Source organism: Mytilus trossulus, chromosome 6 (genome assembly GCF_036588685.1).
Source record: "Mytilus trossulus isolate FHL-02 chromosome 6, PNRI_Mtr1.1.1.hap1, whole genome shotgun sequence".
Lineage (NCBI taxonomy): Eukaryota > Metazoa > Mollusca > Bivalvia > Mytilida > Mytilidae > Mytilus > Mytilus trossulus.
Genome location: NC_086378.1, coordinates 72,963,824 through 73,108,002, shown reverse-complemented (window position 1 = coordinate 73,108,002; position 144,179 = coordinate 72,963,824). Strand labels below are relative to the sequence as shown.

The window sequence follows — 144,179 nt, the reverse complement described above, 5'->3', positions numbered from 1 at the left end:
TTATTACCTTACAACTTCATTATATTGTTTATTGGTTTGTTATTTAACGACACGTGCGACTGCCCAGTGCAATGTTAACCATTAAACAAACGCTGTTGGGTGTTTGATCGGTTCATTTTTATTTATCCAACTTTTTAAAAACTATATGTAGTACAGGTAAAAAAAGTTGGATAGATGAGATCAAAGGTAATCAAGAACAAAGGTTTTTTTTTAAATTAGAGTTTGGGTTGAAAAATAAGAGTGAAAATTATACCCGGATTAAATTTTCTGTAGTATTATTTAGCATAGCATGTTAAAATGTGCAACTGACATTTAATTTTCATCCTCGTTGAAGTAGGTGGAATACTGCATCAGTGTAGTGATATACGTTGATCTGTCCTTGCTGTAGTCTATCCTTAAGTTGGGTCAGTCTGTTGTCTATGTAGCTGCGGAACCGTAGCTCATAGGTCCTCATGTTATTTTTTGACTATTTGCGGACCATAGATGGTTCGGCAGCTATTGTCTATGTAGGTTTAGGGGCGTTTCCATGATATTTGAAAGAGGGGGCGGGGAATGAAAAAAAAACGGCAATTATTTTTCTTTGCCGAACTTCCTCCATTAATTGTCTAAGGTTTGTTAAAATGGTTGGATTGATCTTAAAAGCAGAAGACCAATAACGAGAAATTCCAAACATACGGTATAAGGCGTTACTAAACATTTCAATAGTCCTAGGCCAGGATTTTATGAATGAAAGGCGTAATTATGGTTGTCCTGGTAGAGGGTCCATGAGGAAGCTCAAAAGCTCCTGGGTTTCAACAATTAGCATCAAATTATGAAGAAGCTATACTTATAAATATCTCTCTATTTTAGATAAGATTCTGGTTTCTTTGAACAATTATACATGATACAAGACAAACAAACACTGAAGTATAAAGTTCGTTCGTTTTAAATATTGTCGGATTTGATATGGAATACACGATTGAATATGGAAAATTGACTTTAATGTACAACAGTGCTAAATTAAAGCAATCGTGTCACTGTCTAGTTCCGATAGGTGGTACCAACTAATGGATATTGAAACAATATGATACTACCAAAGGCTATCAAAATTGGGAAGTAAAAATGCTGCTTTTCTGTAAGTCGTCGAACCCCTGATTTGTGGGTTTCTTCTGTATAAAAGATGAAATATTTATTTATTATCTAAAATATACTATAAAACTTACTATCGCCTATTTTATATATTTTTTTAAATAGTATAAAAACATACAGGAACAAATTTACTGTCAAATTTTAGAAAGACACCTTACTATCACTAAACAAACAACCAAATAATTAACAAAAATAAAAAGTTGGCTAAATGAGAATACCTTATTTTAAAAAGTTGGACAAATGAGAAGACATCGTTTGATCGTCACATTTTGCATAGAATTAGATCTAATTTTTTTGCAACTTGTATCTTTATTTTTGTTCTAAGAACACATTTCGCACTGAGTGCAATCAGGAGGTCCAGGACGGTTTTAAGACTTTCTGGAAAATTATTACTTAAAATATTTGTCTGACTGTTAAATAAAATACATGATGTAAATTCATGGAGTGTCAGTGAGTTTTAATTTTTTATACAAATGAGACCCCAACTTTGGTAGTCCAGATTGAACACATTGGGCAATCGTATATATGCAATAAGGAACAGATGTATCCACAAAATTATAATAACATTTTATGAACTTTCCTGCTTTAATAAATCATTTTTAATACACTTTTAATGTAATACTATTTATAAATCAGTGTTTAAAAGTCACCAATATATGCTAATTAAGATTAAAACTTCATATAACATTGTTATACTTAATCTTGTAAAAAAAATCATTAATAAATACTGTTTAAACTAAGATTAAAATTGCATGTGTCATTGGGTCATTTCATGTGTTATTCAATCATTCGTGTTACGTATCTCTAGTACTTATCTATGGATAAGAGCTAACACTACCAAAAAACAAATTCACTAGAATCATGGAAGTATTATATTGACTTCCATGCTAGAATTAATCGAAAAATTCTAGAAAAAAACTACCTCTAGGCTTATACTTTCATCAACAACTTATGTAGCAGATGTAACAATCATCATCCTATAAACGGAATACTTCCAATAGAAGCCCAACTTCATATTAGACTATTGAACAACACCTTTTGCGCAAGAAATCGAGTGGCGCTATGTTAAAAAACCTGAAACTATAAGGCTAAAAATTTGAAGAAAAAAACGGAAAAAAGTGGGATTGGCCTATTTGATGGCTTCTAAGAAAAAATAATGAGGGGAGTCACCGGGTATAACTATATAGGTCTTGTAGAGGAGAAACAGGTGCATCTTTTGCGCAAGGTATCGAGTGGCACTATGTTAAAAAAAAAAAATTGAAAAAGGGGGATTGTTTTCATAACCTCTATAGAAAAATAATTAGGGGTGTCACGGGGTATAGCGTGGTGATAGATACAGTATACAGAGTGATTGTAGATATACAGAGCTGTGATTAAGTTCTTAATTCGACGTCCAATTGTTTGATACTCAAATCCACGCCCAATGACAATGTTCCGTCATGTATTGCCAAAACGACGTCCGATTACCTTTATAGTATCTATAGTAGTCTTCTCTTACCGATGTCCAATATCAATGAATAATAGAATAACAAATTGCTGCACTTACACTTATACATGTAAATGCATATTGATAAATGGCATGCGAGTATACTTAAATCAGAACCCAATGACAAAGAAAACTAAACGAAATATATATATAGGGCAACACTCAGTCTTCAACAGTAGACGAAATAAAGAAGTATAAATGCCAACTGTTAGAGTATTATAATTTGGACTAGCTCTGTAAGAAGTTTGTCAACAATTTATTGTTTTACACCTGGAGTGAAAAATATACAAAATAAATTGGCATTATGTTTTTATGTTGTGCTGTTACACCACTGTCTCAGATTATAGGAAGATTAAGCGCTCACAAACATGTTAAACCCAGTCAAATATTTTATGTGCCTGTAGTATAGTGGTTGTCGTTAATTTATGTCTTGAATATTTGTTGTTCAGATTGTTTTTTTTGAAGTTATTTTTTAGTTGTATAATAATTATTTTATATGTTACATATCGTGACCTTTAATTGCTCAATGATTCCTTGTTGAAGGACGTTAAGTTCCCTATGGATATAAGAAAATGTGGTTTGAGTGCCAATGAGACAATTCTTCATCCAAGTCTCAGTTTATAAAAGAAACCCACTATAGTTACCGTGGACCACAGAAATCTCTTCCCCCTTTACTTATCCAAATTCAAATGAAATGAGGCTGGTTTTTCAAATATATTTTATTTACCAATTATAATTATTATGATATATCACAATGATACAAAATATCCAAATGAAACCAAACACAATCTGCTTTTGTTAGGTGTGTACGAATATCAAAAAACAAATTGATTCTAGGGATATGATTTTGGACACGTCTGTAAATTATCTCTACAATAAAAAGGAGGAAAAGGATCTGCATCATGGGTTTTGTATCATTAGCATAATATCACATTTATACAAAATAAATGTTGACATTACTGAGGATTCTATTTATTTTCCGGGTTGTTTTTATAATATTGTTTTAAATACTAATTAGGGGGAGATAATCCTAATGTAATTTCCAATTAAATAAGCATTATGAATTAAATTAAATCATGTCTAATTTTTGATACATGTATTAAATTCTGTAAACAGAGTAATTATTCTTTGTTTAATAAAAAAAACCTTTTTATTGCTAACCAAACTTATAAAAGAATTCCATAAACAACAGAATCCTCAATTAGTGCCAACTTTTAAAAATGACATTAAAAAAACATTACAATTCTTAAACAAAGGAAATTAAAGCTATGTTTATGCTACAATAAAAAATACATGAATCAAATTATTTTTTGAGAACAAACTCAACTTATTTACTGGGTTATAAAAAAACAAAATAGCAGAGACGTGGATTAAGAGGATTTTTCAGAGGGCCCCCTTCAGTGGGAAAAATTTGGTTTAATATTTAGGGAATCACTAAAACATGACTGGAGCAGGGCCCCGCTGAAGCAGTCAGTGCCCCCCATATTCCTGGAAAATTTCTGGATCCACCACTGACTAACTATCTTGATCTGTGCAAAAAATTATTAGATCACCAAGGATATGTTTAACAATTCATTTCATATTTTTAATCACATGCTGTTTTAAAATAAAAAGTAAAGTTTATTTTACTCACACCAAATTTCTAAGCATATTAATCTTTATTAAATATCCCCCCCCAAACCCCTTCCGGAGGAAAAATTTGGTTGATTGTACAGGAAATGACTGGTGTTGGGCCCCTTTATGTTAAGTTCTGGATTCGCAAATAGGTAAAGTGAGTAAGTGTATGATATGTTTGTTTATCCATCTACAACTTTAACCCACAATTATCAAGATTAAATAGGACTTTCTCTAAACTTTCAAATAATCTTCAGTATCTGCCAACACTGTGTTCCATTGTTTTCACTTCAAAAAGGTTGGGAAAACCCAAAATTTCATTATAATAAATTAAAAAACATACTGCCTTTAGTACAGAAAATCAGCTGAAAGTTTCAATGAAAATCTACCAAGCTGTGGATGAGAGCTGATGATGGACAAACAAACAAACAATACAAATCTTCTTTAACACCCCATTTCAAAGGCATATTTATGGGGATGTCTCCTCTCCCTGTTGCGGGAAAAATTTTGTTTAATCAATTGCGCTTGCCCCCTCTAAGAAAGTCCTTTAGGACCCCGCAAAATTTAAGTTTTAATGATTCATCAATTAAAAAACAATAATTGAATGCAAATGGAATACAAACAATATAAATAAAAAAATATCCAATTTGAAACTCAATACAGGAATAAAAACAATTTGTTTACAACTCATTCTGCCACAAGATTACTGTCTAAGGATACTACTAAAAAAAGATAGTAACAGTTCAGCCACGGTTTGCAGGACTGAGATTGTACCACACAAGGCAGCAAAGGTGACACTTTCAACTGAAAAGAAATAAGGTCAAGTTTTAATTATTGTTTGATTTCGAATTAATTTTTATTCTGGAATATAATAACATTTAATGTGCAATTTTTCAAATAAAAAAAGAACCTGATATCACTGAATGTGAAATATAAAAAATAGAAGATGTGGTATGATTGCCAATGAGACAACTCTCCACAAGAGACCAAATGATACAGAAATTTAAAACAACTATAGACTGTATGACTGTCGACAATGAGCAATGCCCATAAACCATTATCAAGTCAACTATAAAAGATTCCCAAAATGACATCTGTAAAACAATTCAATCAAGATAACTAATGGCCTCATTTATGTACAAAAAATGAACAAAAAACAAATATGTAACACATCAACATACAACCCCAGAAACAGGCTCCTGAAGACAAAAATAAACTTTCCAAACTTTTCTGAGACTTAAAGGTGGTACCTTACACTACAGGGAGATAACTCTGTAAAATCAGCTAAACGTTTTAATTACGTTGTGTTATTTAGGGAGGATTAAGCTTTTTAATGATCAAAAGTAGTGTTTGTAAAACTGCTATATAATCAGTGTAATTTATCTGATAAAATAGTTCGTTCAACGTTTTTGAAATTTTTATATTTTTGTCAAAGGGTCAAAAGTAATACTTTGTCAAAATTTTATGAAAATATAAACGAGCCAAATTAATTTTAGTGAAAGTGTTGGGTACCACCTTAACATCAATTTTCCATGAGTAATTATTTGAAATATTCAACATGATGAATGCAGAAGCTGCTGATAAATTCACTAAACAAAAAGTTAAAATAATTGAATACGGTATGTTATTTGTTGTTTAGTTGACACTTACTCCACACAAAATTTATGTTAAAAATGTAGGAATAAAATTCTTTTGAAAGTTGAAACGAATATATGAACCACTGAATGTAAGGCAGTTATTATGCATCTTTTTATAAAAGCTATTTTTTTACTTGATATCAGGTTATATCCCCTTCATATTTCTTGTTCAGGAAAGGGACAAAAAATCAGTAAAAATGGATACATAGATATCTAGGGGCATAGATACATGTATAATTAAAATTTAAATTGTTTGTTGATTAATAAATTCTCACCTTAAACAGCTCTCTTTACTCCTCAAGCAAGTTACCCAAAGGAAACTTGTGATGCTAACCTGTAAAACAAAGTTCAAGGTCAGTTATTCGCAACTTTAAAAAATATATATAGATCATAATAATTGATTAAAAGTTCTCGAATAACATACAAAATTCTGTGAGAAAATAATTGGTATTCAAAATCAAACTAATGGTTATGTTTTCTGCTCTTTGTATGTTTTTTTTATCTCTCCAACTCATTCTCGATTGCTATTTTCAATTCTATTAAGTTTGCAATACAAAAATAAACTTGTACTTTATCATATAGTATAGTATTTCAAACCTTTAAAAAAACAATTGATATCAATTACTATTAAATTATGAAAAAAACTAAAAGCTTGTATACCTACTATCATGTTAACAATATCAGATATTCAAGTCTTACTCCCCACACCATGAAAACATTGTAATTTCAACAACCTGGAAAAAAATGTTTTCAAGATTAAATTGTACATAAGATTTTTTTTAAAAGTGTAACAAAATTATGCCTTGTCACATTTCTTATGAATTTGTCTTATACTATCATTTTCTGTATGTTAACTTGATACCTAAGGTACAAAACAATTCAATTGAATACAAGTTGTTGTTCACATCCATTTGTATTTTTGTGCATCTGATGAGTTGAGCCTTTTTCAACTGATTTTTATAGTTCGTTCTTATGTTGTACTGTTATACCACTGTCCCAGGTTAGGGGGAGGGTTGGGATCCTGCTAACATGTTTAACCCCGCCACATTATTTATGTACATGCTTGTCCCAAGTCAGGAGCCTGTAATTCAGTGGTTGTCGTTTGTTTATGTGTTACATATTTGTTTTTCGTTCATTTTTTTTACATAAATAAGGCCGTTAGTTTTCTTGTTTGAATTGTTTTACATTGTCTTATCAGAACCATTTATAGTTGACTATGCAGTATGGGCTTTGCTCATTGTTGAAGGCTGTACAGTGACCTATATTTGTTAATGTCTGTGTCATTTTGGTCTTTTGTGGATAGTTGTCTCAATGGCAATCATACCACATCTTCTTTTTAATGCGTTATAAAATTGTTCAGCATTGATGTAGATGTCCTCAAAATCAAACCCATTATAAACAAATAATTTAAAATGCCTATAATAATATGATCATTAGTTTTGTGGAATATTTCAACTCACCACATATTTTTCATGGTAAGGCCTCAGACTGGGTTGAAGATTTAATTGACCATCTTCCTTAAGAGCTGCTATCCTAACCTGGAAGGTGGTTTATGTCCTCATCTTATTGTCCATTTGCTTTCAGAAATAACATTATGTAAAAATAAATATCAGATGCACTTTTTAAGTCTTTTGAAATTTCACCTAATCAATTGTAGTTACCCACAATTTCTCCCACCCTCCAAATCTATTATCTATAGCTAGAGCTCTGCTTACATTTTTTTTTATTTACAGAACTCTAAATAAAAGTAATTTTAGCAAGTATACATCTGATATTTAAAGAAAATGTGTACAAAAGTGAATATTTTAATTAAAAAAGTTATATTCCATATAAACACTCAGGAAATTTCAAGTATAATGAGTATAACAAAGGAATTACCTCCATTTTGTCCTGAAAATTTCACCCTGTTGAGACTCCACACCCTTTAAATATTTAACAATACAAAATTTGTATAATTAAAATAAAGAAATAATAATATGTAAAAACTACAACACATTTCAATAAAGGGATGCGCTTTAGCACATGATACGGCCGTTGCTCTTTTAAGTTTCACCAAAACTGCATAAAATCCCCCTTTTTTAAGTATAAAAATTCATTACTTAAGAAAACGTAAAATCTAAAATTAATAAAAAGGGAAAGGGAGCTTATGTCAATAGATATAAACAATTCACCAAAGTTTCATGGACATTGGTGAAAGCCTTTTTGAGTTATTGTCCAGGTGTGAAAAATCCCCCTTTTTTATGAATAAAGCCCCATAAATCCAAAACTTAAAATCTGGAATTTATAAAAATTGAAAGGGAGCAATAACAAAATGTATATAAAAATTCAGGAAACTAAAAAAACCCACTTTACATATTTTTTTTAGATTCTCCATTCTAAACCAACTGGACCTAGGCCTTTTGACTAGACAGACCATTATTAAGTTGACAAGTAAAATTTGTCTGTTCCATTTCATTTTCAAAGTAAAAATGAAATAGAGATACAGGGGGTGGGGGAATAACGAAGAAGATCTAACAATTGTAAATACAAGCTTCCAATCTAATTGAAAATGGAGAATCTTTACACCTTTTTTTTTTTTTTTTTTTTTTTTTATAAAAAATTACATGTTTTGAAATATATACAAAAAAAATTTGAATAACATTCTTCAGTTTTATCACATAATCATTGCTGCAGCCACAGCTTCCTGAAATAGAAATAAACATTCTTAAACATATTTGTCAAAACAAGATCAAACCGATTTACCGATTTATACAATTATTAGCAAAAAAGGATGATAAAATCAATGGTTGATGTGCATCATGTTTATTTTCCTTTATTAGTTGTATGAATTAATGCATTGGTTTTCTAGTTTGAAACTGTTTCACATTTTGTTATGTTCAGGCAGGGCCTTTAAAACTGGTACTGTAAAACCAGAAATTATTGCATGCTATTCTTGTGATTTTTCAACAAATGGACAAATATGCAAGATAAATAATCCCAAGATTTCAGAAAAATCTGGCCTCAAAGTTTTGCATTAGAGATTAGATTTATAAATACAAGTTCCTATTGTGATATTCAACCAGTTGCATTATTTACAGTCATATAGGTTTTGCTCATTGCTGAAGGTCCTACAGTGATTGTAATTTGCTTCTCTTATTGATAGTTGAGTAGTTGGCAATCTTATAACATCTCTTTATTCTTAAATACCCAATCCAGATTACCAGTATAATTAAAACTATTAATTTGGAAAATATTTCAAAATACATGTGTTCATAAAAAAATACATGGTGAATTAAAAAGTTCATTAATCAATATTTTAGTTTCTTACCATAAAATTCAGCTCCAATGGCCGTTTCCCAGCTTCAATCCTTGTAGACAAGCTGTGGTGCTAACCTGAAATATAAAATACAAAATTGTTTTAAAGGATAACTTCTGAAATACTGTATCTATGATATATAAAATGGGTTATATATGCGATAGGTTTTGAGAACATTGGTTAGACATCAATCCAACAACACAATTCAATCCTAAAACGAGTAGGCTTAAAAGGGTTAAGTTGGCCCTAAGATTTTTTTTTTTTTTTTAAATCAAGCCCAAATACTACAAATTTAACATATATATTGTTCTGGTATCATTATTGATACAAAATAAACACTTCATTTTGGCACCTGACACTATAAACTATTAAGTTATGACATCTTGATTATGCAATTCTGGTGTATTCGCAAAAGCGCCAATTAAGGTCCAATTTTTCACAATTCAGAACAGTTTTTAGCATATCCAGTAATAGTTTACGTCTTTTTATTTAAATACATGTATTACCCTTGGTTCCTATAAGTTACGAAACATTTTGGATCAAAGGTATTCTTTAAGCTTTTAGGTAAGAAAATTCACAAAATTATAGCATTTTGATAATATCTCCCAATATAGCTAATTATGGAGACTACAATGTATTATAAAGAAGCGATTTATTTTAAGTCACATTAAGTTTCTTGAAATATATCCATTTAAGATCCAAATTGGGGCCCCTTTGATATTCTATGATAAAAGTTGAAATTTAAAATCTATTATAAGGCCATACTTTGCCAAGAGACCATTGTCATATGATACTGATAAAATAAAGAGTATATACTGTTGACCAAACTCTTATAAACCTTTAACCCTAAAAAAGTCAGTATTCATTTTAAAATAATCTTATTTATAGATTATTTTTTTTTAAACAGGATTAACAATACTGGTACCTACCTACATATTAGCTGTATTTGACCACCAAGTCTTATTCCCACACCATGAAAACATGCCACAGAAAGTACCTAAAAAGAAATTAACACATTTATTAATTTTACAAACCAATTTCTATGTCAACCTAAAGATTGATTTACACAGATTTTTCTGATTTCTTACTTCAAGTACCAATAGTATAAAATCCACATATTTTGTAAAGATTGAAAAACAAACAAAAGTAGTCAAGGTTTATGATTTGAATTCTGCACTCAACTAATTTGAATAATGAAAATGAGTTGTCTCCCATTGAATGAACAAATCTTGCTGTTAATTGTGCTAGTCTCCCCTTGAAAGTTAATTCCTATCTTAGAATTTACTCCTGCAATTGTAATAGAAATTCTTGTTAATGTACAATCAAGGGGTACAATCAAAATTACGTGATGGATATACACACACCGGAAGTTACAGTCGAACTCGCCGCTTGAAAGGTTAGTAGTTGCATTTTCTTGTTTATATCAATTAAATTTTGATTAATAAGTTGGCACACCGAATGTCGGATAGTATGTAGTTTTAAAATACACAATTGGTTTTGCTAGAAAGCGTGCAGTTATTGAAAACACTTTGACACAGTTCCAAATTTTCAACGAATTTTTGTGTCGAAGTGTTAGCATTAACTGCACGATTTCCAGCAATGATAATTGTGTATTTCAAAACTAGATAGTATCCGACATTCCGTGCACTACCTTATTTATTAAATTTCATTGATATAAACAAGTAAATACGACTACTTACCTTTCAAGCGGTCTGCTCGCCTGTTACTTCCGGTGTGTGTATATCCATCACGTGATTTTGATTGTACCCCTTGACAATGGTATCCCAAAATATTAAACTGGTAAATAAATTATTGAAAGATGTTTTTCATGCAGAAAATAAGGATGAATATGTACATTTAACAAATATTTCTAGAAAATGTATAGAAATTGTTTGACTTCAATAAACTTGCCTTCTCAATTTCATGATAAAGCCTCAGACTTGGTTGAAAATTCTATTGACCATCTTCCTTAGAGCTGCTCTCATCATTATCTTAATTGCAATCTTTTCGTATTTGGTCCATTATTTATAGAAATAAATAAAAAAAATATCAGATGCACTCTCAATTAATCATGTATCTTGAAAATTTCACCAAATCAATTCTACCGATAGTGTCCCATAATTTCTCCCACCCTTAAATCTATTATCTGGAGCTCTGTTTACATTTTTTTTTATTTACAGAACTCTGAATAATAGTCATTGTTAGCTAGTATACATCTGATATTAAACAAAAAACTTATACATATGAATATTTAAGTAAAATAATAAATTTAAAAGAATGAGGAGTTAAACAGGGGAATAATTTATTACCTCCCTTTGCCAAAAATTTCACCTGTTTAGACTCCACATCATTGCTATATCTAACAAAAATACAAGATGGTATAGCTATAATAAATAATAAATAATTTGATATAAATTATTTAAATAATTAACAAAAATATTTAGTACATCATTGTTCACCTAGGTGGTTCACTTCCATTACTCCAATTTTCTCAACCAATTGAAAAAATGGACACCAAGATATATAACAAATCTTGCTTATTGTGGCATTTAACACTAAAAATCTGAATTAATCTTTTCTCACCAAGATGTGTTTTTTTCTATGCTTCTTGTGAAATAATCTTTTTTATAGCTAAAAACACTGCAAAAAATAACAAACTAATGAAGAAAAAAAGAGATACATCCAACAAATCAGAAAACCAAAATGTACATTTTAACAAAATAACATTATTTTTCAGCTTTGTTGAAAATGGAGAATCTTTACAATTTTTAAATTTTTTTTTTGGTAAAAAAATATGAACATTTTTTAAAACATACACAAAAATAGTCTGAATTACATTCTTTTTGGTTTCAGTTGTATTGCACAATCATTTCCTGCAGCCACAGTTAAAGTCACCTGAAAAAGAAATATACATTCTAATATCTTTCAGAACAATATTCAATGCAAAGGAATAAGTAACTAGTTAATAAATGCACTTGTGATGCATAGAACAATAGAACATAGCTTTCACTTTGCTTTGAAGTGATTCTGTAGACTGAATTTACAAACAACCAGTCTTCAGTAGCAAACAAGGGATGACAAGTAGTTGGTTGTTGTTCGACGTATTTATAGATTATCGTTGAGATGACCAATGATAATCTGTTTATCGCTAATTTACCTATGACGACCTTGTCAATTTCAATGTCAATTTTGTTAGCAACGCCACGTGGTCTCCTTAGTTTCTAGCGATAATTTTTCCATCTCAAGCGAGAAGCATGATATGAAAATTATCACAAAAAAGATCAAAGGAAAAATGCACAAAATAGCGATAATGGTTATTATTTCATGGTTTCATTATAAATCAAGCTGTTGGTTTTCTTGTTTGAATTGTTTCACATTTTGCCATGTTTCTAACTTTTAAAGTTAACTGTAAGGTATCTGTTTGGCTCATTGTTGAAGGCCATAGTGACCATTTGTTGCTTACATATCATTTGGTCTCTGGGAGATAGTTGTTTCAGTGGCAATCATACCACATGATGGTCCACATCCCATTCATTATACAATGTATATACGGGAACAATTTTAGAAAACTTACAGATAGTAAGATTTTCTAAGTAACTGAATAATTTTTTTATTTCCTTTATTTATCTTGATACCTCCCTTTAGATTATATCACAGTTATAGTTCAAGAAAAATTAAAGTTTACTACGTCTCAAGATCTGCATAATTAAAATATAATACTTCTTTGCATAACATTCTAGGGTATTTACATGTTCTTGGCTAAATGACTCATTAATTTATGTATTGGTTCTTACCATATTAGTCAGCTCCAATGGCCATTCTCAGCCTCAATCCTTACAGACAAGCTGATGCCAATCTGAAATATAAAGTGTTAAGTCTTACCAGAATGGTTTCAAAAGATCGCTGTTACCATATGAAATTATAAAGAAATAGGTTATATATGTGTAATAGAGGCTGAGAACATATATTAACTAGATAGCAATCCAACAAACTAAATAATTAGGTTCGATATTCAAAATTACGTTATGTTTGTACTGATAAAAAAAAAATGCGTAAACTAGAAACCAAACTCTTAGAAACTTTCAAGCCTGAACCACATAAAATTTAAAAAGAATATTTATAAAACATTTATTTTATTCGAAACTGTATACTGGCACCTACCTATATACTAGCTGTCTTAGACCTCCAAGTCTTATTCCCACACCATGAAAAAATCTCACAAAAAAAACCTGAAATATATGAAAATTTACAATTTATATACTTTATATTTCAATTTCCCTGACATTTACCAAACATTATTCCAATTTCTTACTATAACATAAATAACTGTAAAATCAATATAAAAGATTAAAATCAAAAACAGTAAGTCTTAAGTTTATTGATTGAATTTTCAACTCCACAAAAATAATAATTTAAATATATTCCATTGTTTATAAACGTAAATTATGAGTTATCTCCCATTGAATGGCAAAAATAACATTTTACATTAGCAACATCAACTCTATCATATGCCCTTAATATACAATTTTTATCAAATTACTGATTGTATAGAAAATGTTTGGCTTAATTAAACTTGCCTTCTTATTTTCTTGGTGAAGCCTCAGACTTGGTTGAAGATTTATGTAACCATCTTCCTTGGAGCTGCTGCCATGGCTACTTTTCATGCTTTTCAACATAATTCTTTGTGATAACCAGTTCACTGAATCCATTTTAATATTCCAATGTCCTTTCCGTTGTATATAATCCAATATACAATTGTCCAAAGAATGTTCCAAAGCATCTCACAATATTTTCTTTTTACATTCATGGCAGCATGGAAGTAATTCTCAATATAAAAATTAATTGTTTGAACTCATACATAAAACAGTAAAAATATCAGATGTGCTTTTATACATGTTACTTGAATTTTGAAAATTGACCAAATGTTTTTTTTTAAATACCCACAATTTCTCTTTCCATTTTTATTTAGAACTATGTTTACATTTTTTTTATTTACATAGCTCAAATTATTGCTCTTATATTAGTTAGCAGACATCTGATATGTAAATACCTAAAAAAAGAGGTTATAAAAAAAGAACAGAATATTTATTGGCTAACACCTATAAATCACAAACATTTTTTTAATATTTTGGAGCATAGTTTAATAAAATTTCACTTGTTTTAAGTTTCTCTTCACACACATCATAAGTATGAAAATAATTCTACAAAAATTGATCATAGCCTGAAGTAGCTCAGTTGTGCAAGTTCATATTTTCCATCAACAAAGGAGAATGGTCTTTACTGAAATTTAAATATATGGAAATATAAAAGGTCAAACATTTGTGATGACGATTAACCTTAATCAATTTGCATGCTCATCATGTGAGTTCTAAACAAAAATTGTTACATTCTTACAAAGGTTTAAATAAAAATCTCCTAATTCAAGAATAGAAAAAATTATAACTGCAGGAGTTGATTACACAAACAAGTACTGTCTGTAAATTTTAATAAAATTTCACAAATTTCGGGAAAATGGGGGGAAATTTCTCAACCAGTTTCATACTAGGAATAACACAACTTCAACGTGAGTGCAATCTTCCTTTGAAGTTTCAATGGTAAAAGAAATGCTGATAATATAAAATACAAATATAATACAAAATAGTGGTATGTTGTAAGAAATCTTTACATTTAGGATAAAATTTAGGATGAAATATTGTAAACTCAAAAAATCCTGTTTCTTTAAATTAAAAAATAATTGTCCAAATTCAAATTCCATGTAATAAAATCATTAAACTAGAATAGTTGAAGGAAATAGTTTCAAAATTTACAATTCAAAAGTAACATTTTTGTTCCCAAATTAAGTTTGATACATGAACCATATTAATATTTGTTTTTCATAAGAATGCTTCCAAAAAACTTAAAAGAGAAGAGAAATCACTGATATCTTGACATTAATAGAGATGGACTGACACAAGGTAAACTTTGGGAATGACTGGTTCCTTAAATGGAGGATAACAGTCAGAACTAGCTCCTGTCAATACACAAGACAGGAAACACCTCTTTTCTGCCATTTGGTAACAAATCCCATGTAATAACGTAAATAGTTTTTTCCATCTTCAAATGATAAAAAAGCAATTATTCTCCCCCAGGGGTGGTTCCAGTCATTTTTAAAGAGATGGGGCTCCCACCCAGGATAAAAGGCAGGGTTCAAACTAGGTTCTGTTCTCATTAAATTGCAACCAAAAAATTTGTACAGGTTCTGCAGATCCCAGTGTCTCGCTAACGCTTACTTTTGCTGTTAATCCCAGGCTCAACAAAAATGAGGGGGGGGGGGGGGGGGGGGGGGGGGAAATATCAAAAAAATATTCCTCTCAGACTATCATTTGATTGTAAGAAGTTTCTGTCCAAGTTTGGTAAAAATCCAGAATAGTTTATGAATCTAATAATTGTTTTAAAAACTTTAACTTCAGAATATAAGGTTAACTAAGTCCATTAATAAGCAAAATACGGAAAAACAGGAAATAAGTTTTAACTATTTTTTGTCTAGATACAAGCTTTTGATCATAAACAAGCTTCTGTCTAAGTTTGTTACAAATCCAGAATATTTGAAGAAAGTTATTAAAATTTTAAAAACTTTAGTGAATGTATTGTATCCTGGCATTTATAAGTAGAATATGGAAAAATTAATTTGTTTCATTTACAAAATTTACTTCTGGGTACTATCTTATGATCATATACAAGCTTCGGTGGAAGTTTTAGAAATCCAGAATAGTTTTAGAAAGTTATAAAAATTTTAAAAAACTTAAACTAAAGAGTGAATTTTTGTGATCGCCCATGATGAAGCTGCTGACAGAATGTAGGATGGCTAAGTCTCATGTTTTTTTCAATTAAAGTTGAAGGCTCGACAAAAAGTATTAATGGTTTAAAAAGAATGTTAAATAAAATTTGTTGAATAGTTTAATCAAATTTTGCAGAGGTACATGCTTCCAATTGGCTTCCCTCAGAGTTACATGCCTCTAATTGGGACTGCGCTGCCAGGGGTACTGCTTCTAATTAGCTTTAGCAGACAGAGGTATATATGTACTGCTTCAAATCAGCTTCGCAACAAGACAGAGGGTATGTGCTCCCAATTAGCTTCACTAAGAGGTACATGCTTCCAATTGGCTTCGCTCAGACAAACGTACTGCTTCCAGTGTCGAAATGGTACGGTATGCAAGTCTGTACTATATCCAGCCTAGTAAATGGTACATAATTGCAAGTCAAATGTCGTCCAAATATACAAAAACATATTTTATTTAACATTCTTGATCTAGTTTATTTTCGCATCTACCTTCACTCTCCTATTTATAATTTATCCTGATGGTGACATTGTGAAATGCAAATTATCATTGCAGGATTCTGCAGTTCCCTATAGTTTCAATCCTGATGAAGGTGCCATAGGATCCAAAATATGGCTATCTTATCAAATTCACTTTAGCAATACCTTAATTTTTTTTATTATCTTTTGATTAAAAGAAGCATGTCCTAGTTCTGTCAAAGTTTGGTTAAAATCCAGAATAGTTTATGAATTAAATAAATATTTTAAAAACTTTAACAGCAGACTGAATGTTATGTTAACTTGAAGAAAAACTAAGTCAGTTATAAGTGAAAAATACAGAAAAATGGAATTTTATTTTTACAAAATTTACTTCTGGGTACATGTACTATCTTATCATCATAAACAAGCTTTGGTCCAAGCTTGGTACAAATCTAGGAGAGTTTAAGAAAGTTATCAAAGTTTTTAAAACTTTAACCACAGAGTGAATGTAATATTTCCCAGGAGAAAAACTAAGTCCAGTTACAAGTAAAATACGAAGAAATGGAATTTTATTTTTACAATATTTACTTCTGAATACTATCTTATGATCATTTACAAACTTCTGTCCAAGTTTGGTATAAATCCAGGATAGTTTAAGAAAGCTATTAAAATTTTAAAAACGTTAACCACAGAGTGAATATTTGTGGACGATGCCAATGATGGAATGTAGGATCGCTATGTGTCACTTTTTCAACTTAAGTCAAAGGCTCGACAAAAGGAGGATCCAACCTCTCCAGAACTCCCACCCTCTGAATCTACCACTGCCCCTAAAGTATGGTACATGATCTAATTTGAACCTGCTTAGTTATAAAAAAGAAGATGAGGTATGATTGCCAATGAGACAACTATCCACTATCCACTAAAGACCAAAATGACACAAACATTAACAATTATAATATGTTTAAAGTGAATATTGTATGCAATTTTTAAAAGAAATATAAGGGGAATTTCGAGAAGAAATGTCAAAATCTTGTCATGATGAGTAATTGTTAAATGTGACGAAAAAGTTAAAATTAAAAATAGTTGTTAATTATGTACTGATAATTATAAACCAAATAGTTATACCAAACATTTTTAATAATTACACTGATTTTAGAAAAATATGATGCTGAATGGACAAATGTCATTTTTAGAAATTTCTTAATTAAATTAAATTTGAAACAAGTTATCTCCCTTGCTTAAAAGTAAAAGTTTTCAGCTGTGTAAAGACAAAGCAAAGAAACAAACAACTATTTCGCTTAAATACAACATATGAGGCTAATTGATGAAACTTGATAACAAATATTTTTCAAGCAAAATGTGAATACTGTGGATTCCTTATTATTGACAGTTTTTTTTATTATTATTATTCATGTGAATGACAAATTTTAGGTTTTCACAAAATTATTTTTTGGGGGATTTGTATGGAGAATTTGTAAAATGTCTGAATGAAAGCATATTATTGGGGGTTAGAGTTAAAAATGAACCCAAGAATGATATATTTGAAGCAAAATAATTAGATACTTCTGTTTAATACTAGGGATTTTTATCTAAATAACTCTGGGAAATGATGATAGTTTCAGATAAATAAGAATGAAGGTTTAAGGGGGGTATTTGAAATGATTTAAATACTTTTTCTTCCCACTTGGTCAAAGCATTAAGTGAATTTTATTTAAAAGGTAGATTATAATTTTGAAATGTTACTTTTACTTCACCATTATCTTGTTAGCAATCAGTGCTTTTAAGAAACAGATACCCTGAAATAATTTTGATGACGCTTAAGTATATAACATTTTGGGTATTTTTTCACAATAAGGTATTTGAATTCAATCTAAGATACAAATATATTTTTAATATTTTGGTTTCCAATACATCATAATATGTCAAATATAATTTAGAATTTGATTAAAGACCTTTGTTTTTGACATTGTTTCGAAAATTATAAAACTTTTTTACAGATTTAAGCTCAAAATTATAATTTTTTTAATACTTAAATTACCAAACAAATATCAAATATTTTCATTTCAGAATTACATATAAAGATTCCCTCAAAAGCAGAACACCATATCCTGAACACTTGAAAACCATGACACCATTCAAAGAACCAATGAAAAAACAAAAGAAACAACCAGACCCTAGCAACTGCAAGCTACTCCAAAGAGAAACTATGTTAGTAATAGATAAGAAACGCAGCGCTCTGAGCTCAATGTATTTCTGAAATGGTCATTTGATATTTGCTTAGTCTTCAAAAAAAAAATCAAGATGAACATTAATGTTCAGCTATGAAACTTTAAATGCAGATGACAAACTTTAATTTAGTTTCAAGTACAAATGTACTGTTATTCTCCAATTTGACGATCAAGATGTATTGAAAACAGTAAAATATTTAGGGAAGTTGTTAAATTACAAAACTGAAATTTCAGTTTTATCATTTAAACGAGTGTATCACCAAAAACTGCATGAATTGTTTTGAAAATTTCAACCACCCGAAAGCACTAACAATGCAAACAAGACAATGTTTAAAAATGTTTTATAAATATCTGTTGATCATTTGATCCAAGGACCTTAAACTGTTTTACAACCTAATAAACCTCATCCTAAGTTATTTCAACTATCACCCTTTCTGCATTGATCAATTTGATAAAGAAATTAAATAAATGGGCGTTCCACTCTGGGTTAATCTCCAACCTCTTTTTTAGCTTCAAATGTTGTTGCATATATAAGTATGGAGATTTGTCACATTTGCACTCATACCACATCTTCCTATATATATCAATTTAACTATTGAAATTGATGGGCAAACCATTTTGCTGCATTTCAGAAGAAAATCTTGTTCAATGGTTAAATAGTGTTGTAATCAAATTAAATCAATCTTCTTCCACGGTTTTATCATTTAATATCCAGTTTTTAATGTATATTATAATTTGTATGCCTGAATCTTTTTTTGAGTTTTTTTCGGTCAAATTTCTAACTTGGTTGTTCACATGAAATGCTTAATAAAAATCTCTGTCATTTATGTATTCAAGCTGAATATGTTCTCAAAAAAAATACTTTTTGGTAATTTTTAAATATGAAATGAAAATTATTCCAGAATCCACCGACAAGAATCAAATAAGTACCACTTGTATTTATATCGGCATATTTATCTTAATATTTTTAAATTATGAGAAGGTGTCCATGGCTTTAATTAATCAAATTATTATTTGGCTACAGTTATAAATTATTGGATGAAAACTTTTTCAACAACAAAAAATTGCTCGACATAATCTTCCAGAATCGTTGATGGTGAATGTTTGGGATAATCATAAATATTTTTTTTTTATTACAATATCAACTAATTTCAGAAATTCAAAATCTTATTCAATTAATCTGAACCAAACCATATTTTCCCCATTACTAAATACTTTGCAGACATATCTTAATTTTCAAGCAGTTTTTTACCACTTCCCAAGGGTAAAATATACATGAATTTGATCTTGGCATAGTGTACCTGAATTGTACTATACAAATTTAGAGCAAAATTGCATCATTTGTTGAAATACCATATCGTATTGATACCCTTATTTTATACAACTTGCCTCCCCTTCTAATTTAGTGAATTTTTATTTCGCTACTCAGTGGCAGAATCCAGAACTTTTCATGAGGGGGCCCCCTCTAGTCATACTACAGTGATTCCTTATATAATCAACCAAAAGGAGTATGTTCGATAAGGTCCTAAAATGGCCCCCTTTTAAGCGTAAATTTCAAATTCAGATTAATCGACCAATATCACGATAAATTACAGCTAATCCATTGACTAGCTAGGATATACACCATTTTGTTGGAAATTTTACGTTTCTGCGTTTCATTATGACGTCACAAGTTGAACTCATATTGATTTTCACGAAAAAATCAATGAAAATGGGTAAATTTCCATAGATTATTGGACAGGAAATATAGAGCGCATACGTCGACAACAAAGATATTTTAAAATAATGTTTGTGAAGACATTTCACACGTCTTATTTGAATCTTAAGCTTGTCGACGCCTGCGCTCTATGTTTCCTGGTCCTTCATTTGATTGCAATCTGGCTTATTTTGACCTTTTCGGGATGTAAAAATTAACGTGTTAGAAGTAAACTTTGACAAAAACAGTTCTGTGTAACTTTCTAACATGTCTTTAAGGCAACTTGAAACAGTTATTGTCTTGTTACTATGAACTTTATAATTGGGGCCAAATATGGCTCTTACCGAACTTACTTCTTTACCCACAAAAGGGGGGGGGGGGGGGGGGGCAAGGCTCCCTGGATCCACCTATGCTACTGTCATTCAAGATATCAGTGTTTTCATGTAAACCCGAATCATAATTTGTCATTTTACCTCATATTTTCTGTAAAAAACAATACATTATTATATTCTGGAACAGTTCAATTGTAAAAACTCTTAGAAGCATATCTTAATTTTCTAAAAAAAAAATAATAATTTTTTTTATTTGTAATCTTTTATTTAACACATATATTAATTTGGTTATGCATGAAAAAGGTTTGAACATTTATTTTCATATTTGTTGATTAAAGTAAATTAACATTTCCAATAAAAAAAAAATTATTCAAGAAATTATTTACTAATTATTTTTGATAGTCCAATAGAATTTTCAAAAAATTTCAATATGTAAAACATTTTGAAGAAAGAGATGAAAAACACATAAAAATTTCATGTTGCATTTTGACAATTTTTGATAGAATAAATGCAGCACAGAATGAAAAAAACCCATTTTACTTACACAAGTAGTAGATAAGTTAACATATCAAATACTTGCTAACATTCTGTGGTGTCTGAGATCACCCTTTTTTTTTGTTTTGGTTGGTGCTTGGTGTGAGATCATTCCTGGTCTTTGGTAAGGTTGTTGTGCCTGAAAGCATCCCTGATCTTTGGAAAGGTTGGTGCATGGTGTCCGAGATCATCCCTGGCTATTTAGTTTAGTTGGTTGCATGGTGCCTGAAAACCTCTTAGGTCTTTGGTTGGGTTGGTGCTTTTTGCCCTAGTTCATGTCTGTTCTTTGTTTTGGTTGGTGCTCAGTGCTGGAGATCATCCCTGGTCTTTGGTTGAATTGGTGCTTGAGAATCTCTCAGGTCTTTGAATGGGTTGTTGCTGTATAATATTTTGTTGTCAGTGTAGACAATTTTCCGTCACTTTTTTTGGTTATGTGTTGTCTTTTTTCACCACATGGTTTGAGATTGTACCTCTTGTTGATCAAAATATCTGACTGTTTTGTTTGAATTTTGAGGATAGTAGTAAAAATACTATTAGAGATATGCTATTCCCTGATGTTCCAGGACATGGATACCTTCATGATTACACTGTGTGTGCTGCTTCCTTGAAAAAAGGTGAAAACAAGATGTCTCATGTTAAATTTTGTGAGGTAGGATATTTCTCGTGTTCCAGGGTGTTCTCAAATTACACCAGTTAATACTTCTGATTGATTTGTTCTGTGGTTTTACCTCATTGACAAAAATACACAGAGACAAAAATAATAAATACTGCATACCTATACATCTTCGTAAGAACTCTGAAATAGATATGAAGAAGAAAGATTAGTTATTTGCACTTCCATAAAAGAAATCTACATGCCACTCTTCTTCTGTCACAACATAGCCAAACTCTAGGGTGTATGACTGAGGTTGCATCTACAACAAAAACAAATTTGTAAATTATTAGTGTTTGAGAATGTTGGTGCCACTTCCATCAAATGAGTCCATGACTGAAACATCCTCTCGGCTGCATCTGCAAAAACAAATCTGTAGTGTCGTGGAGAACGTTGTTGTCACTTTCATCAAATGGGCCCTTTAACAAGCTCATGGTAGAGTGATCTTGTTACTATTGTATAGTGCTGCGGAAACTCTGCGCTACCCTCCCTGGCCTAGTACAACGGAGTCTATCCAACGTCTATGACTGTAACATCCCACTGCTGCAATCTGCGAAAAACAAAATAATAGAAATAATAATCTGTTGTTGAACTCTGAAATGAAATAAAAATACATATACAACATTACACATATAAGAAAAAAATCAATTAAACTTTATTTTCTTTTCTTTGAGGTAAATTTCAAAAATTAAATACATATTTTTTTAATTTAACTTTGGTATCTTCCTTTTTTTTATGTAGCTCTTGTTGACCATTATACCAGACTGTTTTAACTATTAGAGGTATTGTATTTCTAGAAGTTCAAGGACATGCATACATTCTTGACTACACTGTGTGCTGCTTCAATGAAAAAAGGTGAAAATAAGATGTCGTGTTAAATTTTTATGAGGTAGGATATTTTTTGTGTTCCAGAGTGTTCTCTCTCAAATTACACTAGTCAAACTTATTACTTCTGATCGATGTACTGTTCTTTGGGTTTTAACTCATTGACAAAAATACACCAAAAGACAAAAAATAATAAATATTTTATACCTATGCATCTTTGTAAGAACTCTGAAATGGATATAAGAAGAAAGATTAGTAATTTGTCACTTCCATAAAAATGGACATACAGAAGTCTATATGACACTCTTCTTCTGTCACAACATAGCCAAACTCTAGGGTGTATGAATGAGGTTGCATCTACAACAAAAACAAATTTGTAAATTATTAGTGTTTGAGAATGTTGGTGCCACTTCCATCAAATGAGTCCATGACTGAAACATCCTCTCGGCTGCATCTGCAAAAACAAATCTGTAGTGTTGTGGAGAACGTTGGTGTCACTTTCATCAAACGGGCCCTTTAACAAGCTCATGGTAGAGTGATCTTGCTACTATTGTATAGTGCTGCGGAAACTCTGCGCTACCCTCCCTGGCCTAGTACAACGGAGTCTATCCAACGTCTATGACTGTAACATCCCACTGCTGCAATCTGCAAAAATCAAAATTATAGAATTAAAAATCTGTTGTTGAACTCTGAAATGAAATATATATACATATACAACATTACACATATAAGAATAAAATCAATTAAACTTTATTTTCTTTCCTTTGAAGTAAATTTCAAAATTAAATATTTCTTTTTTAATTTAACTTTTACTTTATTTTCCCACAAAATTTAGCTTTGTAAATGTTGTAAAAATACACAAATTATTAGTCTGTTTCTTTTGTTACCTTTTCTGAAGTTGGACACAGACTTCTTTTTAATGAGTTTTACGGTGCAAATTGCTGTGTTTGTTTTTTCTACATTGGCTCATAGAGGTATAAGTGTGGGTTGAGATCTCTCAAAACATGTTTAACCCACTGCATTTTTGCACCTGTCCCTTGTTAGAAGCCTCTGGACCTTGTTAGTCTCGTAGGTTTTTTAATTTCAGTTCATTTTAATATATGTTTGAGTTTAGTATGACATCCACTTTCACTGACCTAGTGAACATTTTTGTGTAGGGGTCAGCTGAAGCCTGCCTCCAGATGCTGGATTTTCTTGCTGAGTTGAAGAGTCATTAGTTGATTCGGCTGTTTTTTGCTCTTTGGTTGGGTTGTTGTCTCAGACATAATTCTTTTGTATAAGATTTGTACTTTGCAAATAATTGCACTCAAGTGAGTAAAAAATTGAAGCAAAAACATTTGAGTTTTATCACTGAAATAATATTTTTTGTTGGCAAAACCGTTTTATTTTGACATTCTGTTCTTTTTATTATCTGACCAAGCTGAGCAACCATCTACTACAATGGTTCTTATTAAATGTTGTATGCATACAGACCAAAATGAGGTTGAATTGTGGTTTTGGAAAAAAATATGAAATCAGCAATGCTTTTCAGATCATTTTTACCAATTTAACTATAAAAATGACTGTTAATAATTACAAGTCATTTCTTCATTATTCCACTTTTATTAATATTTATAAAAAAAACAAAGTGCTGTTATTGTTTATCTAAATCATTGCAAATGCCTCTTTAAGTGATAAATTATCTAAATGTATTTTTTTTTAAGCAGAAGGTGGCAAAAATACACAAGATAATGATAATTAAGTAATTTTTATGACAATTTGAAGCTCCTACCTAAGCTTAGGAATTTGATGGTTTCTTTAATGTTTTTTGAGTGAAAGTGACAAGCTCCAGGGGAGGATCCAGCCATTTTAAAAAGAGGGGTTCCCAACCCAGAGTAAAGGGGGGGAGGGGTGGGGGAGTCAAACTATATGCTCCCATTCAAATGCATTGATAGGCCCCAAAAAAGGGGGGTTCCAAACCCAGATTAAAAGGGGGGGTCCAACTATATGCTCCCATTCAAATGCATTGATGGGCCAAAAAAAAGGGGGGTTCCAAATTCCAGACCCCCCCCAACCCCCCCCCACCCCTGGATTCACCACTGAGCTCATTGTGTAAAAGGCATATTCTATTGTGCAAACCATAAGCCTTGCTATCAACAATAAATTTGGTGAAAACTTTATCAAAAATGAAAGTAAAATCTTCTTATCACTAAAAAAAGGTTATATTGCCTTTTGTTCAAACTCATTTACACTCTGACGAAACTAAAAAAAAATCAGTCAAAGTCAATCAAATGTTTAGCATTGACAATGCATATAACATTTCAATGGAACTAACGTACATAAGGTTCTTTGTGACTCAAGAGGTGAAAGCCCATAAAACTACTAACAATGACGAAATGCTTTCCATGTCTCCAACAAAGTTGTCACTAGTACCATTCAACTTCAATCAACATTGTGTTTGTCTTAGTCAAAGTCAAAGTGCAGTGCTAGTGAAATTGTCTCAACAGAGTAGAAATGAGTAAAAAATGTTTTTGAAGATACTTGAACATTTATAAAATTATATTTATTTCAAGATGTAGGACACACGTTTGGACATTTTAGTGTGCTGATTAGGGTCTCCATGCTGTGGTATTTTGTTAGTAGAATGGCATCCTACATCTTAGTCTTGGAATTTATTTTGAAAAATGAAGAAAAAAATCTTTTGTTGATTGTAAGCATGGCAAAAGGCAAAACAATTTCTGTATTTCTTTTATCTTAGTTATCAATTATATATGTGAGGGGGATAGGACCTATATTGGGACTCAGGAATCTGGTATTTTAAAGCACAGGATTTAGGGATTGACCCCTTCAGGATAAAGTTTTTTTTTTTTTAATTTCTTGATGTCAGGATCTAAATTTATTTAAATTTCGGGAGCTCAGGATTTTGTGTTTTTAAGCCCGGGATTTCGGGATCAGGACCCCTCTTTAAGTTTTCAGAATTATTCCATGTGGTCAGAGTTATCTCCCATTGATCAAACAACTCCATATTTACTTACATTGTTAAATTTTGAAAAATGACCAGAGCAACTGAATTAATTCTAAAGACCATTCAGGTAGTGGCCATTTTCCTCAATGATAAGAGTGACATTTTTCTCTTGTTGGGGAGTCAAGATTTCCATTATTTTTTTAAACCATAAATTGGCTTATTTAAAATTTGAAACCCCTCAATTTGAAAAGTTTTCTGTATGAAATTTTGTCGTTAAATGGTTAGGCATTGCACAAAACAGGCTCAAGCTTTATTTAATAAAAAAATTTCGCCCTGCAACATGCTCATGTGCTTAGGTCAGATATTTGTGTGTATGTAAGTTATTTGTCAGTCTGTTCATTTTATTCACAAATATTTTAGACTTTGGATGATTTACAAGTTCACGTATTGTATAAACATCAGACTATAGTTGAAACCTCTAGATGGTTTTGGTTATTTATTTTCCTTTGGTCACTGTCTTGTTGGTGTATACCCTTGATCCCCCATTTTCCATAATGATGCTTAATATTTAACCAACAATAAGAATACTCACCAAGTATAATTTAAGATGAGGTTCTTACCATACTCTTTGGTAACCCCAAATATACTTAATACATTGCTTACTCTTCAAGGTCATACGGTTCTTCTTTCTGCTCAGTTGTTTGGTCCCTACAAAATATCATTTTATTTTAATATATGAAAGGATTGAAACTCAAAACTGTATTGTTCATCCTTTTTTAATAAAATGTTTATTCAGTCACATGTTTTCCTTGGTACATCTCCTTTAATCAATGCCATATTTCACCTCATTTCTAATATATTTATTTCAAGAAAGATAAAATTAAACACCACTATTATCCTATAAAACAAACCTCAAAATTTTAACCAATACATACCTGAGTAATCATTTCCAATGCTGTAAAGCTTCATCATAAACTGATTGATGAAATGCAGCTGGCTGATTTTCTAATCATTGTAATGTTGACTATAGTCTGATTCTCTAATCATTGTAATGTTGACTCTAGTCTGATTTTCTAATCATTGTAATGTTCACTGTAGTCTGATTCTCTAATCATTGTTATGTTGACTATACAGTCTAGGTGTCTGTAAGTCTTCACATTTCTCTGGTTCAACAATTCATCAAAATAAGACTGTTGCATTTTGTGGATAATAGTCTTGTAAATTCTCTGAAAAACCAAATGTAATTAACTTTTATATAAAAAATGTATTCAGAAGGTATTGCCAACAAATTCAGTTGGTACACTGTCAGTCTCCTAGACATATACATGAATGTGTCCCCTATTCCTGTTGTTGTAGGTAGATACTATTTGGAAGCAATACCTGGTCAAGTTACATGGATCTTTCAACTTGAAATGCATGATATATTTGCCACAGGGGGTTATGCACCCACAATCAATCATGAATTTTACCATGGTTACAGAACTTATAGTTACAGTTCGATGATGGTTATACAAGAGTAAAAGCTTGAAAACATAACAACTCTAATAAATCAATAAACTTAAAGAAATGGGGTAAAGTCATCATATTGTAATTTCACATGCAACATGAAAAATTAGTGAAATCATTCAATTCTCCAAAAGTAATTTTCTGGAACTTTTAAAATCTAAAATCCAACACAGATCACATTGAATCAATTAATTGCATTAAAATTCTTTCAAACATATTTCATGTCCCCTAATATTCTAATGAAACAAGAATGTGTCCATAGTACACGGATGCCCCACTCACACTATAATTTTCCATGTTCAGTGGACCGTGTAATTGGGGTCAAAACTTTAATTTGAAATTCAAATTAACAAGATCATATCATAGGGAACATGTGTACTAAGTTTCAAGTAGATGTGACTTTAACTTCATCAAAAACTACCTTGACCAAAAACTTTAACCTGAACTTTGCACTTTCATTTTCTATGTTCAGTGGACCATGAAATTGGGATCAAAACTATAATTTGGCATTAAAATTAGAAAGATCATATCATAGGGAACATGTGTACTAAGTTTCAAGTATAGTAGATGTGACTCAGTTTAACTTCATCAAAAACTACCTTGACCAAAAACTTTAACCTGAACTTTGCACTTTCATTTTCTATGTTCAGTGGACCATGAAATTGGGATCAAAACTATAATTTGGCATTAAAATTAGAAAGATCATATCATAGGGAACATGTGTACTAAGTTTCAAGTATAGTAGATGTGACTCAGTTTAACTTCATCAAAAACTACCTTGACCAAAAACTTTAACCTGAACTTTGCACTTTCATTTTCTATGTTCAGTGGACCATCGTAGGTGGGGCATAAAAATACCTAGGTCTTTGTCCAAGTAAAAATCAATTTAAACTGATTTGGCTTCTAATTCTAACCTATTGATCACACGACCATATATCGGTTCAAATTCTAACCTTTTGATCACATGACCATATAGGTGTTACACAACAATCTACTCATTTCACACTTTAGTAACTGGCTGTGCAGAAAAATATCTACTGACAAAGGACATACTGCAAATAAATTATGTAACTGAACTTTACTCAGATCAATAACAAAAACGTGAAAAAAGTGTTAAAACAATTGAGATTAAACCATGTACATAATATTTATTACCACCAAAACGGCTGTAAGTAAATCGAGGATCAAGGACAATATAATGGAGAATCAAGTCTTCTACTTTTTGAATTATGGCTTTATCATCTTTATAAATACAAATAGACTGCATCTACTATAAACTTGAAAACTGTAAACTTGAAATATAATTCCATGTATCAGTAAAATACGAAAAAGTAAAATAAATATTTTCAAATCTTTGCTATCGATAGTTGAGCAAAAATATTTTGTATATCTAATAAAGGTTCTTTTTTCCAGTCTGTATCACCTACCCTGTATTGCATACCCCGTATCGCATGGCTAAACCCGTATCGCATACCCCGTATCGCATGGTAAAACCCGTATCGCATACCTTTTTTTTTTTTTTTTTTTTTTACATTTAAAAGTCAGTTTTTTGTTGTTTTTTTGCTCAAGAAAAAAATTCCTCAAAATAGGTCAATTTTTGAATGACGTCATTGTTTGGTATGTAACGTCACGAACGTGAAGCTTTCATATTGTATGTGACGTCACGAACATCAAGTTTTCACAACATATGTTTTGGCACACTAAATGCAACTATAAAAAATACAAAACATTCTAATAAATACAATAATAAACTAAATATTTTTAAAACAACAGATTGTAAGGTAACCCAGGTGCTTTGTATAAATAATTGAGCAGTTATTTTAAGGCTTTGAAACAGGACAAAAGCAGAACTGAAGGTAACCCAGTGCTATGGATCAGAAAACAGTTCATATAATGTAATACTCTTCTGTTGAAATATATGATAAAGCGTATAATACATGGCAAAATCCGTATCACATGCCGTATCACCCTCGACCAATATCATCCCTCGGGCCTAAAGGCCCTTGGGCTGATATTGATGTCTCGGGATGATACGACATATGATACGGATTTTGCCATGTATTATTCTCTATATATCATATCTTAATTTTTCGAAAAAGATTTCAAAAGTCGTATTTTGATCCATATTTTTAATAATGAAAATAATCTGGGAAAATACCAAGGGGTTAATATCTACCTTGAGTATGTGTGGTTTCACGAACAGTTCAAATCAAATCTTTTGCTTCTGTAAACTGCATGTGTCCATCTTGTTCGTTTGAAGACAAAGTGCTATTTGAAACACTTCGGCGGGAAGTTTTCCACTGGTCAACAATGAAGGGTCTAAAAACTCCAAACCAATGAAAACTCACAAAATAAGACACACCCTCGGTATTAAAACTGCTCACAAAATTTATTTGACAACAGCTAGCCTTTTTTAACAATAAAATTTAGATCTCAAATCGAGCATAAAAAGGTGTGATAATACATTTGATATAAAAATGACTTGTATAGATCTTTTTTATCCTAAAGACTCATGAAATTAAGAGACCGTGGCATTTTATACATAAACAGTTACAAATAATAAATAAGAAACAACACGAACTCCATTAAAAAAGTTACAATTAAATATGTATCATAATCTAGTTGTTCTTTATCACTTTGATCACATTTTTTTCCAGATCCATCAATAGAACAAACACTACCAGCTTCAATTGGCAACTTGTGACTTCCACATCTAAATTTATTAATAGTATACATCATTTCAGGTGGGGAAACAGAGAGATATTTCTCAAAACCAAATTCAGTCTTACAATTCTATAATTAATACACTTAGGTGAGTTAAATATTTGTGCTTTCCACACACAATTCTTTAATTAATACACTTAGGTGAGTTAAATATTTGTGCTTTCCAATTTTCAATAAATTTTTCATGAAGAAACTGTTTAACTTGTCTTGACAGAATAACATTTCTTTCCATAGTTTGGTTATTCCTACAATGATTATAACCATATTCAAGTAAAATTTCGTTGATACATGGTAACCATTTAGAGTGATACACATCATCTTCGTCAAGTCTATATAACATATCATATCGTGCGTGATATTTTCTTTTTTTTACCATTTAAAATAAGTTGCAAAAAGACAACCATTCTGGCTTTAATACAAATAGGCATAGGTTCTCTACCAAGCTCTCCATAAACAATACAATTTGGAGTACATTTTTTAATCTTCAAAATATACTTGCAAAATTCTATTGCAAAGATTAAATAATTTCATTGTTTTCGTAACCCCACACTTGAGCACCATACAACAATATAGGTGCAACCATTGCATCAAATATTTGTAACAAAATATCAACTGGTAAACAAAGCCTTCTCGCTTTACACAATGCATAGAGCATGGCCTTCCTAGCCTGTTAGACTAGCCGAGCTTTATTTTTTGAAAGTGTACCTTTTCTTAAAAAAGACTGTTCCCAGATATTGAAAATCTTCTATAACAACTATTTATTCATTATTATATAAAAACTGAGTATTCTCACACTGCCTATTTTTGAAAGTAGAATAACATTGGTCTTAGTTACATTGACTTTAAGTTTCCAGGTCTCACAATATAAAAACATCACATTTAGACTTTAGTGCAGATTGCAATTCAGCTGCCAGATTCTGCAAAAATAACAGTATCATCAGCATATATACTAGTCAACAAAAGAAACGATACACGACTTTAGAATAAAATTTATCAAAGAGTATTAAAATTTTAACAAAATGAGTTACACTATTTCCAAAGGCTTTCATTTGCAATGTATGCAATTGTGATAATGAAAATCAAAACCTTTCGGAGAGTACCTTAATTCCATGTAAACGATCATAGGGTGCAAATTATTTTTGTGGAAAGTTTGACACAAAATCGTCACACAATTTTATAAGTACCAAATAGAATTATCAAATTCGTTTAAAAAATATTCATAACGCTAATCAAGTTAATATGTTCATGTTGTAACTAATTATATATAATGGGTTGAATTGAAAAAAAATGGGTAAAAAATGTGTTTATGAAATCTCAAAAATGCAAAAAAATAAATTGTTTTCGTCTCAAATCTGTGTTTGTTTCAACACCGCGACAATACCAATATCATCAAGAGGTATGTGAAATTCAGATGGATTTTTGGTTGAACTGGATGAAGTTCCCTTCTTTCTTTGTACACGGATTGACGAACACATTTTAGATTTCTTTTCATTCTTTTCTATATGTTCTTCGACAATTTTGAAGAGCTCTGAATTAATTATTATAGAAGGGTATTTCCTGTGAGAAGGATCTAATTCAAGAAAAAAAATTCATATCACTGGATTGTGATTTTGTGTCTTGTGTGTTAAAATATGCTAGTTTTCGAGTCAGAAGCAATAATCTAATTTAGAATAAAAGATAAGAGAAAAATATAAAACAGAAACCTTAGGAATGTTAATCTTTCAAAATATCTTTTTCGTGCATGAGTTATTTTTGGTTTTGTTTTGAGCAGTCTTAAAAGAAACTTTTATTACTTTTTTCCTGTTATGTCAACATGTATTGGGGGAAGTTGTATATTTATTACCCATATTACAGGCAGAGGTTTGACAATCATGCATGTCACCCGTAATTACATTTACATGTAAAAATTTCCCTTTTTGGATCCAGATTTAAAAACAGAATGAAGAGGGTTTCTCCTGTTTCTTAGCGAGTAAGCAAACATTTAGTATTTCCGACAATATACATGTATTGTTTATATCCTACAATTTAAATCTGGGTCTTTAACATGTTTAAGGTTTAAGGTATTTAAACTCTGACTTATGTATTAAATTATTTTGAAAGCAAAATGAAAAGTATGTGATTGTCTTATCAATAACCATGATGAAATAATTGTTTTTCCATAATTGAATTGTGCATTATTTGTTTATTGGATTACTCGATTTTCATCTCTATTTTGTTTACTGACACATGACGAAATAGTTAAATTTAAATATTTTACAAAAACGTTGTCATTATTAAAAGATTAAAATCGACTGAATAAATGAATATGAGAGTTCAATATTATTATCGGCGATGTCGAAATTAGCCGTCAGTAATAAACAGTCAGTTGGCGTCAAAACAGCTAACAAATGTGTTTATTAAGTATGTTTAAAGTATATGATGTATATTGTATCTAATCAGCCCTTCTGTATTTCACTGGTCTTTTTTTTAATTTATTCAACAAATTTCGCTTGTCCAGGTGTCAATAACGATGATGTCCACACCGTAAGTAGTTTGTTAATTGCGTGCCGTGTGCAGAACGTCGCCCCTCTTCTAAAAAAGGACGGTATAAAAACTATTTTTCATATAAAATCTTGCAAACGATTGTAGTCCAATTATAACACTCGTTACATTGTTCTTTGGTATATTTAGAATCCGTAATAAACCTTAATTATCTGGAAAATGAGATAATGAATTATCTGACGGTATTTTTAAAAAATAATCTGGCAAACGATTGTCGTCCAATCAGAACACTCGTTACATTATTCTTTGGTATTTTTAAAACTGAATTATCTGGAAAATGAGATAATGAATTATCTGAAATTCAGATAATCAATTATCTGGAGATAAATTAGGATTATCTGAAAATCGTTCAGATAAACCTAGCTTTTCTTAATATTTTCAAATAAACCGGGATTTTCTCCAGATAATGAATTTTCTGTATTATCTGAGATAAACTAGGATTTTTTCGAACTTGAATTAAGCTGAGATAATCTAAGTTTATCTGAGATAAACCGGGATTATCTCAGATAAACCTAATTTATCTGAGATAATCTAAGATTAATTAATAAAAGTGGTTCAGGCGTGCCATACATGTTTGTGTTCTTTACTTTATCTACGATAATTGGGGGACTATCGTATGCGTTCTTTCGAGGCCTCCTGGTGAATAAAACAAAGATGTCAATATATGTTTATTTGGAGTCCAACCATACGAGTAAATTCATCTAATACATAAATATGAAATAAAAGAATTTGGTTCTTAAAATGTACTTGAATTAACATTTATCAAAATACTTTATTAATTAATCAAAATAGTTTATCATGATATTTATGGTAACTTTAATAAAGAAAGATTTCTGTTATAAAATTATTACATTAAAACATTACTAAGATTACTTTGACTTTTCATTTAACAAAAGATATAAGTTTACAAACCTGGTGAATAAAACAAAGATGTCAATATATGTTTATTTGGAGTCCAACCATACAAGTAAATTAATGTTTCATTCCTTAGGGTTTCCTATTTTAAACCCTAAGGACACGTGCTGGTTGGACTTGTTTTATTCACCAATCAGAATGACTTTTAGAATACTTATTTTATAAGGACAGTTTCTATTGGTTAGATCTCTTTTACCTTATTCATATTTTTGCATAGTTTGGGGTTACTATTTTTAATTACTTAATACTTTGTTTTTACGACCATTAGGGGAATCCGATTATTTGGTTAGATAGAATTCTAAGTTAGGGGAATCCGATTATTTTGGTTAGATTGAATTCTAGGTGAACAATAGAAAAGAATTAGATATATTTGCTGAGGGAAATACTTCTAAAAGTTTAACCTGTTAAACCTTATTTATGTCGCTAAGTGTCAAATAAGAAGAATTTCACATCTAATACTTATATATTAAAAGTTACATAATATTAAAGATTTTCTAATTATATCTTTTATACAACAAGCTTTATACAAGAATTAGTTATTTTCTATAATTTCATAGAAGATCCACTTAGTTTTATATGAAATATTAAAATTTATTTCTTTAAATATTTTACCTCATTTTACCTTCATTATAATACACCAAGTCTACCTTGTGAAAAAATTACAATCTTACTTTTTTCCACATTTACTCTTAGTTTCCATAACTCACAATATTCATATAAGGAGTCCAGTTGTCTTTGTAAATCTATCTGAGATTCTGCCATTAAGACAGTATCGTCAGCATATAAAATGACAAACAATTTTAAATAAACATTTAACTCTATTTCTAACTCATCAGAGATAGTACACAAACCTTCTATATTATTATTCTGTAAAAACAATTCCAGATCGTTAAGATAAATAGAAAAAAGCAAAGGAGAGAGATTCTCTCCCTGTCTAACACCAATGGAAAAAGGGAAAAATTCAGAAAAATCTGATCCAAAATGAATACGTGATTTGATATTATTGTACATGTTGACAATAACGTTATACATTTTTCCGTTAATCGAATGTTTAATAAGTTTTGACCAAAGACCAGACCGTCAAACAGTATCGAAAGCTTTTGCAAAGTCAACGAAAGCACAATATAGTTTCTTCTTTTTCCTCTTTAGCCACAGGCACTAAGTCTTGTCTCAGAAAAAAATATCCTATATACCTTATTATAACACGTGTTATAATAAGGTATATAGAAATTTTTTTTCTGAGACAAGTGCCTGTGTCTTTAGCAACTCAAATAAGATGTGAATAACAAATATATTGTCTACTGTGGAATAACCTTTTCTGAAGCCAGCCCGGTTTTCATTTAATAATAAATAATCCTCTAAGAAAGAGCTCAATCTAAGATTTAAAACAGATGTGAAAAGTTTTCACAGGCAGCTGAGTATAGTAATTGGTCTATAATTTTGGGGATCAGATTGGTCACCCTTGTTTTTATAAAAAGGTATAATATTTCCCATAAGCCATATTTCAGGTAAAGTACCAGAATCAAAAATCATATTAAAAAGTTTCACATAAACGGGTATAAAAATGTGTGATGTGCTTTTAATAAATTCGTTGATTATTAAATCATCGCCACTAGCCTTTCCGTTTTTCAAGTCTCGTATACACTTAATAATCTCATCTGCGGTAATTTCTGAATTCAAAACTTCATTTACACCTTGAATGTCATTCGGCTCAGTTGTGACGTCATTTGTATTCTCGGCGTTATTTAAATTTTTGAAAAAATCAAACAGTACATCTAATGCTATATTAGGTTTTTTTCTTTTCCCTCCCCTATTTAAAATTTTCCAATATACCTTCGGATTTTTTGTCCTCAGGTTTTTTATATGTTTTTGAATTTTTTTTCTATATTCCCTCATCGATTTATCCATCTGGCGTTTATATTCCCGTTCTTTCTTTTTCATTTCTTCCCTTTTTACTTCTGATCTATTACTGTTATAATTTCTCTTTGTTCCTCTGTAAATCTTTCTCTTATTCCAACATTGCTTATCAAACCATGGTTTGTTCCCCTTTTTGCCCATTTTTTTTCCTGTACGATTTCCTTGGCTAGCATTATATGTACCTAGAACATTTTCTGCAGCATCCAATAATATGCTGTTAATTTTTTCGACTACTTCGTTAATTTTGCCTTGAGATAAATGGTTACTGTCAACTGATTCTAATTCGGCAACTAAATCTGAAATTTTGTCCTTGTCGATAAATTCTACGAAATCATTCTTTTTTCAACATCCCATTTTTGTAACCGTTTTACTTCTCTTGCATTTTCCACGCTGTTCTCAGCAATATGTACATCTTCCTCAATACCAATAAAAATTTAAAGATAATATTAACGGAGAGTGGACACACAGGCACTTCTCTCAGAAAAAAATATAATAAGGTATATAGGAATTTTTTTTCTGAGACAAGTGCCTGTGAGTGGACATCTGAGATCAGAGATCAGATGTGGTATAATACCTCACTAAGAGATAAATATGCACTTCTATTTTGATGATTTATCTGATTTAATTTTTATGATTTAAAGCTATACTAGGCAGTAATGCATCATAATAGTCTCAGATTTTAATCATAATAAAACACGTTACAAATATTTGTAAATGGGAAATAACTCTATAAGCCTCAGAATATGTTAAATAAAATTACTAACTTATTTAAAAAAAATTCTAACTCCAGGAAAGTTAAATTGCAAAATAAAATACTAAATTAATAAACATTGTTTTAATCATATATTTTAATCATTGACAGATCTCAATGGACTTTAAATTAATATTTCAGAAAAAACATAAAAAGTAACACTTCGAGCACTTGTTCTTCGAGGGTTATCGTTCGTGGAAACTATGGTGACATGTAAATAATATGGATGCATTGTGGGACATTTCTAATCTGGCCGTGACACCACACGCAATGGAATATGAGAACTGATCAAGTCAACCGTTGATTTACAAGGATTGTTTGTGTTTGTTTGTTTGTGTGTGTGTTATTATTGCGAAGATAAAGGTATGATATAAAGCTTCAAGTCTCAGCTTCTTATATTCAGTCCGACACATTTAAAATAGACCAGTTACATTTTGTGTTTTGTTGACATGGTTTATTACCGCAGTAATTCCAATATTAGTTATTGTATACTTTAAAAATGTTTGCATTTGATTTATACCTCTTGTCTGAAATTTGTTGATTATATCAAGCATTGGGAAGTTTGTACATAGTAGCTGCTGTCTTCTTCTTCTTTGGTATGTATAATCCACCACTATATTGGTGCACCCCATAAATGGGTAAATGTTCATTAATGATATGATATGTATAGTCACATTAAAGGGATTATCTTATCAATACTATTTACATAGAAATTCAATATAAACATTTGGGTTAAGAGCCTTAGAATATGTACACCCTTGATGTCTCCGAGTTTAAAGTCAATGTTCTGAGTTTATATTCACTAATCTGAATTTATTATCACACTTCTAAGTTTGACAATCAATGTTCAGAGTTTATGATCAATGATCTTCCACAGTGTAGGGAGAAGCACATTTTTCGTGAGCAATCCTCTATTTTAGTGAGAGTCTTTTCACTACATGATAATATTTTCTGTTTTATCAAAACACTAGGGTCAAGAATCAACTGTGTTAATAGACCAAAATCTCCAACCAGACTATTCCATGAGCACGTATTTGGATTACTTATGCTGTTTATTATCACTTCCAATTCTTCTATATATGATTTTCTGTATCTAAATAGAGCGTTGCATTTTAAAATGAAATGAACTATATCCTCATCTTCATATTGACAAAGTGGACAAACAGAGCTAACTTCATGTTGATTAAATTTACTTGTGTTGGACTGGAGAACGTAAGTTCCTGTAATTAGACGAGCTTTTATACCACCACGGCGGACATCTTTAATATTGCTTTCAATTGAAGACCAGAGTTTATGAACAGTTCCAATTTTCAAACTTGATAGATCACAGTACGACAGGGTAGATTTATTTTGACAATCAAGTAGTAATTTTTGAGTCCAGAATTTATCAATTGCTAGTTTCACATTCTTTTTCCATAATAATTTACACGCTGTCATTGGCGGATCCAAAAGGGGGTGGGGGGATTCCGGGTGTTGGAACCCCCCTTTTTTAGTGTAAGCGGGATACAGGAATCTGACAAAACAGTAAGCAGGATCTGGGATCAGAACCCCCGAATGAGACCCCTCCTTTGTCGTTCAGGGATCAACATCTGGTGTGAAAGATTTTTCAGACATCAATTGCAATAACTTGGTCAAACCCTTTATGGAATTTTAAGAAATTTGGACAGAAGCTTGTTTTAAATTTGACCAAAAAATAGTACATTGTACTGTACTATCAAGAGCAGAATTTTGAAGTATTTATTTTTATTTGGTGTATTTTACTGATATGGACTTAGTTTTTATTTTTACTTTTTGCTAGTAAATTATAGTCCAAAATATATTATTTTTTTTGTAGTTACATTTTGTAAAACCTTTTTAGTCAATTTTGAATGAGGGAATTCCATTTCCGCAGATATAAATCTAACAATCTCTGTTTTTTTTTTCTTTATTAATTATTAAATTTTTGTGTTTCCCATTCAATTTCATATATCTACATGTATATGGGAAACCACAATCTTAAAATATTTTTTGTACAAACAAAATCAATTTTGTCTGCTTATGGTTCATATATCAAGAAAGTTGATATACAATGTAGTATGAAGGAAAACTTTGCTTGTTTAATTTACAGATATAAAATTTGTCCAGAATAGTACTGATCAAACGTTAATATCTCAAGTACTGTAAAGATATATATAATGTATAAATTTAAAACAATTTTTGCCTTTATTTTTTAAGTTGACACAAGGCCATTCTGCATTGTTTGTTTTACATATCGTCGCTGTTATGCAAAAACCTCGTATCTAAGGTTTTCATAAATTTACACCAGGCAATAAAAACTGATTTTTTTTTATCGATTATTTAGAATTAAATATTTATGTTCCAATGTATGCAAAAATATCTGATCTTCTAACCAATCAATTACCAAGGCGAGCAAAAATTTCTGCACCTATATTGTATTTTCAAAGCTTTTCATTATTTCTAAGCTATACATATATTAGACAAAAAATTGACAAAACTGTACCTGTTATAATCTCAGCTGCTAGTGCCATCTTTTTTTTCTTTTGAGATATGATATTTTCGCACAACAAAATGTCTCACCAATCCGACTACACTTTTTTCGTCACTTGTCAGAATTCGGGTTAATGATTGGTTAGAAGATCAGATATTTTCGCATTCAGTGGAACATACATATTTAATTCTTAATAATCGATAAAAAGATTACCGCAAAAAATTGAGATACGAGGTTTTTGCATAACAGCGACGATATACTGTACATGTGTAGTTAGTTCATGTTTTTGTTTTAGTTTCGTGCACAGAAGGATTTATGGCATTGTTACATTATTAACCCACATTTGTACTTTTGTTTTCTCCATACACATTTTATAAAGCATCCTGGTAAACAGGGAATTTTGAAATACCATCTTGTTTCTAGAACTTGTAGCATCTTTTTCATAACAATAGTAGAAAATAATAACTTCAGATAAAACAATGTATTGCATGACATTGTCATTATGCTAAAATGCTCTTGGGAAAACTGCTGGTATTTGTACATAGTATTAAAGTTCAGAAATGCATTAATTATTGTAAATGAATTTAATTGATTGGAAAAAGAAGCAAAGTTTGTAATTATAGATTTTTCCAAATGTTTTCTTTATAATATGCATTATATTGTTTTGATGTTTTTTATTGTCTCCCCTGCAATGAATGTCTCAGAAGCTAGACATACTTTTTAAAGTATTTATTCTATACTTTATAATAGACCTCTATTTCTCCAATTTCTATTAGTTTTTATCTTTGGAATTATAAATTGCAATTTGTATATTTTTTTTTGATATTCAGATGCAGGGAAGTAAGTTCTGATTCTTAAAGCATGTACATAAAGAAAATTTCATTAGAATCCAAATACTTTATAAATCTTTTATAGAGTCATGACTATCTTATGTTTTTAATTAAAACAGTTATACTTCTTCTTATCTTTACTCTATAAGTCTTGCAATTTTTTTTAAATGGCTTTAATATCTTTAATTTTTCTAGTTTTTCAACAATAAAAAATGAACATATAATTAACATATATATATATAATATACTGTGTCACAGTGAAGAAGCTCCTTGCAGTGGAGGCTATGTTTACATTCAAGCATTTAAAATTAAAAAGACGCCTTTAAACTCCTCTGATATCCGAAATAAAATCAATGAAATTGAATGGAATGAAATAAATAAATATAATTACAGGATATTTTTTGCTGGAATTGTTTAAATTACAACTGCATGTACAAACAATGTTCATGTAAAACATGTACAAATTATGATCAATATCAAATAAAATTCTATCAGTTTTAACTAGTGATTAATTACCAAAATTACCCTAGCTAGATCCTATGTTATGTAAATATGTTGTTTTCTGCTTTTGACATACACATTACCCATTTCCATAATTTAATGATTTTATTTTTTATTTTTCAGAATTGTTTGCCCAATTTATAATTGTTAATGCACAATTAGGAATGGCCTATGGTCAAAATGGAGTTTGCCGAAAGGTAATATGAGTGGAACTTCTAGAGTATCTGCACGTTCAACTGCTTCAGGGAGGATAAAAACAGAAAATCCTGCTTTAGTCAAACTTTTGACAAGTGATTCACTAACTGACACAAGGTTCGTAGCTGCTCAGCACACATCACCTGTACATACGCCACACGCTTCTACTAATGTAAAATCAAATAGCACTGCAACCCCAGAAAATAGTGTCAAAAATAGACCAAACTCACGTTATTCTGAAAAAGGAGATAAGGAAAATAGACCTGATTCAAGATATTCAGAGAAAAATAGTTCAGAACAAGCAAAAACTGACAATAGGCCAGACTCACGTTATTCTTTGAAAAATAGTCCTGTGAAATTGGACATCGATAATAGAGCTGACTCTAGATTTTCACAGACAAATAATTCAGAAAAGCAGCCTGAATCAAGATATTCTGCCAAAAGTGATAAGGCTGAAAAACAAAAAGAAAATTCTAATGAAAGTTCTTGGGGCAATGTTGAAGAATCTCTGACTTTCGATGTAGATAATATTAAAAGCCCAGAATTTGATCAAACATCGCCAAAAAGTAATTCACCAACAAAAAAAGAAGTGGAAAATATTCTGAATTCTGACAGTGATAATAATCTTGAGATTCAAAATACAGATAGATTGCCAAGTTCTGAATCTATAAAGCCACAAGAAAATATTTCGGGTAAAAATACCCCATCCAAAATTGATTATCTAAAGATTGATAGAGTTGAAAGTCCTTTATTTCAAAAATCTCCATCAAGAGAGCAAAATAAAACACCTAGTGGTGTGAGTTACAGTTCTAGTAGACTTAAAAATATAAGCACTTCTTCTTCTCAACAGCACCCATTTTTGGAAGCTCGGTCTGTTAGTGAGTTGCCATTTGCACAAGGTGGTGAAGGGATTGAAGCTGATAGTCTTGACGTTGATTCTGGACTAGTACCAGATACCACTAGCTATTTACAATCTGCACCTGACTCTGGTAGACAAACATATAGAGTGCCTTCACCTGTTACTAAACATGTACCTGTAATAACATCTGCTGAATCTTCTAGGTTTAGAGCCAACTCCAGAACTAGTCAGCGAACAGCGTCTGCAACTAGTGCTACAGGTGTCCCCGCACCACAGTTTGATAGGAACGAATCTGTAGTAAGTGACAACGGTATACCTCCTCCATCTAATATTAATTACGATTTGGCAAGTCATGATATAGACAATGTGAATCAAGATAACCTTTCTGAAACTAGAAAATTTGACCAGCGTAAAAGTGCCGTATCTTTTAAAGAGCCTGTTATAAGTGATTATCATAGTCATACTGAAGGTCGTGGAACTGAAGTTTGGGACACACCACGTGAACGAGTCCCAACACCACATCCTGCAACTCCACAAAAATTTCAAGATTCTTTAGATTTTAACTCGGGCAGGACATCAAACTTATCACCTGACCATACACATCAGTTTGAATCTGATATTCCGTCTGTATCATTATCACAAACAATAAGATCTGGATCTGCCCGTGCAGACCAAAACAACAGTGCAAAAAGTGGTTCTGGAAGAGCTGTTAAAAAGATATATATTGATTCTCCAACGTTTACAAGGGAAGAAGAGGACGAATTTCGTTTTGTTGAAAGTCGTATTGATGATATGAATGAAGATTTAGAGGACCAAGTTCGTAGAATTGAAGAGCAAGGAAATAGGTATAAACAAGAAAGGGAGGCAATGAATGAGGAAGCTGCTCGGTTAAGAGCAGAAATTCAAGCAACTGAGGGATATTCAAATTCGTATAACAGTAGAAAAACAAGTGATAGATACGGACAAAGTGATCAGATGGATTCAAGGAGTTACGGAAGATCACAGGATCAGGATAGTGGTTATAGACAAGAGAGAAATCAAAATGGCTACTCAAATAATTCTAACAGTCACGGTAATGTGCGTGACTCGCGGGAGGTTCCTAATGCCCGTAATGATAATCGTTATGAGGATCGTAATGTTGATGATCAAGAAGGTTATTCTAGGAATCCAGGAGGTTATTCTCAAGAACCAGAAGGATACTCTAGAAATCAAGGTGGATATGCTCAGAATCAAACAGGATATGCACGAAATCAAGGAGGTCAAGGAAGAGAATCTGAAGGTTATTCCCAAAATCAAGGTGGATACGCTCGTGATCAAGATAGACATTCTAGAGAACAAGATGGATATTCTCAGGAACAAGAAAGAAATTCACGCAGGCAAAACGATCAGTATTCACGGAGACAAGATGATCAGTATGATAGACAGCAAGATGATCAGTATTCACGAAGACAGGATGATCAACAGTCACGAAGACAGGATGATCCACAGTCACGAAGACAGGATGATCAATATTCACGGAGACCGAATGATCAAGAGTCGCAAAGACCTGATGATCAATATTCAAGAAAACAGGATGATCAGTATTATGATAGGAGGGGAGTTTCTCCGTCTCGATATAGGAATGGAGATGAAAGAGGTGATGATGACCTACAACGTGAAACAGAATATCAGGAAGATTTACGGCACAGATTAGAAAACAATCAAATACACGACTCTGAAGTTGTTATACCTCGCATTCCATTAGATGAACAATTTAGAGATTCATTAGATGAAAATGGATATAATGATCAACGTAATTTTGCTAGAGACTCATTAGACCAAGAAGGATATGGGAACTGGGGAAATCCCCCTCCAAATCCTTTTGGTCAAGGTCGTGGTGAAAACGAAAAGTATTTAAGTCAAAGGGAGGAAAAACCTGAATATGAAGAGGATATGGATACCGCTAGGATGGAACTACTTCATCCAAAAGAGCCAAGAGTTGATTATGTAGAAGAAAACAAATTTACATATGGACTTCCCCCAAGTAAAAGTTATAAAACATTAAAAGAGAAAGAAAAGGAAGCAGAAAGTAAACTTAGTGATATATTTATTCATCCCAAGAAACAAGGGAAAAAACATAAACGAACAATTCCATTGCCAAATGAGGAAAAACGACCACCTCTTACAGAGTTACGTGGCAATGCAGATCAAGGGGCTGAGGGAGTATGGGCAAAAAGGTCAGCACAGTTGGCTAAACACAAGGATGGTAAAACTACATCTGGTTCTGTTAAAAAATCTAGAGGTCTTCAAAAATACCCAAGTGATGGTCACCTGCAGACTACAAATCAAGGTCAGATTCAACAAGGTCAAGGTAGAATGTATGGCACCCCAACACGTAATCAGTACCTTGAACCTTTAGGCTACAAGCCACAAGTTTCAAGGGAGGAGCCAACACAGTCCCCAGTATATAGGGACACGGGTTCATATAAAAAACCAATCGAATTAAAGCCAATAAAAACTGAAATTATAACAGATGATGGACAAAAAATAAGTGTTGACATTAATTTAAAAGTATTAAGTCCGACATTTCAACGAAGAGTGAAATCTCATCCTGATGATGCCCCAGGATCAGAGCCACCATTTAATGTTCAAGCCGAAGTCAGACAGAAACAGACGGGTGATAGACGTCCAGTTGGTGTTCAGTATCAACCTTCAAATCGTGGAGGTGGAGGAGATCAAACAGAGAGCCGGTACCAGAGCCCACCGAGTGACAACCATTCTCATCAGTCACCGATAAGTCAAGGAAGTCGGCAGTATCAAGCAGATAACCAGTACAATAGGCAATATCAGGTCAGTTCAATATTACTTTAGTTTATAAACACATGTATGTAAAAAGCCAATGAAAAATTACAAATTACAAAAAACAATCTGAATGTTACTATGTACACACATGTATGTTGAATGAAATGAAATTACGGGTCAATATAAAAGATTTTTGTTCAGAATTAAATCTTGATTTAAAGCAAAGACTTGCTCAAAGTAGAAAGCATGAAAACAGGCTAATTTGAAATTGTGAAAATTGATTTGACAGAAGAAATAGTATTAAGTATTAAGATATATATATAGAGAAATCTTATGCAGTTTATGTAATTTTATATGTACATGATGTAAGCATGGTGTAGCATCTCTTCACCATTTTTTTAATGTAAAACAGCAATCAAGCAAACTTGATTTGTTTAGAACTTTTCTTATGAATTCTAAAAAAATACATAGAAAAAGGAAAGAAAAACTCTTATTACTAATTACTTTTATGTCTGGTTTACTATTTATAAACTGATGCTTGGATTAAAAAAAAACCTTATTAGATAGGTTAATATTGATACGATATCATAGTTACTATACTGTAATGAAATTTAATTGATTACCCATGAAATATCTGTTTAAGATATTAAACTATTTAAAAACCTCAGATCTGTTTTGGGATGTTTTCATACCAAACAGTCTTCCATAGTGAATTTAACACTAACAAAATATTTGAAGTGAAGATAACTAGGCTCTTTGTTGTTAGGTATTAAAATGATCCACTTATATAAAAGTTGACATTCAACACAAGAAAGTTTTTGAATAGATGTATATTGTAGTTTATTAAGTTATATGCTTTCTTTTTTTGTTGGGTCTTTGATTGTATCAACAATTTAATTGTCTAAGGAAATCTTATCAGAATTTGACAAGTTCATTTGGTGTTTTCAGAGTTGTCATGGTGGTTCGATGTAAGGTGCCTTGCTCAAATTGTAATATTCAATCTGAAAATCAAAGAAATAGTTTCATAATTTTTTCGTAGATATAATTATCCAATTTAATTTTCTCCATTGATATTTCTGACAGCATAATTACAAAATTTTAATTTCATTATTTTGATTGTTCAATACTTTAACAATTTTATAATTTTGGCCTATGACCAAAGTTGAGAAGCACCATTAGTATGTTAAAGCAAAGGTCAGGGACATATTGGATTAAATTTGTATTAAATATCTGAGTTAATCTTGTAAATCTTGTTATTATTGTTTAATGCTTGATTTAATTTTATACTACAATGTATAATATAAGGACTCATTAATTCAATGGAATCCTTCTGATTATAGTTTACATGTTTAATAGTACTGTAGCATTGCATTTCATTAACAAGCAAAGATAAGAAATTGGTCTCGTGAACTAAATACAAGAGAAAAAAAATAATTTTATTAAAACACACTTCTCCAAATTAAAGGATGAAAATTTTATAGGGCATACAAATACCAATTTATTGAAAGTCTGTTTTTTTCTAACAAAACTTTGGTTTGTAGTGCATTAAAAAGCAAAATTGGCATCAAGAATGTCCTTCAAGAACTGTGTGTTCGATAAAAAAAGTCTTCATAAAATATTATTAAAAGTTATTGTTTTCAGAATCTTAGATTTTGCAAAACATATTTCATTTATGAAACTGATCATGCTTATGATCTTATCTGTAATTTTTTTTTGTTTTCAAACAAGTCTGTGTTTTCTAAATATTTGTCCTGCTTTAATGGACCAGTCATCAACTTCATCACTATAAAGGAAAACTAGTTACAATGGAATGCAGTCTTTATGAACTGAATGATAAGCATACCAAGTATGAAAAAGCAGTAGAAGATTTGAAATCTACCATGTTTCAGTCTTTAATATTCTTATGATATTAAAAATTCATGCAGTTTAAACATTGCTGAGTTTGGTATTATCCTTGTGATGTGTACTACATGTATTATGAACATTTTTATTCCATCTAAAGTCAGTTTCTAACATCTACGTCATCTAGTCTCTAGTGGGTAGTTGTCTCATTGGCAATCATACCATATCTCTTTATTTATATAGCTATTGGTATAATTCAAGAAGAAAGCAAGTGAATAAAGTAAATAAGTCTTGATTGTGTGAACGATGAAATGGCTATCACTCTTTTTATTCATATAATGGCATAGTACAAATATTAATTGAGTTTTATGTTGAAATAAAATCTCTGTATTCATGGTATTCAGGCCAAAGAACTATGTGATAATATGATAGTTGTAAATTTCTTTATAATACTAAACAAGTTTACGATAGACAGCTATCAAATAATCTTCATTTGGGTCTTATTTATAAAAGTCTATTGCAAGTTGTAGACTTGTTATCAAAAACATTTACAATACATTATAAAACTCTTGAAAATATTGAAGGTTATATATACTTAGCAGATTTAATTTTTTCTTTATACATTCTATGAGTGTCATTTATATTTCTATTCTTTAGTTCAGTACAGGTTATATGGGATACTGGGTAGGTTGTCTTTTCAGTTATAAAACTAATGGCTTTCAGGAGCTTAGCATGTTGTAGTAAAAAAAACCTACTTAGCAACCATTTATTAAATAGAGATTTTTTTCTAATCTGCATTGTTGAGATTGCTGTAGCTTGAATTATTTAATTGGGTTTTCATTTAAGTGTTCCTAAACAAATACTTAATCAATAAAGTCATTAAAGTTTGATAGTATGTTTTGTCACGTCTTTTATGTTGTTGTGTAAAAATCTATGGTGATTGCTATCGTTTAATGTCTTATACTGCAATTAAACTTCTTTCAGTCTCTTGGGTAGGTTCCGTTGTTGTGGGCTGTTAAAACCAATGGACCGTTTCCCAACAATATAAACATGCGCAGAACAAATATATGTCTTTTATTCTCAAATCAATAAATCATTGCAAAGAATACATAGACCTTTTAATATTCTACATTAATACCATTAAAAAACCAGGTATATACTATTTGATAAAAGTTGATTTTTTAGTCCCTCTATATAGTTTAATAAGTTTAATAGCTGCCAAGAACTAAAAAAGAAACAAAAAATGACATAAAGTTTAGTACTGGTCAGCTTATACATGAACTTGCTTAAATCTCTTTTCTAAACTTTTGACTTCAAAATTTTATGTCAAGGAAGACACTTATGTTTAGGTGTTTGCTCCTCTCTTTTGAAGTTTTCTCACTTAATTTGTATCAGAAAGCTTCAAAGCTTATTATAGAGACTCTGAGTTATAATTAAACACAAGCAAGAACTTAAGAGTGGGTCTCATTGGGGGTCTAAGCATGACACAGGCTTTTTGGTAAGTGTGACACGGGAAAGTCAAATTATTGTGTCGTGAAAACGGGAAATGAGGTCTAGCGGGACCTGGGGAATGACAAAAAAAATGAGAATTGCTTATGTACATAGTGTAAGCAGGATACGGGAATCTGATAAAACAGTAAGCGGGATCCAGGATCGGAATCCTCCAATGAGACCCCCTTAAGATGGAAATGCAATGAAACAGGAACTTCACAACATGAGTTAACAAGGGAAACACATTTAGGATTAATGCTTTAGCAATCAAAAAAATTAGTCTGCTACCATCTGCTAATGTTTCCATTTGGCATTCAGGTAGAAAAATGGATAGGCAGGTATAAGTCTAAGATTTGAATTTTCAATAATAATTTAAGTAGACAAGTCAAGAAAGAGTTCTGAACTTGACATTGCTTAATTTAAAATCTGAGTGGGGACTGGATAAAAAATGTCTGCATAAAAATGTAATTAAATATTAATTGTGTTAGGTTATAGACATGAAAATTAATAGAAGAATATATTTTGGTACGAAATACAAGCTTTAAACCTCATGGGCAGGTGGCATAAAGAGATATGGAAAACATTTGAAAATACTAATTTAATACAGTGTACTTGGAAATTAGCAGATATCTTTTTATGACATTTTTATTGTCGAGCCTTCGACTTAAGTCGAAAAAGCGAGACTAAGCGATCCTACATTCCGTCGGCGTCAACAAATATTCACTCCGTGGTTAAAGTTTTTGAAAATTTAATAACTTTCTTAAACTATACTGGATTTCTACCAAACTTGGACAGAAGCTTGTTTATGATCATAAAATAGTATTCAGAAGTAAATTTTGTAAAAATAAAATTCCATTTTTTCTGTATTTTATTTATAAATGGACTTAGTTTTTCTGCGGGGAAACCTTACATTCACTCTGTGGTTAAAGTTTTTAAAATTTGAATAACTTTCTTAAACTATACTGGATTTCTACCAAACTTGGACAAGAGCTTGTTTATGATCATAAGATAGTATCCAGAAGTAAAGTTTGCAAAAATAAAATTCCATTTTTTCTGTTTTTTACCTATAAATGGACTTAGTTTTTCTGCGGGGAAACATTACATTCACTCTGTGGTTAAAGTTTTTAGAATTTGAATATCTTTCTTAAACTATACTGGATTTTTACCAAACTGTGACAGAAGCTTCTACAATGAAAAGATAGTATCAAGAGGAATATGTTTTCCTCATTTTTGTTGAGCCTGGGAGACTGTGGAGTTACAGCAAAAGTAGGCGAGACACTGGGTTCCGTGGAACCCTTACAAAATTTTTTTGGTGAATAGACACTTTTAGCAATTAAAATTTGTAACTGAATTAGGTTTTAATGTCAGTCCTATTCTGTATAGATATTAAGATTGATATGTCATTGCATGATTATTCATCTGCATGGTGCTTATTGTAATACTGCATGAGTTAAGATAATGGGCTTGAATCCTAATAAAGTTAGTATAGTGCATTTTTTAAAATAAATATATACAATTATTACCCTTAGGCATATATATAGTTTAAAAATTAATATGCTGTATAGATAAATTAAATTTTAATCAAAAGAGTAGAAATCTATTTCAAACTTAAATTGATATATACAAGCATCTGAACTGTACGTCTTATTTTTAAGGCATGGTCATTTTGGAAGTACATATATAATACAAGGATATATGAGTGTTTATTTGATGTGCCTAACCAGTGTGAGAATTTGAAACAATTTCGTTTCTATTAGTACTAAGTTTATAAAATTCCAACGAGAAGTTAATATAGAACTAACCAAAAAATTGGTTTTAAGACATAGTTTTACATGAAATACATAACAAGAAGTGGTACACTGGACCTAATAACATTAATTTATCTTGCAACATATTTAGAAAGCCACCAATTCCATCTGTGCAAAACAAATTCTTATTCACAAAGAGACGTCAAGTTCTGGTTTTAATTTCAATTGATACTTTTTCAATAGACACATTTAAACTTTTGGAGTTGAATTAAAAGTAAATACAAAAGCTATTAATGTTCATTGTAAAAAAGGACCTTATGTTTTTTTTTATTCAAGACCCATTTTGTATAATTATAACCTATTTAAAAAAAATACAAATATGAAATTCTAGTTGTGTTTTTGATATGATTCAATGAAGCCCGAGCAACAAGAAAACATTTAAGCCTTCAGGAATTTAAAAGAATATCTTTAAAACCAATACAAGTTTAAATGTAAGGATATGTTTTCTCTTAGGATATTTAGTTACTATTTCAGTGAAGCATTTGCCAATATTATTTATGTCAATCAATACTTGAACAATGGTTCAAATACCTTTCTTCATTAATACTAGTTAATCTCTACTGTAATTTATTTGAACAAATAAGAATATATAGACAGGACTAGTTTGAATAAGTTTGCTATTTGTTTATTAATAGAAATTTAATGATCTAGATTTCTGTACTTCCTGATAGTAGTTGTTATAACTGTCAGTCTCAGTTGCCAGATAGTAGGGAGATTTTCAAAGGGATTGGGGACAATCGGGGGTCCTAACCAAATGATTAGACACATTCATTTTACATCACATTAACATTATTTTAAAATGAATTTAATACCTTACAGTTTTCCAGAAGCCCCCTCTCAAAATACAAGATAAGAACTACAGTCTTTATTGCCAGTGATCAATTAATTATCATTTTAGACTGCACGGCAAACACACTTTTTTCTTGTGTGGTCCACTTATGAAGGACATGTACTCCCACCAAATAAAATCTTTCTACAACTTCCAAAATTCAATGTTTGCAAAGTAATTAATGTTAACTGTGTATTGGCTTTGATTTTGAACAATGACATTAAGCAGCCATATTCTGTTGGGCTGAAAGTCATGAAATCAAAGAAACCTTTGGTAGAAAAGCACCAAAAGACATGTCCTCAACTTAAAAATCTTTCATTATAATTTGACCAAGAACACCTGGGGTGCTTTTTATATGTATTTTGGCCTTGTGTTTAAAATATGATAAGACAAGTATATATGTGTATCATATTAAATAAGATAGAATTAAGTTTTAAAGGTTCTGAAATTAGGCATTGTCATTTCAATAATCTTGACAATCTTGATCTTTATCCAAATTGTTTTTATATTGAAATCTATAAATATTAAGGTTATCCCTGTAATATTCGACAAACATAATTATCTTACCTAATTAGTGGATAATTGGAAAAGGTGAAGGGACTTTTTGTATTGTACATAATATTAGTTATAGTATTGTCTGAAAGTCTTCAATTGAGGTTTATACAAAATAGACATACAGTTTCTCTATTGAGAATGAACCTGCTGTTTTATCATACCATAGCTTGGTGGTCCTCTCTGAATTTTCCTATTTCTCACCGTGCTGAAAGTGATGCTAAACACCAACATTCCAACAAACTAGCTGACAAACAAATCACTATTATGATTACAAATAAAACAAATTGACAATACTAAAATGTTTAAAAAAAATGTGAAAAAATTACAATTGAAATTGAGAATGTGAGTTGACCCCTTTACAATTACTCCTGTAAAAGTTATTAGCTTTTCTTTTTAAATGATGTTTATATATTACATACTAAATTGCGTAAGACTACAAATGTCTTAGATTTATTGAAATAGTTAATATTGGAAAATATCTACTTATAAATTCATAGTCTAGCCTAAAAATAGAAGTTTTATACATGAAACATCCAAATTATTTATATGTATTGAAGTAATAAATTTTATATACATATTTAAGGATCAGCCCCCTCCCCAGCAACCACTACAGACAGAAGCTTACAGAGGGAATGATTATGACGGCATCGATGAAGAGGCACTACTTAAGCAGGAGGAGGCATTAATGGCAGAATTAAATTTGTCGCCAAATCCTTATGCTAAAATTCCACCAATACCTATCCGTGATGAACTTACTGTTCCTGTTATTGTTGAAAAAGGAGGGTATGCGTCTATGTACCAGGAAAATAAGCAGAAAGATCAAAACCAGGAACCATGGTATCAAGTTTATACAGTTAGAGACTTTAAAAAGATGCAGAAGGAGGTTCGACTAAACAGGGGAACACTTGGACCCGACCTGGATAATGAAACGTACAAGGATAAGGTATGACATATTGGTATTTATTTATGTTACTAAAACTAATTTTGAAGGATAACATACTAGTTGCGTCTGATAAAAATCAACCCTTATGCAAATGAATATTAATACATCTGTCATTTATTTTATATTTGAATGCTCCATAACTAATCAAAGTCCTATACATGTACATGTATACATGTACTTGCATGAGATTGACTTTATCAAACACAGCTCAAATATAAATTGTGTTAAAAGATTACTTAAGACTTTTTTCACATAAAATCAAACCATAATAATTGATCCTAAGTTATACTATAATGATTATGACTCGTAGGATTTGTTTTTGTGAAATGAGTCGCTGATTATTTATAAAAAGTAACAGAAATGCTTTTAATATTTTCAAATATATTTAACTTTATTATATGGTTTGACCGAGTTGTTCAAAGATTTGAACACTGTATACTTTTACAAAGTGTTTTAAATCTTACTGAATTACATAGGACTTGTCAGGTGGAAAAACCTTTGACACTTCATAAAAAATTTAAACATTTCTAGTTATTCTTTGGTGCAGATCTACTGTTAATTCTTCCATTTTACAAAATGAATTTTAAATGTTTTAAATTTTACTTAATTTGCGTTTAATGAATACATTAATAGTTATTTATATTGAAATCTTGTTGATTTCTGAAACGATATTGATTAATATTTTTTAATTTTAGATAAATGTATATACAACCCGGTCTTACAGGGACATTTGACATTGACCTCACTTTCATTGTTCATTGGTCAATGTCATATAGTTTTCATGATTCTGGAATAAGGTCAAGTAAAAGAAAATGTCACAGATTTTTGTCAAATTTGGCATGGCAGCTAATGTACACCTATTCCATATCTTTTCTAATTCTACTGTAAACGTATGCAGTCACCAGTTTTTGATTGTATTGACAATCATCCAGTCTATAATGTCTCTCATTTGGAAACCCTTGGTTTATAATTTTCAGTGTGAGAAGAGGCATAAACAGTTTGAGTATGCGAGAATGGTAATGGAAAAAAATAAACATGACTTACATGATAAGAAACCGACCAACAAATATCCTCGTAAAGACCCTCAGGTAGAGGAATCAGAAAAAAGTAAACGAAAGGCAGTAAGTAAATTTCTTAATAAATAATTAATGTGTGACTAGATAATAGTATCACAACTCCTGTTGCAGTCTTTCTGAAATTTTTGTTCTTTCTGTATTTTTGCACAGTAAACTTTCAGTGACTGATTCAAGGTTTTAAGGCTCTTTAAGTCTGTACATGTTATCCAATGAAATGTTTAATCTGGAAGAGTGAGAAAAATATGCATCATAGCATTATACTTTTCACCAATTTTCTGATTTGCAAAAACTTAACTATCTGAGTTAATATAACAATGCATGCATGTGGGATTTTAAAAATTAAGAACTTAATCCAGATTTTCATTCCCAAAACACTTGTTTTTCATTTAGTGCTAAACATCATTCAGTTAGGAAAACAAAATGGTTTAGGGAAAATATAAACATTGTTTTTACCTGATTGAAATTTTTTTAATGTTTTCTTCATTCAGGAAGTAAAAAAATATCATATAAAAGTTATACTCGTGAAAGTTTTATTTTTCTATACATGTGAAAGTTTTATTTTTCTATACATGTGAAAGTTTTATTTTTCTATTTTCAAAAATAATAAGTGAGCACTTATTTTGTGTAGGAAAAAATCCCTGCAGACAAATTAAAAGATCCGTACTTTATTACGAGTAAAAATCTTAAAAAAGCAGTGAGTATGATGGGAGAGAAATACTAACATGCTTAATGGAAGTGCTTCATGTAAATGAACTCAATATTGGCTGAAATGTTATAGATTTGGAATGTGAATGTATCGATATTTGTATGTAGTTTTATTAATATGGAATGTCATGTTTGCTTTAATATGTAATACTATTTGTAAAGTTTGATTGTGTGTGAAAGTAAAATTAACTATCCATTAATCAAATTAAATTTTCGAATGGTTCAATATTTAAATAAAGTTCAGTCAATTTTTCTGTTTTCACAGTTTATAGATAAGATTGCTTTGAATTAAACAGTTGCTTTTGTTTTTATGTGTTAAACTTTCAAAATTAAAAAAAAAATCACTTAAAAAATTTACGCAACAATTTCGTTTTATTTTGGAATTACTTTCTTTCAATTTAAAAAAAAAAAAAATCCTCAAGAGACTGAATGAAGAAAAGTTAAACTATTTTAATTCATTGATATTTAACACTGATAAGATGTCGGTAGAGTGATTGATTTTAGATGCAATAATCTCAAATTATCTCCCTTTTGGTAAAATTCAAGAAAAATAAAATTAACCAAAAATTAACCATATCTTGAATAAAGGCCTGAATATAATATTGATTTTTACTTAAAGATTTTCTTTCAAATTACATTTTCATGTTTCTGTTTGGTAATGTAAATAAATGCATGGAAGATGTCAGTTCTGTCAATGTTGATAATTACAATTATTGCAGGAGTGTAGAGTAAACAAATAACCCTCCTCGGTGTTTGTCTTTATTTGATTATGTCATTAGTCTTAATTATGACAAACAAGATGTAATTATATTGTCATTACATACTTGAATTTTTAAATAGGTATGACTTGTATATTGTGATTTAAGTAAGGATTGCATAACAATAGGAATGTAATTTGATCCTCCAAGTAATTAGGCAAATGGTTACAGCTAATACTGCTTACCATTTTTTATGCTGAAAATTTCGTTACTTAAACAATTTTGTTAGTATAAGGCTTAAAAAGAAATATTTTTGTGTGAGGCACAAAAGAGATTATTTTTATGCAATTTTATCTTACATTTTCTCTTTCTAAATTTTTGTTGTTGATAATTACATAGGGCTTGAAATGCATGGTACATGTTAACATGAGAAATTACATGTGTTTATCACTCAGCGTGGTATACAATTATCTGTGCAAACAGCCTTCCTATCAACCACTTTCTACTGACAGGATATTTGAAAAAACTGAAGAATTACAAAGTTTGGTTGTCATAATATACTCAGCTGTTATTTCATAATGCATTTGGCTCATTGAAAACAATTTGCAACTCAGAAATAATTATGGTTTGTTGCATTTATACTGTGAAAAATTGGTAGAAGATTTCTGACAGGAACATCATCAAATTTCTATGTTTTTATACAGCTCAGTCATTATTTTGTCCTCCTTTCTCTATGTCTGGCAACAACACATCATACAAAACTAGGATTGTTGACATTATAATCTCAAAATTAAGACAAACTTGTATATGAATATCCTTTTGCCACCTTTTGTCTCTGCAGGACCTTAATTTTTATTGACTTATTTAAAATTCCATTTTATTTTTGCAACATTTTCAATATGTATAATATGGGCATATCATTGACACATTCCCTGTTTTTTTCTCAATTTTATATCTTAGATTCATTAAATGGAAAAATAGATCACATACAATGATTGGTTAGCAAAAATAAAAACAACTATTTTAAAACTTAAAAAAAAAGGAAAAAAAACCACTAATGAACCATGAAAATCCTGAATCTTTATGGAAAATCTGTACAATAACATTTGAAAAATCCCAAGTAATATTTAAATAGGGGATATAGCATGTTGAATGAGTAACATGTATTAGTAGGGGTTGAATTTAGTAACATATAGCATGTATATGAAGTGTCTGCATGTTGTTTTTGTTTATGTTTTAAAGCAAGAAAATAGTACAAGAAAGGTATGTATTAGACACTTCACCCTGTGTTTATAGCTTCACTTTATGGTCAGCTTTGTATTGTATGTATATATAGTATAGAATATTCATTTACTCCAGATTTTACTTTGTTTCACCCAGTAATGCAAGTTTTATTACAAAATGTCTGTTTAGTCTTTACTATACCATAAAACATTATAAGTGTCGATAAACAATCTTGAATTAAATTTCAGACCTAAGGAACTCAAGAGTTCGTTGATATTATTCTTTGACAATTATTTGAGTGATATCAATTCAGGGAAACTTGTATGCCAATAAGAATTGAAGAATCTTTGCATGTGAACTATTATCAGTTATAGCTAGTATACAATAAATAAGATCTATATCCTTCACTAAGAAATCAAATCCTCAATAGGCTTTGTTAGTAAATGCACAGATCCATTGATATTGGTTCTTTGTTGGGTATGGCATATGCATCCAACCCATATTTCCTCCAAAATTCACTTTAATTTACACCAATATTTCATAGCAGGTGCTGGTTATTCCACGGTTAATTTTGGTGTACATGTACTTGTTTTTATTTATATTTTATGGTAATTACTAATTAAAACATCTCAATTATTTTTAGAGGCGAAAAGGGTAAGCTTATGGTTAAAACGTTAATCCCCCTTCCAAGATAAAATTATGACCTTTTTCAATAAACCTTCCGCATGAAATTGCATTGGCCTTTTATCGGAAACCATTTTTGACCATCTGTAATTTGTTTATTCCACCCAGTTTCAAGTTGTTTTGATACCTACTTTTTGCCTATATTAATTGTCAACTGAATGGTAAAATTGTTCCCTTTTTTTTCCCTGTTTAAAAAGCTCAAAGTGAGTGACAATTTACATCAGGCAGATATTGCCTGAGCAAATAATCTTGAATTATGTTCTCTCAAGAGTTGAAAAAGATTAAACAGTAGGAAGGAAAAGTTATTGTTTTAATATTTTCACCAGCTTATTTGACTTCACGATGGTTTTATATATAAATTTGGACACACTTTAGAGTAGCTTCACTGGTTCATTGGTTACTAGACTTTATTTACGATAACTGTTTTATGATGATACAGTAACCATTATCAATGGTTGGTGTGACAAATCAGTGTAACAAAGGGGAACACAAAAGGTCATAGGTTCATTTAAAATCAGGTCACCTGCCTAAACTTGCTAGGTTACAGGTCATATTTGACCATGTTTCAGTCAAATACTAGGAATTCAGACAGGTTTTGTGGGGTTGTTTTAGAGAAGATATGACAGAAAACAGGGACATGGTTCACAAAAGTGCCTCATTTCTACCATGAGAAAAAAAGATAAATAGGCTTGTCAGTACATATACCCTATTTCCTCAAACATTTATCTAGCCCTGTTGTTAACAGATTATATAGAAACCCATTATATTTTACTATACCAACCCATAATACATTATACACAAGTTATTTCCTTACATTCAACCAATAAGTTCATTGTTAGGGACAATTAAAAGACAAATTGCATGATGTTTTCTACCGAGCTGAGAGGTATTACGGTAGTTATTTTCATTTTACTACTCCTGGTTTTCTTTTTTGTTTGCAGAACATGAAAAGATTTATATCTTTTTGGAAATAAGCTCAACAACCAAATGAAAGTGAATTTTAATGCTTTGAAAACCCATGATAAATATGGAGTCCACCTGCTTGTTTCAACCAACTACATGTTTTTCGTTGAGCAGTAAACCAAGTTTTTTTTACATGCTATAAATTAATCCATTTCCCAAAGGACCTTGAATACTTGTTTGCTTTGAACCACTGTTTACATACTATTGAAATGTGTACATAAACTCTGTTAAATAACGTTTATATATTACATACTCTTTTTAAATTGCATAGATGCATACCAGGATTTTTTATGCAATAAATACATATTGGTCCAATAGTAAATATTTGAAGTAGCTTTGATACAAAATTCAGCATACTTGTCACAATCAATGTTATATATGTCAAGTTGGTGTGATAAATACATTTTAAAAAGAGAAATGAGGAATTGAAGTAAAAAAATATCAATACTGATAAATTAAATAAATAATAATTACATAGAGATTTGTAGGTACATAATATTGAATACTTAATGGATTTAGGTGCCACTGTAAATAGAAATATTCAATCAGGATTTATTTTAGTTGAAAATTTTACATTTATACATGAACACGCATCACTAAATGAAAAATTATTAGTCCATGAATATATTCTATTTTTAAGCAAATAGGACTTAGATATATATGCCAGATATATCATTGTTATAATTTATAATTGATTTCTATTTGTAGGCCCTTGATTATGCAAAGAATGTTCCAAGGCCAGCAGTGAAAGCTCGACCAACACAATACAATTCTTATGAAGTTGCTTCACAGTTATCTCCCATTGTTAAAGCAGGATCTACTGGATCAAAGTCACCAACACATAGTACACAAAATGTTGATGTTGTAGATCTAAAGAAACTTCAACAAAGACATGAACAGGAAAAGAAAAATATAGCCATGATGAGATCTAACATGGAGTCAGTGCCTCAGAAGGCTTAATAATACTGTTATACATGTTCAATAATTTATTTGTTATATGTTTTATTTTATAAAAAGCAAAGGAGAGCAATATGAAATTATGCATGACTTTGCCGGTCTCAAACCATCTGACCAATGAAACAACCTACTAGATTCGTGTGCAGGTAGAAAACAATAATAAAATTGAGAACCTGTTTGGTATGAACTTTTTTCTTGAAACTTTCGAACAAGAAAATTAAAATATTTTTTTTATAGAATTTATAAATTCAAATAATTATTGCAGTGAAACTGATTTTGGAAAAATATTTTCAAACATTCACAAATTTTGCAAAGTACAAAGAAAAACAGTGAATATAGAAAAAAAAATCTTCAAATTTTTCAATGACAGTAAAATGTTCTACATTAGAGCAGAGAATCTTGCAAGCATCTATTCGAATATTTGTTAAATGTATATTTATATATATATATGTATGATACATAGACAGTAGAGATCTATTTATAGTTATAGTATTGTCTGGGTGGAGAAAATATCTTTTATGTAACCCTTTTTCAAAGTTTTATAATTTAAAGTATTTTGTTATCAGCCTAGTTATAGACTGAAAACTGATTTATTCCAAAGTGCCACAAGAAGAAATCTATATATTTATATATTAACTAAGGTTTTAATCACAAACTGGAAGTTTTAATAGGTAGTTTTCACATGAAAAAGTTATTAACGAAGAGACAGTAGGTTTTAGCACTAACAGTAATTTAACAACATTTACTAAGATATTGAAAAAAATAGGGGATAATATTTTCTGTTTTAAACTTTTTTTTAAACAATTAAAGCAGACACAGAATAAATTTAAAAGAAGTGTTATTAAATATTTCATACGAGTCTTTCTAAAAACTTAAGATAAAATCTAAAGGTCCAGAGACTGTTGTTTTTCAATCTTATACCTCCAACACGGCATTTATTATATTTCAACGTTTAGCACAGTCCCATAAAACTTGACACTTGTTGCCTAACAGAATAGGACCTGATATCTATTCTTTATATCTGTCCTCTTTTATTACATTATTGAGTAGATCCATGAGTCGTAGCCGTCCAATAGAACATTTGCCGTCCATTTAGTGCTGTACATTATATACCCCATATTGAAGCATACTGTGATATATTTTAATATTGTACAAATTATTATCAGAATTACATTTTATTTAAGTGTCAAGTTTTCATTATTATATTTGTATAATTGACTAAAATGTCTTTATTGCCATTATTTTTATTCCAAGTTTATTCATATTGTATAAAGTATGAAGTCTTGAAGCATTAAGGTCATTTATAGTATTGATTTGTTTTCTTTAGTGTTATGTGATACGTTTGTTCTTTTTTTGTCAGAGTTTTTCAATAATATTCCATCATTTTAATGTTACATTCAACTAATCAAAATTAAAGTGACAGAAGTTTTTATTTTACACACATTTTTCATTGCATTTTGTATATAATACCTACAATGTATATGCATTTCACAAAAACATGAATGTAACTTAATGTAAACATATTTGTTCCAAGTGCTGTCTGTACTTGTACCATAAGAATAGATCATCAGTAACAGTTAATTTTTTTACGATTAAAGAAAATTTATATAATTGACATGAATCATCTTTTATTATATATTTCATATAAAGTACACAAAATATTATTTATTGAAGCACACATGAATTAATCTTATCATAAGAGTTTTCACCTTTTGCACTTCTAATTTACTCAAAGCCCTATGATGAGTGATTTGAAATGTCGGGAGAAATGTCATCTCTGTATTTTATACATATGTATTTCATTTATTATAGGTATAAAATTATTACACCTTTTATAGTTATGCCAGGAGTTAGTCAATATGTAGAAGATCTCTTAATATATCTTTCTGTTTTTTTGGGTGGTGGCAGATCTATAAATAACAAATTGTTCTACTTTAGTTGTTTGATCAACACATAATTTAAGGAATTCACAAATTGATTGTCTAGTCTTTTGTTTTTTTTAATACATCTTTATACATCCTTGGCAAATTGCCACTGGATATTATAACCAACCAACAATCAATCAATTAAATTTCAGAAATTACTTGAAAACTTATCAATGCAGTTGAATTTTTTTTTTAATTTTGAGAAAAAAAACTCGTTTTGGTTTTAAATTCTTTCTTAGGTGTAATTTTTATATATAAACAAGTTTTACATACACATTAAATTTTACTTTTAAAAACAACTTCAGCACTAACATATTATGTTACCATCAGTATTTATATTCACACCTTTAGTAAAGCCCATTTGATGTATGATTAGAACTGTAGCTTTGAAGATGGATGTTTGGTCAACAGAGATATGTATTCAGAAAGAGAAATAAACTGTTACATATTATATTGTCATGTTTTTAATAAGCAAAAAGATGGAAAATGTATGTTACTGTATGACTTTCACTCAATAAATGAGTTGAAATAATAGCAAGCTGAAGATATAACATGCAAAGATTGAATTATCTCCCTTTGTATATAAGAAACAGTTTGAGGAATCAACCTTAGGGACCAAAAGATCAATGTAAGATAGAAAAACTTAATTCAAATAGTTTTGGGGTGGGGTTTGAACTGCTGCAAGATTTGGTTATCTAACATTGTATTTTTTACATATATCCATATGGGTCTATCAATTTTTCCCAAATTAAGTTTACAGGGGGGTGGGGTGGGGGTCAGTGAAAAAACTATGTGAATTAAGTTTTTTATCCTTCATTGAACTTTTGATGTCGTCCCTTAGTATTAGTAGTTTCTATTGAGATTTATTCAACCACAAGATAGCAGTAACAACTTTTCTTTAAGACAAGTTTCTGTATTTGAATTGGTATATCACTTTAATTTACATGAAGCTTGGAACAAACAGAAGCCATTACGGTGTACCAGCAGTGTAAAGATATTTAATTTTTAAAATTGTTTTAAGAGTGGAATTTGGTCACAACCAGTCAAGCTACCTTCAATTATCCATGTTATCTTTCCACTACACCAAATATAGTTGACTTATTGCTTTATTATCTGAGAAATATACAGACCTTACCACAAAAACATTACATTGACCAATGAACCATGTTGTGTTCCTTGTTGAAATTATTGCTTACCATTGCATTTGACCAATTATCAAATTGACACAGTACATTTTCTAATCGTGTCTGTTAATGTGTAAATCTTATTTACAAAGGTCAACACTTTTTTGAGACTGTTTATGATGTGTTCACACTAAATCTTTTGGTACATATATACATTTTCATTCTGGAAATCATGGTTTATTAATTGTTTCAAATGGGCTTTGAACTAGCTTTCAGTAATTGCACCATTGGTCTGTGGTGGCTTTGACAATTTGTTGGTTTTATATATTTAGTATCAACCTTGTGAGTCAAACCGTTTTCAACATATTTTAGTGAAGTCACAATGTTGTTCTAGGTAAGGGGAGGATTGATCTCTCAGTCACAAACAGGTTATACACTGCAACATTATTTGGCCTGTCATAAACCTGGTACTATAGTTCAAATGGTTGTTCTTTTTTAAAATTTGCCATAATCCAGTATGGATGTTGATCACATTTGAAGGTCATAAAGGGACCTGTGAAATTGTACTTGTTCACATTCTCATTTTTTGGTCTTTTGTAGATAGCTTCATTCATTGTCTTATTTGCAGTCTTACCTCATCACATTTTAATTATTTTCATATACAGTAATACTATTTGGAACTTTAAAAGTTTAAAACTTTATGAGTCTTCGAGATAAAGATGATCCATCTAAATGACATTAATGTTAAGGTCAGATTTATTGTCCAACAGATTATGTGCATCTTACAATCATAAAACTTTCCACAACCACCCAAGATTTACCAATGAACCTTGATAACAATGTTAAAGTCAGATTAACATGTTCACCTTTCAACATGTTCAATACTGGGAATTCATTATTATTCGTTTGGTACCAAATTTCATAGATTTCCAGGGTGTTGGTGAAAATTAAATGTTCAACGAATGACAAATTTCCTACATAAGCTTTTATGCTGACTTCAGCGAAACCAAGAAATAAGTTATCAACGAAAATCAAAGTTTTTCTCAATCCACGAAAATTTGATGTTCACAAAATTAAATGAATCCACTGTACACCAAATATTGAGGCCTCGGTGGACCAGTGGTTCAAGTACAATGTAGCTAATACTGTAATCACTAGCCAGTCAACACTGATGTTGTCAGTTTGAACCTTGCTTGTGCAGGTGCACCCGACTCCAATCTAAATCATTAAACTAGCATTGTCAGTTTTCCTATCAAAAGGTAGGTTATTTGCCCTTGACACTCCGGCTTCCTCCACCAATAAAAAACTGGCAGTCTTCAAATAGCCCAAAAGGGGTATTTACAAATTGCGTTAAAAAGAGACACTGAAATGTCTGGCCTTTTTTTTAGCTCACCTGGCCCGAAGGGCCAAGTGAGCTTTTCCCATCACTTTGCGTCCAGCGTCCGTCGTCGTCCGTCGTCCGGCGTCCGTCGTCGTTGTTAACTTTTACAAAAATCTTCTCCTCTGAAACTACTGGGCCAAATTGAACCAAACTTGGCCACAATCATCATTGGGGTATCTAGTTTAAAAAATGTGTGGCGTGACCCGGTCAACCAACCAAGATGGCCGCCACGGCTAAAAATAGAACATAGGGGTAAAATGCAGTTTTTGGCTTATAACTCAAAAACCAAAGGATTTAGAGGAAATCTGACATTGGGTAAAAATGTTTATCAGGTCAAGATCTATCTGCTCTTAAATTTTCAGATGAATCGGTCAACCTGTTGTTGGGTTGCTGCCCCTGAATTGGTAATTTTGTGGAAATTTTGCAGTTTTTGGTTATTATCTTGAATATTATTATAGATAGAGATAAACTGTAAACAGCAATAATGTTCAGCAAAGTTAGATATACAAATAAGTCATCATGACCGAAATGGTCAGTTGACCCGTTAAGGAGTTATTGTCCTTTATAGTCAATTTTTAACCATTTTCTTAAATTAAAGTAATCTTTTACAAAAATCTTCTCCTCTGAAACTACTGGGCCAAATTCAATCAAACTTGGCCACAATTGTTATTGGGGTATCTAATTAAAAAAATGTGTCCGGTGACCCGGTCCACCAAACAAAATGGCCGCCACGGCCAAAAATAGAACATAGGGGTAAAATACTGTTTTTGGCTTATAACTCAAAAATCAAAGCATTTAGAGCTAATTTGACATGGGGTACAATTGTTTATCAGATCAAGATCTATCTGCCCTGAAATTTCCATACGAATTAGACAACTCTTTGTTGGGTTGCTGCCCTGAATCGGTAATTTAAAGGAAATCTTGCTGTTTTTTGGTTATTATCTTGAATATTATTATAGATAGAGATAAACTGTAAACAGCAATAATGTTTAGCAAAGTAGGATTTACTAATAAGTCAACATGACCGAAATGGTCAGTTGACCCCTTTAGGAGTTATTGCCCTTATAGTCAATTTTTAACCATTTTTCGTAAATCTTAGTTATCTTTTACAAAAATCTCCTCCTATGAAACTACTAGGCCAAATTAATCCAGACTTGGCAACAATCATCTTTGGGGTATCTTGTTTTAAAAATGTGTCCGGTGACCCGACTATCAAATCAAGATGGCCGCCACAGCTAAAAATAGAACATAGGGGTAAAATGCAGTTTTTGGCTTATAACTCAAAAACCAAAGCATTTAGAGCAAATCCAAAATGGGGTTAAATTGTTTATCCGATGAAGATCTATCTGCTCTATAATTTTCAGATAAATCTGACAACCCATTGTTGGGTTGCTGCCCCTTTTAAGGTAATTTTAAGGAAATTTTGCTGTTTTTGGTTATTATCTTGAATATTATTATAGAATGAGATAAACTGTAAACAGCAATTATGTTCAGCAAAGTAAGATTTACAATTAACTCAACATGACCGAAATGGTCAATTGACCCCCTAAGGAGTTATTGTCCTTTATAGTCAATTTTTAACAATTTTCATAAAATTTGTAAATTTTTATTAAAATTTTCTACTGAAACTACTGGGCCAAGTTCATTATAGATAGAGATAAATGTTAGCAGCAAGACTGTTTAGTAAAGTAAGATTTACAAACACATCACCATCACCAAAACACAATTTTGTCATGAATCCATCTGCTTCCTTTGTTTAATATTCACATAGACCAAGGTGAGCGACACAGGCTCTTTGGAGCCTCTAGTTTTACTAATCATTGATATTATGTTGATAGTCCTAAATATAAAGCTTCATCACAACTGTCACATAAACTTTACATTAACCAAATGCAAGAAAACTAAACATTGACCAAAGAACCATGAAAAAAGGTCAAGGTCAGATGAACAATACCAGGCAGGCATGTACAGCTAACAATTATTCCACACAACAAATACAGTTGACCTATTGTTTATATTTAAGACAAGAGTGCACATGCTTAAATGTTTCGCCTCCTGTACTAATCATTGATATTATGTTATAGTCCCAAGTATAAAGCTTTATTACAACTGTCACATAAACTTAACATTAATAAAGATAACTTAACAAAGACCAATGGACCTTGAAAATGAGGTCATGGTCAGATGAACCATGTCAGGCAGACATGTACAGCTAACAATGCTTCTATACAACATATATAGTTGACCTATTACTTATAGTTGAAGAAAAATAGACCAAAACACAAAAACTTAACACTGTGTAATGAACCGTGAAAATGAGGTCACTGTCAAATAAAACCTGCGCGACTGACATAAAGATCATAAAATATTTCCATACACCAAATATAGTTGACCTATGGCATATAGTACCGGGTATTAGATAAAAAGACAAAAACTCAAAAACTGAACTTTGACCACTGAACCATGAAAATGAGGTCAAGGTCATATGACATCTGCCTGCTAGACATGTACACCTTACAATCATTCTATACAACAAATAAAGTAGACCTGTTGCATTAAGTATGAGAAAAACACACCAAAACACAATAAATAGTTGACACAGCATAGGTTTCTGACACAGAATGAATGTGTTCTAATGAACTTAAAATTTTTGTTTTCTCTTAGAGCAATTCACTATGCTGTTGAATATTAATCCTCTCAAAAAAATGTTTGAAGAAATTTTCTTTTTATTTATAAAATTTCAAATGATAAAAATTGAACCCAATTTTTTTAATCACATCCCCCTTTCCCTTATTCCAAAACTAATCTCAATTAAAATTTCTAATGGAGTTTGCAACAATAACTACTCATTTAAATACATCATAATATATTAAGATGTAAAAAAAACTGCTTGTTATCACTGAATGGTAAAGATTATTTTAATTTATCAGTTGGTAGTAAAAAGTGAATATACATTGTATATTGTATATAACAAAGATTTAAGTTGATTCTGGACAAAGAAAGATAACTCCAATTAAAAAATATTCTTGCTATTGCACAATATTGTGAAATTAGATATTTCTTGTTGATTCTGGACAAAGAAAGATAACTCCAATTAAAAAAAATTCTTGCTATTGCACAATATTGTGAAATTAGATATTTCTTGTTGATTCTGGACAAAGAAAGATAACTCCAATTAAAAAAAATTCTTGCTATTGCACAATATTGTGAAATTAGATATTTCTTGCAAACTATTCTGGACAAAGAAAGATAACTCTAATTAAAAAAAAAATTTGCTATTTCACAATATTGTGCAATTAGATATTTCTTGCCATTGCGCAATACTGTGCAATTGAAAAGACTTGCTATTGCACAATACTTAATATAATAATTTAAAATCCTGATTTGGACCAACTTGAAAACTGGGCCCATAATCAAAAATCTAAGAACATGTTTGGATTCAGCATATCAAAGAACCCCAAGATTTCAATTTTTGTTAAAATCAAACTAAGTTTAATTTTGGACCCTTTGGACTTTAATGTAGACCAATTTGAAAACAGGACCAAAAATGAAGAATCTACATACACAGTTAGATTTGGCATATCAAAGAACCCCATATATTCAATTTTTGATGAAATCAAACAAAGTTTCATTTTGGACCCCGATTTGGACCAACTTGAAAACGGGGCCAATAATCAAGAATCTAAGTCCATTTTTAGATTCAGCATATCAAAGAACCCAACCCATTCATTTTTTGTCAAAATCAAACTAAGTTTAATTTTGGACCCTTTGGACCTTAATGTAAACCAATTTGAAAACGGGACCAAAAGTTAAGAATTTACATACACAGTTAGATTCAGCATATCAAAGAACCCCAATTATTCAATTTTGATGAAATCAAACAAAGTTTAATTTTGGACCCTTTGGGCCCCTTATTTCTAAACTGTTGGGACCAAATCTCCCAAAATCAATACCAACCTTCCTTTTATGGTCATAAACCTTGTGTTTAAATTTCATAGATTTCTATTTACTTATACTAACGTTATGGTGCAAAAACCAAGAAAAATGCTTATTTGGGCCCTTTTTTGGCCCCTAATTCCTAAACTGTTGAAACCAAAACTCCCAAAATCAATCCCAACCTTTCTTTTGTGGTCATAAACCTTGTGTCAAAATTTCATAGATTTCTATTAGCTTAAACTAAAGTTATAGTGCGAAAACCAAGAAAATGCTTATTTGGGCCCTTTTTGGCCCCTAATTCCTAAAATGTTGGGACCAAAACACCCAAAATCAATACCAACCTTCCTTTTGTGGTCATAAACCTTGTGTTAAAATTTCATAGATTTCTATTCACTTTTACTAAAGTTAGAGTGCGAAAACTAAAAGTATTCGGACGACGACGACGACGACGACGACGACGACAACGACGCAGACGATGACGCCAGTATGATAGCAATATACAACGAAAATTTTTTCAAATTTTGCGGTCGTATAACCAGTAGGATAGCAATATACGACGAAAAATATTTCAAATTTTGCGGTCGTATAAGGCCACACCAAATTAATTAGTAGTTCTTTGGAAAACCCGCATCTAAATTGCCGAAATTGAAATAAAAAAATAAAAATAAATTTCCCGCACCTCACCTGCCAAAACCAAAAAATAAAAATAAAAATAAAATTCCCGCACGTCGAAAATAAATCCGCATTTTCGACGAACTCGATTCCGGTATTAAAAAAAATCTTTATCAATTAAGCGTTTGAAAATATACAGTGTTTGTCATTTGTCAAGCATATGTTTGATTCTGATCAAAAAAGTTGCAAAGATGGAAAACGTGCTGTGATTGTTTCTGTGGTGAAACATTCAGACAAAAATAACAACAAGGCATACATATTAAAAAATACGGCAACACAAACAAAATGTCGGACATTCAGGGAACTATATCAAGAAGCCATTGAACGATGTAGCGATGCACAAAGTGAGATTATGGTTGCATATTCCAAGATCAAATTGGATGCTACAGGGCAAATAAATGTTTAAAATGGTTGTACATGGAGTAGAAATAAAGCCTTTTGTTGGCCCTGTAAATACCCCTACTGATATTTCATTGATACATTTCTTTTGATATGAAAAGATAGACACCAAAACAGTTGTTGACGGCCTTGTGGAGACCTCTGCATTTGTTATTTTTCCTGGTGGATGTTGTGCAGTTCTCAAACTTTAAAATACCCCATATTGTTCCATTTTTATATGTACCTTTTTATAATAATACAAGGTACTGACAAAATGATAAAATTTTATATTTTATACCATTTTTAAAGATGGGTGAAATTGAAAGTTAACTTGTTTAACACAGGATGTTTTGTAAATGAAAAAAAATGCATTTCTATTTAAGGATTATAGACTCCATGATGCATCTGGTTGAAATCTTAGTTATAACATAGGCTTATAAATGAGGGTTATGTAGGTATTTCCATGTTGGTATGTTTTGGTGTAATTTATTTTCTGATATTTTATTGTAAAGTAGCACTAGCTAGAACCCCCAGTTTCCACTGTGCTTGGATTGACTGGTTAGTGATACATATGCATAAACACAAAACACACACCATGCAGTTATGTTACAAGAAGCTAGCTAGCATACTACAGAGGGTGTCTAAGGACCAGAAGGTGCATATACTACAGATGAAAGCAGTGCATATTAAAAGCAGATAGCCATATAAAGTTCATGCATAAAAAAATATGTTCAAAAGTGTATATTTGTGCAGTGTTAATTATACAAACAACAAAACAAAATGAAAAAGAATGCAGAAAGTTGAAATACATATAAAAAGGGAGATAATTTAATTTTATCAAATTATGTCCCCTTTCAATTAAGTGAGTTGAAAATTCAGTTGCTTCTTTTGGGTAAAAGATATAAAAAAATATCGCTCGCTCCATATTTCTTCAAAATTTGAGGCGAAGAATTTAAAAATATAAATTTAAATTTCGCTCGCTCGCCCCATTTTTTTTGGGTAAAATCTCAAAGAACTATTAATTAATTTGGTGTGGCCTAACCAGTATGATAGCAATATACGACGAAAATTTTTTCAAATTTCGCGGTCGTATAAAAACTTAACTATAACCACTGAAACATGAAAATGAGGTCAAGGTCAGATGACACCTGCCAGTTGGACATGTACACCTTACAGTCCTTCCATACACCGAATATACAAGCCCTATTGCTTATAGTATCTGAGATATGGACTTGACCACCAAAACTTAACCTTGTTCACTGATCCATGAAATAAGGTCAAGGTCAAGTGAAAACTGTCTGACAGACATGAGGACCTTGCAAGGTACGCACATATCAAATATAGTTATCCTATTACCGGTACTTATAATAAGAGAGAATTCAACATTACAAAAAATCTGAACTATTTTTTCAAGTGGTCACTGAACCATGAAAATGAGGTCAAGGACATTGGACATGTGACTGACGGAAACTTCTTAACATGAGGCATCTATATACAAAGTATGAAGCATCCAGGTCTTCCACCTTCTAAAATATAAAGCTTTTAAGAAGATAGCTAACGCCGCCGCCGGATAACTTTCCCTACATGTATGTGGAGCTTTCTGCAACAAAAGTTGCAGGCTCGACAAAAACCAGACCAAAACACAAAAACTCAACACAGAGTAATGAAGCCTGAAAATGAGGTCAAGGTCAAATAAAACCTGTGCGACTGACATATAGATCATAAAATATTTCCATACACCAAATATAGTTGACATATTGCATATAGTATAAAAAAAATAAAAAATCACAAACTTAACTGTGACCACTGAACCATGGTAATAAGGTTAAGGTCTGTTGATCCCTGCCATCTAGACATGTACAATGTACACCTTACAATCCTTCCATACACATATATCATAGTTGTACTGGTTGACATTGGTAAGTAGAAAATGCATTTTCATGTCTTACGATCTGTGTCTGACACTGGCAACACAAAAAAACCATAGCATCAAATTAAAATACTTTTCTATGTTTAATTTGTATATAACAGATATAATAGATACATGATCACTTTAATGCTTGAATAGTTAAAAACCTGAAAGACTAAAACGGCAAGTCAGTACACAAAAACATTATTATATATACCATTCATTGTAAATGTACACGTAAAATTATACTATCAATAAATCCTCTTCAGATTCTGTTGTCAAATCCACATGACCTTTGGCCCCTGACAACTGAGGTGGCAACAGTGCACAGTTACACTTGCCCACTAGGGGGGCTATTCTGTCATAATGATTCCCATTTGTGTGACATAAAGTTATGTAACAAAGGTCAAAACAATCAACATCACTTTGTTTAAATCTAGGTGAAAAAAGCAACCAGCGATAGAATTTTCCGGAATGATCAGGGGATAGCATATATACATCACGTTGCAGTAATGTTGCAGCACCATATATTTCTGCTTGTGTTGCCCATGTCCCATCTCTCCTCATTGAAATTATATGGGAATGTATAGATTTCACATCAATGAATTGTTCAAAATCTTTTGGATACTTTTCCATTAAATCTACAACTGTTTGGCGAAGTTCTTCATGACAAGTTTCTGTGTTGTATATCACTTTACTTAAAGCTCGGAAGAAACAGTTGCCATCACCACGAATATAATCAACCTGTCTCTGTTCAGGTTCGATTACGTCTCGGATCATGTCATAGGCTGGATAACTTGGTGTAGCCATTATTTTCCCATCAGAATCAGTATTTGACCTTAATGAACTTTGTTTTTTGTCATCAATATAGATGGCTCTTTCACTTAAGCTAGCATTTCTTTCACCTGAAATGTTGCCACCATTGAAATCTTCATCTCCAATGATATAAGATTTCTCAGTAGATCTATGCTTTGATGATGAAGGCAAGTTTCTGTTCTGGTTTGTGATATCAACATCATAAATTTTGGAAAGATCATTTTCGTACCTACTTGAAGAAGGTAATGCTGACATTATTCTATCTTTTCGTTTACTGCTTCTGTCATTTTCATCATCAGATAAACAAATTATACCTGGATGTGACGACCTTGGCTGTCCGGTTCTTGATGAATACCTTCGAATATCATCTGACGCAGGTATTATACGGGAAGGGTGAGTATTCGGTGGTGATTCTAACCTGCAGTCTGTCTCAACATTTGAAGATTTGTTTCTAGTATTTATGGAATATGGTTGAGTACGAGGGTTAGAAGTTGATCGACCTCGTCTAGTTTTTACATCTGTTCCACTATTGTTTATATTTCTGTTAACAAAAGGAGCTATATCACAGTCTGAATCATCAGAAAGACTTTCACTGTAAATGTCATCACTTTCATCAGATAAATCAACATAATTATCATTATAGTTCACATATCTCCTCCTTGTAGTGGGTAGCGTTTTATATTCTGGAATCCGTGAGTTCTGGAGAGTTTTATGTTCTTTAGTACAATAGTGCTGAATTGGAATTTGAACTAATCGATCATGCGCCTCATGCTGAACTCGTCTGGTAGGAATAGGTTTAGAAAGTTTTCCATTATTTGCTTTATTGAAAAGTCTGTGCCCATCTGATTCCCAATCTGATGTGGAATAAGGAGAGAAGTGTTCATCCCTTATGTACTTATCTCTTCCACTATCAAACCCAAGCCTAGAAAATTCTCTTGGTAATGATGGTCTTGCCAAATTTTCTGTAACTGGATTCCACATGCTGGTACCAGTTTGGCATGGTGGGTAATCATAGCATCGCAACGTGGGTCTTGACCTGTCTGAACTCCAACTTTCCATTGGCAGTAGACGACTAGTGCCTCTAAAGTTATCTTTATAAGTTCTCATTTTTCTGAAAATATAAAAAAAGATTATGATGATTAAATAGGTACATGTATATGACAAATACTGACACATTGTTTTTGTATATCAGAACAATCTTAAAAACAAAAAATCTGTAATATTCAGGCAAGTCCTTGACATGACAAAAGTGTTTCCCCATCAGTCTTACAGTTTATGAAGCACCTTCAGGATCATCATACTAATTAGTGAAATTATATTTTATATACCGGTAATATAAAATGCTCTGCTGAGTGTGGCCTCATACGTCCACAGAGGTTGAACCTTGAACAGTTGTGGCAAAATTGGACACAAAATTTAAGCCTGATTTTGTCTGAATTTGGATTGAGATCAAATCTTTGACATAGTATAGGTTTCTGACACAAAATAATGTTAAGATCTTACAAATCTTTTGCACAATACTGTGCCATTAAAGCTTCTTCTTGAAAATTGAAAAAAAAATTGAAATTTGAAAAATTTTGAACCCCTTAAAAAAATTGGAACCCCCAATCTTTTTGAATCCCCCCTTGGAGCAATTACCCCCACACTAAATCCCAGCCTTTCCTTTGTAGTATGGAACCTTGTAGTACGATTTCAGAGAGATCCATATTCTTAAACACAAGTTAACGTCAAAGATTGTCTGGAAACTAGAAAAATGCTTGTTTTGGCCCTTTTTTGGTCCCTAATTCCTGAATGAATTGGACAATTACTCTCAACTCAATCCCAGCCTTTGTATTGTGATATGGAACTTGTGGTATAAGACAGATCCATACACCTACACACAGGTTATTGTCAAGAAATTACAAAAATGCTAGCTTTGAACCTTTTTTTGGCCTTAATACCTAAACTGTTGGCACCATAACCCCCAAATGAATTCAAACATTCTACTTGTGGTATTAAATATTGTGGCACAATTTTAGAGAAATTGAAATACTTAATAATGTCTTATACAAAAGTTCATAAAATGTATCCTGAAAGTAGAAAAATGCTTGTTTTGGGCCCCTAATTCCAAAAAGGTTGGGACCATCATTCATTTGTCATTCCCAAAATCAATCCCAACTTTCATTTAGTGGTATTGACCCTTCAAATTTCAAAGAGATCCATTCACCTAAACTTAAGTTATTGTGCGGACACCAAATGTGTTTTTCGGACAACACAGACAATGCGGACGACAACATCATACCATTATACATGTACGATCCCCAAAAATGTTTGCGGTCGTATCAAAACAATACTAGGATAATACTAGTATACAATATTATACTTATATCTTCTTATATCATGTTTATACAATTATTTATATATATATGGTACATGTATAAACAAGTATTGTGGTCGCAAAGATCAGTTGAAATTTCATCCAATACATGTCATTTACAACACTAAATCAAATGCATTTTTCATCAGAATAAGGATTGATGCCTTATCTCTTATAAATAATTTTATCTGTTTTGCTTTCATATAGAAGGATTCTATCCTTTTTAGGCCACCATATTTTGGTACACTTTCAAAAACTGATACAATCATCAATCCTGCATGATTTGGTGCAATATTTCACACAATTAAAAAGTTATATATAGAAAACTATTTGAGTCCTCATCAATTTCTTAACTGATACATGACTGACTCCCAATGACAGTTTATGGCAGATTTTACAATAAGAAGGAATTATTGTTTTTGTGTATCCATCAAAAAAGCAATTGCTGAAACTGTGAAACAGACTGTGTAATGGAGTAATGCATTATGTTATTGAATAAAATGTGTCTTTCTGAGTAAATAAAAATAAAAATTACTCTGTGTTTGTGTTTTTTGTTGGAATTAGAGGGTTTTCAATTTCAAAATATTGGACATGGAATAGACATCATGACCTACTTTACTGACATCCAGCTTATTTGGAGTGGAATTTTGAAGTATTATTTATAAGTGGAGCCTAATAACATGGACTTATATTTTAATAAAAAGTCTTCTTTTGTGTTTTACTCATAACTTTAAGGCAGATTTTTATTGGTAAAGGCTAAAAAAGGTAATTTAATAATATTGTTGCTAACGTCACGTCTTTTCCGTCCATTGTGGTATGTCACAATCGCAATTTTCTTGTTGGTTCTCAGACAGCCAATTGTAGTTATTTTTATCCTGGGTTTTATAAATAATTGAAAATAGCAATCATATTAAATTTGGATGACGTAAGGGGGTCAAAGGACTTGAGGAATCAATATCATTGGCTGTTTTATTTTTTGCGAACGTTACTGCTCTAGGTTTCCGTCCAAATCAGTGTCACGTGAGCAACATATATTTAGATCTGTAACTCTCCTGTATAGGAGTTACGATATCGCCCTTTGCAGAAATAGATTCGGAGTCAGTTCCTTCACATGATGGGGAAGCAAAAAAGGCAAGTTGTATGTAATATCGTTACAAGAGGACCTGAAATGTATTCCGTCCATCAAAAAGACATTCGCAACAAAACGTAATATCATGATAGTAGATGTTGCTAATGTTACTATTACGAATTGGTTTCTTGTGTATTCATTTGATATAAAGTACACCTGCAAATGACATTCTGTATATTTAGAAATTCTAAACCAGATTGCACAATTTTATTACTCCAGGCATATATTAAACATCACTGTTTGCATACATTTTAACTTTTAAAGATGTTGTTGCTCATGTGACATGTCCAAATGTCGCTAACGTTACTATTTTTTTGGTTTCTTGGGTATTCATTTGATATAAAGTACACCTGCAAATGACATTCTGTATATTTAGAAATTCTAAACCAGACTGTACAATTTTATTACTCCAGGCATATATTAAACATCACTATGTGCATACATTTTAACTTTTAAAGATGTTGTTGCTCATGTGACATGTCCAAATGTTGCTAACGTTACTCATTTTTGTCTCCGTCACGTTAGCAACATGAAAGTAGGAGACAGAACACAATACTGTAAAATCTGCCTTATACTCATTTTAAAGGTTTTTGATGAAATAACTTCAACTGGTAGGTTGTTCCAATCATTAATAATTCATTGTGAGAAATGTCTTAACTGAAAGAAGTGTTACATCTTATTCTAGGTTTTGCTGATTTCCAATTATGCCCACGGGAATTTGTACTGATGACAATAAAATATCTTTCATTTATAGATATATCTTCAATTCCTTTTAATATTTTGAAAGCTTGTATCATATCACCTCTTCTCCTAGCTACTGTGAGTTAGGGAAGGTAATTTAAATACTTTTAATCCGTCTTCATAGCTTAAATATCGTATATTTGGAATCAATTTAGTTGCTCTCATCTGCACTTTTTCTACAGCATTAATATCTTTCTTTAAATGCGGATACCATATTGTTTGTTTTTTTATTTAATTTTACTTACGGAATTCTTGTGTGTACTTTCTTTAACTTTTTTAAATTTTTATTTGCTCAATCCTCTTTTAAGATGTCAGTATATAGTCTAATGTTGCACAGGTCTTAATAAACTTGCACTGCTCTTGTGGTCACTACTTACATATAAATAGTATCCAGGTATCCAGATATATCACAGGAGGTTGAAATCCTATCAATGAGGGTCTTGTCAACTCGACTATCACAGTAGAGCTTCTCTCGTAAAAACCTCCTGTGGATATATCGATATAGTTGAGTAGAGAGACTAAGAGAGGTATTGACAATGATTATATTTCTATAATTAAAAACAACTTACCTACTATGTTCTCATGTGAAAGGTATTTCAATGTTCTGTCACGATCAGCAGCTTTATCTTGTATGAATCAGCCTAGTGAAGGGTGTAATTTTGGCGATTCGTGAATCATCCAGAACAACTGTAAACAAATTGTCACGTGGTTATTATGGCCATATAAACCCAAATAAGCTGCTTGAGATAGTTACTACAACGGCCACTGTTTGAAACGCTTTAGTGACGCTGACAAATAACAATGGTTGATGTGCCTTAAAACCAAATACTGTATTCAATTGTACAAAGCACAAAGAAGAACGCAATATAACTTATGAATCCTTATCCTGATCTAAAGCCAATTGAAGGTCAATATTATTTGACATTCTTCTTCTGATATACAGTGTCAGCTTAATTCATATGAAGGATTACGAAATTAACACAAAAGTTAACATTTAAAATTGATTTTGTCACTGGACCAAGGCATCAGACAGCAGCAAAATTGAGCATGTTGAGTCTGCAAACTTTATAAATAAAATGAAAATAAAAAGGACAATGTATCCCTTTATTTTCTCAACCAGGACCAAAATAAAGACAATAGCTATGGAACAAATATTTTTGCAGTTCAATAAAATGCATACTTGCCAAGTTTTTAAAATCCCATGGGATTTTTTGCGTGCAAGATGACTGCCATACTCCTAAACCAGATGCTCCACGGGGTGCAGCTTTATACGACTGCAGAGGTTGAACCCTGAATGGTTGCGGCATGTATGGACACAACATTCAAGCTGGATTCAGCTCTAAATTTGAATTGTGAATAAATAGTTGACACAGCATAGGTTTCTGACACAGAATGAATGTGGTCTAATGAACTTAATTTTTTTTTTTTGTCTTTTCAAGAGCAATTAAGTATGCTGTTGAATATTATCCCCTCAAAAATATGTTTGAAGAAATTTTCTTTTTATTTATGATTTTTTTTTTTGATTCCATAAATTATGTTTTGTACTTCAAGTAATTGTCCATTAACCTGGAAACCCTTTTCCCCCCTTTTTTGCACCTTATTCCTTAACAGTTTGAGCCATAACTCCCAAAGACAATTCTTACCATCCCTTTGTGGTATTCCAAATTCCAAAATCTAAATACATGGCTAGATTCATCATATCTAATTTTTTTGGGACCAAAACTCCCAAAATCAATCCCAACCTTGCTTTTATGGTCATAAACCTTGTGTTTAAATTTCATAGATTTCTATTTACTTATACTAATGTTATGGTGCGAAAACCAAAAAAAAATGCTTATTTGGACCCTAATTCGGGACCTCAACTCCCGAAATCAATTCCAACCTTCCTTTGTGGTCATAGACCTTAGGCCAGACTTTTTTATTATCTGTTTAATGAGAAAATTTGGAAAAAAATAGGGTCGAAGGGACGAAATAAAAAATAAAAATAAAAGTTCAAAATTGGTCCAGTCGACACTAAAAATAAAAATAAAACCAAACTAAGTGACCCTTTTTTTTTAATTTTTTTTTAAGAATTTATCAAAATACAAGTGCAATGGAATGAAAACAGACCAGTATATTAACCCTTCTATTAATTTGAACATAAAAAACTATGTTTTTTTTATGTATTTACTCTAATATTGATCCATGGCACCAGGCAAATATATCAACTTGTCTGTGTATACACTATATATATGTATATACCTGTCACCCAGTCAGGAACCTCTTAGTGTATATTTGATAAATGTTTATACTGTATATGATATTTGTTTTATATATATTAATCAGGCTGTTTGTATGAATAAAGTCTGAATTGTCTTACACTGGTCAACTTTGGTGCCCTTTATAGCCTACTTTTAATATGGTGAGAGCCAAAGTTCTATGTTGAAGGCCATACAATAACATTAAGATGCTCTGCAGGGCGCAGCTTTATACGACCGCAGAGGTCGAACCCTGAACGGTTGGGGCTAGTATGGACACAACATTCAAACTGGATACAGCTCTGAATTTGGATTGTGATTAAAAAGTTGACACAGCATAGGTTTCTGACACAGAATGAATGTGGTCTAATGCACTTAAAATGATTTTTTTTTGCTTTTAAGCAATTAAGAATGCTGTTGAATATTAATCCTTTGATATTTGAAGAAATTTTCTTTTTCATTTCTGAAATCTGAAATAAGAAAAAATGAACCCCACCAATTTTTTTCACCTCCCCCTTTCCCTTATTCCAAAAATGATCTCAATTCAAATTTCTTATGGAGTTTTCAACAATAACTACTCATTTAAATACATCATAAAATGTCATACAATCATGATTTAAATTAATTTAACTACTATTCTGGACAAAGAAAGATACCTCCAATGCAACATTTTATATTGGCAAATTTCCAATGAAGTTCATTAACCTAAAGTTTTTTGCAAATTTTCAATGGAATTTATTAATAATAAAGTTTTTGGCAAATTTCCGATATACATAATTTAAGAGCAGAGAGATATTAAAATGAGTTTTAATTACCAACCTTACACTGCTTTTAAATTATGTTTTGTACTTCAAGTAATTGTCCATTAACCTGGAAACCCTTTTCCCCCCTTTTTTGCACCTTATTCCTTAACAGTTTGAGCCATAACTCCCAAAGACAATTCTTACCATCCCTTTGTGGTATTCCAATATCCAAAATCTAAATACATATGGTTAGATTGATCATATCTAATTTTTTTGGGACCAAAACTCCCAAAATCAATCCCAACCTTCCTTTTATGGTCATAAACCTTGTGTTTAAATTTCATAGATTTCTATTTACTTATACTAATGTTATGGTGGGAAAATCAAGAAAAATGCTTATTTGGACCCTTTTTGGACCCTAATTCTGGACCTCAACTCCCGAAATCAATTCCAACCTTCCTTTTGTGGTCATAGACCTTTTAATATGTTAAAATTTCATAGATTTCTATTTACTTAAACTAAAGTTATAGGGCGAAACCAAGAAAATGCTTATTTGGGCCCTTTTTGGTCCCTAATTCCTAAACTGTTTGGACTAAACTCCCAAAATCAATCCCAACCTTCCTTTTGTGGTCATAAACCTTGCGTTTAAATTTCATAGATTTCTATTGACTTATACTAAAGTTACAGTGCGAAAACCAAAAGTATTTGGACGACGACGCCAATGTGTTACCAATATACATGTACGACCAAAAGTTTTTCAATTTTTGCGGTCGTATAAAAACCTTCAAGGGGGCCTTCAAATACAGTGTAATGTTGGTTTTTGGCTTCTTCCTACTTTTAAAAGCCTCAATTCATTGTAAAATTAATTGTTTTGTTAAAATTGTGGACATAATTGCTCCTTAAAAATTTCAATTTGGGAGCCTCCATGGGGGAAATACCCCGCAAATAGTGACAGTTGGCATGTATGATAATGAATTGCATCTACTGCATTAAAAATATACATGATAACTATAAGGATGTTGTTGCAAATATAGTGATTAGTCTTACCATTGCAGTAGATGAATAACTGCATCTTAAAATGTCTTTTGAACATTTAGAAACTCATTTTTGACAACTGTTCTTGGGAATATATGCTGCATTAATTAAAAACTATGAATTAATCAGCTTTGTAAAAGTCATATAAACACTGGTCTATCAGTGAAGTTTGCATTCTGACTTTCTTGTTTAATTGTATTAGTGGGTTTCTGTCTCATCAATGTTTACCAAAGGTTTTTATTTGTATATCTATCATCTCTGATGTTAAATTTTTAATAACCTAATTTTGCACCTGTTTAGCACATAGTATATAGATATAGGAAGATGTGGTGTGAGTGCAAATGAGACAACTCTCCATCCAAATGAAAATTTATAAAAGTAAGAACCACTTTTCTTCTAAAAACTGTTGCTGTTTAATTTTTGTATTTGCTAAAGGACGCAACCAATTGGTTTTGCTGTAGATCATGCACAATGCAACATTTTATTACCAAAAAGGTTTTTGTTGAGGTAGTTCCTGTAGCAAATTGCTTAAAATTAATGCAAGTGTCATAAAAGTGTGTTTTTTCTTCATTGTGTAGATGTTAGTATATAATAAAAGAAAACAAATAACTGATTTAGTGTTGTACAAAAATCTTTTTTTTCAGCTTCTCTCTTTATTATGTAAAAGACATCAGACTTGCTTAGTACAAACAACACACTGATAAGCTGTTACATTACTTTTTGTTTGAAGTGAATTAAAATATGAAAGCAGTTTTCCCTTCAAAATGTGAATTTTCATAAAAAAGATGGTAAGATTTGGCCAAAGCCCATTTTTGCCCTGATATGAATATAAAATTCAACTTTTCAGAAAGAAAAAAAATTTTCTCGTACATATGACCGACTGTAAATTCAGAAATTATTGAGTGCATTTATTATTGCAATTTTGTCATTATGGACAAAAATGTGATTTCAATTTTTGCGATAATGAGAAAAATCCTGTTCCATTCATATAAAAAAAACTCAAAATGAGAGTTTAAATCATTTGTCGCATTTTATGCAATAATAAAAACATCGCAATAATTTCTGAATTAACAGTATAATAAACAAAATAAAAACTTTGATAATAAGATATAATGACTTTCATTTTCTTACTGAAAGCTGATTACTAGTATATTCTTTTACTATTGAACAGTAGGACATTATTTCCTTCACATTTGTTAACCTTTAACTCACAATGAACATAACATAAATATTCAGCAAGAAAAAATTTGAATATATATATCTGTTATACATTTTGTGACTTTATCAAGACATAACAATAAAATTACTAGAAATACTTAATAAATTTCACAATAATTAGATATTTGTTTTTAATTTTCATACAAAACTTAACAATAATGTTTTACAGTTCCTCAAATATATCATTCATCACACTTCTTGTACCAATTCGGCAGTCATTCGACATTTAAACTTTCATTCTCAAAGTTGCCATCCAAATTTTTTCCAGCCTTTTTTCTCTTGACCACTTCATGTATTTTTAAATTTCTTCCGGTGTTTGACATGTAATGATGATGTTACAGAATTAAGAATTTTACAAGTAGAACTAACAATGATGAGAATTTGATGTATTTTATTGACTTTGTTATACCTTTGTAAAAATTCTTTAGTTGAGTTGAGGGCGGACAACCAACCAAGAACTTAGAAAAATGAATAAACTGAAGCCCATGAGCGTTCAGTATAAGACTGCCAAAGGAATTCAGCCAGGTTCAATGCAGTCAAATCTAAATAGAAATTATACATATATGGATTGATCTTTTTGTTTTTTACAATTTCTTTTAAAAATATAAGGCACCTTTTCTAAGAGTTCACATAGAAATCATTCTAAAAAAACCTTTGGATGTCCTAAATCTATTGAAGGGTTAATTTTTCATTGTAAAAAAATCTTTGATAGTTCTAGTTTGATTAAAAGTTGAGGCTTGTAACTTTTTAAGAAAAAACTTTGAAATATGATGTCGTTTATCTTCACAATAGTCCTTCTTAATTAGTCCCACCTCATGGGAGACAACTCCTCTCACAAAGAAAAATTCATTTTATGATACATGTACAATATCTTATAATTCAATCGCTCACCAGAGCCCACCACTGTTACACTGTTTTTTCTATTGCAGACCTCAGAAGAAAGTTTCAGTTCTTATAATAAAAGTTTTTATAAATTACAAGCTTTTACAATTCCTTTAATGTTTAGCAAGATAAAATTACATCCACCTAACTTTACCCACAAAAAAAATGTTCAAGTTTCTTTTCAAGCAGATTATTTTTGTTCTGATTCATTGGTGAACTGTTCCTAAATTGAAAACCTATGCCTATATAAATATATCAAAGCTGTACAGTTAATGATGACTGTTTCATAGCATTATAAATATATGTATTATTAAATGGGACAAATTGTTTTGTGATTATTTTAATAGCTTCTTGTGCTGCAGCCCCTCCTATGAAAGATGATATTGTGTGTAGTTCCGCTGCTCCGTACCGACATCTGAAACAAAAAATTATTAGAGAGACAATATAATATTTGCATGCATTTTGCATCTTTATTTATTTTGTTCATTTGCTGTTATCTTACAATCCTTATTTTACTCAACGATATAAACAAGATGCATTAAGGTCAGTTTTTATTTTGGCTCTTTATCTCTGGAAAAATCATTGCTCATTGTTGAAGACCATAGTTGCTTACATTCATATCTTTGAACTTGGGTGAATAGCCGTCTCATTGACATTTATACATCTTCTTATTTTTATATTAAGCAATCTTTCTGTAAAAATTGAAATATGTTTTCCGCTTTTTTGTTATGATGGGTTATCCTTAAAATATCTTACTGCAGGAAACTGAGCAAACATGATACAAACATTTCCCTGGTAAGCAGTAAGTTTTATTTGGAAAGCTTGTCATATTTAACAATTTTAATTGCAAACAAATCATAATTACTAAACTAAGGCTTGACTATAACAATAGAAAAATGGTGTCCTATTACGAGACCCATATTCACAAGATGAAACAACATTTACTTACATCTCATGTATATAATCATCCTTGATTGATGTAGGATTTAATCCCCAGTCATGTAATATCTTTTGTACTGATGTCTGAAATTATAGGAAATATTAAATAAAAAGAAGATTTTGGGAAAATGAAGTAGCAACCAAAAAATCAACAATCAATGTAAAAATGAAAAGAAGGATGAGCTCCTTACAAGTATAATATGTTACATACAACCTTCAAGTCTTATTTCAAGCATATGGATTTTTTTGGCTTAAAACTTGATCAAGTATTTGATGAAATTTGATAAATAGCAACAATTGTCTTTTACTTTAAACTTATTTGTCTCATGAAGATTACTGCATCATGTTCCTTGGAGAAGGATATTTATATTCAGTTTATGTGTTGATAAGAAAATCATTTTTGTAAGTTAAAACATGTAGTATAGCTAAGAAGAGCATTTCATATGTGTAACTGCCAATAATCTCATTGAACAATTGAAGTGCTTAAATGTGAAACTATTCCTATTATTAATTACGTGTTCACCAAACAAGCATGCAAATGACATTTCGACAAAAATATTTATGCTAAGATACATGTAAACTGGTAGAGATTTGTGGTTTTAAATAACTTTCCCAAACAACCTTCAACAAATTTGAACTGCAATCACTTTCTAAATATAAGAGTAACTACCTTTAACATAAGGACATCAGCTTCTATTTGGTCTTCGTATACACCAGGATATCTATTATATTCCTCGTAAAACTTATCTACGCCTCTCAATAATACATAGAATACAAAGTCGTCATCATTGTCTTCATCTCCTAAATGTTGAGCTGAAAAAAATAATATTTGTTATAACCAAGGAAAGGGCTCAGAAACTTATCTATAATACTAAAATAACGAGGTCTAATTTGTCAGCCGTCATCACGTAAAAACGATGAATCAAAGAATTCAACTTTATATATAACTAATATAGTACAATGGTGTTGAATAAAAATTACACCACTCCAGGCCCCGTTGTTTTCCACGTAATTAATATTGCCAATAATTAAGAAGTTCCAGATCGAATCCGACACCGATACCAATAGTATATTCACCTATTACCTATTACCTTATCTGTACATTCCCCATTTGACAGGCGCACCTCCAAACGGTGTATTTAGAGTTTTGCTGTATACTGTTGAGTAAAAAATACTCCATTCCAGGCCCTTTTGTTTTCAAAATTATTAATATCACCAATAATTGATAGGTTCTAGGTTGACGGGTTCAAACAGAAAAATTTTGAAAGCAGAGAAAACTGTGCATCTTATAATCGGCATGACTTTATCAGATGACAATACCAATACTAAAATAAGGCATACGCATGGTTATATACTTTAATTCAGTCACAGACCCGCGATATCACAGGTGTGTTCTAGTAGTAATTTAAAAGGAAATAAAAGACTTAATAAAAAACATCAATGTAAAAATGATACTCTTATTAAAGCTGAAGTGTTTAAATAAATTATGAAAGTCTACATATGTGTCAGCAAAATACTGTCATTTAGGAATCAGTGACAATCATAAACAGTTGATTGTAGCATTGTTCCTATTGAAATTAGTGTATATTGTGTTTTTTTAGATAAGGATTACATGTTAAGACAGCTATAATTAAAATGTCGTCATTTTCCAGTTTTAATTGGTCAAACACAACAAAAAAAAAAAATTTCATTCAATGTCTGTAATAATTTCATTATCTGTAATCTACTTTTAGTTTAAATCAGTGTTTTCATAGATATTGATAGTAAATAAGTAAGACATAACATGTAGTTTTGTGGGTTGATTGATACATGTATTTTGATCAACTTAGATAAAACAATAACATGTCCACAGTACACAGATGCCCTTCATTTTCTATGTTCAGTGGAACAAAAACTTAAACCTGAAGCGGGACAGACCGACCAATAAAGGAATAGAAGGACACAGAGACAGAGAAACAGAATGCCCCTAGGTGGGGTATAAAAAATTTCAGGTATAACATTTGAAAGGTCATTGTGAATAAACAACACAGAGAACAGTAGCTATTGTATTTCTTAAATGAACTGACAAAAGTTTCATTTCCTTTACCCAGTGGAGATCACTCTGTAGAAAAGTTTTAGTTGGTTCACAATACAGTAAGGTTAATTTACAATTAGATGATAGAATTTAAGAGTCCATTTAATAATACAAGCCCATAAAATTCCTGAACAATTGGTAACTCAAATCATTTTAGTATTTCATTTTACCAAAATGATGGGCATTACAATACACAATGACATCAATTTTTAGAAATTTTAATGTGTGGCAAAGAAAAAATCTTTTATCACAATAATAACTTGGCAGTGTAAAAAAATTGTTTGAACTGTAATACATTGTTTATATGAAAATTTTGGTGTTATAAAAGCTAGAGTGCTGTCATCCACATTACCAATAATATATAGGACCAAAACTAGGAAAACATTGACATTCTCTTTTTATAGCTATATTTACAAGTCATCAAATACCTATTTCTTGTAGATTTGCTGTTTTGTTATTGTATTCCTCTGCTAAACTTCTCGATCTAAATATTCTTAAAAATGCAGCATTTTTACCTGAAGTGAATAGAAGTACTGTTATTGTGTAGATTGAAAATAAAGACAAAATATAGATCACATAATGCATAAAATTATAAAAATAATTATGAATAACAAATTCAACGCATATGGTTTTTGATTAAACAATTTACTTTGATCTAATTTTCATATTTATCTGGTAAAAATGGTTCACATTAAAGCGCATGCAATAAAATTTTCCCCATAATTTTATCCCAAGGGACATATTTTTTTATTTTTTATATAAAACCCTTATTGGCACTGATTTTTTTACTAGTCCTAGGCATTGTCCATTTTAAATATTTTATGAAATGAAGCCCTGGAGTCTATCATTAATTGTTACATGGTTGGAAGTTCTCGGTACATTACGTTTGCGCACATTACCATTACATTTGCGCTCAAAAATTACGTTTGCGCCCAGCTTTTGATTACATTTGCGCGCATTTTTTTGACAGGTAAACTCAGGTGAAATACAGGTAATGTATCATGTGTATGTAATTCTTATTTATTTATTAATTTGCTCAATTATTTACAAGTATCAGTACCCCTTTAGTTCGTATAAATCTCATTAAGCAGGAAAAAAAGAGATAAAGCAGCATATTTTTTTCGATTTTCAGATACAATTCAACCAGTCAAACTTATGCAAAATGTTAAGAAAATCTGTGACATAGCCAATTTATTGTGATTAAACCTTCAGGTCAAAATATGAAAAATATATAATTTGAATTAACAAACTATTTTTAAATTTAATAATTGATAGTCATATCCGTTATGAAAATACAATTGTTTTTTGTAATGTGTTTATTGGCAAAAAAAAAAATCATATATATAAATAAGCATGGTAAGTATATAAGTCCATAGTACATCAGCAAAATCGGGACAAGTACATAAAGTTGAAATGTTGAACCATTGAATAATGTATAATTTAATTTGATTTTGATTTATATTTTTACCTGAATTTACCTGTAAAATGTATGCGCGCAAATGTAATCAAAAGCTGCCCGCAAACGTAAAACATTTTAATCCCCAAATGCGCGCAAACATAGTGCGCCCTAAGTTCTTGATGTTTTGTACAACAAATGGAAGTTTTTAAACGACCTTGACTGGCAATATGTTTTGTTGAAAAAGATTCTGTATTTCAATGTCATCAACTATGTTCCAAGGTGGGGCAGAGTAGATTGTATTTTAAAAATATGAAATATAAGAAGAGGGGGGGGGGGGGGGGGGGGGGCAGGATGTTTTTTCAAGACGTCAGGATCGGGTGTTTTTGAGCCCGGGATTTCTGGATCCCCCCTCTACGAACAGACTCCATCCTGCCTGAGGCAACAACTGACATTGATGCAATTTAATCAAACTTGACGAGACAGCTATAATTCAAATTTAAGCATCATCCTGTTAAATATTCAGTAATACATGTACTTACAAAATAGTTTGATATCATGATCTGATATGCAGCTTTCCTGTAATAGATATCATTTTTTAAAATTTAAAATTTAAAGTCAGTATAATCAACAAGGGAACTACAATCTGTTTTCTTAGGAAAATAATTAAATGAAAAAAATCTAAAAATTCATGAAAAAATATCTATTTCTTTACTTTCATCATATTTAATGGCATATTTCATTGACTACACATACATTGTACTAACAGACAAACTTTGTGTACCTAGGCTTTTAAAAATACTGTATGTAAACATGTTTCAGAGATACACAACTAAACAGAATGAAGGAAATCTAAATCACATTTAAATAGATAGTATACTGCTTATTACTAGTAATTAAAATGGTTATAAAATTTTCATATTTTGCAATAATTTTTGAACAAGAAAGAAATAATTTCATAGTTAGAGAAATATCAATGGTTGAAGCATGGCTGCAGAATCCCACTACATTCTTTAGAAATTCACAAAAACAAAACAATCTACTGTAAATGCATTTATCATTGCAATTTTGGATGAATGGACAAAAATGTGAGATTAAATATTGCAATTCCAGGAAATTTAATGCATACAGATATACGTAAAATGTGAATTCTTACTTTTGTAATACTCAAAATGTTGGATTATAAGCATTTATAAAAACCTTACAATAATTTCTGAATTTAGACTACATTTTTACAATGAACTGATTTATCTTTATATTACACTGTAACCAGGATATCTCCTAAACTTACTCATGAAGTCAAGTGTGAATTTGACTATTTAGAATTATTTGTTCACTTGATTATTGACCCCACATTCATAATTAATATACTTTTTACCACTGCATTAGTTATGATACAATATGTCCTGGACCTTCAGGAATGTACTTTATCAATTTATGATACAAATAAAGCAATAAGTAGATCTAAACCTCTTTACGCATTCCCAATTTCCATTCTCAATATTATATTTTTTTTCAAATATTATACAATCAGGCTGGAACTGCAATGTAAGCTAATGGGGTTTTGTTGAATATCAATGTTTAATGAAACAGCATGACTCATACACATACTTAAAGCAACACCAGTGCAATGAATTGTTCAGTAAGTGGTGACTGGTACAATATATAAGCTTTCAGGATAAAGCTTCCATGCCTCTGCATTAACAGTCCTCATAATCAAATGATTTTATAGAAACTTTAGAGTCAACAAATAATTTTAACAAATACATTTTTCATTTAAAACATTTATCAATAAAACAGAATGATCTGCTGTTCATGCTCAAGCTTTAGAAAAAAAGCTGCACATCTAACCACAATTATAGCCCCTCCCCTTTTCATCTTGGTTTATAGTATAGCCCCTCCTCTTTTCAGCTTGGCTTATAGTATATGTAGCCCCTCCCCTTTTTCAGCTTGGCTTATAGTATATGACTTATGTTCAACATGTAATCAGTACTTAGCACTTGATTTTCAAAAGAAAAAGCCTTTAAAAGTTGAAAAATCTGCAGTGTTTCTATCAAAAGATAGGGAAAAGTATAAATAAGAGTATATGTCATCATAACTGTTCTTAGCTATATCATTCTATAAATAAGCAATCCTTTTATGAGTGTTTCAATCATCTTTTACATAATAACATTCGAAAACTTAAGTCCTACAGTTAATATGGAAGAACCAAAACATTCAGAACTTTACACCATTAGTTTGTAAGGTTTAACATACACCTGCTTAAACTACAGATCAGCCACAGGAATGAGTATAGAAGTAGTAGCTATATACAATTGTAAACATCTAATTTACTATAAAATATTCTTAAAAATTAAAATGTTGGTGGTGTTGTTTAGAAAAATATAAATATATACTGCAAATACAGAAATTTTTGTAATTTTGTATTATTGCAAAAATTATGTGACAGCCTAGGTTTTCAAAATTAAAAACCTGCATTTCATATTTTTCATTATTTGTATACAGCATTTCTTGAAATTGCAATAATTATAATCAATCTTGCGTATGCCTCCCTTGTTCAGCAATAAGAATCAGACATAAACCTAACTATTTCTGGATTTACAGTAATGCAAATCATGTTCAAACATAATTTAAAATATCCCGGGTATATACTCATATATATTTTGTACTTAGTACTTGAGATATGCAGCTTTTTATTCATAGCAACTATAAAATATCATTCATACTGTATAACAAAGTGCAACTGGACCATTTGGAAAACAGAACTAGGAAAATGTTATGCAAAAAAAGGTTTTTTCTTTCATCATTTCAGTTTGCAGGGCAGATGCAAAATTTGTGTAATATGAATTGACACAAATAACTTTTAGACACAAAATAAGATAATTTATATATATTTTTTTTAGAAACATTACAATTACTTTAGAATACACCAAATAATATGGTCTATTATTGAATAAATTAAGACTGTCTATTAAAACCTACACAAATAAGAAGCCAGCTATCAACAAAGTTTTCAAGATAAAAAAAGTCTTGCTATCATCCTATAAAGTAAATTATATTGTCCCCTTCCCTATGTATCATTGTTATTTTCAGGAACTGCAAATTTAGAAATTATTGTGTGCACATATATTACTGCAATTTCAGCAGAATGAACAAAAATGTGAGATAATTTATTGTACTTTCGTGACAAACTGCTTACAGATGTATCTATAAGATACCATGTAGCGGGTTATTTTCGGCGGGGGTAAATTTTCGTTTATAAAACAAAATCGCCAAAATAAATTCCGCCAATTTAAAACGGCAAATTCAAAGGCATTCATAAGGTTTTGAATCAGCCAAAATAAAATCCGGCAAAATATTTTGTATACCTAGTTCTATGAAAATCGTGAAAATTTACACCTGTGAAAATAACCCGCTTTACGGTATTGGAATATGAGTTCTTATTGTTGTGATACTCAAACAGTTGTATTATTCACATTAATAAAAACTTGGCAATTATTTCTGAATTTGCAGTATAAGAACCAGGTAGCTAGAATTACTTGTTCCCAATTTTATTCAGCTTGATTTTGGTTTTTCTTTTGTAATTAAAACTTTGTACTGTAGAGCTTGATATTTGTCCATTGATGAAGAAAATGTTTTTAAAGTCTTCAGTTTTTTGTGCTGAAAGGTAGATGGTCACATTCATTTATTCATATTAGAGTTAAAATAATATTGCACACAAATCAAGAGTTTAAATGCCTTGTTTGTTTTTAGATATTAATTTTGCAAACATAAAGTTTGCAAGTAGGGCATTTAAACTCTTGATTTGCATACTATATTATTTCAACTCTAACCAAAAACATTCCTTAAAATGTAAAATTTTGCAGATTTTTTATTAATGAAGTCCCTAAATATTGCTTCTTCTTGAACATTTTACACCTGTTTCAAATAATAATTTATATGGTCTGTCAATTACATGTAGCATTTAAACATCTTTTCTGTATAAAAAAAAATCATCTTACATTTTAACACTAAAACATTAAAAATATCTGTAAATAATAATAACACTAATTTCCAGAAACATAATTTAATACAATGTATATTTTTGTTCATGCATTTTGTTCCATTCTATTTCTGATTTACAAATGGTCCATTTTGAAGGAGTTTGTCAATGTGGCTTTGAATCGTTGGTCAGAAGATTATCTGTAAATTTCTGAATCAATTTTTACACTAAATGCAGCAATTTTCATAAATATAATTAATTTTTTTCCAATTTAATTTTATATTTTAGTGTGCATTTTGCCATCTGTTTATTCCTGTCTTCAAATTCATTCTTTTAATTGAATTTAACTTATCTACACAAACAAATGTAGCCTATATATGAATCTGATATATATATTCCCATGAGGGCACGCACATCTTTTGCAAATTATCTTATCCATAAATTTTTCCACTCTGTAAAAGAACTTTAAATCTTATTATTGATAGCAGTGAATACTTCTGGTATCCGTAATTTCAAATGTTTCTATGCTTTTAAGCAATCTAAAAATGCTGAAAAAAATAGATCTTTTCACTTTGAAAAACAAAAAACATTTGATATTCCAAAAAATTAAACAACTGTTGAATGAAAACAAAAATTATTCTCTAGCTAAATGACATTCAAGATTTAATGGTAAAATGCACCAGACAGCCAAATTCATTGACAATTCCTTTGTCCAGGAATAATAAAGGGTAACAGAATAAAAACATCATACATAATTTGGTGGTGGCATATTTAATGTGTTGACCGGTTCCTCCTACAACAGACCAAAACCACATCTTAGATAATTTTACTGCTGGACTGTTAAATACCATGACCAATCATGTATATATAAAAAAATGTTAGATCTTAAAAATTCTACCATTCCCTCAAATGATATTTAGTTGAACAATATTATGTTTCATGTAAATACCTCACATCTTTGTTTTAATTTGTTAACTCAAAACTATTTTATATTTATACAACATATTTGAAACATTTCTTAACATTGGACCCAAAATATATAAAAGTTCCTGCAGAAAACAATACACTTTAAATTTGTTCACTTTTTAAAAGACAATTTGAATGGACATGAATCTTACCTTTGCAATGCTCTGTTCTATTTTACGAACTTTCTCTGTCACTACGGCAACATCATCGTCTGCCTGGCCATGATATACATGCTGTAACTGTATATATCGCTTGGAGTCAGCGGTCATATCAGGGATTGTTCCACGCAGAGGTAATAAATCTACAACAATCAATGCCTCGTCTTTGTTTACTTAATATAACTAATTTGTATCATATATTTTTACCAAATAGCTGCTTTTAGTTTCAGGTTTTAGTTTTGCATTGGTGCACAATTTTGAATTAGCTTTACAGACTGTAAATTGTATAAAAAATATCAACGCATTTTTCACAAAACTTGCAAAAACCTACATAGGACTTTCCTTTTACAGAGGAGTTTAATTTAATAGCAAGACCTATGTACTTTTCATTGTTTCCATGGAGCTTGCTTCTTCAGATGTTGGGCGTGTTTAAGAGAACCTGTAGTTGTACTAACCTTTTCCTTCATTATCTACAAATTCTTTGACTGCTCTCACTAGAATCCAGAAAGATGAACTCTGCAAAATAAATTATACCAAATTTGGTCTATTCAGAATCTTTTTGGCAATTTTTCTTTATTTAGTAAACCCCACTTAGACTATCTAACATGTATATAAACACTACGGAATCTGATGTACAGTAGTTGTCGTTTGTTTATGTAATATATACGTGTTTCTCATTTCTCGTTTTGTTTATATAGATTAGACCGTTGGTTTTCCCGTTTGAATGGTTTTACACTAGTAATTTTGGGGCCCTTTATAGCTTGTTGTTCGGTGTGAGCCAAGGCTCCGTGTTGAAGGCCGTACTTTAACCTATAATGGTTTAATTTTTAAATTGTTATTTGGATGGAGAGTTGTCTCATTGGCACTCACACCACATCTTCCTATATCTAACTACAGTCAATTAATTCTTAAGTTATTCATTCCAATATGCAAAAGGTTATTGTCATTTTCTAGAATATCAGAGTTTTATAATGCTGGTGTAAAACAATAAATGAATAATTCTCTTTTTTTCAGAAATGTATTGAATATCATTTTCAATGTCTTTTATACATGTCAAGGACATATCTGATTTTACATGTCAAGGACATATCTTATCTTACATGTCAAGGACATATCTGATTTTACATGTCAAGGACATATCTGATTTTACATGTCAAGGACATATCTGATTTAACATGTCAAGGACATATCTGATTTTACATGTCAAGGACATATCTTATCTTACATGTCAAGGACATATCTGATTTTACATGTCATGGACACATCTGATTTTACATGTCAAGGACATATCTGATTTTACATGTCAAGGACATATCTGATTTTACATGTCAAGGATATATCTGATTTTACAGGTCAAGGACATATCTGATTTATCATACCTCAGTATCTAAGTTACTACAACATGGATCTTCAAACAACTTTCTCACTTCACTTGGCATCTAAATTAGAAATAGAATATTAATAGGCTAAGTTTTAAAAGATTAAACTGATAGTCACACTGAATGATTAATTGTTGACAATGTAGTAATGGTATTTATAACAAATTTGATTCTTGTTTATGAACTTAAATAAAACATGAAATTACAAAATGCTACAGTACGTATTATTTTGATTTTAAAACATTTTAAAATTGAATAAATGATCTACTTGAAATAAATGAGATGTGTCAGGAGGACATGAATATCCCAACCTCTGAAATGACAGTAGGTTAGGCATGTGGAAGGAAATACAAACTGAATCTGTAACTCACATTATTACATAATGTACCAATTCAATATCTTTAGGTTTTACAAAAAGCCAAAACAGGTACAATTTTCATAAAATTCTAACTATTGAAGGTATAACCATAAAAGTATAGGAACAATTTCATGAAATTTAAAGTATAAGGACCATATCATTTTGTGAATAAACAAGAATGTGTTCAAAATATAGGATGTCCCAGACTCCCACTCGCATTATCATTTCCCATGTTCAATGGACCGTGAAATAGGGTAAAAAATCTAATATGGCCTTAAAAGTGAAAAGATCAACCAAAAAGGGAACATGTGTACTAAGTTTCAAGTTGATTGGACTTTTACTTCATTGAAAACTACCTTGAATAAAAAAAACTTTAACCTAAAACTCACACTTATAATTTCTATGTTCAGTGGACCATGAAAAGTCAAAAGTCTAATTTGGTTTTTAAATAAGAAAGATCATATCATAAGGAACATGTGTACTAAGTTTCAAGTTGATTGGACTTCAGTTTCATCAAAAACTACCTTGACCAAAAACTTTAACCTGAGGGACAGACGAACCAATGAACGGACAAACAGACGGAAGGACTCACAGACTAAAAAACATAATGCCCCTCTACTATTGTAGGTGGGGCATAAAAAGTAAAATCACAAAAAGTAAGTCTTCAATTCAAAACAAAGTATATTGTAGACCATTCTATATGTATTAACTAAAAATCAGCTAAATGTATACACACTGAAATTTTTCTAAAATCTGTTGGATTTTGGAATGAATGATAGAATGATGGACAAGAATAACACTTTACACCTTAGTCACAGGCCATAATAAATCTTTACTTTTTCTTTGACAAGGAATACTCACAATAGCAATGCTGGCAAGAGGTACAGATACAATACCAAATATAAAGTGGAAATAATATATATCAGATATTGAATTACATGACAGTATGGGTCGAAGCTTCAATTGTTTCTCAAAACAGAAAGGAGAATGATAAATTAGAAATAAAAGAATTCCTTCTACCGACATCTGTTTACACCTGTCATATATGTAACTAAAGATTTTTTTACATGCAACAATACTATACAACATACACTGCTGGGTACCAAAGCTGTGTTAACACTCTTTACTGCTTCATCAAAATTCTCTTCATCCAATGGAAACCCTTCTTTATTCGACCTTATACCTACAAAAAAAGCATAAGTGATGAAACACAGAACATGCAAAATCTAGAAATACATCAGAGAAGAAATTCATAGTTAGATATTCAAACTTGTATTATTACTGCTGAACTCTTTGAAGTGTTTACATATAAATTTCAACTGTACACAGGTTACCTTTCCATACATATGAATTATTAAATTTTGGTTTAAACTCAAGCTTAATATAATACCTTTTCATTAATAAAATCATTAATGACTGTTCACATATCATATATGCAAACATTCACACCAGTACAATTTGCCTGCCTAAATTATTATGCAATCAAAGAAAATAATTTTCTGTGTTGACCTACAGAAAACTTTCCTATCCGTAATCGATCTTTTGAACCACATAACCATCAGATCTGTTCCATAAAAACATACATCAGATCCAGAGAGCACTCTGAAATCTCCTATATTTGTGTGTTATGACCTCTTTGTAAAACGAAAATATAAGAGAAATTCAAAAATTGACTCCATGGGTGGTTACCCTACTTGAAAAGTGCCTGCACTTGGTGCTTTGTGTGTATTAATAGCGGGGCATTAGCCCTTAGTGGTAAAAAGATGTAAACAATCACAAAATATTTAAGTTTTACCTTGTTTAATAAATTCCTTGAACAGTAATTTTTCTTTATAATTCTTTGGTGCATTCCCATCATGCTGTAACAGAAATAAAGCATCACTTAGATCTATATATGTATTATGTTTGTTTATATTTATTATAGTATTAATGTATGGACTTTTTCATATGGGCCCTGTAACATGCCCGAGGTATTAATAATGGCCAAGGATGGTTGTAATGGCCCTGAGGCAACGCCGAGGGCCATTACAACTGTCCGAGGCCATTATTTATATCAAGGGCATGTTACAGGGCCAATATGAAAAAGTCCATATATTGATACTTTTATTAACCAACAAGGCAACTTCATTCAACTGTTCAAGAACAGTCTTCGAGTCTCGGATACACCTATCCACAAACTTAACAACCGGATTAATACAGAAAAAGCCTGTTTTATAACATTTTTATCAAATTGTTTTAATTCTTCAATTAAACAAAGAGTAAGAAACTTACCGTGAAGAAGATACAGGAATTTCATAGCTGAACTTCAACTTGTCTTTTCGCATTCAATTTCGCATGGAATTTTGGTCAACATTGTGACTGTCAGATGTAATTTCTGATTTCTCATCCAAGTACTTAATTTTATGCTATTAAAATTCATTTCATCTAGCAAATATAAAGTAGCTGGGAAGAATAAATCAGACAGTTCAACTATTTCTGAAGTCTGCATTCTAGAGATTGAACAACGGAAATGAAACAGTGATAATAATCGAAAGTCGTACTCGAAAATGGCTGTGAAATATTTCCGTTTCAAGTCGTTACTTGACCATCATTTAAAATTGTTTTTATATTTAGTTTAAAAAAAAAATTAAAAAAAATGACACACTTATTTAAAGAAATAAACGACATTTTGATTTAGTTGATGTCCCGTTTCATCTTTTCATAATGCATTATCTGATTTCGTAATGCATGGGTGTGATTTCGTAATGCATGTCTATTGACTGAGATTTCGTAATGACTGGCTGTAGCAACTTCTCCGTTCATAATGACCAGATGTCGAAATTTTCCTTTTATAAAGCATGGGCATTTCTATACATATTGTAGTAAGTTGGTTAATAAATATGAATCCAACCCTTTAGATTACCTTTGAGATGACCAATGATAATCTGACTATCGCTATTTTACCTATGACCATGCATCAATTTCATGTCAATATCATTAGCAATACCTCCTTAGTAACTAGCGATTTTTCATATCACTCGACTCTGCTGAGAAAGAAAATTATCAGTCAGCAAGATCAAAGGGAAATTTTGTAAAAAAGTGATAATGTGGATTCATATAATTTGTTAGATACCAATTTTAGTGGTTTTCTTTGGTACAAGTGAACCACAAATTCAAATGTTCAACAAATTACAAATTTCCTATCAGGTTGTATGCAGACTTTGGCGAAACCATGGAATCACATATCTACGAAAAAGGCAAGTTTTGTGCAATCCACAAAAATTTGTACACATGAAAATAAATGAATCCACAGTAGTAAATTCAAAATTAATGTGTAAACTTATTCGTGTTTTCATCTATCAAAGTATCATTATGACACAAGTATAAACAATATTTCAATCTATTACATGATTTTGAATAATTACAGATGGCGTTTCTGTTGAGACTTGAGAGCCTAATCTACTTTATCTAATATTGTCTGATGAACAACTGACAGATGCTTAATCCTTATTGTAGTATTCAACAGTTCATATGGGTCATTCTTAAGGTGGAACCTAACACAACAGGGAGATAACTGTAAAATCACCAGAACGTTTTAATGATGTTGTGTTCATAAGGGAATGATCAAAATAAGTGTTTGTCAAACTGCTATATAACCTGTGTAATTTTTCTGATTAAAGGGTTGGTTCAAATTTTTGTCAAAGGGTCAAAGTAAATATTTTGTCAAATTTTAAGAAAATTAAACGAGCCAAATTAATTTTAGTTAAAGTGTTAGGTACCACCTTAAGTGGGGTTTCACACTGAAATCATGCTTTGGCCTTTTTTAAATGCCGCTGCAGTAATATTCACTCCTGCTCTTACATAGATTTGGTTATATATTATGTTCAGTATGAAAAACAATCAAGTTTTAATAACATGTAAGTTGGGTTCAAATTTTTGTTTAAAAATGTTATAAATTTTTTTCATATTTTTCTTAATGCAGTCTTTATTGACATGTAAATTGGTATCAAACTACAACTAGTTAACACTTTTTTGTCATGATTTGCAATAACTGTGCCAAAATACAGATACCATTTAAATTATAATGAGCCTTTTTAATTACTGTGATTATAAAATAAAACAGTACACAAATTATTAAAAAAAAAATATTAGAAAAAGAAGATTTGAAATACAATCCATACCGATTCTTTCCATTTCTGTAAATATTTATAAACTATTACTATCCATGGTGTGTGTGAATGCTCCTGAAATTAAAAAAAAATTACAATATGTTTTAAACTAAATGCATTGGATGTTGGATGTGAACTGGTTGATATTTTAGTTTTAGACATATGATTTTTTATTAATTGTTATTGGCTTTGAACTAGTTTTCAGTTACTGCAAGTACTCTCAGATCTGTACACTGTGTCTTGTGTTCTTGTTAGTTTTTTTATGTGATTTATAAAGTCTTTTCAATGTTTTTTCTTTCTTTTTAGTTTTTTCTTTAGTTGTACTGTAAGTGTTACAACACTGTCTTATATGTAGGTTAGGGACTAACCATGTTTAAGCTTGCAACATTCTGTATGTACCTATTCACAGTCAGATAATTCAGTGGTTGTCATTTGTTGCTATATTTCATACTTGTTTTCCAATATGTTTCGTACTTAAATCAGATAGTTAGATTTCTCATTTCAATTGTTCTGAATTTACGATTTTGGGACCTTTTCAAGCTTACAATGTGGTATGGGTTTTACTCATTGTTAATTAAGAAAGTAAGGGGTCCTATAGTTGTAATCTTTTCATTTAGACTGGAATGGAGAGTTTCTCTTTGGCAATCACACAACATCTTATATTTTACATATTAGCTTAGGAATTTTACAATAGATGACTAACCATATTGACGAGACTAAGAACATAAAACTTTAAGTCAGTAAAAACGTTACACCATAATGCATATTATGAAATGTATACCTTTAATGTTGTGTTAATTTCCTTGATATAAATAATAATTTTTAATTTTCCAAGTTCTATCAGTCTATGTTGATCAGAAAATACAACCTGGTTTACTGCTTTACTTGCAATTGGAAAAGGCCGTTAAACTGACCATCAGGACTTTAAGCACACACTAATCAATGGTTTTAAGGGTATCACTTTGACATTTATCCATGAAATTATTCTAGTGCATTCAGTAGAAAATAAAAATCTAATTCCTATATTAGTTGAAATCTTTCTCTAGAAAGTAACATCTTCATTAGCATATACTTTATGCTAATGAAGACAATTAATGCTAATGAAGATAATTTATGCAAATGAAGAAAATTTATGCTAATGAAGATAATTTATGCTAATGAAGATGTTACTTTTTAGAGAATTTTATCATTATGATACAATCAGTAATTACCTTTTGATCCATGGATTCCAGATCTAAAGAATTACAATACTCTATAAGGCGTGGAAACGGATGATCTAATCTTAAATCTTCATGAGCACTGTCTGGGTGTGATTCTATCACTGAAATAAAAACAGAGAATCTATATTATCGCTACTTTGTGCCTTTTCCCTTTGAACTCTTTTTGTGATAATTTTTCATATCATGCTTCTCACTTGAGATGGAAAATTATTGCTAGAAACTAAGGAGGCATGTGGCGTTGCTAATGAAATTAACAACTCCGTCATAGGTAAAATAGAGATAAACAGATTATCATAGGTCATCTCAACTTGATTACTTATTTCAATACCACAGCTCAAGCGAGAAAATTAATCTCGATGAGATGATCAATGAAAATCTATAACTCTACAGGTTAGACGAAGATATATGCACTTATAATATGGTTTTACACTGATAATATATCATGTTTCTGTGTTTAGTCAGGAACATGTGGACCAGTGGTTGTTTTTTTGCCAATTTTCATTTTGGGTGTTCCTGACACAGACAACGCCAGAAAAGCTCTTTGATGCACAACATTTATAAAGTGTTGTTTTCACATTCAAGTTAAGGGAGAGATAAGCACCTAAAATGATGTTTTACCCTGACATATTATGTTCCTGTTTTTTTAAAGTTAGTCCTACATCATTTACTTTTTGTGTCACATAAAAGATTGTTTTAAAAGCAAACAAGGCAGTAATTAGTGACTATCAAGATGCTTATCTTATTTTCTTTATATGAGGTCATACTCTCGAATTATCAAAGCTAATGATCTGGAGAAAATCAATTTGCATCATTTTTTTAAGGAGTGTAACTCCTGAACCATACATTCTCTAATTTTGGTGCTATTTTCGCGTTTCTTTATCGGTACAAATGATTAATTGAAATTTGATTATTACGTCAAAATGTTTTGTTTTCTTCTGACCTCTGAAAAAGGCGACTGTGCCTGATGACTTGCATATAAAAAGCACAAGTTTCTGAAAATCTTTGTAAAGAAGGATAATCAAAGTGCTGGATAGCACCTGTGGAAAGTTTGCAACGGTAGATTGTAATATTTAAATAGATAGTGTGTAGATTGCATGATTAACTGTTTTTTCCTACTTAAAAAAGAAAAAACTTTATCAAGAAATAATTGTAACAGGATCCTGCTATGAAGTCTCCCAAACAAAGCTCTCAAAATTAGTCATTCCCACGGGTCGCCTGACATTAAGCAAAGTCCAATACAAATTGGTCTGGTCTAGTAAAGTGATATTCATAATTTGGGGGTGGGGATCTAGACAGTTTACAAGTTCTCAAACAGGCAGGAGGTAGGGTAAGAGTGGCCCTAGGGGACTAGCCTTTTTTTCATCTGATTTGTTTTATTATTCCGTACAAGAATATATGTTGTTTCAGTGTGGGGATTTCAACAGTTTTCAAGTTTTCGAAAAGGGGGTGGATCTTGACTGTTTACAAGTTCTCAAAACAGGATGGGGTGGGGTTACACCGAGGGACTTAATTTCATTTCACTTTATTCGTTTTATTGACCAATACAAGAATATTTATGATTAAGGGTTGGGGATCTCAACCGTTTACAAGTTCTCAAACATGAGGGGTTGGGGATGACTCAGAGGTACTCCCACTATATTTCATTGGTTTTGTTTTGTTGCCCCATAAAATAGAATATATATGGTTTAGAGGTAATCGTCTCGACCGTATAAGTTTTCAAAAAGAAGTTGGTTGGGTCACCCCTCTGGACTTTTTCTATATTTCATTTTGATTTATTTTATTTTCTCATACAAAAATATATATGGTTTGTGGATGGGAGTGACCCCTAGGGACTCGCCTTCTTTTGAATTTGATTTGTTTTATTGTCCAGTACAAGAATATATATGGTTAAGGGGTGGGGATCTTGACCATTTCCAAGTTGTCAAACAACAGGGGGTGGGGCTGACCCAAAGGGACTCCAACTTTATTTCATTGAATTTGTTTTGTTGCCCTATACAAAAATATATATGGTTTAGGGGTGGGGATCTCGACCGTTTACAAGTTCTCAGACATGAGGGGGTGGGGCTGACCCAAACGGACTCCCACTTTATTTCATTTGATTTGTTTTGGTGCCCTATACAAAAATATATATGGTTTAGGGGTGGGGATCTCGACCATTTACAAGTTCTCAGACATGAGGGGTTGGGGCTGACCCAAACGGACTCCCACTTTATTTCATTTGATTTGTTTTGTTGCCCTATACAAAAATATATATGGTCTAGGGGTGGGGATCTCGACTGTTTACAAGTTCTCAGACATGAGGGGGTGGGGCTGACCCAAAGGGACTCCCACTTTATGTCATTGAATTTATTTTGTTGCCCTATACAAAAATATATATGGTTTAGGGGTGGGGATCTCAACAGTTTCTAAGTTCCCAGACATAAGGGGTTGGGGTTGACCCAAAGGGACACTCACTTTATTTCATTTGATTTGTTTTGTTGCCACATACAAAAATATATATGGTTTATGGGTGGGGATCTCAACCGTTTACAAGTTTTCGAAAAGAAAGGGGTGGGGTGACTGACCCCTCTGGAGTTCCTCTATATTTCATTTGATTTATTTCATTGTCCCATACAATAATATATATGGTATATGGGTGGAGATCTCAACTGTTAATAAATTCTCAAAAAACCAGGGGGTGAGAGTGACCCCAGGGGACTCGCCTTTTATTTCATTTGATTTGTTTTATTGTAACGTATAAAGAACATAAAATGTTTAGGAGTGGGGATCTGACTGTTTTTAAGTATTCAAACATGAGGGGTTAGGTGGGGTGACACCGTGGACTCAACCTAAATTTAATTAATTTGATTTGTTTTATGGTCCTGTGATTATTACTGAAAACCATGTGTGTCTGTCACTTACTGTTTTCTTCAAGTTTATAATTTATTATTGTTATTGACAATTTAAAAAAAAATTCCCTTAGGGTTCTATAGTAAATTCCTCCCTTCTGTTGGCCCCTCAAAATACAACTAAATAGGCCCCAGGGAGAAAAATATTAAGAACTGAGCAAAAACTTTGTTTATAAATGAGTCTTAATAGCAATTAGAATAATTACGATTTTTGTTATAGTCCGATTTCTAATGCCGAATATGTAAAAGGACGAGTTAATTATAGTCCGAGTTTGTTGTGGGCCGAGATAAGATGAGAAACCATGATACTTCCGATACTCTCGGGCTTTTACATATTGAATAGAAATTTGTAAAAATCGTAGTATAAAGCGACGAAAAATGTTCATTCATGAAATATTTTAAACACGCTATTAATTTTCCCTTCAACTGGAGGAAGGCAGGAAACCTTTGAAACCTGGATTGTAGTACTCCCGTTTGGAGGCACACATATATGGATCTGACGCATGTCTGAAGAATACCGATAAAATCATAACGTAGAAACTGCTGTCTCGTGTGTGTATTGATTTTACTTTCCGCGTAGCGCAGATCCGCGAAGTAGTGTTTGTTCGTCTTTCAAATGAAGTTGAATTATTTGATTTTATCGATGAAAATTCAGTACATTTTTTATTCAAGCTGTATGCTATTAAAATAGAAGAGCTCAAAATTTTAAAAGCATCTTTCTATCATTAGTTTTCAAACACCAGTACATTTTGTACTACATTATCTAGAAGTAGGACACACTTCCTAAAGAAAGTTAGGCTGTCTCTTTTCCGGTTAGGCCGATGCCTTAAGAAAGTTTATTGCTATAGCAAGCTATAGCAAACTTTCCAAAAATCATCAGAGAAACAGATTCCAACACTATAACTTGTGTATAACTATATTTCTCCACTCTGGACAGTTAAATTTTACTTATTCAAAGCGCGACTATTTACTCCAAAATACTATTACTTATTTGGTTACCAAATTTTTCAAATTGTCCATTATAAACCTCAGACTAACCTGTGTGTTCTTTGATGACTATTCTCATATAACCAATGAATCCATAACTTCTACATACTAATAGTGGGATGTTCCTCTTAGATAACAAGGAGTCTAACTCTAATAACTCTCTGTAATCATGGAAATGTAACAATATTGCATAGGGTTGCAATTTATATGAAATGTTTACACAACAATGGCATTTATTAATGAAGTCTTAAAAATGTGGAAGAATTCAAACAACAACTCTCTTAGGGAGTTTAAAGGTTACCCTTTGTTAATTTCTGACCCTATCCACTCTATCTTTTTTCTAAGTGGCAAAACAATTGATTATTTCTTATATGCATTAAGTCTACCTATTTAACTTTCTATGAAATGCTATATTGAATTTCTACCATCTTTTTGTTGTTCTGAGTATTCACAAACAATTTAAACTGGAATCTTATTAACCAAAGTCAACCATTCATTTGAAATCTTCATTATAAACCCTTTAGACCAGTTATTCTTTTCACAAAAGAATCTTTAAAAAAAGTTAAAATTTTGAAGTCATAATAAAGGAGTAGGTCCAGTAAGGGCCGATTTTGGGTCTCAAATTTCAGGTTCATCTAACGAAAGTTTTTGGACACTTTTTACACACTCCCATGTCTATTTCAATTGATTTGATTAGTTTATGGGAAAGATTTTAACTGATTGAGTCATTAAAAACGCTCAGATTCAAGCTTCAATATGAAAAATCTATCAAATATGCCAAAAAACGTCACTTTTCAGATGGTTTTTGTCAAAAATGAAAGTGGCCGCATCCGTGTTCATCCTCAACCTTTATATATGTTTTGTATTATCATCAAATACAACTTCCATTTCAATATTATGAATAAACACTAATGCAACCACTTTCATTTTAGACGAAAACCGTCTATAAAAATTAACTAAAATGCTAAAATTTTGAAGACTTTAGTAATTCAGCATGACTTAATGATACTAGAATGGGATATTTGTCCATTGCATTGTCAAAAACAGCTCATATTTATGAAGCAGAAGCATTTTGCTTTCCAAAATATAGCTTAAAGATTACATTTTCACAATTTTCTAAAACTGCTATATTTTGGGGCCAAAAAGGGGTCTTACTGAACCTACTCCTTTTGTATAACTTCAATTATTATCACAAGGTTTTTTTTAGGAACTAAATTTACCCATGGTTTTTTTGTGGGGTTTGAGTTTTTCAATCGTTAGTTTTTTGAGTAGCGCTTTTCTATACTTTTTTTTGTCTTTTTTCTCTTATGCCATATTGTTGTCAGTTTTATTCAACTTATTGTTTTGAATTCTCTATTCTGTAGAAACATAAAATGATATATTAACTATAAATTCTCTTTATCTGAACATTCAATATAATTATGTGTGAACATAATAAATGCTTACCTTTCACATAAATTTGTTGCTATCACCAATGTGAATCTTGAGAAAAAATCTGGATTTGCTCTGATCAGTTTTTCGGCACTCTATGTGAAATAAAATTTATTTACCATTATTTAAATAAAGACGAAAACGAAGATGTTTGTCACTATGAATAACATGCAGAATGCATGTATATGTAGCATATATAAGTTTGGGATGATTTCTTTTTTTCCTTACTCGGTAGTAGACTTTTTCTTACTGGACATGATATTTTTATTGCAAATGTCAAATTAAGATGTATACAAAGGAAACATTTTCAAAGATTTTCAGAAAAAATTAAACATTTACTTTTCATTACAAATTTTATTAATTACTTTAAGATGTTGTTACTTTATCATATGGTACAAATATCGTTCCAAAAAATCAATTCATGTTGGCCCCAGGTGTCTTTTGAAATTTAGATATTGAAAAAGCTCCAAATTATCTGACTTTGGTGCAAAAGTGCCATTTTTTGGCATTAAAATTGAAATATCTTTTTTAACTCATTGGTGACCTATACTTTCTATTGTTGTTTTCGAAAAAGCTGAACATAAACTAAATAATTGTAAAATTTAAGCGATAACTGTAATTTAGTTCTTTTTTTATTTTGGTATTACTGCTTTTTCTTCTATTAGTTCAACAGAAAAAAAGGACATTAACAAAAATGTATGCTTCTTTCAAAGGCTGATTGTGAGCGTAAATGAACGTTCACCCCATTTTTTTATTTCATTTTTCTATTATGTATAAGATAAAGTTCATTTATAGAAAAATCTTATATTAAATAAAAAAAATGATTTAGACCTGCGAGCCCCCTTAAGTTATTTTGTGTTGATACAAAGGAAGAAATTATCATAAAACTATAATAAGGAAAGTTTTAAAGTAACTTTACTGGGTTATCTCAAATAACACTACCAACTTAGTATTGTCAAACAACACTACCAACTTAGTATTGTCAAACATCACTACTAACAAACAAGATTTATCACTATAGTATACAGGAACCTTTCTATTAATTGTCTTTTTTCTTACCTCTTCAACGAAATCTCCACTGACATCATCATTCAATTCACTCAGTAACTCTGTAGCTGCTTTAGCTCTAGACTAGAAATATATATATAGTAGTGTAACTTGACTGAATCTTTGCAGTAAACATTTTGAAAAATTGTATTTCCTCTTTCTTAATATTTCCATAATTATTTATGATCATGACTATCAAAAAAAACTTACATATTAGAAATTGTTATTTTGTATTAATTGATCAGTTGTATACTCTGTAACTGCTGTTCTCTGCTGTCTTTTGTTTGTCATATATTGTATATATTTTCGTTTGACATAGCATGTATATGCTTCTTGCAAATAAAGTATTCATTCATTCATTCATATTACTCTAAGGAATTAATTGTTGCAACTGGCTGAATCCCCTTTGATCTACTTTCCATATTTTTTTACGATAGAAAAATTCAGATATATTATATCATCATTTCTTCTGAAAATTGAAAGGTTCAAATAAAGGTTCGAATAAAGGTTCAATTTTCATTGGACTATTCCATGTATTAATAATAAAGAAACAATCTGACACAATAGAATAATTCAGTGAGAATCATTTGAACTCTCTACTGCACAATATTTGCTATAAACAATAACAGGGCTCATTTTGATTAATGCATGAGTCTCATGATTATGGTGTTAAAAAACAAAATTTGAAATCCTCAAATCTAGAATAATGATATTTATAGAATAACTAATCGAAGAATTCAAAAAGAGAAAAATATTCAACTAGTGACCGAACAACACATGAATTCATGAATGCGCATAGCACATGAGTTAATTATCAGTGTTGTTCGGTCACGAGTTGAATATTTTCCGATATTTGAATTCTTTAATTAGTTATTCTTTTTATTACATTGGCAAATGGCTTTTTTAAAAGAAATTAATGTAAAACATGTAAGGAACTATATCTTTTTCCTACCATTTTACAATTTGTTTTGATCTGCCGTTATCGCATCTTAGCAACGCCTATTATTATACCTTATATATATTACAAACAATTCTATTGGATGACAACTTATCACGTGACATGGAATAATTCGGTTAATTTTCATTTAATGCAAGGGAGGACGAATAACCCTTGAAATTTACACCAGCGGTGAATAACCCTATTATTCACCGGCGAATAACCTTTTTAGTGTGGATTTGCATTGGAGTTATCTCCCATGAAAATGACGTCACAGACATAAATAAACAAGATGGCAGCGTTCTCGTTACACTGACAAATGTATTTTCGTGAGCTATTTTCAAATGTCACTCGTCAGCTTGTGTTTGTTATAAATGTAAAAAATATAGTAAGTGTTCAAATGGCCCTTCCACTGTTAGTTCGGTATAAAAAAACAATTGTGGCCTGTTGAAAAAAGTAAAAACACAAAAATACCGAACTCCGAGGAAAATTCAAAAAGGAAAATCAAAAATCAAAAGGCAAAATCAAAAGTCCAAACACATCAAACGAATGGGTAACAACTGTCATATTCCTGACTTGGTACAGGCATTTTCTAATGAAGGTGAATATCCAAAATTGTCAACCCTTAAAAGTTATTTGACTTCGGGCTGCGCCCTTATTGAAATAACCTTCTTGTGTTGACAATTTTGGATATTCACCTTTTTAACAGGCCATAATTGTATATTGTTGTATGACGTCAGAGAGTGAAATAACCACGTTTATTTCACATGTGAAATTATCGGTTTTTATTTAACTGGGAAATCAATGCAATTCATTGCAACCAATGTAATAAATAGGCCTAATGTCTTTTACACTACAATAGTCCACTCTAATATGAACCAACTTTATAAACATTTTTAATATAAAATTGAGAATGGAAATGGGGAATGTGCAAAGAGACAACAACTCGACCATATACATATATTTCATTAATTTTTCCCCATGAGCTCACATTATTAAGAAAACACATTTTTTGGCACAAACTGACCGTATTTAAAGAGAAAATCTACTGACAATGACTGGTAATTATGCCTGTCTTGATCCTCTATAGCTGACTTATTAATTTCCAAAGGGTTAACGTTCTACATACCTCGCCAATATTGTCTTTTGTCAGGAAAAAACTGCAATATACAATGAATTTTCATTACTTAATATTTGCCAAGAATGGCTTTATTTAACAAAGTGCACACATTGTCACATGACTTTTAAAACTAAATTGTCTGATTGATTGATTATTGGAGTTTAACACAACTATCACCATTCTTGGTTATAAATATTATGGCAGAGGAAGCTGGAATTCTATGGGGAAACTTCAGCAGGAAAATTGGTAAACATTACCCAAATCAATTAAGATTGGAATACATACCTGCCAACTTTTGAAAATGCCCATGGGGGTTTTAGCGCTCGACAACAATTTTAAAGGTAACAATTCTTTGCACCGACTATTTTTCGCGTGCTGTTTTGTGGTCCAGAAAAAGTGTCATATTTGAAAGATGAGCTAACAATGTCTTTTTCTTAAGTCATTTGCATGATTCTAGTTATTTTATCAGCAGAAAATATGAACATGTAGCTGTAAGACCAGGAATTATTAAGGATACTAAATAGTTGTTGACTTTTCCAATTTAAAATTATACACAAAGAAGGACCTTTATCAGGTTGGGAACAACACCTAGGGATACCCCCTCAATGTTAGGACATTAAAAAACACTTTTAAAGTACAAATGAGCCCACATTCACATTATTTGAAGAAACTTTTCCCACAGAACTATACATCTTATGATCTATCTGGTATTATATGGTCAACACATGTCCAAGAATTTTGATATGTTCTTGGCCCTATATCTTCTTTATTATTTAAAATAATTGGACCCTTCATTTAGAAAAGCTATTCCAAATATAATGTCAGAATTTCCCATTTTTAAGTTAATAAATCTACAGTTGTCTATTGTATTTTTTACAACAGCAAAAAATGACCCCTCCTTGGCTAAGGGTGATCCCACATTTAAGGGATTTCTCATGTTGATGTTAGGGGGGGGGGGGGGGGTAGTCCATGGGAAAAATAATAAATAGTACATTATACTTTAAATGATTTGGTAATGTAATTGAATACATAAATAAAATTGTATTACAGCAAGAGTAATGTCAATAAATTAGTGAATAAACTACTATTTATTATCTTCACTGTTGTACAGCATCATTGAAGTTTGTCAATCAGCCATGCTTTTATTCTTATTCTGTGTAAGAACCTCCTTGCAGTTGAAAAATCATTTGGCACGTTCACGATTTTGCAACAGAGGAAAAAACAACATAAGTTCAAAATCTAGCATGTTAAAATCATCTTGAGAGAAAACGTTTTTGATTGGCTGATTAATTTGATCATGAGAAACAAACAATTTGATTGGCTGAACACGATTTTCCTCCATTGGACACAGTTCAAAATCAGGAACAACAATATTTTTCTTGTAGATTTTCACCAAATCGTGTTTTAGAGGGTTTTTCAGGAACACGATCGTGCAATCGTGACAAAGGGTCAAAATCGTGTAGTACACGCCTAAATCGTGAAAGTTGGCAGGTATGGGAATAACACTTGTCAGGTGAGGAGTTAGAAAGTCTTACAACTTCAGTCAGTGTTTGTTCAGGCCAGTGATAACAGTGCTAACAGTTAATAAACTACTTTTTAAAAGACTAAAGCAAAATTGAATCTAGGAGACTTCCAATGAAAAGTTTTCAAACAAAAGTGACATTGTTGCTAAAGGTGAATTATTTCCCAACAATGCCCAAACAAATTTTTTTTCGCTTCAAATAAATTTGTTAAAAATATCTTTAAATAATTATTGCTTTATATCAACGATTCAACTTGTTTGAAAGAGGCCTTAATATTTGCAAGTTTAACAGAATACAAAGTTTTATTGTGTTGCTCTTTCAAGTCCCATCACTCAGTATCATTTCAAAAAGAGCCAATTACCAGTTAAATAATACATGATTCTTTACTTCTTTAAATCATTAATGCAAACTATCCCATTCTTCAGGACAACATCTTTTATAGTCCCTGTTTAATTTTTTTTTTAAATCAATTGAAAACTTCAAGCAGTCTAGGGCACCTAACTTAGGGGTAACTACTTAGCTATTAGACATCCCAAATGGAAAAAGAAAAAGAAGAAGAATAATCCTAAATTTACACTTTTATGTGGAAATTAGTACATACTTATTTCCTACATCCTCTCCACTAACTTTGTTTCCATCTACAATCGTGAATGATCCAACACCTAAAAAATAATAAACATTTACAATTATTTTTCTGCCTTTTTATCTTATTTTATATGAAGTAGGATTTTTTTTAACACATAATGATAAACATAGCAGGAGTAAATGTTAAAAATAGTACAAGTAAAGAGGAAAATTTAGGTAAAAACTAACCAAGAGAAATATTTTTTCACATGTTCGTTCAACAGATTTGCTTGAGTTCCTACTTATCAACTTTCGGTTCAATGGCTCTTGGAAGGGGTTTATGACTATGTATATAGCAATGCCACTTTAATCTCACCTTGTCACACATTAGAAAGAAGTTATTGATTACTTTACCTGGTAATATCATATTTTTAAGAATTTCTGTCCCTACAGCTGATACATTGACCAAACAGACACATGCTGACTCTAAGGCAGACTGTCCATGGTCTCCCCATAATCTACAAATAAAAAATACATTAATTGGGGAAAGGAATTGTTTATGAATATTTACTAGCGGTCTTATTCAAACCATGGAAACACACACAAATTGATATTAGTCACATTACCAATTAGAATTTTAAAATTTACGCAGTCTCTACATCTTCATCGTACGATGGATGATCCATCAGCACATTGATGACTAAACGTTGGGGCATCGCAAACAGACACTTACAATGACTTAAGAAAATATAACAATTTATGAGTTCAATAATTCAAATATAATTTTGTGCAAGAAAAAAGAAAAAAATTACACCTTTAAATGTTTACAAACAGGTTGGATATCTAAATATACTGACTCTGGATCAGTATTCCAAACTGATCCAGGGAGTAAACACTAATGATGTTTAGTGGAAGTGAGTTCTACAGTACAGCTGTGAATGAAAAAAGCTGTACTTGAAGTAATCTGTTCTTGTGTTAAATGTTTGGTATTGTAATGAATAAGTGAATCTGGTGTTTTTGACTGGCTGTGGTAAAAGGTAAAGGTTTGGATCTACTGCAATGAGATTTTGCAAGATTTTGAACTGCATAGACATAGTTACTCGATTGATGTTTCTGCAAGTTTCAAGTGACTTCCATGGAAGATGGTCAATCATGGAAGTGACACTACTGTTGTTGTGGTACCTGTTGGTGATGTAGCATACTGCCCGTCTTTGTACTTTTTTAATGTTGTTTTTTTGTTTTTTGGTGTGAGGTAGCACTCCACAGTTAGAAAATAAAATTAAAAATGAGCACCAAAATGTTTTATCATCTCCTATTCCTGGATTTCTAATACATTAACCTAACTGTTTGTGTTGTACATGTGCATATGTATGTAATCACTATCTCCCATAGATTCAATTTTCCAAAGTTAAAAGGGTGAAAATTAATTCCTTTTATGTGTATCCATGGCAACATTCAGCATTTATTTACCATAAAATATTGCAAAAAGGGGGGTGAACATGTCATATATCCCCCCAAAATTTGGATCAAACTAGAATTTCAATGCCTTTGAGTGATACCTTTTTAGAAACTGTTTTCTTAAATCTTTCTATTGATCAAATAAAAAATGGGTGTCTTTCGCCTAATTTTTTCGTAAAATCCAATCACAAAGTTCGTGCGATAAAAAGTTGGAAAAAAACATTACAATAATTGCCGGACCAATGCATGGTATGGACATGCAAATACGGACTGTCATACAGAAAACAGCCTATATTACATACATTACATAACCTTGATGTTCATATAAACCCAATACAAAGGCTATTTTAATACTCAGCTATCCAAAAATGAATTTTATTGCACACTAGCTCTCATATTTAAAAAATCCACAGGGGCCAAAATGCGAAACTACACACCTAACTGTGGAGTGCTACCTGAGGTGACCAAACTGGAGAGCAGTATTGAAAATTTGAACGTACCATGGATTTGTATGACAATTCAGGAATATGACAGTTGCTGTCCATTCGTTTGGTGTGTTTTATCTTTTGTTTTTTTCATTTGATTACGGACTTTTCGTTTTGAATTTTCCTCGGGAGTTCAATATTTTTGTGATTTTACTTTTTTGTAAGATGAATAAAATATTCATGTGCGTATCATTCTGACATAAATTAATCAAATGTCAGAAAACTATACAGTTAAAACTAAAAGGATATTATTAGTTCAACCATTTTTCTTAAGTTATATTAACATATTAACCTCAACTGTCTATCATATTTATTTTTCTTGTCGATAACAACTTTTTTGGTGTCTGCCATTTTCTGGTTTCTCCTCAGATCAATTACCGGCAGGAGACAGGAACGAAATAAAACCGGGATGCAGTTCGCAAAAGTAACAATTAAACAATAACGGAGCAATAATGCGGATATTCCGGATATGTATTATCCTTAAATTGCACTGTCTGACAAATCATGAATCATGGATAACCTTGATCAACCTTGAACAAATTCATGTTTATTGAAACATTAACACAAATAGATTCCGATCGCATACAATTTGATTTTTATAGGTCTGTTTGATTTCATGTTACATGTATAAGATAAACAAATTAGTAAGTTAACTTTTCAAGTTTACCCGAAAAAATATCATTTTTGGTGGATCGAAAGAGTCAACGAAATGGTTCACCAGGCTTTGTTTTAATTTCAAAATTGACCTTCTTATTCTTTAAACGAATGAACATAAATTGTCCATATGTAACAATTTTTTTAGCTAATGGGTTAAATTGAAGGTACCATGAAAACGAATTTAAAATGGTAGAATCATTCACTTGCAAGTGAATAATTCATCAACGATATAACTTTGCGTAATTTAACAAAAACTGAACCACATTAGCTGCTAAAACGAATTATTATTTTGTTATATATTATTTTTATTAATGATTCAATCAAACGAAATCATATTTCTATTTTTTCCCCATATATCTCGTAGCTAGTGCCCCTTTAATTAGAACAAATTTTTCTTGTAGAGCCCATGCTATATTTCAAGACCACCAAATTCAAACATGTATGTTTAAATTAGTCCACAATTGTCTCCATTTTTTGACGGATCAAGGATATTTGTACAAGCCAAAGTGTCATCCGCCATACTATTCATTCACACGTTTTTCTTACCAGAGTTGTATATATAAAGGGGTCTCATTGGGAGGGGGGTCTGACCCTGGATCCCGTTGTAGGCAAAACTTTCTTTCCTGTATTGAATACATTAAACAAAATAATTTCTTCAAAACAAGGCCACCATTTAGAATATAGAATGCGCATTGAAATCATGAAAACATAATCTTGAAGTTGATCATCACTAGATTTTTTGTTTTTCTACGTCATATTTAGAGTTGTCCCATCGCGTATGTTTCACCTCCAAATATCGGTACTTATTGATTTCTATAATGATCTATAAAAGTATTAACCAAATGTGTTGATCCCAAAATCTGTTCATATTATAATATTGAAGCGGAACTTTGACAATTCTGTGGACATATCTCGAAATATCATATTTTGAAGTAAAAACAAATAGATTTGTTCGATCTACACTCTGAAAAGGAGATACATTGCAGTTGTTTTTCTTTAAAGCTAAATATCAATTGTACTTCAACAAATCCTTTTAAAAAACTGTAAAAGAAGGACCGTGAAGACTATCTTATAACCAAAACCAAAATTCTTTTGGTTGTTAAGCATGTTAAGTTTAAACAGAGACACATAATACATATTATATGTCTCTGGTTTAAACAACAACAAAAATTGTTTTAAATTTTAACAATTTTTAAAACATAATTTTTACATGATTTGAGTGAAACAAATACATCAAAACAAATTGGCAGTTGAAATTTTCCTTTGTATTTACCATGTTTTCATCGAAAATTGGTTGTTGAAATTTTCCTAAGTATAATTACATCGAAGATTATCGTTATTAATTGACACAGCGAGAAAGATAAGCAAACAGTTATCATGTAACCCGCTGGTGTCATACTGTTTCCAGATGTGCGCAACGGGGTAACCCCAGATCATTTTACTCTCCATAATTAGCATTACATTATTGGCAGCGGAAAGAGGCACACGCCATCTTATTCATTTTACAACCGGTGTAATATCAGCGAAGATAGTAAGTTTATTTTCTTAATCAATTTATTTCCTAAATGATATTTTTATTTTAGCTTTAAACTGTATTCAATATTTGGTGTCTGGTTCAATATCATATTGCAAACTATCAAATTAAGATGTCGTACAATATTTCATTGTAATACCCCCTTTTTTTCTGGAAAACTAAAATAAAAAAGGTAAGAATTCAACAATCAATCTGTATTCAGAATCTTTCGCGTTGAATACCGTACCGTATGCTAGTTACCCATTACTTTATTAAAAACGATGTTCATGTAAAAAGATAGGTATATATTTTTAGATTTGGCACACAGTTTGAGTTATTTGCACACGCGTATTCTATTTATAATTACGAGTATGAAATTATATCATGTGCACATAAGCACGCGTGCTTCGACAAGAATCTTAGACGTTTGTTTTTATTCTTATATTGTTTCAGGTCGGATGATAACATTTTACAATTTAATTAAAATATAGACCTCGAATTGCGTTATACATTTTGCACTTCATAACGAAATCCGAGTTCCATATTCAATTAAATTTGATTGAACATTTAATGTCTAAAATTATTTGCATGTTGTGTCATCATAAAATACTTGATCTGTACAAATGAAATATCAACAAATTGATAACAGTGTTTAAATATGTTTACCATTGTCCGTCTGTCCCGAAAATGGGGGAAATTGCTAAACTTTTTCATTTCCGTTCTACATGTTCTACAACTTGAAACCATATTTGCCTCAACCAAATGTTATGATTCTTATATACAATGCTTATTACAAAAAAAAATACACAGATCGATTTTGAATTTCGGTGGCGTCACTTTTACTGTTCTAAAAAAATGACGATTTTTTTTCGTAGCCGTTCTTCGGCTAAAGTTTGTCTCAACAAAATGTTATGAAACTTATACACAAAGCTTATTTCCACTTAAACAATCCAGACCAAACTTGACTTTGGGTGTCTTCACTTTAACCATTTCTAAGTTATGACCTTAATATAAATGGAAAAAAATGATGACATTTCGTTTCCATTCTGTAACTTTAGTTTGCCTCAACCAAATAATAAGAAACTTATACATTTGTATTAATGGTTGCGTCACTTGTCCCGTTCTCTATAGTTATGTGACATGCTTTATGTTTTAGAACAAAGATAGTTACTCCCATTCCACCGTATTACACCAAAAGATCATACACACAGCACACGGAGCTCTTTTGTTTGAAACCTTGAAAGAATATATGATAGACTTATGGAAGCACATTACATAGAAATAAGAACATAATTTTCTTAAATTTAAAAAAATGGTTTATAATTATAACGTGTACAGATTCTAAAACTGTTTAACAAATTTTCATAAGTTATATAAACTATCAATTGTCCATGACGTGACGATCCAGGAATTTTTGTTACGAGGGGCATAAACAAAATATAGCAAGAATCATAGAAGGCGAGGCAACAAGTTTTTTTTTGTTTAGGTTCCTATTCAGAGGAAATATGCTATGGGAAATATGTCAAAGAGACCAACCCGACCAAAGTTCGAGCGGAATTTTTATTGAAATTATGATCATAGAATCATCTTTATTAAAGACAAAAACACATTGACCATTTGAATCGAGAAAAGTATAGACACAGAGAAAGCTATTAGTACTTTCTAAATCACAACAATTGGTATGATTGCCAATGAGACAACTCTCAAAAATAGACCAAACGACACAGATATTAACACTATATCCCGACCGTCATTTTATGTCGAAATAAAAGCTTCTTGCAAGAAATGAACAGGTTTATCCAAAATGTAATTACAAGCCGACATTTTAAATCTATCCAGAAATTGGGAAACCTGGCTTTATATATATTTCTTTTCAAAATCAAAAATTATATAATCAATTTTCGGTCAATAATAAAGCAAGTAATCTGTACTAACCAACCAGTAAAAATTAAATTAAAAGAATAAAGAAGAATTTTACCTTCCTTCACGAACATATTTTAAAACATCGCGTTTATTGTTGGTTCGGCGAAATAACACATAAAAATAGTGAAAGCACATAAGTGACTTTACTAATGTATATAGTGTAACTTAAAAATATGGAATATAACTTTAAAAGAACTAGCGTTCTAGTTCGTTACTGTACTTAGCTATATATTTAAAACCAATATCTACGGGTTTCTGCATCACATCATATCTTCACTTGTTCAGTTTTAAATATACGAATATAACATTGAAATAATTTTCTTCTTATTTCTTTTAGACACAACATGACAGAAACGAGTACGGATACTCCAAAGAACAAAGAAACCGATAAAGTCATAAAGCAGCTCTCAGCTAAAATAAATAAAGAACCAAAGAATGCAGGACATTTTTTAAAAAGAGCGCAGCAATATTTCAAGAAAGAGGAATATGAAAAATGTTTCAATGATGCTAAACATGCTTTAGATCTAGATGAATCCTTGGTTGATGCAGCTGTTCTTGGTGGTGAAGCAGCTACAAAATGTGGGAAGTTCCAGGGAGCACATAGCATCTTTTCTATCGGTTTGAAACAAAACAAAAAAGATGAAAACCTAATACAAGGACTGAAAAAGTTACAAAGAGCAATCGTGAACTCTTACGATACAGAGGACACAACAGAACAGGGATACAATGCCGTGGACCTCTGCACACAGAGTCCGTATCCGGGTGACGACCAATTATTGAATTTAGAGAAAGAGATTCTGGACAGAAGGCATGACATTCGGGAAGTTTCTAGATTACCGAAGAAAGAAATAGATCCAGATCTTAGACAAAGGGCAGCACAAGCCGCAATGGCTGGTCACAAAAGTATGATCGCAGGAAAATTTCCCGATGCTCTGGAAAGTTTTACATATGCAGTGGACATTGAGACAGACAATATCATACTCAGACGTCTCCGAGCTGAGGTATTCTTTATCAACCAGGACCCAGTCAGCGCCATGAAAGATTTAATGCATATACAGAAACCAGAGCGAACAGCTGATGCTTGGAAATTAGGAGGTAATTAGAGTGTATTTCTTTAGCCATTTATGGCATACAAGTTGTCTTTTTACTTAGTTGCATTTTTAGGTTTATTTTCACAATTCATATCGAGTTTACAGTTATACATGTAAAGTAATGCTTTTTACTAAAAGTATCTGTCTCACATTTCTTGAAATAAGTCATATAAGTCGTTGTCAGCTGTACTTTGCAAAGACCTAGCGAATGTATTAAATTCTGGATTGTCGGTGGTTCCTTCTTGGAACTCCAGCTTTCCCAACCTTAACATAAACGAACAAACAAGCATGCAGTAAATTAGAGGTGTTTTTAAAACGTAGTTACTACGGGGCGCCGAATGGGACTCTTGTGGTTTTGTACTCAAAATTCAATTTTGTACGGACAAAAGTGACTTTTGTTCAACAAAAATGAGTTCAGTTTAACAAAATTTGTATCATACTACAAATTTGAAATTTTGTCATACAAAATTATCTATCAGCGGAAAAAAGTCACTTTTGTCATGACAAAATTCATTTTTGTTACACAGACTTGACTTTTGTTACCTAATTTGAAAATTGAGCGACAAAAGTCAATTTTGTATTTAAATTAGTTTAGTTTGGTTTCTGTGAACTAATTTGCATACAAAATCGACTTTTGTTACACAAAATTGACTTTTGTTACACAAAATTGACTTTTGTTACACAAAAATTACTTTTGTTACACAAAAATTACTTTTGTTACACAAAAATTACTTTTGTTACACAAAATTGACTTTTGTTACACAAAATTGACTTTTGTTACACAAAATTGAAAAAATTGACTTTTGTCTCAACAAAATTGACAAAATTGAATTTTGTCTCAACAAAATTAACAAAATTGAATTTTGTCTCAACAAAATTGATTTTTGTCTCACGAAAGTCAATTTTGTCTCACGAAAGTCAATTTTGTCTCATAAAAGTCAATTTTGTTGTTACAAAATTGAATTTTGTCATCACAAAAATGAATTTTGTCGTCACAAAATTGACTTTTGTCTCAACAAAATTGACAAAATTGACTTTTGTGTCAACAAAATTGACAAAATTGACAAAATTGACTTTTGTCTCAACAAAATTAACAAAATTGACTTTTGTCTCAACAAAATTTACAAAATTGACTTTTGTCTCAACAAAATTAACAAAATTGACTTTTGTCTCAACAAAAATGACAAAATTGAATTTTGTCTCAACAAAAATGACAAAATTGAATTTTGTCTCACAAAAGTTAATTTTGTTTCACAAAAGTCAATTTTGTCTCACAAAATTGAATCTTACCGTACACAATTGACTTTTGTGATTTAATTTCCATATCAGGTAACAAAAGTCAATTTTGTATGCAAATATGTTTATATTTGCATACCTTTAAGACAAAATTGACTTTTGTCATGACAAATATGAATTTTGTCTACAAAAATGAATTTTGTCATGACAAAAATGAATTTTGTCTACACAAATGAATTTTGTCATCACAAAATTGAAGTTCTCACAAAACAAGTCTGTAGCACATAGTTTTGTAAGACAAAAATGATTTTGTTATGACAGAATTGAATTTTGTACAAAACCACAAGAGTCCCATTCGGCGCCCCGTAGTTACAACTCGAAGCCATAAATCAGTAAGGTAGATTAAAATCGGTACATTTTACTGTCATTAAGTATACCACTTTGGACATATTACCAGTGATGGATAGTTTATTATCAGTCTAGTTGTCAATATATTTTGCAATTTATCTAATATTTTAAATTGACCATTTTCGGCAACTTGTGCATTCATAAATGTTGTAGGCATTCCGAACTAATGATGCTCCTGATAAAGGAAAATCAAGTTAATTGCAAACGTAAATATTCTTTTCTATTGCAGGAAAACTACTAATGGAGTTCAAACTTCCGGTGTTGGCTGAATTTTGGCTGAGAAAAGCATCTGAGCTGGCGAAAAGTAAAGACGAAGAAACCGCCATTTGTTTTCAGAAAGTGCGAGCTCATCGTTTGTATGACCCTTTGACCAAAGACATGCCAGTCACTGTGGATTTTACAATGTATGGAAAAGCAGTATTTGCTGTCAAAGATATTAAAGCAGGTGACATTGTATTTTCGGATGCTCCAATTGTAACGACGCCATACGTAGCAGACGACAAAAAGCAGGTTGTGAAAGGCTGCAACCACTGTGGTACGTCACTAATGACTGCACGTGACTATTTCAAAGAAAAACTGGACAATATGGATGCAACAGCAAAAGAAGTCGTTGAAAATAATTGGCCCGTAACCAAACCAGTCGTCTGTTCAGAATGTAAACTTGTTACATATTGCAGCAATATTTGTAAAAATACAGCTTGGGAAAGGCACCACGAACTGCTTTGCCCTTCAAGATCGAAAGCAACAAAGAAGTTATATGACATCGACCAAAACAAGGGATGGGGAACTGATGTAGATGGAACATGGAAAGAATTGTGGTCTGGGCACTTTTCCGCGTACATATTGGCCAAGATCTGGGCAAACATTGCAGCAGACGTCAAATTGTGGATGAAACAGGATGGAAAGGATGTACCAGAAATGATGCACTGGGCTAAAGCCAAAGCTCCCTTCAGGAAGTAAGTAAATAGTATGTGTAATGACAACCAAATCAATATGCTCTATTATAATTGGGGGGGGGGGGGCGAAATGTTTCAGAAATCAAAACTTAATGTATTAAAAATACATTAACAAAATATTTGTCTCTGAAACACATAATATATTACACCAGTTGTAGATTTAAAATCATCGATGAAAAACCGCATTGATTGGTTCCATCAACAAACGAAATATATCATTGTCCTGATATAAGACTAAGAGGAGATTTGAAGTCTACTTGACGTGAATTTCGGTATAAAAATTGCTATATGTATCAGTCGTGTTCATCACTTTTTAATGAGAAGAAAATATTATTTTATATGAGTTGAGACTTTAATCAAAATGGATACATATCGGAGACAATGTATTTCTAAATCATTATATGCCATTGAACTGGCGAAGAACTGTAAAACTCATAAAACCCAATACATTTACTATAGTAGCATATACGGTTGCGCGATTATTTTTCATATAAAAAAAACAATTGAAAAAAGAACATGTGATATGATTACAGATTGTCAATGAAACAAAGAATACAACAATTATAGGTCACCGTACGGTCTTCAAAAATGAGAAAAGCTCATACCGCAAAGTCAGATATGAAAGGCCCGAAAAGGACAAATGTAAAATAATTCAAACGAAAAAACTATAACGGCCTAATTCATATACAAAAAATAAGCAACACATCAACATGCATGTAACTTTGTATCTATATACTGCAATTTTAACTCGTTGCCTTCTCAGTAGAAGATCGGGAAGGAGACGAGAAATTTCACATTATCAAATAAATAAATTTGGTGTATTTACTGTCTTCTGATTGGTTAAAATTATTAGTTTTATTTTCAATGTTGTCAATTTTTATGGCGACACGCCCACTCTGACGTTGTGTATTCGTACGCCAACATGTGTGTACGTTGTTATTGTTAATATAAACAATATAAAAAGTTCTTTGAGCCTTATTTTTGAAGAAAATTTATTTATAATGAATGGCAATAACTTATTTTGATTTTATTGAACCATAAAACTAATTTTTGACTCCTCACATTTTACATAATCCGCTTCGCGGATTATTCAATGTGAAGAGTCAAAAATTAGTTTTATGGTTCAATAAATTCAAAATAGATAATAGCCATTCATTAAATGGTTTCTAGAATTATGTAAAACCATTTCCTGTTTCGCGTTATATCGGTGCGTAACAGCAACACTTTAGAACTGCAATATCGAGAACGGCAGCAAAACAAACAAAATGCTTAATATACTATGTAGCAGTGTAACTGTGTTATATTTACATTTTTCCAGGTTCATTGCATTTGGAGTTGGTTCAGCTGCCAAAGATATGCCTTACGTATTAAAGATAATGAACGACATATTTCGTGACTGTGGAGACGGAATAAAGATGGACATAACAGAACAAGAATTAAATGGCAGGTATTACCAAGCTGCCTGCAATCTTCAGATTTATTCAGATCCCGTCACACCGTATCACAAATTCTATGACAATCTATCAAATTTTAATCCTGAAGATCCGAAGGCGTTATCGATTTTGAAATATCTGGACGACAAAATTCCGAGTGCGTCGTTCTCGGGAATGTTTCCACTGCACGCATGTCTAAATCACTCATGTATGAACAATGTGGAAGTTAGCGATGGCGAAGTAAACGGAGTTCCAGGTGTGTCCGTCAGAGCTAAAACTGATATCAAAGAAGGCGAGGAACTGACAACAACTTACATTGATACTACCATGCCAAGAAGACTAAGACGTGCTTGGATGTACAAATCATTCAATTTCTGGTGTCAATGTCCACGTTGTCAGTTCGAGGGAGACGATGCGTACTCCTGTACAAATTGTAAGAAGAGAGCAGGCGATGCACCTTTTAAAGGGTGTGGTAAATGTCACCGTGGATGGTACTGTTCTTCAGAATGTCAGAAGATAAACTGGAAGGAAGGACACAAATTAGTTTGTGGTGTGGCTCATTCCAAAGCAGATTATAGTTGATACCAATCATATCACACATTTCATATGCATGGAACGTCTGGTGACTACAAATGTAACTGCCTTTTTCTTGACATTGTAAGGTGTTTCAACAAAATGTTAATCATGTGTATTGTCAAGTTAAGAATCAGTAAAGGTACTATTAAATTTTGTGGAAAAGGAAGAATAACATATACCAAGGCGTGTATCATTTCAAGAATGAAAGGTTTACGCGTGCAATCTGAGAACACTATATGTTATAGTAGTCTCAGGTGCAATGAAGGAACATATATAAATTATTTCTGTATATTCGTATTATTTATGGTTGATTTTGTGTTTGTTTCTACGTAAGGACATATTAAATATGACTTATGTTCTCATTTTTGTTTGTTTTGAGTTTACCATTAAACATATACTTATTAAACTGAAAGTCTTTTGTCTGATTTTCGTATAATTTTTAGTTTTTCGAAACTTACAGTATAGCCAGTTACTACCAAACTCGAGAAAAATAAGCCAATTAATAATATCAATACTATTTGTTAAGCATAGATAACATATTATAGTATAGGCAGCATCTTGTACAGGATCATTGTGGTTGCATACCTATTGTGACGTCTCATTGCATGCTTGTTGGGAGATTCATTTTAATTACGAATACTTTAGTTTTAAACGGTTTCAAGGCATATAACATTTGTAAAAAAAAAAAAAAGGAAAGGCTATCAATTTGTTTACAAAGTCACGCAATTAAGGTAGCACAATACAAAGATACAACTGAGATGTATTATTTGATAATAATCACAGATATCATATACATGTAATTTTATATAAAAACGACGAGTACTTTGTCAATACAGGACACTTCACTCTAATTATAATCAAACATGCAATGAATTTATTTTGAAGTGAAAGTGTCATATATATATGATAACGTTTCGCTTGCATAAATAGAGTAATTTAAGGTCAAAGACACAAGTTAAAGTCCTGTGAAAATGATTAAATTAATGACTTAACATATAATTTATTGATAAAGCCCTTTACGTGAAATGTATATACTAGTATTAAGCAGATGATATTGAGGAATTACACGTTTGACGTTGTGAGAGATACATACAAATCTTATAACTATATATCTACAAATCACCAATTGTTATACATTGAGAATAAATAATACAGAGACAACCTAAGGTCACCCCAAAGCTAAGGTGACTGGGGGAAACGAAATATGGTCGCCTCGTCTTCTCCCGACCGGCAGTAAAACGCTTGCCAATTGCCATTTGGCTGTGCGAGATGTATCAAGTTTGAAGCCACGTCCGGTCATAATGGGGACGTTAAATTCGATGTCTGTTTTAAAGAGCATGCCACTCTATTTGCACGTTAAGAATCCTTCCAAAAAAACTCTTTGAGGGGTCCACAGGTGGTATGTTGAAAGGCAAAATTTCTGTCCCTATATAGTAATGGATATACCCTAATTTCCTAGTGGCAGTCCAAATTTCCCCGACCAGCATCCCAAAAGGCCTCTATTACTACGGCCTACCTATTGTATTTATTGTTAACTTGTTTACGCCCTGAACATGCATGAAACATTTGCCACTGGACGTTAAGCAACCAACAATTAATCAACATTGCCAGGCACTAACCCGGCGTGCACAATATATAAGAAAGGATTTAAACATCGATCCATGCATATTATTTAGTATCAACAATTGACCAGTTCACGACTTGGAAAGGGTAAAACATATGCGACACGGATAACCATGTTTCATGAGTACTCAATCGTCAATTAAAAGTTGAAAAGAACAAGAGACAAAAAGAATAAAAAACGATAAGACCACTAAGTTGACTAACAGTCTACAAAGAAACAACATTAACCCAATGGATAACCCGAGGTGAAAAACCTGGCGTTTCAGAATGATATAGTTTTAAAACGTGTCTTTCAAATTGTAGAAAATTAGACAAAGTCCTAAAAATGAAAGCTTTGATAATAATTTTGTTAAGATATTCCTTATACTGTTTATTTCCATAGTAAGTATATTTTAGTACTTAAAATAGGTCTAAATTATTAAAAGTTTTTATCAGTTTAATGTTTTGAAATCTATGCACGTCCATTATCACTGAACTAGTACACACTTTTATTTATCTATTTAGGGGCCAGCTGAGGACAACTTTCGGGTGTGGGACTTTCTCCCTACGTTGTTGACCTTCTGCTTTTTGGCCGGGTTGATGCCTCTTTGACATATTCCCCATTTCCATTCTCAATTTTGGTTGAAAAATGGTTAATATTTTTTCAATAATAAAGTTGAAAACAAAACATGTGCATCGACGTAGAATATACGTTCAGTGAGGGAGCTGAACGAACATCACTATATAAAGAGATACATACAGGTGATTTAACGGAGCCAACTTAATGAATGAATGAATGAATGAATACTTTATTTGCAAGAAGCATATACATGCTATGGCAAACGAAAATATATACAATATATGACAAACAAAAGACAGCAGAGAACAGTAGTTACAGAGTATACAATAATATTATGACAATATATGTGATATAATTTTCCAAGCTGCATTTAAATAGTTACATAGTTTTACTGTCAGAGATTTTGAATGAGCTTGTCATAAATTATCTAACTTGTGCCGATTTGGCCAAGAACAGTAGAATAAAGGTAACAATTCTATACGCACAGATCTATACGCTGGACATGATAAAACAAAATGATACTCGTCCTCTAAAACATTCATATTACAACACATACAAATTCTGTTTTCTCTTTGAGTATTTAGATAACGACCAACTTCAACAGTTAGTCTAAGTGTGCCGCTACGTAGTTTTGTTAATATAGATACATTACAATGAAAATCTAAGTATTTTTCAAAACCAATTTCTAGTTTATATCGTTTATAAATACAAAGTTTATTACATTCTTCTAAAAGAGGGACGAAAGACACCAAAGGGACAGTCAAACTCGTAAATCTAAAACAAACTGACAACGCCATGGCTAAAAATGAAAAAGACAAACAGAAAAACAATAGTACAAATGACACAACATAGAAAACATAAGAATAAACAACACGAACCCCACCAAAAACTAGGGGTGATCTCAGGTGCTCCGGAAGGGTAAGCAGATCCTGCTCCACATGCGGCACCCGATGTGTTGCTTATGTGATTACAAATCCGGTAAATAGTCTAATTCGGTAGGTCAAATTCATGAAAGGGAAGGGGATTGTAGCTACGACGTAAGGAACATATCCGATATCATTTGTGAAACGGTTATTCCATAACGGTCAACCAACTCGTGATGGCGTCCGTAAAATTTACGAAGGGATGATTTCAACTTCACCATTTGGAACTCTTGGTTTAATAGCTTCCTTGTGAGCAGTAACCCTCTATCAAGAAAATCATGATAGGAAATGCAAGCACGGGAATATCGTATCAATTGGGAGATATATACCCCGTATGCAGGTGCTGCTGGAATGTTGCTACTTAGAAATGGAAAGTTCACAATTGGAAAGCTGAAATCATCTCTTTTGTCGTAAAGTTTTGTCTTCAACCGACCCTCATTGTCAATTTCTAGATGTAAGTCAAGATATGAAGCCGACTTAACTGTATCTGTAGTATCCTTTATCTCCAATTCGATGGGATAGATGCGATCCACATAGTCACCAAATTTTGAATTGTTTAGTGAAAGAACGTCATCTATATAGCGGAAAGTAGAGTTAAAGGATATTGCTAACTTCTTATCTTTCTTCCTAAGAAGTTCCTGCATGAAGTCAGCCTCATAATAATAAAGAAACAAGTCAGCAAGTAGAGGGGCACAGTTTGTTCCCATTGGGATGCCGACAGTCTGTTGAAAAACACGTCCTCCGAACGTAACAAATATGTTGTCAATCAAGAAATCAAGCATCTTGATAATATCGGTTTCAGAGAATTTTTTGTTTGAATCAGAATGGTTCTTTACAAAGTATGATTTATCCCTCCCTAAGACAAGATACTTGTATCTACGTTGGCCATTCTTTTTTATGAAGCAAAGTAATACCAACTCTTTTAATTTGTCTTTTAGTTTGGAATGTGGAATACTTGTGTAAAGAGTAGAAAAGTCTAATGTTTTAATACTGTTACAAGATGAAAGAGAGTTAGATTGTATGTACTCTAGCTGTATTCTAGCTTTGTAAAAAATGATCTTTAATACGTGTTTTTATACAATCAAATGATAATTTACTAGTACAAAATGTATCTTGTGAAATCCATACATCATAAAATCCAAGGTTACATAACATTTTTTTTTACATTAGACGCCCAATTTATTTTACCATTATTTGCATCTTTGTACAAAAGTTTATAAACTTCATATACAATATGAGGTTTATTTGTTACAATATGAATCCAATATTTCAGGATTTTAAATTTTCTCAAAATATGCAATGGCAAGTGCCCAAGTTCACCATATAAAAAATTTGTAGGGACTTTTTTACCAAGTTTCAAAATAAATCTACAAAATCTATATCACCAGCACGATAAAAAACCCATATTTCAGACCCATAACTTAAAACGGATCCAACCATACTATCAAATAGAAAAATTTGTTGTTCAGTAGTCACATATATTTGTTTCAATGAATTTATTAGTGAAGATAAAGCTCTTGATCCTTGTTGAGATAAACGCTTTTGAGTTTGTAAAAAATTTTCCATTATAGTGGAGCAATACACCGAGCTATACATAGGAGTTCACAATTTCTAATTCTCTGTCGTTGTAATAAAAACGGTTTACCGCCGGCCTCCATCCATTTCGAAAAACAACAACTTTTGTCTTCTCTGTGTTTACTTCTATGTTCCATTTATTACAATATAGTAGTAATTTATTCAGTAAATGTTGCAACACATTCGTTGATTTTCCAAAAAGTACAGTATAATCAGCAAATAAGATCAAATATATTAAAAATCCATTTAGAGACACGATGTCTTTATCTGTTTCAACGGAAATATCTTGAATAATGTCGTTAATAAAAAACAAAAACAGCAAAGGCGATAAAGGTTCCCCTTGTTTCACACCAAGAAAATTGTCAAACGCATCCGACAGCACTCCTCCAGATCGTACACGAAGACGCACTGAAAATTATAAAGTTTTAATAATAGAAACAAATTTGTTACTAATGCCATTATTTAGTAGTTTATATATCAAAATTCTTCTGTGTAGCTTATCAAAAGCCTTGCGAAAGTCCACGAAGGCACAAAAAAGCTGAAGCTTTTGTACTAAAACATGTGATATAATTCCATGCAGTGTGAAAATGGCATCAACAGTTGAACGACCAGGACGAAATCCAAACTGATTGTCTATTAATTTCCCTTCGTCTTCCGACCACGACAGCAAACGTTCCGTTAATATGCTAGTAAATATCTTAGAAAGAATGCTCACCAATACAATCGGTCTGAAATTGTTAGGGTCCGACAAATAACCGCTTTTGGGTACAGGGATAACTATACATTCGGTCCAATTATCTGGATATATTCCATTGTCAAACATAGAGTTGAAAAGAATTTTAAAAATATTCGCAAAGAAAAGAGGATTCGCAGCTAACATTTCACCAATTATATCATCGTTTCCCGAACTTTTGCCAGTTTTAAGTTTCTGTATAGCTTTTATAATTTCATCTTCTGAAATTTCTGAATCGAGAATTTCAATACTTATTTCACCAAAGTCGGTATTGTTTAATAAATGTAAAACTTCATCACAAAGTTCTGGTGGGTTCGATCCCAAAATATTTTCGAAATAGTTCAACATCTCATTATTTTCAACTAAACATTTTGATCTGTTTTTCGGTTTTACAGCGGACCAAAACTTTCTAGGTTCCCTTTTTGCAATATTACAAAGTTCGATTCCTTTTCTATTTTTGAAGTTAAACTGTGCATTACGTTTGACTTTATTAAATTTGTTTCTAGTTGTTATATATGAATGTCTATTTGTATCTGTCGGATGGCGCATATAAAAATTTCTCGCAGTGTGAAATTCTATTCGTGAATTTGCGCATTTCTCGTTAAACCATTCGTTATTTGGTCGTTTAACATAGATATCGTCTCGAGATAAAACAGAGTGTCCAAAAACTTTATATGCACTTTCATAGATAGTTCGGGTTATCTCCTTCACTACGTTATTAATATCAATTTCGGAAGATATATCCTTCACCAAACTCAAGAGGCTGTCACGATGAGACTGTAAAATTTGAATATACTCATCGCACTTATTGTTGTCCCATTTAATGAATTTATGGACTCGGGGGAGGTTTTGTTGACGAATAACAGATAAGTCTAGTTCGAAGTAAACAGGCATGTGATCAGAAAATTCGTTCATAGGTAGCACTTTAAATATCATTGATTAATCTACATTCGCTCGGGGGCACTAGTAGGTAGTCATTTACACTTCTTCCTTTGGCTGTACAGAACGTAAAATTACCATGTTTGTCATTACAAAGCCTGCCATTGGCTACAACTAAACCCGTGTTAAAACACATTTGTAATAGTTTACGGCCAAATGCATTAACTGTTTTGTCCATTGAACTTCTGTCAGAAATAATGGGGTTTACAACGTGCTCAACACTTTCGACATATTTATCTAGATCTAAAAAATCACTTAATTCACCTATGCGGCTATTTAAATCTCCACATACCAAAACAATACCTTTATCACTATAGTTATTTACAATACTTTCAATAATATCGTGAAAATCTATATCACATAATTGGTAATAATTAGATCTTCCGTGTGGTACATAAGAAAAACAAATAAAAATATCGTTATCAGTATCAAAGAAACTATGGTCAAGTTTTAACAGAATAATACCATCATTTAATTATTTTTCAACAATAATACCGTTACATAAAAAACTCTTACAAAAAACAGCAACACCTCCTTCATGATAAACAACCAATCAATTGAAAGTAAGTCCAATGGCCAATACACAGTGGGCCAATATAACATGTATATTAGGATCACGGGTGTCATTCGGTTTATCGAGAGAAATGGGCGTGAAAGAATATCTAACGGCGGTCAAGTATTGAGAGACGATCGTGAAAGTTCTGGTAACGGATCGTGAAAGACATTTAATCGAGAAGACATATGAAAGGTCAGTAAATATTCTAATTTAATTAATTACACAGACACATTTACGATAAAATAAAACTGTCTGTCAAAATGGTTCAACATTATGATCAGTATGTCAGAATATCCAGTTTCAAAAGAACACAGTTATTACAAAACGACAAAAGGCAGATTGCTTCTCGACATTTCAATGACATAAAAAATGTAAACAAACACGATTTTTTCAAAAATTCGACTTGATAAACTACGTTTATCAAAAATAAGGGCATTGCATTTGAATTAATTAAACGGTTCTCATAGTTATTTTGTATAAATATAATCTGAAACTTGGTAGATAAAGAACTATTCACACAAAATTGATTTTTTGGATCGTGAAAGATCACGTACCGCATTTTTGAAGATCGTGAAAAGGATCGTGAAAGATCTGATGCTACGAAGACGTTCAAATTATTCTTCCTTTATATGATTATTGATTTTTGTTATTGGTATTGAGACAGGCTAGATAGGTCAATATCCTCCATAGGTTTAAGCATTTCAAAGTATTAATATTTTCAGAAAATGAAAGAAAAAGAAATTACAATTACGGCAATAAGAAAAGACAGTGGGTGACAAAACGCCGAAAAAACAATCCAGTGAAGGTGAGCCAATGGAAGATGATGAAGATGCAGATATTGTTACAGAAGCAACACACATATATTGTAAAGATGATGTGGAAATGAATGAGATAGTAAAGTTATTACCAATTGTTATCATTGGTAAAATGTTTGTTTTATGTTTTATGTTGTTTGGCCATTTGAATATATACATGTATGCAATAGCGACAAGGTGTTTCGTGTATGGTTTACATGTCTGTCTGCATGTTTCTTATATGACCATGATGATTTCCATTGTGTTTGATTTATTAAATGATAGAAAGATGTCTATGTCTGGCTGTCGGTCAGAGTTCATATACTTTTGACCTTATGTTTCGAACTAATTGGCTAAATAAAGGCAACAGTAGTATACCGCTGTTCAAAACTCATAAATCCAGGGACAAAAAACAAAATCGGGGTATCAAATTAAACCGAGGGAAACGCATTAAATATAAGAGGAGAACAACGACATAACACCGAAACGTAACACACACAGAAACGGACCAAGCATCAGACAAAACACCACGAGAATAACAAATATAACATGAAAACCAAATACATGAATTTGGGATAGACAAGTACCGTGCCACGTCTTATCTCAATATCTAAAAAATAAGAAAAAACACAAACGACTCAACGTTAAAATGCAACACACACATAAACGAACAATAATTTAACAATGGCCACCTTCCTGACTTGGTACAGGACACTTTTAAAGGGGAATAAAAGTGGTGGGTTGAACCTGGTTTTGTGGCATGCCAAACTCGCACTTTAATGGCAAAGTTAAATATAATTTTGAAATGACAACACAACATTACAGGACTACAATAAATAGGAGAACATATTAGACAAAGAAACACATGATTAATAGATAACAAAAAGCATCAGGTCTAAAATTCAATACGCCAAAAACGCGCCTCGTCCACACAAGACTTACCAATGACGCCCAGATATAAAAGATCGAAATGAAAAAAAGTACAAAGTTGTACAACACTGAAGATCGAAAGTTGAAAAAGGTTGTGCCAAATACGGCATTGTTTTCATTCTTGGGATACATAAAGGCAACAGTAGTATACCGCAGTTCAAAACTCATAAATCCATGGAAAAAAAAAATAGTTCGGGGTTACAAACTAAAACCGAGGGAAACGCATTAAATAAAAGAGAACAACGACTCAACACCGAAACGGACCAAGCAACAGACAAAACACCACGAGAATAACAAATATAACATCAAAACCAAATACATGAATTTGGGATAGACAAGTACCGTGCCACATCTTATCTCAATATCTCTAAAATAAGAGAAAACACAAACGACTCAACGTTAAAATGCAACACACACAGAAACGAACTATATTATAACAATGGCCATCTTCCTGACTTGGTACAGGACACTTTTAAAGGATAACTTTTACATTTGCCAGTTTCTAAGGCACTGTAAGGATCGGAACACATTTATTTGGTGTACGGGATATTTGTAGAGATCTGTATGGCATGGTTCATCTGACCTTGACCTTTTTTTTATTATCAAAAATGAAACATTGATAATCTTAAGCGCATTTGACACTTCTAGTAAAACCCTTGATATTATAGACGTTCAACAAATATACTATCATAAGTAAAGCAAACAAGACATTACAGCATTTGCGCTTTGGTATTCTATAATATGTACTATATAGTTAAATTTGATCCTTTTCTGCGTTGTTTATAAAGAACTTAAAAAGTTCTGTTTCACAAAATGTTGCTTATCGTTCAATCCAAAATTACACATGAAATGTGCTGTTTTTGCTATGATTTTTTGTTTGATGGATAACATTTTGGTTATTATTAGCTAACTAGTGTCAGTGTGCCTGAAGTGCACTAGACCGATTAACAGAGCTAAATCTTTCACACTATTTTAGACACGTTATTAGTTGTTTTTTTTAAACTTTCGAGGTAAAGTGTTGAATAGAAAGAAAAAAAGATAATAGCTTTAATGTTCATCCTTATCAAAATAGTTACAGGCTTCAACCACTTGCAGATTTATCAAATGGTAAAAGAAATACTGATTTCTGATTACTAGTATTAAGTCTGGACACGCATTTTCTTTCACGATCGAAAAAAATACGTTGCCTGATCTTTCACGATCAAGTTTGATGGAAATTCAACAAATTCAAGGTTTTCATTAACAAATTAACGCTTTCAATGGAAGAACATACTTTAATTTTACTGTTCTATCAGATACACCAAAGATTAAATTTCAAATATATCATGATATTCTGAAATATGACCATTATAGGTCCACAAAGCGTGTTATTTGTAATAAATTTCATAGACACGCATTTCGCCTTTTGTGTTTTTTCAAAAAGTACTTCATATTTTCTTTATCTTCTTTCACAGTTATGTTGAGGAAGTTAAACCATTTTGACAGACATATTTGTTTGTTCGGATTTGTTCCGCGTTTTAAAAATTAAGCGATTTTTTCAAAGATTCTGAACTAGAATGTACATTAAATGACTTTCACGATCCGTTACAAGAACTTTCACGATCGTCTTTCAATACTTGACCGCCGTTAGATATTCTTTCACGCCCATTTCTCTCGATAAACCGAATGACACCCGTGAGGATGAAGTCGTTGTAACCAGCTGATATGAAACCGGATTTTAAATATGATAGTTCACACGGTAACAGACCTAGAGAAGTTATGTTAACTTCCTAGACACAATATAATATTCTGGATCACTGTCTGTCCATCGTAAATATTATCTTTAAATGTCAAAACTTTAGTAGAAAAGCAATTACAAAACTGCTATTAAATAAATCTGATATATCACTAGTTGGAATAGTCAGTTTTCTGTGGTGCGAAATATTTTCCCTAGAGAATATTCAAATATAATTCTAACCATTTTTATTAATTTCAATTAAAAAAAAACTGAAAATGTGAAAAAATGTGGGGTTAACAGATACAAGGTGATTGAAATACCTCATACAGTGACACTAACTTTTGTTGGGATACCTTTCACTGAACCATGACAATATTTCACTATTGGATGTTGCGCATCAAAACTTACAATGATATAGATACAATATATATGCTTGCAAAAATCAGATCACACATCCATATATATCTAAATAGTTCACTTCATTCTATCATTAGTATGACAAATGTTTAAAACCAGATCTTGCTGTAGTTAAATTAAAGAAATTACAAGATTGACAAAGATCATTGGGTGATATTTGCCATTCTCTTTTTCCTATACAAATGAAATCTACAACTATCAAATAGTATGATAGTACATGTACCATGTATAGACATTAGCATTATAGTTCATCAAATAATTTTTTGGTAAAACTATGTTACCCCACTATATACAATATCATATCCACATCATACAGTACAGGCCCGTAGCCAGGAATTTAAAAAGGGGGGTTCGTTTGACTCAAAAACTCGACTTTAACAGTCACAATTCGAACAGAACATTGACTTTAATAGTGCTTATTTGTTTTCAAGGGGGTTCGTCCGAAACCCCCCATGGCTACGGGTGTGCAGTAATATGAAGGTTCCTGTAGTTTCAAAGGTCATGATAACAATTTGATATCCAAAGCATACAGGTACATGTTTGCACCTGTCCTAAGTCAGGAATCTGATGTACATGTACAGTAGTTGTCTTTTGTTTATGTACTTTATACATGTTTCTCGTTTTTTATATACCGGTAGGTTAGACTGTTGGTTTTCCTGTTTGAATGGTTTACACTAGAAATTTTGGGGCCCTTTAAAGCTTGTTGTTCGGTGTGAGCCAAGGCTCCTTGTTGAAGGACGTACATTGAACTTTAATGGTTTAGCCTTATAAATTGTTATTTGGATGGAGAGTTGTCTCCTTGGCACTTACACCACATCTTTCTATATCTATATATGAAGGTTCCAGTGTAGTTTAAAAGGCAAAGATAACAATCTGATAGCTTATTCATACAGTTATACTATATGCTATTGTCGTGTACATCAATTACCAATCAATCTATCAACCATATAAGTATATGATGGTTCCTGTGTAGTTATAAGGTCATAATAACAATTTGATATCCAAGGCACACATGTATATATGATGGTTCCACTAGAATATCTGTAACTACTACACCACAAATTATACATTTCTGAAGGGATTTTGAAGTCAGGATTACATTCTGTTCAAATTGAATTACTTTAAAAACATTATATTGAACTGGACAAGAAAAATGAAAACTAGATATTTTATCTTTATTGTCAGCACCTTATATATTTTTTGATGAAATGATTTATAACAATACACTCTTATTTCAGTCTCATGTATAAAGATAATGTCCTAATCCTTACAAAATCCACTCACTAGACAGATGGATATACATTTTCTCTGTTTAACGAAGTCATCCATTACATCTTGTCACTTTTATTATTCATATTTCATATGAATGCAACCGTGGCATTACAAATAGCAGATATCATCGTCAGTCTTTATTTTTTAATACTCAGTTTAGCACAATGTCAGATTTTGAATGAAAGCATTAATTCCATAACTTGTAAACTTGATAAAGCTGCAAAATAAAAAAAAAGAAAGCTACAAATTGCCTCTTCTTTAAAAAAAAATATATTTTTATAATTTGATCTTATTTAGTTCTGTTACACAACTTTTTTCAGGTTAGATGATGGGTTTATTTTTTTTCTAACTTGTTTAATAATGCCACATTCTTTAAGAACCTGTTCCAAGTGAGCAGCCTGTAATTCAGTGATAGTTGTAGATTGAAATTGTTTTTCACTTTTGAATCAATTCTATTTTCTTCATTCTGGGATCTTTAATATCTTACTATATATGGTATTGGTTTTGCTCATTGTTGAAGGTTGTATGGTGATCTATTGTTGTTTACATCCTTCTCTGTTGGTCTCTGGATGATAGTTGTTTCATAGGAAATCCTACTACCTCTCCTTATTTATATATATTTATACATGTATTATAAATGTCCCAAATAAGATATATACTAGAACACACCTGTGATATTGCTGGTCCGTGACTGAATTAAAGTACATAACTATGCGTAAGCCTTATCTTAGTATTGGTATTGTCATCTGATAAAGTCATGCCAAATATAAGATACACAGTTTTCTCTGCTTTCAAAATCTTTCTGTTTGAACCCACTGACCTGGAACTTATCAATTATTGGTAATATCAATTATTTGGAAAACAAAAGGTCCTGGAATGCAGTATTTTTGAAAGCATTGTCATATGATATTAGTTATAAATAAAGTTGAATTTTTTTATTCGCTGTTTTACGTCATGCCCGCTAACAAATTGAAAACTGTACCTTTATGCCTTATTTTAAGTCCAGATTTTTAGAATTCGTATTGTTATCTTAGAAAGTTTTACTAAATAAAATGCTACAATAGGAAACAATTTGACAATGATTGAATTTAGAAGTGTCAACCCTGTGATTATGACCAGTGAATATAGCAAAATCCTAAATACATGGTTAGGTGGTGTGCCTGTCAGATACGGAACGTACAGTCAAGATAAGGTAATAGGTAACAGATAAATATACTATTGGTATTGTTATCCGATTTGACCCAGTACTTGTTAATTATTGGCAATATTAATTATGTGGACAACAAAAGGGTCTGGAGTGGTGTCATTTTTAATCTACACCATTGTCCTATATCAGCTATATATAAAGTTGAATTCTTTGATTTGTCGTTTTTGCCTGATGACGGCTGACAAATTGGACCTCGTTATTTTAGTATTATAGATTATTTGAAGATTTAGACATAATTTCATTGGTTATAAAAAATCAAAAAAATCTGCCAAACAATACATTCATGTAATTATCAAAGCAATATATAGATATCTAGAGCTCTACACATGGTTTAAACAGAAGACAATTTCTAAACATTATTGATTGATTGATTCTGTTTAACTCCACTTCTAGCTGTCTTTTTTTTATTATTTAAGTGCCAGTTTTTCATGTCAGAGTGCCTAGAAAAACAATCTTCAAAAGAAAAACTTACAATCAATAATGATCATAGTTTAACACATAGACAAGGGAAGGGTTCAAACTGACAACCTTAGTGTTGATAGGCTCGCAATTGCTGTAGATGAAGTATAGAAATGATATCTACCAATAATATAACTATGGCGAAAGATGAACATAATTTCTTTGTATATACCTGATGGCTTTATATCTATCTTCAGTCCTTGCTATGAAACTGGAAGTTATTAAGTCTCGTGAAGTTTTCTATCAGTTGTATTCTATCTTCTTCTACTAAGATGTCCAAGGGCCTTGAATAATATATGGTGGCAAAATCCTTATCTTTATCTAGTTCCTTTCTTTGGTACAGTTTAATCATATGATGGCTTGTGATGTCCAACAAGGTAAAATATATCTATTAATGAAAATATTAAAAATATTAATGAAAATACAATTCACATGTCCTTCAGTATACAGTATAACTACTAGTAACACATGTTCACCTTGCTGAGAAACAACATCACCTTTGATCCAAGGAGAAAGTTGTGTTGGTGGCAGCAAACCCCTGTATGCAGGCAAACTTTTAGTGAAAGGCTAGCAGCAATCTTTTCAATAAGAATATTAAAATGATTTCATAGAACACATGTAAATGAGAATATTCCTACAATAACTTTACCTGAACAAAGTTAACTATGGGATGTATATCACATGATTTCTGCCAAGCTTATATAACATCATGCTTGATGGTATAAAACATTATATACCAACATATACATTCCATACATGAATGCCTTTTCATGTGTTAATTTGTGTCCTCAATTAAATACATTTGACAAATAAATACTTTTCCCACATCAATGCTTTTCAGACTTTATTCAGGTACTTTTGTAAGAAAGATAAAAAATGACTACAAGCCTATCACTGAAAGTTTGTCACCTACATGTTCACACATCAGCGATTTTCAGACTATGTTCAAGTACTTTTGTAAAACGATGAGTTAAGGAGGTTCGCGGGTATAAGATTTTTAGAAGAAAATTTTTTTTTTTTTTTTCATTACAAATTTTATCGATTACCTTTATTAGTTGTTACTTTATCATATGGTACAAAAATCATTCCAAAAAAATCAATTCCTGTTGACCCCAGGTGTCTTTTAAAATGTAGATATCATTGGAAAAGCTCCAAATTATTTCCCTTTGCTGCAAAAATGCCATTTTTTGGCATTAAAATTGAAATATCTTTTTTAAACCATCGGTGACCTATATTTTTTATTGTTGTTTTCGAATAAGCTGCACATAAACTAAATATTTGTAAAATTAAGTGATTTCTGTAATTTAGTTCTTTTTTTATTTTGATATTACCGTTATTTCTCCTATTAGATCAACAGAAAAAAAGGACTTTAACCAAAATGTATGCTTCTTTTGAAGGCAGATTGTGAGCGTAAATGAACGGTGACCCATTTTTTTATTTCATTTTTCCATTAAGTATAAGATAAGGTTCATTTATAGAAAAATATAGCGAAATCCTATATTAAATAAAAAAAATCATTTAGACCCGCAAGCCCCCTTAAGTTTACCTTTGTTCCATTCACTATGATACCAGGCATTTTGTCATTACCCTTGGCATATTTCCTGACATCCAATAAAAGTTCACCAGCATGTCGTCCTAAAACATAACCTTCCAAATCGTCTCCTATTTCTGGTGTGAAATTCTCATACCCATATACTGAAGAACTGTCGTTGCTACCAAATGAACATCGCCTGTGTTTTTTGTGTACTGGTTCTTCATCTGGACTGTCTTCTGTTGAAGAGCTAACACTACTACTACAGCTACTCTCTATGTATCTTTTCTTTGACTGGTTTTTAACTGGTTGTGTTTTCTAGTAATAATATAAATTGATTGACATTATTGTTATTTAATGATTATCCATAAATTGATAATAAGGATTATGATATCTATGTGTTTATTTATGGTCTTTTTTCTAAGCCTATAAACACTGATGTCAAACCCTGCATGTGTCAGATGTCAGATGTGACTAAATTTATCAGTCTTCCTGCTGAAGGTCAGTGTGGTTATCCGGCTTTCTCAATCAGTGAATACTAAGGGAGCTACCATTTGATTTTTATGGGGGGCTAGGATGAAAAATTTTGTCCTGCATTTTTTTTTAGCTGTAATCTCTGTCCTGCCTTTTTATTTTTCACTCTGTTCGGTCCTGCCTTTTTTTTTCAGTTTATCCTGACTTTTTTTTTACCTTAATTGTCGTCCTGACTTTTTTTTTTGCAAGTGTCTCATCCTGCCTTTTTTTTTTACTCAAAACTCCTGTCCTGCCTATTTTTTTCAAATTTCATCCTAGCCCCCCGATAAAATCAAATGGTAGCTCCCTAACCACCACTTCAAAGTACTGACCATGACATTAAACACAAACATTCAATCTGTCAATCATGAAACAGTCCACTAACAGGAGTTAAGTCTACATGTATAGGTAAATGTTTTATATTATAGAAAAGATTTTCAGCTTGTCACTTTCAGATGTCCACAACTATCCATTTTTCAATGTCACTGAATATGTGAGTCTTGAGAATACATTGCTCTTCAAAAATATATATTATCACATACCTTAACAAAGGTTACAGTACAAATGTTGCTTTCTTCTTCTTTCTCTCTATGTGACATACTTTTGGTACATAATCGGAAATCTGGATTTGAGGTAACATCAACACCCAGTAAACCTTTCCAAAAGCTCGGAGCTGTACCACCAAACCTAAAGAAAATGGATTAAACACTTACAGGCCTCAGGCAACCATCTTACTTCATACATGACATATGTATCATTAAACAGAACTATTCACTTTATGTTATAACATTTGCATGAACTGTTGTTTGCTTTTGGTTTTTGTGGAAATGCTATATGTGAATGAAAAAAAAAAATAATCAAGGCAACATGTTATGCTATATAAATACAATGTATATAGTAAGCTAGAATTACCAATCTTCTGACTGCAATGAATTACATTTTTTAAAATGCGATAGTTTTGGAGATTGGAGAATATTTTGGCAAATTAAAAATTAAAAAATATTTAATCTGTATTTTTAGACATTCACACACTTTATGTATCTTATTAAACATACATGTAGCAATGGTATTACAATGCAACACTTTATCATTATTGGATTCAAAGTTCTTTATAAAAGATTGTATAAATAGAAGATGAAATGGTTGATTTACCTGGTTACATAAACTGTAGATGAATAAAGGCATGAAAGGAGATATTTTTAGCTAAGCTCCTGTATATTTTGATATATATATCAAAATCATATATATGTCAAGTACATGAGGCAGGTAATCATACCCTTAAAATTTACAAGTGTACTTTAGCAGCTATTTAAACGAGTACCTCCATTTTTAACATTCATTGTACTTCTGCTATCTATTTAACTAAAGGAAGAGATTGACTTCAATGACACGCAACAGTACGAATTGGGAATTATTTGTGATATGAATTATAAATGTATTGTTTTGTACTTCCAAGATTTGTTTTTATCCACAAAAACACCAATTTTTGATGAATTTTCCAAATTCTGTGACCATAGTAACTGACTGTTATGGATCAGTATACTAAATGCTTTTGTGCTGAGTTCACAAACTGCCTGCGAAATTTTGTTGTTACAAAACTTGCACAATTGGACTGTGATTTAGCGGGCATCTTCTGCAATGTGTTTTGAAGAGATGACAATGCACATTATTTTGATATATATTTAAAATTTACTCACCTTGGTCTTAAATGACACATGGTAGCAAATGCATAGAAAAGTTGTGTATATATTCCATCAGCCACTTCACATGCACCATGTTTATACTGTTGTTCACTGATCAGAAGATACTCGGAAAGCTCTGAGAGAAAGCCATCAATGTGAACTTTTGCCATCACATCTCTACAATAAAATAGAAGTTATTGTAGGAATATCTCATTTGCAGTGGTTGGACATAAACTTGGGACTTTTTTTTACTTTGTTAATAAGCTTTCAAATGCATCAGTAGCGATTATGCCTTCAGAAAATAACAAATAATCAAATTTCCTTTATATTATGCATATTTTACAGAATAGCCATGCATACATCATGTACATGTATGCTTCTTGTCCTGAATTATAATGTACCAAAGAAGTCAAGGGTAACAGAACTTAATGCAAACTGAGTAATGTAAACTCTGTAAAGATTGGAGAGGCACTTGTCAGAAGAACAGATATATTTGTATTGATATATAATTAAACAATTCATATGTTCTTTTTATTAAGAAAGTTTGTGCATACATTTGTAATTCATTTGGTTTTAACATCTTTAGTGTTCAAAGCAGGGATTTTTCAGCAATTGTTGAAACATGTTTTTTCATCTTAAAAATATATACAATCAAAACTGCATACAGTAACACTGAGGGCTGTCAAGTCTAACACGATTAGTATGAGACTTATGCATTTTCATGCGTAATATGTTGCTGCATTTTCATACAGTATATTCTATGTTTTATTGCATTGATCTTTACAATTTTGGCCAAGTGTCACACATTTGTTTCATGTGTGACAGGATTGTTTCATGTTAGTAATTGCAGTAGATACTTAGTCAGCGGTATGCAGTTGAGCTAAGGAAGTACTTCTTTAGCAGATAACTTGTGCCAAAGAGGTCCCCGTTTGGAGTTCCATTGGAGACAAGCAATTTTGTAATAAAATTCATGCTCTCCTGTTACACATGAAAACTTTGCAATTAAGAAATAATTCATGGGGGCTTGAATATTTCGTGATTTTACCATATATTCAAGCCCCAATGAATTATTTCGATTCTAATAGGACAAATACGGTAGTTGTTTTAGATCGAAGTGCTCTAGATGATGGAATTTGTTGCCGATCCTGTAAATAAACGCATTATTAAATTTACTTTAAATAACGGAGCAAACTAAATAAATGATGATGCTTAAACTTTTACAATAACATAATTAGATAAATTTGGATAAATCTAAATGATTAGTGTACTTATATGTCTCATATGTATACAAAAATGGCTATCATAACACATTTTAGCATCATTTGTTTACGTTTTCTTGTTGTGATGATTTTCAGTTTCACAAGCGTGTATTTTCCCGTAAAATGCTATTCTGACGTTGTTGTTCTTTGATGTCGGGTAGCTCATTCATTAAAATACATATGATGTGGGTGTACAATAGGAACAGCCCTAACAATATATTCATATTTTACCACGGGTGTGTACTCAAAGCATTTGAAGGACGTCATGTTAGAATACTATATACATGTAACTAGCTGCTGCATACATAATGTGTTATCATGGTTATTGTTATTTTGTGTGTGTAACAGTGTTTGAGAAACTGCTTGTTACATACATGTACGAGTCATTGCTGTTCTCTCCATCTGATAATTTTATCTTTTTCCTTAAACTGTCCAAAGTTGGTTTCATGTGTTTACTGTAAAATTCATGAGTAGCAAATTGACATGGATTATTCTGCAGAGTTGCATCAAAATGAAGATGTGACTTCAAAGTACTCATATACTGTTCCTGTTGAATCGTAAACTCAGTTAGATTTCCTTTCTTTATTGCAACGTCTGAAGCAGTAGGATAATAACTGTCATTGTAATAGATGTTTACTTTCTGGGCATGTTTTCTTTTCCACTCAGAAACACTGTTTGGTATCACACTTGTTTTGGGCTTGTGTCTTGGGCGTTTGACAGTTGATACGAGTAATGTGTGTGCTTGATTTTGGACATCTTTAACACATAAATTATCTTCTTCTGTAGATGCAGCAGATTCCTCTACATCAGATGATGATAAAGAAGCTGTTTCCATAATTTTGAAACTTCGGCAGGGTAGGGGAACAATCAGAAAAGGAGAAGGTAGTGACTTATTTTATGTCATAAGCATAATAAGCATATGTCCGTCCTTTGTAAGGAGCACCTTAAAATTGAGACGAATAACCTAAAAATTTAAAATCTAATTAAAGGCAGTGGTTGAAACAAATTTCATAGCTGGATAAACCTCCCACTTGTGTGATATGTGTTTATAGTTCCGTAAGGAATCAAATTGGAAGCCAAACTGATAAAAGAGGTTAATGTGACAACATTTGGAACCCACCAGTTCAGTTCAGTTCAGTTTCTTGTATATTCCTCCATTAAATGTGGAGCACTACCCAAAGGGTATAGTTTGAGCAACTATTTACACCTTAAAACATAGGGAGCTGGTTCCAGCCCAAGTTGTGTAAACATACACACCAGAACAGAATCACACAGATACGCTTGTTAACAAAAATAACGCAGTAGTGGATAGTTTAATTAATTCTTCGTTTAATAGTATGGTAGACGTGATTTATATCACAAAACTGTCATTGTCATATCTGCCAACTTTTCAAAATTGTCATGGGGGTTTTGCGTGCAGGATGGCTGTCATGATCCCAAAAAACCTTCAAGGGGTCCTTCAAATTCATTTTAATGTTATTTTTGGCTTATTCATACTTTTACAAGCCTACAATCATTGTAAAATTAATTGTTTAGTTTAAATTGTGGACAAATTGCTCTTTCAAAATTTCAATTTGGGAGCCTCCACGGGGAAACCCCCCGCACATAGCGGTACCTCGAATTACCGAATAACAGTGTTATTATCCGAATAACTCATGTAATTACCGAATAACTCTTCAAATATCAATATTAACACATTTAAATGACTTTTAAACATATATTATTGAATAAAATTATAATAGAAGTGTATTTTATAACCTAAAAATAAAAAAAAAGTTGCAGGTAAGTTAATATTGATCATTATAAAATTATGGATATCGGTGTGTACTTCCAAGAAGGCGACCAAGGAAATCGTAAGGAATGAATAAAAGAAAGATTGCATATATGCCTTCAAAGGAAAACGCTATGAAAATATAGTATTAAATAATTTATTGTATATACAGAGAATTGTCTAATAATTGTTTTTCAGAAAGGATTTGAAAATTTAACCAGTACATCAAAGCAATGCAATTACTCCAATCACTAATTACTTTTCATAGCAATTTACTCAACATTAAATAAAATGTAATTAAGAATTTTCACATATTTAATTCAAATCTAATAAAAAAATTATTATAATTCGTTGTTTTAATAAAAACAAAGCTTCTGAATGGATGATTTTTATGTTTGTTCTAATAAAATTTTCTCAAAACTAAATATAAGATTTTCATTGGCAAATATAAATGTTTTTACAAGTCCCTTTAATTTTGTATAAAAAGCCATGAATACATGTGTGCTGTCTTCCATTTTCAAAATGGCTTTATATCCGTGTATTCAATGTGATGAAGAATGCAGTTGTTGACTTGTGATCGTTGGGTTCACAGTGCTTGTGTCCCAATGGATGATGCATTGTTATTGGCCTGGTCAGATGTGTCTCTAAAGTTCCTTTGTAAGGACTTTTGCTTTACAGACAACAAGTATGACATGGCCAAGGCGTTAGAAAGGTAAGTAATTTTCATACATACCTTTTATTATAAGCTATACAAAAGCGAAATTGTTTTTTTTTATATTATTAATAGAGAGAAAGAGAAAACAACTTGTACAACAGACAGTAAACAGTCGCATCAATTAGTCTTCAACTCGACGAGAAAACACCACGGGGGTATATGAAACATATGAACCAAAATTTGAAAATACATACCAGTCTAACAATCATGCCTTTAAAGGTTATATACTGATTTTAAAGTACTATTGTTAGCACATCTATACCACTCTATACAACGTCATGCCTACTCCACTCCATAACTTAATTTATGGCTAAATTTGACGTTTGTCTCAATTATAGCTTTATTACAAGTTTTTCTGCATTGTAATTCATGATGCCTTTATATATATTATCTGCATTCTCTCAGTGGAAAAAAAAATATTATGTCAATTATTTCAGTCTGTAATTAGCTTTTTCTGACAAGGAATTCAGAAAATATATTAGATTTGTTGAAATGTTCGCCTATTGACATCGTTAAGCATCAGCTGCTCGACATTATGTGTAGCCTCTTAGCTCCTTGGTTGCGTTCAAAAGCTAAAAGAGATTTTAGCATGGCTCGCGTATATTAATTTACGATATCAATGTGTAGAAAACCCGATAATCTATACATATTCTGCTTCCTTGATGAAGTTATTTTAAAAATACTGAGCACATAGAAATTGGCATAATACAATCGAATCAAAGCAATACCTATCCAAGTGTATCATTCACTCAATTAAAAGAACAACAACATCTTATTTGGTAGCGATTATTTTTTGTAGTCACCGTTTGCTTGTTTAAGATGACATTAACTTTGTGAAGAACTATACAAAGAACTACAACGAACCAAACAATAAGAGTAGTGATAGATGCGCTGTTCGACCCCTAAAATTATAGACACTAGACGTCAACGCCATACCTAATGTTGGACCCTTCAACCCTTAAATCACAGACACCGCACCCTTATATTGGACTATTTGACCCTTTAATCAGGACACCGACGCCATTAGGAGAAATATTGTCTGTTTATGAGGGTGTAACGTACACTTTCAAGGGTCTGCGGCCGTTTTCAAGTGTGTTCCGTCCATTTCCCAAGGTATGTCTTCGGCGTCCCGGCGTAAGAATAAAAAAGTTTAACAATAAGGTATGATGTGCGCGTGCCCATTTCAGGGTGGACTGCTCCAACATTATTAGTATGATATCCACGTCCCGGTTGAAGGGTTGAATGGTTCTTCACTAGATCATGGCGTCGGTGTCCTGAATTAAGGATCAAAGCATTAGGGTGTGAATTCCGCGTCTAGATTTAAGGGTTGAATGGTCCAACATTAGGGTATAGCGTCGTCGTCCAAGGTTTGAGGCGTAGAAACAGCGCATCTGTTACTACCAAAGGTAAATAATAAAAATAAAAAATAATTAAAAAAATAATTGATATTCCCATGGATACTAACTGTGCACCCATACTAGCCAATGTTGTTTTACTCATATAAAGCGGATTTCGTACAAAAGTTTGTCAAAGACTGAAAAAAGCAGCTTTCCAAGATTTGTTTTTTAACTTCCATATGCATAAATGATATACTGACACGATCCTCATATGTATCCGGGAACTTGCTTAATGCTACTACCACTAAAAGTCTGTATATCTGGATATTTTTCTTGTTTTCGCTTATATTCGTTAATTTTTTTTGACCGGGTGTCTATCTCTAGTAATACAGGCTCCATAACAAGAGATGCTTTATCCTGTCGACGAATCTGATCTTGCTTCGTTTGGTGTTAATGCGATTTCCCCCCCGATTTGCATACTTTGAGAATTGAACAATGTTGAGATCTTCACAATTATTTAATGAACAACTGTTACAAACTATTCCATACAAAAGCCCTTGCTTCCAAATGTATTATACAGGATCATTACTGAATAATTATTAATTTTTTTTTGGGGGGGGGGGGGGGGGGGAGGGTGAGACCTGGGGTCATATTAAATTTTTCTCAACACATTACTGGTAAAATTGCGTTCTTTTACCACTTTTGTCAATCAAATATTCAATGACCCGTAGTGACATCCCTAAAAGAAAATTTCTACACTAACTTGTCAGGACTATATTATTTAATTTAAAACAATCAAAGGATTGATAAAATAAATGAGCACGATTGAAGTTGTTTTCTATTTATGTAATATAAGGGGACTAAATGTAATTAACTTTACGTTTTTCGTCCCTTTGTGTACAGTGATATGTGTATGTAAATCATAAAAGATAACTACGAAGTATGCAAACTAGATTTTTCTCAAGCATTTAAAAAAGTCCCTGTATTATAAACGTATATATATAGTCTGAATAAAATATGTTGCATGGAGATATTGTCATTATGAAAAATGACTTTTATTAAAGTCTTTGCAGACGAAATATAGTCGATGTGTATGATTATTACAAGATAGTATAAAATATCCACGACTTTCTCAATATTCTTAATAACTGTGCGCCTCTCCTTGCCGACCTCTTCTTATTTTCATATGAATCGGAGTTCCTTCAGACACTTGTTAAAAACAAGAAGATCAAAGAAGCCAGGTTATTTAATTTCACTTTCAGATATATTGATGATGTTCTTTCCATTAACAATCCGAACTTTTCTGATTGGGTTCCATTAATTTACCCACCAGAACTAGAAATTAAAGAGACCACAGACACGGCTTCCTCCGCCTCATTTTTAGACTTATACCTCGAATTTGACATACACAGTCATCTCAGTACCAGAATCTATGACAAACGAGACGAATTTAATTTTGAAATTATCAATTTCCCCCACCTTAGTAGTAATATACCAACTTCACCTGCATATGGAATATACATTTCCCAACTTATTAGGTATTCAAGAGCTTGCAGCTCCTATTCAGACTTTGTAAAACGTCACCAGTGTCTGAGCAGAAAGTTGATGAACCAGGGGTATGTCAAAGAACGTCTCGTCCTTTTTCTAAAAAAGTTCATGGGAAGATACCCAGAACTCGTTGATAAATATTCCGTATCAACTTCACAAATAATACAAGATGGTCTTGAAGTATAGATTTTGCGTACTGTCGTTGGTTATCATCTTAATAACGTGTTATAGTATTATTTTATTAGTCTTTATTAAATATTGCTTGTACTGTTAAGTCAATTTTTGAGATATTCTTTTGAATTGGCTCTGTGGTTATATAAAAACATCATACTTTGAACGACAAAATTATTTCATTTACTTAAATTACTCTTACTTATGGATCTTGACATACTATGAATGACAAAATTATTTTATTCAACAATAATAATTTTTCTGTTAAGTCTGTTTTTTATGTTATACATTTGACGTGATACTGTACGTATGTACCCGTCATACTTTAAACCACACATTATTTATTTATTATTATTACATTTACTGTTGAGTCTGTTGTTTGTTATATCAACTTTACGTGACTATGCATGTAGGTATGTCTTCATACTTTGAACGACAAAATAATTTTTATGTCTACCTGTGCGAATTTCAAACGCGCAATTTTACACCAGCAATGTAAACCTTCTATCCTTTACGGGTAGACTTTATATAGATAAATTAAGTGGTATAAGAAAAGCAAAATGAGTATATTAAATTTTATGTATGCCTTTTTGTGCTTCTTCGTTACATTTGTTGTTTTTATAGTGATGCAAGTATGTATGCCTTCATACTTTGAACGACAAAATTATTTTTATGTTTACCTGTAAGAATTTCAAACACGCATTTTTATACCAGCAATGAAAACCTTCTTTCCTTTACGGGTAGACTTTATATACATAAATTAAGTGGTACAAGAAAAGCAAAATGAGTATGTTAAATTTGATGTATGCCTTTTTGTGATTCTTCGTTACATTTGTTGTTTTTCTAGTGATATTAAGATGATAACACAATATTGACTGCTGTACCCCTATTTTTGACATTTTTACTCTTTGAGTATGTTTGTTTTGTTCATACATCGTTGACAATGTAATGGAATTTGATGCGACTGTCATACAAGTGAGAGGTTTAGCTAGCTATAAAACCAGGTTCAATCCACCATTTTCTACATTAGAAAATGCCTGTACCAAGTCAGGAATATGACAGTTGTTATCCATTCGTTTGATGTGTTTGGACTTTTGATTTTTGATTTTCCTTTTTGAATTTTCCTCGGAGTTCAGTATTTTTGTGTTTTTACTTTTTTTCACATACATAATTAATGAACTAG

The 144,179-nt window shown here is 31.4% G+C and overlaps 5 protein-coding genes and 3 long non-coding RNA genes across 19 annotated transcripts; 2 read left to right on the top strand and 6 right to left on the bottom strand.

Annotated features, from left to right (window-relative positions):
* Positions 1 to 3,315: 3,315 nt before the first annotated feature.
* On the bottom strand, positions 3,316 to 10,160 carry LOC134721821 (uncharacterized). Of its 2 annotated transcripts, none has more exons than XR_010107935.1 (6): positions 10,090 to 10,160; positions 9,173 to 9,237; positions 7,326 to 8,548; positions 6,526 to 6,599; positions 6,141 to 6,199; positions 3,316 to 5,032 (listed from the first exon to the last, which is right to left on the bottom strand). It is a non-coding gene; the product is annotated as an uncharacterized LOC134721821 (long non-coding RNA). The 2 variants fall into 2 exon arrangements; XR_010107934.1 differs by having other exon boundaries at positions 6,530 to 6,599.
* Positions 10,161 to 11,897: 1,737 nt separating this feature from the next.
* LOC134721822 (uncharacterized) lies at positions 11,898 to 13,391 on the bottom strand. The gene is made up of 3 exons (XR_010107936.1): positions 13,322 to 13,391; positions 12,955 to 13,016; positions 11,898 to 12,055 (listed from the first exon to the last, which is right to left on the bottom strand). It is a non-coding gene; the product is annotated as an uncharacterized LOC134721822 (long non-coding RNA).
* Positions 13,392 to 21,859: 8,468 nt separating this feature from the next.
* On the bottom strand, positions 21,860 to 29,480 carry LOC134721820 (uncharacterized). Of its 4 annotated transcripts, XR_010107932.1 has the most exons (5): positions 29,330 to 29,480; positions 26,583 to 26,873; positions 26,240 to 26,355; positions 22,911 to 22,931; positions 21,860 to 22,022 (listed from the first exon to the last, which is right to left on the bottom strand). It is a non-coding gene; the product is annotated as an uncharacterized LOC134721820 (long non-coding RNA). The 4 variants fall into 4 exon arrangements; XR_010107931.1 differs by lacking the exon at positions 22,911 to 22,931 and having other exon boundaries at positions 29,330 to 29,479; XR_010107933.1 differs by lacking the exons at positions 21,860 to 22,022; positions 22,911 to 22,931 and adding an exon at positions 23,025 to 23,348 and having other exon boundaries at positions 29,330 to 29,479.
* A 6,714-nt stretch (positions 29,481 to 36,194) lies between these two features.
* Positions 36,195 to 59,806, top strand: LOC134721818 (trichohyalin-like). 5 transcript variants are annotated; one of them, XM_063585062.1, is made up of 8 exons: positions 36,195 to 36,364; positions 39,944 to 40,132; positions 41,078 to 43,703; positions 46,155 to 46,181; positions 50,764 to 51,123; positions 52,101 to 52,244; positions 52,828 to 52,893; positions 57,182 to 59,806. In XM_063585062.1, the coding sequence occupies exons 2-8, from the start codon at positions 40,023 to 40,025 to the stop codon at positions 57,431 to 57,433; spliced, it is 3,585 nt and encodes a 1,194-aa protein (XP_063441132.1). In that variant the 5' UTR covers positions 36,195 to 36,364; positions 39,944 to 40,022; the 3' UTR covers positions 57,434 to 59,806. The 5 variants fall into 5 exon arrangements, with proteins under 5 accessions (XP_063441132.1, XP_063441130.1, XP_063441128.1 ...); XM_063585060.1 differs by lacking the exon at positions 52,828 to 52,893 and adding an exon at positions 54,845 to 54,865 and having other exon boundaries at positions 39,944 to 43,703; XM_063585058.1 differs by having other exon boundaries at positions 39,944 to 43,703.
* A 9,043-nt stretch (positions 59,807 to 68,849) lies between these two features.
* LOC134721817 (uncharacterized) lies at positions 68,850 to 74,562 on the bottom strand. Of its 2 annotated transcripts, none has more exons than XM_063585056.1 (2): positions 74,367 to 74,562; positions 68,850 to 70,682 (listed from the first exon to the last, which is right to left on the bottom strand). In XM_063585056.1, exon 2 carries the CDS (start codon positions 70,676 to 70,678, stop codon positions 68,999 to 69,001), a length of 1,680 nt encoding a protein of 559 aa, XP_063441126.1. In that variant the 5' UTR covers positions 70,679 to 70,682; positions 74,367 to 74,562; the 3' UTR covers positions 68,850 to 68,998. The 2 variants fall into 2 exon arrangements, with proteins under 2 accessions (XP_063441126.1, XP_063441127.1); XM_063585057.1 differs by having other exon boundaries at positions 74,371 to 74,559.
* A 3,870-nt stretch (positions 74,563 to 78,432) lies between these two features.
* Positions 78,433 to 109,380, bottom strand: LOC134721816 (NEDD8-activating enzyme E1 regulatory subunit-like). 2 transcript variants are annotated; one of them, XM_063585054.1, is made up of 20 exons: positions 109,265 to 109,380; positions 107,444 to 107,547; positions 107,067 to 107,127; positions 104,952 to 104,982; positions 102,898 to 102,969; positions 101,854 to 101,933; positions 100,459 to 100,568; positions 96,524 to 96,633; positions 95,325 to 95,387; positions 92,960 to 93,023; positions 92,256 to 92,347; positions 90,807 to 90,866; positions 89,883 to 89,943; positions 89,422 to 89,570; positions 89,055 to 89,096; positions 84,864 to 84,900; positions 83,354 to 83,440; positions 81,522 to 81,664; positions 80,862 to 80,935; positions 78,433 to 80,327 (listed from the first exon to the last, which is right to left on the bottom strand). In XM_063585054.1, the coding sequence occupies exons 1-20, from the start codon at positions 109,321 to 109,323 to the stop codon at positions 80,168 to 80,170; spliced, it is 1,659 nt and encodes a 552-aa protein (XP_063441124.1). In that variant the 5' UTR covers positions 109,324 to 109,380; the 3' UTR covers positions 78,433 to 80,167. The 2 variants fall into 2 exon arrangements, with proteins under 2 accessions (XP_063441124.1, XP_063441125.1); XM_063585055.1 differs by lacking the exon at positions 89,055 to 89,096 and having other exon boundaries at positions 109,265 to 109,346.
* Positions 109,381 to 111,026: 1,646 nt separating this feature from the next.
* LOC134721815 (uncharacterized) lies at positions 111,027 to 119,171 on the top strand. The gene is made up of 4 exons (XM_063585052.1): positions 111,027 to 111,160; positions 113,403 to 114,160; positions 116,030 to 116,756; positions 118,075 to 119,171. The coding sequence occupies exons 2-4, from the start codon at positions 113,410 to 113,412 to the stop codon at positions 118,769 to 118,771; spliced, it is 2,175 nt and encodes a 724-aa protein (XP_063441122.1). The 5' UTR covers positions 111,027 to 111,160; positions 113,403 to 113,409; the 3' UTR covers positions 118,772 to 119,171.
* Positions 119,172 to 130,692: 11,521 nt separating this feature from the next.
* LOC134721814 (uncharacterized) lies at positions 130,693 to 138,662 on the bottom strand. 2 transcript variants are annotated; one of them, XR_010107929.1, is made up of 7 exons: positions 137,829 to 138,662; positions 136,211 to 136,372; positions 135,056 to 135,200; positions 134,016 to 134,318; positions 132,642 to 132,857; positions 131,473 to 131,629; positions 130,693 to 131,020 (listed from the first exon to the last, which is right to left on the bottom strand). XR_010107929.1 is itself a non-coding variant. In XM_063585051.1 (6 exons), exons 1-5 carry the CDS (start codon positions 138,287 to 138,289, stop codon positions 132,663 to 132,665), a joined length of 1,266 nt encoding a protein of 421 aa, XP_063441121.1. In that variant the 5' UTR covers positions 138,290 to 138,655; the 3' UTR covers positions 130,693 to 131,020; positions 132,642 to 132,662. The 2 variants fall into 2 exon arrangements, 1 of the variants encoding a protein (XP_063441121.1); XM_063585051.1 differs by lacking the exon at positions 131,473 to 131,629 and having other exon boundaries at positions 137,829 to 138,655.
* Between the last annotated feature and the right edge of the window lie 5,517 nt (positions 138,663 to 144,179).

Bases quoted from the DNA above. Each gene is read 5' to 3' on its own strand.
- LOC134721814 (XM_063585051.1), bottom strand. From the start codon at position 138,289: ATGGAAACAGCTTCTTTATCATCATCTGATGTAGAGGAATCTGCTGCA. The intron at 136,373-137,828 runs GTATGTAACAAG...ATTTTATTGTAG, and splicing joins AACAGCAATGACTCGTACAT to AGATGTGATGGCAAAAGTTC. The intron at 132,858-134,015 runs GTAAACTTAAGG...TTTCATTAATAG, and splicing joins TCATAGTGAATGGAACAAAG to ATATATTTTACCTTGTTGGA.
- LOC134721818 (XM_063585058.1), top strand. From the start codon at position 40,023: ATGAGTGGAACTTCTAGAGTATCTGCACGTTCAACTGCTTCAGGGAGG. The intron at 51,124-52,100 runs GTATGACATATT...TATAATTTTCAG, and splicing joins ATGAAACGTACAAGGATAAG to TGTGAGAAGAGGCATAAACA. The intron at 52,245-52,827 runs GTAAGTAAATTT...TATTTTGTGTAG, and splicing joins AAAAAAGTAAACGAAAGGCA to GAAAAAATCCCTGCAGACAA.
- LOC134721816 (XM_063585054.1), bottom strand. From the start codon at position 109,323: ATGGCAGACACCAAAAAAGTTGTTATCGACAAGAAAAATAAATATGAT. The intron at 96,634-100,458 runs GTTAGTCTGAGG...TTTTTATTTCAG, and splicing joins AGTCATCAAAGAACACACAG to TGATAGAATCACACCCAGAC. The intron at 80,328-80,861 runs GTAAGTAAATGT...TTTTTGTTTCAG, and splicing joins GATGATTATATACATGAGAT to ATGTCGGTACGGAGCAGCGG.
- LOC134721817 (XM_063585056.1), bottom strand. From the start codon at position 70,678: ATGAGAACTTATAAAGATAACTTTAGAGGCACTAGTCGTCTACTGCCA.
- LOC134721815 (XM_063585052.1), top strand. From the start codon at position 113,410: ATGACAGAAACGAGTACGGATACTCCAAAGAACAAAGAAACCGATAAA. The intron at 114,161-116,029 runs GTAATTAGAGTG...TTTCTATTGCAG, and splicing joins TGATGCTTGGAAATTAGGAG to GAAAACTACTAATGGAGTTC. The intron at 116,757-118,074 runs GTAAGTAAATAG...ACATTTTTCCAG, and splicing joins GCCAAAGCTCCCTTCAGGAA to GTTCATTGCATTTGGAGTTG.